General features: G+C 51.6%; 1 protein-coding gene across 1 annotated transcript; it reads left to right on the plus strand.

The window, feature by feature from the left end:
* The first annotated feature begins 11,508 nt into the window (after nucleotides 1-11,508).
* On the plus strand, nucleotides 11,509-85,392 carry LOC147122459 (netrin-G1-like). Its single transcript, XM_085983619.1, has 7 exons — nucleotides 11,509-11,933; nucleotides 30,078-31,120; nucleotides 63,798-64,423; nucleotides 70,485-70,657; nucleotides 72,542-72,568; nucleotides 80,924-81,058; nucleotides 84,680-85,392. Exons 2-7 carry the CDS (start codon nucleotides 30,878-30,880, stop codon nucleotides 84,907-84,909), a joined length of 1,434 nt encoding a protein of 477 aa, XP_085839745.1. The 5' UTR covers nucleotides 11,509-11,933; nucleotides 30,078-30,877; the 3' UTR covers nucleotides 84,910-85,392.
* The last annotated feature ends 58,787 nt before the right edge of the window (nucleotides 85,393-144,179 follow it).

Consider the following 144,179-nt stretch of genomic DNA (forward strand, 5'->3'; position numbering starts at 1 on the left):
GTCAAACACTACACGGATCTTTTTCTTCTTTGGGTGATACACCCCGTGATGAGGAATGTACCAGACCCTTCCATCGTCTCTGTTCAACTGTTCCTCGGGCACCTTTACAGCATAGCCTTTCGCTATGATGTTTCTCATGAAGTCTTTGTAGTCTTCATGAAGGTCGGGGTTCTTGTTCAGCTTTCTCTTTAGACTGATGGCGCGTTGCTCTGCTATGCAGCGATTGTTCGGCATCTTCGCGGTCTGTCTTCTCAGTGGCAAACCAATGTGATAGTGGCCATCAATGAACTGTGTAGACCTTGTCATCAAACCCATGAACTGATGGTCTTCTTGTGACATCTCTGTCTTTTCCTCACAGCTGCGTTCTGAGAAGTCTGCGTTGAACTGCTGTATCAACAGCTCTTCAATGCTTGCGATAGAGATGCGATTAACTGTGATGTTTTGTCGTTCCTCCTTGTTCGACTTGTGGCCATCATCTCTCCTTACCGGTCCATTGACTACCCATCCAAGGGCTGTCCTGACGGCGTAGGGTCCGTCATCCTTGCTGTTTATCACCTGCCATGGCTCCATAGTTTTGTAGGCATTGGTTCCAATTAATAGGCCAATTTCTGCTTCAATGTATGGGAGACGCACCTTTTCTAGGTAAGGCCATCTATCCACATCCTTCTGCAGGGCTAGGTTCCCTATTCTAACAGGAATCTCCCTCTGTGTGAAAACATTAGGCAGGTCTATGAAGTCCTTCTCTTCAAGTCCACACACTTCTAGGTCTGACAGGATATAACTTTGCATTGACTTCTCATGACCCATGGTGCGTAATAGGATTTCTGTTCTTCTGCCTCTAACGTTCAGCTGTCGCATGAGTGATTCTGTGCAGAACGTTGCTGAGCTATCTGGATCCATGAAGGCGTAAGTCTCCACAAGCTTCTCGCTCCTCTTAGACTTGATCTTTACTGGTACGATGGCAAGAATACAGTCACTGTCACCGGCCCCAGTGAGTCCACAAGTCTCTGGTTCTAGCGACACCAGAGCACTTGAGACAACCTTCTCGTCGGTATTGTTTTCTTCACTCTTCTTAGAGACTTGTTCTTCTTCATGGATATGCAGCAGGCTGGGATGTTTCCGAGTGCACTCTCTGCATGTTGTTCTTTGCTTACAGTTTCTACTCAGGTGCCCCTGAGAGAGACATCCAAAGCATAGGCCATTGCACTTCAGGAATTCGATTCTGTCCTTATGTGGCTGTGCTTTGATGTCACTGCAGAAATCCAATGTATGATTCTTCTGGCAGAATAAGCATGGCTTCTGAAAGGCATTAGCAGACGTCACTGTGCTGCTCTTTTTGGGAGATGAGTTCTGGGGCCTTTCTTCCTCGGCCTGGGTGACGATAGTTGCAAAGCTGCTTCCCCTGGAACCACCTTTCCTGAGAGTCTTTGATTCAACGGGCTTGGTTTTCACTCTTCCATCGGTGGTCGGGCTGACGTCTTGGATGTTTCCAAACAATGGGTCCCTAGCAATTTTAGCCTGTTTGTCTATGAAGTTCACTAAGTCTGCAAACCTGGCTCTACCTTTCCGTCTCTCCATTATCTCAAAGGCTGTTCTTCTCCATTGTTCTCTCATCCTGTAAGGAAGCTTAGAGATGATGATTCTCATAGTCATAGGATTGTCCATCTCTTCCATGAATTCAACATCCTCCATGGTGTTGCGACATCCTATGAGGAAAAGAACATATACGTTCAATGCCTCTCCGTCCTCCGATCTGATCTGTGGCCACTTGGTAGCCTTTTCGATATATGCAGTGGCTATCTTCAGCTCGTTACCATAGAGCTCCTGCAGCAACTTCCTGGCTTCTATGTATCCCCGGTCCGGTCTCATGTGTTCACAGCTTCTGACCAGGTCTTGTGGCTTACCACTGGTGTACTGTCCCAGGTAGTACAACTTATCACTGCTGCTCTCTGTTTTGGAGTCAATGGCTTGTTCAAAGGATCTGATGAAGGGCTTATACTTGAGTGGGTCGCCTTGGAACACTGGTATGTCTCTTTGAGGAAGTCGAAGCAGATTCTGTTGTTTTACAAGCATCTCTGTAATTTCGTTCTGACGTTGCATCACTCGGTATAGGCTTCTCCCTGTGTCTTCAGGCCTCTGGTGGTCATCAGCAGGGTCTAGTCTAGACCGTCTGACGTCTGGGGTAGCATCACGTGCTCCTGTTAGTGGAGAGGCCACTCTTCCACGCTGTAATGCCAGGGGATTGCCTTCGGGCTCTGTTGTAACTCTTGAAGGTGCCCTGGATCCAACTCTATGTGACGACGTTGACTGGCAGTGGCTCCCGCCGTCCCGTGAGCCTTCATAATCTTCGTACGCACTCAACCTGGCGTCTGAGACCTCGATAGCTGCTTTTATCTCCAGCTGTTCTTTCTTTGCCTGCACCTGGGCCCGTTGGGCCTGCAGTTGGGCCTCTTGGACCTGCAGTTGGGCCTCTTCCCATTCAAGAGCTTGCTTCTCCGCTAAAGATGCTGCGCGCGCCATCAATGCCGCCCGTTCAGCCTCCGCTCTCATGCGTCGCGACGAGCTTGTGGTAGAAGCGACTGACCTGCGTCCAGAAACAGAGCTACCTTCTTTTCGATTTTTGCTCGGTCTGGCGGAAGTCTCTGAAATGCTATCGTCTGGTCCGACTTCATCGTCAACTTTATCTTTCTCTGCTGTATCAGCATCTTGACGAATCTTTAACATCCACTGTTCCATGGCCTTGATATAGTCCTTAATGCTGGTTGATTTAAGATCAAACCAGTTGTGCTGATCAGCGTTTCCCTCTTCTTCAGGCAGAAGTGCTAATACATCTTCATTGAGTACATTAAATTCTTCATGCAGCTTGGAGAAATCGTAATACATTATGTCTTCAGCTTTCTTAATATTAGCATTATCTTCCATGAGACGATCAATCATCTTCATTTTTCCAGTTATCTGAGCTAATTTAGCCTTCCTTGCGCCTATGCTTCTATGTAACTTCTCTTCCATTGCCTTTGGGGTGAGCTTTATTTCCCTCTTTTGGCCAGCAATCTTTCTGGCTGATGGAAGCTCCTGGCTCCGTAAGGCCTCGGCCATTTTACCCGCAGCTCTTATTTAGCTTCTCAATAGAATGAACAAAGCAAGTAGCAGTCACTGTACCTTCGCTTTCTTATATTGTCGTCTGGCTCCGTGACCATTCGGGTATACGTTCGCCGACGATTCCGTCCCTTCCTTCTTAGGGAGCAAGTTTTGGACTAATGCAGTGGCGCTTCTTAGTTTCCAAACAGGCAGCCACTGAGCTGTGGGGTTTTTAACAACGAGTAGACGCGTGTCGAAATAAAACGTTCCCAAACGTAGCTTTGTCTTTTAAACTGTTTACTATAACACTTAACAAACGGAATTACAAAGCAAACACGTATAAACGAACATGGTCAAAAACTGTACTGCTCCAAACCTCACAACTTCTGCCTCCTTCAACCACGTGCAGTTTAAACTGTAAAATGGCTGCACCCATGTGTGGCTTAGGGACTGTTCCATTGTGGCAAGAATGAAGGGGGTGTCTCGGACTATACTACTGGAGCAAGAAAATAGGGGGTTTCTTAATACAATAAGTCGGTCAGGTAAATTAACTGTATTATGCCATTTAACCACTATTTTAAAGTATTTTCTTAAGCTTTTATGGCTCTTACAGGCAGTAATGAGGGAGTGCTGCACTGTTGGAGGGGCAGTATTGAGGGAGTGCTGCACTGTCGGAGGTGAAGTACTGAGGGAGTGCTGCACTGTCGGAGCGGAAGTACTGAGGGAGTGCTGCACTTTCGGAGCGGCAGTACTGAGGGACCGCTGGGCTGTCAGAGGGGCAGTACTGACGGAGTGTTGCACTGTCGGAGGGGCAGTAATGAGGCAGTGCTGCACTATCAGAGGGGCAGTACTGAGGGAGTGCTGCACTGTTGGATGGGTTGTACTGAGGCAGTGCTGCACCATCAGAGGGGGAGTACTGAGGGAGTGCTGCACTCTCAGAGGGGCAGTACTGAGGGAGTGCTGCACTGTTGGATGGGTTGTACTGAGGCAGTGCTGCACCATCAGAGGGGCAGTACTGAGGGAACACTGCACTGTTGGAGGGGCAGTACTGAGGGACGGCGCACTATTGGAGCTGCAGTACTGAGGGAGTGCTGCAATGTCGGAGGGGCAGTACTGAGGGAGTGCTGCACTGTCGGAGGGGTAGTACTGAGGGATTGCTGCACCTTTGGAGGGGCAGTACTGAGGGACTGCTGTGCTGTTGGATGGGCATTACTGAGGGAGCACTGCACTGTCGGGGGGCAGTACTGAGGGAGCGCTGCACTGTCGGAGGGACAGTACTGAGGGAGCGCTGGGCTGTCGGAGGGGCAGTACTGAGTGAGTGCTTCACTGTCGGAGGGGCAGTACTGAGGGAGTGCTGCACTGTCGGAGGGGCAGTATTGAGGGAGTGCTGCACTGTCAGAGGGGCAGTACTGAGGGAGTGCTGCACTGTTGGATGGGTAGTACTGAGGGAGTGCTGCTCTGTCAGAGGGGCAGTTCTGAGGTAATGCTGCACTGTCGGAGGGGCAGATATGAGGTAGTGCTGCACTCTCTGAGGGGCAGTACTGAGGGAGTGCTGCACCGTCAGAGTGGCAGTACTGAGGGAACACTGCACTGTCGGAGGGGCAGTACTGAGGGACGGCGCACTGTTGGAGGTGCAGTACTGAGGGAGTGCTGCAATGTTGGAGGGGCAGTACTGAGGGACCGCTGTGCTGTCGGAGGGGCAGTACTGAGGGAGCACTGCACTGTCGGAGGGGCAGTACTGAGGGAGCGCTGCACTGTCGGAGGGGCAGTACTGAGGGAGCGCTGCACTGTCAGAGGGGCAGTACTGAGGGAGCACTGCACTGTCGGAGGGGCAGTACTGAGGGAGCGCTGCACTGTCAGAGGGACAGTACTGAGGGAGCGCTGCACTGTCGGCGGGGCAGTACTGAGGGAGTGCTGCACTGTCGGAGGGGCAGTACTGAGGGAGCGCTGGGCTGTCGGAGGGGCAGTCCTGAGGGATTGCTTCACTGTCGGAGGGGCAGTACTGAGGAAGTGCTGCACTGTCGGAGAGGTAGTACTGAGTGAGTGCTGCACTGTCAGAGGGGCAGTACTGAGGAAGGGCTGCACTGTCAGAGGATGTATAGAATCCCATGGCACTATTTCGATGAAGAGCAGGGCAGTTCTCCCCGTGTCTGAGCCAATGTGTAACCCTCAACTAACATCACTAAATATCTCAGGCTGGTGAAAGGCGCTATAGATATGCAAGGCCTTTCTTTCCTTACTGTCTGCGGCCCAGAGCTGGGCTGGGTTCACACCTGGTTCTCGCTCAGAGTGAAACGACTGCGTTTCTTCCCTGGAGATGGACAATAAATGAGGGCAGGTTTCAGATTCCTCTCTGTCCCCGAGTCTCAGCCTCAGCTGATGTTTCCCGTCGTGTTTCTCAATTCACCCAGTTTTTATTTTGATAGATCGGGCTGTCGAGGATCTAATTAGATCGAGCTTTGCTCATTTATCTCCGCCTGTTTACAGATTGTAGCGCTGTAAATCCTGTGAAATGAGCAGAGCTGGGAGTTGGGGGATTGTGACTGATATCACACGGTGTGATTCCAGCCCCAGTGCTGTACCTGCCCTGGGAGTGTTTGATGGGTCAGTGTAGAGGGAGCTTTACTCTGTATCTAACCCGTGCTGTACCTGCCCTGGGAGTGTTTGATGGGACAGTGTAGAGGGATCTTTACTCTGTATCTAACCCCTGCTGTACCTGCCCTGGGAGTGTTTGATGGGACAGTGTAGAGGGAGCTTTACTCTGTATCTAACCTGTGCTGTACCTGCCCTGGGAGTGTTTGATGGGACAGTGTAGAGGGAGCTTTACTCTGTATCCAACCCGTGCTGTACCTGCCCTGGGAATGTTTGATGGGACAGTGTAGAGGGAGCTTTACTCTGTATCTAACCCGTGCTGTACCTGCCCTGGGAGTGTTTGATGGGACAATGTAGAGGGAGCTTTACTCTGTATCTAACCCGTGCTGTACCTGTCCTGGGAGTGTTTGATGGGACAGTATAGATGGAGCTTTACTCTGTATCTAACCCATGCTATACCTGCTCTGGGAGTGTGTGATGGGACAGCGTAGAGAAAGCTTTACTCTGTATCTAACCCGTGCTGTACCTGTCCTGGGAGTGTTTGATTGGACAGTGTAAATGGAGCTTTACTCTGTATCTAACCCATGCTGTGCCTGCCCTGGGAGTGTTTGATGGGACAGTGTAGAGGGAGCTTTACTCTGTATCCAACTAGTGCTGTACCTGCCCTGCGAATATTTGATGGGACAGTGTAGAGGGAGCTTTACTCTGTATCTAACCCATGCTATACCTGCCCTGGCAGTGTGTGATGGGACAGTGTAGAGGGAGCTTTACTCTGTATCTAACCCGTGCTGTATCTGCCCTGGGAGTGTTTGATGGGACAGTGTAGAGGGAGATTTACGCTGTATCTAACCCGTGCTGTACCTGCTCTGTGAGTGTTTGATGGGACAGTGTAGAGGGAGCTTTACTCTGTATCTAACCCGTGCTGTACCTGCTCTGGGACGGTTTGATGGGACAGTGTAGAGGGAGCTTTACTCTGTCTCTAACCCTTGCTGTACCTGCCCTGGAAGTGTTTGATGGGACAGTGTAGAGGGAGATTTACTCTGTATCTAACCCGTGCTTTACCTGCCCTTGTAGTGTTTGATGGGACAGTGTAGAGGGAGCTTTACTCTGTATCTAACCCATGCTGTACCTGCCCTGGGAGTGTTTAATGGGACAGTGTAGAGGGAGCTTTACTCTGTATCTAATCCATTCTATACCTGCCCTGGGAGTGTGTGATAGGACAGTGTAGAGGCAGCTTTACTCTGTATCTAACCCATGCTCTACCTGCCCTGGGTGTGTTTGATGGGATGGTTTAGAGGGAGCTTTACTCTGTATCTAACAAGTGCTGTGCCTGCCCTGGGAGTGTGTGATGGGACAGTGTAGTGGGAGCTTTTCTCTGTATCTATCCCGTGCTATTCCTGCCCTGGGAGTGTTTGATGGGACAGTTTAGAGGGTGCTTTACTCTGTATCTAACCCGTGCTGTACCTGCCCTTCGAGTGTTTGATGGGACAGTGCAGAGGGAGCTTTACTCTGTGTCTAACCCATGCTGTACCTGCCCTTGCAGTGTTTGATGGGACAGTGTAGAGGGAGATTTACTCTGTATCGACCCCGTGCTGTACCTGCCCTTGTAGTGTTTGATGGGACAGTGTAGAGGGAGCTTTACTCTGTATCTAACCTATGCTGTACCTGCCCTGGGAGTGTTTAATGGGACAGTGTAGATGGAGCTTTACTCTGTATCTAATCCATTCTATACCTGCCCTGGGAGTGTGTGATAGGACAGTGTAGAGGGAGCTTTACTCTGTATCTAACCCATGCTCTACCTGCCCTGGGTGTGTTTGATGGGACAGTTCAGAGGGAGCTTTACAATTCAATTCAATTCAATTCAAATGCTTTATTGGCATGAAAGTTTACAGGGAACCATATTGCCAAAGCTTACATAACAAAAAGTACAGTTTTCCAACATTCTGTAGGTGTCAAACAATTTTGACCTTCGTTGGGTACATACAATATTAATTTAAACAATATTAATTTAAATAGTCGTTGAACATCGTTGGGTACATTCAGTATTAATTTTAAACAGTCCTCAGGTTGCGACATGTTGTATAACCCGTGCTGTACCTGCCCTGGGAGTGTTTGATGGGAAAGTGTAGAGGGAGCTTTACTCTGTATCTAACCCGTGCTGTGCCTGCCCTGGGAGTGTTTGATGGGACAGTGTAGAGGGAGCTTTACTCTGTATCTAACCCGTGCTGTACCTGCCCTGGGAGTGTTTGATGGGACAGTGTAGAGGGAGCTTTACTCTGTATCTAACCCGTGCTGTACCTGCCCTGGGAGTGTTTGATGGGACAGTGTAGAGGGAGCTTTACTCTGTATCTAACCCGTGCTGTACCTGCCCTGGGAGTGTTTGATGGGACCGTGTAGAGGGAGCTTTACTCTGTATCTAACCCGTGCTGTACCTGCTCTGGGAGTGTTTGCTGGGACAGTGTAGAGGGAGCTTTACTCTGTATCTAACCCGTGCTGTACCTGCTCTGGGAGTGTTTGATGGGACAGTGTAGAGGGAGCTTTACTCTGTATCTAACCCGTGCTGTACCTGCCCTGGGAGTGTTTGATGGGACCGTGTAGAGGGAGCTTTACTCTGTATCTAACCCGTGCTGTACCTGCCCTGGGAGTGTTTGATGGGACAGTGTAGAGGGAGCTTTACTCTGTATCTAACCCGTGCTGTACCTGCCCTGGGAGTGTTTGATGGGACCGTGTAGAGGGAGCTTTACTCTGTATCTAACCCGTGCTGTACCTGCCCTGGGAGTGTTTGATGGGACCGTGTAGAGGGAGCTTTTCTCTGTATCTATCCCGTGCTATTCCTGCCCTGGGAGTGTTTGATGGGACAGTGTAGAGGGAGCTTTACTCTGTATCTAACCCGTGCTGTACCTGCCCTGGGAGTGTTTGATGGGACCGTGTAGAGGGAGCTTTACTCTGTATCTAACCCATGCTGTACCTGCCCTGGGAGTGTTTGATGGGACCGTGTAGAGGGAGCTTTACTCTGTATCTAACCCATGCTGTACCTGCCCTGGGAGTGTTTGATGGGACCGTGTAGAGGGAGCTTTACTCTGTATCTAACCCATGCTGTACCTGCTCTGGGAGTGTGTGATGCCGACACTGGGTGATGAAATGGGGTAATTTCCTGTCCCAGCACCAACATCCTTCACCTTCAGGAGCACAAAAGAGATGAAAAATCTCCAGTCTCTCGTGTGATAAAAATGCAATGTGACTTTATTCAGAGACCCAGACCATAAATAATTCAATCCTACAGCAGCAAATATTCATTGCGTGAGAGCTCGACCTGTGACTGGAGTTCTGCAGATTGATGGTAACCTGGTTACTCTCGATCACTGACTCTGCAGATTGACGGTAACCTGGTTACTCTCGATCACTGACTCTGCAGATTGACGGTAACCTGGTTACTCTCGATCACTGACTCTGCAGATTGACGGTAACCTGGTTACTCTCGATCACTGACCCTGCAGATTGACGGTAACCTGGTTACTCTCGATCACTGACTCTGCAGATTGACGGTAACCTGGTTACTCTCGATCACTGACCCTGCAGATTGACGGTAACCTGGTTACTCTCGATCACTGACTCTGCAGATTGACGGTAACCTGGTTACTCTCGATCACTGACTCTGCAGATTGACGGTAACCTGGTTACTCTCGATCACTGACCCTGCAGATTGACGGTAACCTGGTTACTCTCGATCACTGACTCTGCAGATTGACGGTAACCTGGTTACTCTCGATCACTGACCCTGCAGATTGACGGTAACCTGGTTACTCTCGATCACTGACTCTGCAGATTGACGGTAACCTGGTTACTCTCGATCACTGACTCTGCGGATTGATGGTAACCTGGTTACTCTCGATCACTGACTCTGCGGATTGACGGTAACCTGGTTACTCTCGATCACTGACTCTGCGGATTGATGGTAGCATGGTTACTCTCGATCACTGACTCTGCAGATTGACGGTAACCTGTTTACTCTCGATCACTGACTCTGCAGATTGACGGTAACCTGGTTACTCTCGATCACTGACTCTGCGGATTGACGGTAACCTGGTTACTCTCGATCACTGACTCTGCGGATTGACGGTAACCTGGTTACTCTCGATCACTGACTCTGCAGATTGACGGTAACCTGGTTACTCTCGATCACTGACTCTGCGGATTGACGGTAACCTGGTTACTCTCGATCACTGACTCTGCAGATTGATGGTAACCTGGTTACTCTCGATCACTGACTCTGCGGATTGACGGTAACCTGGTTACTCTCGATCACTGTCTCTGCGGATTGACGGTAACCTGGTTACTCTCGATCACTGACTCTGCAGATTGACGGTAACCTGGTTACTCTCGATCACTGACTGCGGATTGACGGTAACCTGGTTACTCTCGATCACTGACTCTGCAGATTGACGGTAACCTGGTTACTCTCGATCACTGACTCTGCGGATTGACGGTAACCTGGTTACTCTCGATCACTGACTCTGCGGATTGACGGTAACCTGGTTAATCTCGATCACCGACTCTGCAGATTGACGGTAACCTGGTTACTCTCGATCACCGACTCTGCAGATTGACGGTAACCTGGTTACTCTCGATCACCGACTCTGCGGATTGACGGTAACCTGGTTACTCTCGATCACCGACTCTGCAGATTGACGGTAACCTGGTTACTTTCGATCACTGACTCTGCAGATTGACGGTAACCTGGTTACTCTCGATCACCGACTCTGCGGATTGACGGTAACCTGGTTTCTCTCGATCACTGACTCTGCAGATTGACGGTAACCTGGTTACTCTCGATCACTGACTCTGCAGATTGACGGTATCCTGGTTACTCTCGATCACTGACTCTGCGGATTGACGGTAACCTGGTTGCTCTCGATCACTGACTCTGCAGATTGACGGTAACCTGGTTACTCTCGATCACCGACTCTGCAGATTGACGGTAACCTGGTTACTCTCGATCACTGACTCTGCGGATTGACGGTAACCTGGTTGCTCTCGATCACTGACTCTGCAGATTGACGGTATCCTGGTTACTCTCGATCACTGACTCTGCGGATTGACGGTAACCTGGTTACTCTCGATCACTGACTCTGCAGATTGACGGTATCCTGGTTACTCTCGATCACTGACTCTGCGGATTGACGGTAACCTGGTTGCTCTCGATCACTGACTCTGCAGATTGACGGTAACCTGGTTACTCTCGATCACCGACTCTGCAGATTGACGGTAACCTGGTTACTCTCGATCACTGACTCTGATGATTGACGGCAACCTGGTTACTCTCGATCACTGACTCTGATGATTGACGGTAACCTGGTTACTCTCGATCACTGACTCTGATGATTGACGGTAACCTGGTTACTCTCGATCACACTTATTACAGGATGTCTGTGTTAATGTTAAATCCTCTCTCACCGCATTCCCCTGTGGGACACAGCCCAGTATCCCAGCACAGTCCCCCATTCCCATGTGGACACCCACACTCTCACATACACTCACTCTCACTCACTCACTCACTCACACACCCACACACACTCTCACACACACTCTCACACACTCTCACACTCTCACACACTCTTACACACTCACACACACTCACACACTCACTCTCACTCTCAATCTCACTCTCTCACACACACACACACTCACACTCACACACGCACACTCTCTCACACACTCACTCACACACACACACTCACTCTCCCTCACACTCTCACACCCGTGTGTGTGGGTCTCAGGCCCATGCTGCCGCCCCTGTGCCCACACACAGGACTCTGCCCCTCACCCATTCCCCTGGAACACTGAGGGGATCCAGCCTGAGGAAGGTGATTTGCAGGGAGACTGCGAGCAGTGGCGGTGAGTGAGGGCTGCTCATTGATTCCAGGCTCCAGTTAGAGATCACTGTCTGTCTCCCAGCCACCTGCCCACAGGCAGTGTGTGCAAAGCTTTCACAAGCCAGCATTGAGCCTGAATTAAAGGGCTGCACGGCTCCAATCTGCCGAGTGATGAGCTTCCCCTGTTGGTTCATTCAGTGCGGATGCTGCTGTGGATCCGGGGGCTGGACGTGTCGAGCTATCGAGAGAAGGGAACCTTCGGCCGTCTCCAGTGAACACACGACTCTCAGAAACCAACCCGACTCAAACTGGGAGCTTTAAAGTGGAGCTGGGTCGGTGCAATCAGTCCCTGAAATAATCCGGGCAGGAAATAACCTTCAGAAAGAGCCGGTGAGTGAGAGAGAAATCGGGGCTCCGGGCAGGTGGATCTAGACTATTGCAGCCCAAGATTATTACAGAGTGTGGACAGGGTACAGCCCACATCAACAACAACAACAACCTGCATTTATATGGCACCTGTAACCAGTGAAACCTCCCAAGGTGCTTCACAGGAGCGGAAATCAGACAAACTGACCCCGAGACACATAAGGAGATATTAGGACTGGTGACCAAAGGCTGGGTCAAAGAGGGAGGTTTTAAGGAGCGTCTTAAAGGAGGAGAGAGAGGCGGAGAGGTTTAGGGGGGGAATTCCAGAACTTAGGGCCCAGGCAGCTGAAGGCACGGACACCAATGGTGGGGTGAAGGGAGTGGGGGATGGACAAGAGGCCGGAATTGGAGGAGCGCAGAGATCTCGGAGGGTTGTGCGCAATGTTCCCGTAAACTCCAGTGGTCCTGCACAGCGCTCCAGGGGTCCCGCAGAGTGCTCCAGGGGTTCCGCGCAGTACTCCAGGGGTCCCACGCAGCACTCCAGGGGTCCCACGCAGCACTCCAGCGGTCCACGCAGTGCTCCAGGGGTCCCGCGCAGTGCTCCAGGGGTCCCGCGCAGTGCTCCAGGGGTCCCGTGCAGCGCTCCAGGGGTCCCATGCTGTGCTCCAGGGGTCCCGTGCAGCGCTCCAGGGGTCCCGTGCAGTGCTCCAGGGGTCCCGCTCAGTGCTCCAGGGGTCCCGCACAGTGCTCCAGGGGTCCCGTGCAGTGCTCCAGGGGTCCCGCGCAGCGCTCCAGGGGTCCCATGCTGTGCTCCAGGGGTCCCGCTCAGTGCTCCAGGGGTCCCGTGCTGTGCTCCAGGGTCCCACGCAGCGCTCCAGGGGTCCCGCGCAGCGCTCCAGGGGTCCCGCGCAGTACTCCAGGGGTCCCGTGCAGTGCTCCAGGGGTCCCGCGCAGTGCTCCAAGGGTCCCACGCTGTGCTCCAGGGGTCCCGTGCAGTGCTCCAAGGCTCCTGTGCTGCGCTCCATGGGTCCCGCGCAGTACTCCAGGGGTCCCGCGCAGTGCTCCAGTGGTCCCGTGCAGCGCTCCAGGTGTCCCGCACAGTGCTCCAGGGGTCCCGCGCAGTGCTCCAGGGGTCTCGCGCAGTGCTCCAGGGGTCCTGTGCAGCGCTACAGGGTCCTGTGCAGCGCTCCAAGGCTCCTGTGCTGCGCTCCATGGGTCCCGCGCAGTACTCCAGGGGTCCCGCGCAGTGCTCCAGTGGTCCCGTGCAGCGCTCCAGGTGTCCCGCGCAGTGCTCCAGGGGTCCCGCGCAGTGCTCCAGGGGTCTCGCGCAGTGCTCCAGGGGTCCCGCGCAGTGCTCCAGTGGTCCCGTGCAGCGCTCCAGGTGTCCCGCGCAGTGCTCCAGGGGTCCCGTGCAGCGCTCCAGGGGTCCCGCGCAGCGCTCCAGGGTCCCACGCAGCGCTCCAGGGGTCCCGCGCAGCGCTCCAGGGGTCCCGCGCAGTACTCCAGGGGTCCCGTGCAGTGCTCCAGGGGTCCCGCGCAGTGCTCCAAGGGTCCCGCGCAGTGCTCCAGGGGTCCCGCGCAGTGCTCCAGGGGTCCCGCGCAGTGCTCCAGGGGTCTCGCGCAGTGCTCCAGGGGTCCTGTGCAGCGCTACAGGGTCCTGTGCAGCGCTCCAGGGGCCCCGCGCAGCGCTCCAGGGGTCCTGCGCAGCGCTCCAGGGGTCCCGCGCAGTGCTCCAGGGGTCCTGCGCAGTGCTCCAGGGGTCCCGGCAGCACTCCAGGGGTCCCGGCAGCGCTCCAGGGGTCCCATGCAGTGCTCCAGGGGTCCCGCGCAGTGCTCCAGGGGTCCCGTGCAGTGCTCCAGGGGTCCCGTGCAGTGCTCCAGGTGTCCCGTGCAGTGCTCCAGGGGTCCCGCGCAGTGCTCCAGGGGACCCGCTCAGTGCTCCAGGGGTCCCATTCAGTGATCCAGGGGTCCCGTGCTGCGCTCCAGGGGTCCCATGCAGTGCTCCAGGGGTCCCGTGCAGTGGTCTTTTCAATAGATAAACCGCGCATACGCTGTATTTTGAATGGGCCGCGCGGCCCGAGAGACAATGAGATGGAACATTGGTTGTGGGGCTGGAGGAGGTTACAGAGATAGGGAGGGGTGAGGCCCTGGAGGGATTTGAACACAAGTATGAGAATTTTAAAATCCAGGCGTTGCAGAGATCCTGGTTTTATTTCAGTGAGAGCAGAGTGTGGAATTTCGAAGCTCTGTTTATATTTGGATTGATTTCTTTGTCCTCAGATATCTTTTAAATCTAATCTCAGGCTCAGTTTACAGAACTCTTTCTAAATACCAATAAATCCCCAGTCATTGCTTGTGTTGTTCTGAGGTTTATCAAACGGACACGTTAATTGTTGTCGATTGTTTCTGGGGAGAACAGTGTGGAGCAGAGTTTGGGAGAGAATTCCTTTCCCCGTTTCTCACCGCACGGCCGAGGGTTTGATGGAGTCGATGGTCCAGCCTGCGATCCGAAGCAGCTCGATCTGGGTGTGTGGCGACGCGCTGATCCGGATTAACGGACTGAGGATTTGCTGCTGCAACAATTGAGATGCCTGAAGGACAGAAGTTTATTCCGCGAGTCTCTGCGATCGGGGCTCTGGGCGTGTTGGTTACTGAGGCTCCGGACCGCCAAATCTGCGGAGGGCCCAGATTAGGAGGCGGGGGGAGATTCAGAAGGTTCAAGGACCCGGCACAGCGATATTATGGGATGGGCAATGGGCTGGACAGGGGCACAGGGATATTATGGGATGGGCAATGGGCTGGACAGGGGCAGAGGGATATTATGGGATGGCCAATGGGCTGGACAGGGGCAGAGGGACATTATGGGATGGGCAATGGGCTGGACAGGGGCAGAGGGATATTATGGGATGGGCAATGGGCTGGACAGGGACAGAGGGATATTATGGGATGGGCAATGGGCTGGACAGGGGCAGCGGGATATTATGGGATGGCCAATGGGCTGGACAGGGGCAGCGGGATATTATGGGATGGGCAATGGGCTGGACAGTGGCAGAGGGATATTATGGGATGGGGAATGGGCTGGACAGGGGCACAGGGATATTATGGGATGGGCAATGGGATGGACAGGGGCAGAGGGATATTATGGGATGGGCAATGGGCTGGACAGGGGCACAGGGATATTATGGGATGGGCAATGGGCTGGACAGCGGCAGAGGGATATTATGGGATGGGCAATGGGCTGGACAGCGGCAGAGGGATATTATGGGATGGGGAATGGGCTGGACAGGGGCAGAGGGATATTATGGGATGGGCAATGGGCTGGACAGGGGCAGAGGGATATTATGGGATGGGCAATGGGCTGGACAGGGGCAGAGGGATATTATGGGATGGGCAATGGGCTGGACAGGGGCAGAGGGATATTATGGGATGGCCAATGGGCTGGACAGGGGCAGAGGGATATTATGGGATGGGCAATGGGCTGGACAGGGGCAGAGGGATATTATGGGATGGGCAATGGGCTGGACAGGAGCACAGGGATATTATGGGATGGGCAATGGGCTGGACAGGGGCACAGGGATATTATGGGATGGGGAGTGTGCTGGACAGGGGTAGAGGGATATTATGGGATGGGCAATGGGCTGGACAGTGGCAGAGGGATATTATGGGATGGGCAATGGGCTGGACAGGGGCACAGGGATATTATGGGATGGGCAATGGGATGGACAGGGGCAGAGGGATATTATGGGATGGGGAATGGGCTGGACAGGGGCACAGGGATATTATGGGATGGGCAATGGGCTGGACAGGGGCAGAGGGATATTATGGGATGGGCAATGGGCTGGACAGGGGCAGAGGGATATTATGGGATGGGCAATGGGCTGGACAGGGGCAGAGGGATATCATGGGATGGCCAATGGGCTGGACAGGGGCAGAGGGATATTATGGGATGGGCAATGGGCTGGGCAGGGGCAGAGGGATATTATGGGATGGGCAATGGGCTGGACAGGGGCAGAGGGATATTATGGGATGGGCAATGGGCTGGACAGGGGCAGAGGGATATTATGGGATGGGGAATGGGCTGGGCAGGGGCAGAGGGATATTATGGGATGGGCAATGGGCTGGACAGGGGCAGAGGGATATTATGGGATGGGCAATGGGCTGGACAGTGGACAGAGGGATATTATGGGATGGGCAATGTGCTGGACAGGGGCAGAGGGATATTATGGGATGGGGAATGGGCTGGACAGGGGCAGAGGGATATTATGGGATGGGCAATGGGCTGGACAGAAGGATATTATGGGATGGGCAATGGGCTGGACAGTGGACAGAGGGAATTCAATGTCAGTCAGTGTGAGGTGATATATTTTGATTAAATTAACACCAGCAGTGATTATACTGGGAATGGGAGTGGGCTCGGGGCTGGGGGGAGCAGAGGGATTTGGGGGCAGTGTCACAGGTCATTAAAGGCAGCACCTCAGGGTGATAAGGCCGTGAAATAAGTTACTGGAATTCGAGGTTTTATCTCGAGTTATAGAATGTAAAAGCCCTGAGGTAATGATGAGTTTATGTCAAACCTCAATAATCTCTCAGTTGGAGCACTGTGTGCAGTATTGGGCTCCACACTATAGGGAGGATATTGAGGCTTCAGAGAGGCAACAGCACAGATTCACTCGGATGCTGCCTGGTTTGAGGGAAAACAAATATGGAGAAAGACTTGAAAAAATGGGTCTCTGTTTCTCTATCCCTGTCTCTGTTTCTCTGTATCTCTCTCTGTCTGTTTCTCTCTCTCTGGGGATGAATGATTTGATACTAAGATTAATCCCCCGTCACTATTTGAAGTTAAACAGTGACTTTTTTATTCATTTCATGTGATGTGGGTGTCACTGGCTGGGCCAGCATTTATTGCTCATCCCTATTTGCCCTGAGCCACCAGTTCAGGGGGCAGTTAAGAGGCAACCACATTGCTGTGGGTCTGGAGTCACATATCGGCCAGACTGGGTAAGGACGGCAGATTTCCTTATCGGCTCATTAGTCCAGGCCTGTGGATTACTAGTCCAGGAACATAACCACTATGTTACCGCACCCCATACATGATTACAGGACAAGGAGACACAGGTCCAGACTGGGAAAAGGCAGGTTCAGGGCTGGTGTCAGGAGACACTTCACACCGAGAGTGACCGATATGTGAAATGGGCCCGGGGCAGGGGAGTGGGATTGAAACCTCTGGGCCATTCACAAGGGTCAGTGGGAGGCTGTCATGCGCGGGGCTGGGGGATTTGTAGGATTTCTTGGAAAGGTGGGGCTGGATGGGCTGAACGGCCTCCCTCTGCGTCTCTCTTAAAGCTGCCAGACTTGCCTTCATTTCTCGAGTTAAATGCTGCAGGCACGAGGGGTCCAAGAAGCCCTTGCCCCAAGGTTTATGTGTTTAATCCTTCCATAGAATCTCACAGCACAGGAGGAGACCATTCGGCCCATTGTGCCCGTGCCGGCTCTTGGAAAGAGCTGTCCAATCAATCCCACTCCCTGCTCTTTCCCCAGAGCCCTGTACAGGTGGGACATTAGTCAGCTGTCCCGGGAAGATTGTGAACAGCAACAGGACAGATCCCTGAAGCAGTGCAGACATCTGACCCCTGCCCTGGACTCTCCCCTCCCCTCCCCATATTATTAACACTGTATGTGGGTTTTATATATAAATAACCGCAGAACACTTTTCACAACCCAAAACCGTGCTGAATATCCGATTCATGTTGATTGGGGCAGAGGAGTGTTGAAGGAATTGGAGAGTGTAACTGGGCGGGCTTTAGGACCGCGCGGAATGCTGAGCTGGGGCCAGGTTCCCAGTCTGAGCTCCTGGATCCAGATTTCATTTTTCTCTCTGAGAGTCTCCGGCTCCGGGCCGCCTCCCGCCCGCTCTCTCTATTCCTCTTTCACTTTTCCTTTATTTCTCTCCCAATCATTTTTTCTCTTTCTGTTTCTCATTCCCTTTCCTCACTTCTGTCTCTTTCTCCTTTCTCTTTTTCTCTCTTCCCTCTCTCCCTCCCTCCCTCTATCTCTCCCCCTCTCTCTCTCCCCCTCTCTCTCTCTCTCTCCCCCTCTCCCTCTCTCTCTCCCCCTCTCCCTCTCTCCCCCTCTCTCCCTCGCTCTCTCAATTCAAATTCAAATTCAAATCGCTTTATTGGCATGATAAGGTACATCTTATGTTGCCAAAGCATCAAAATACATTTATGGTTGAACACATAAACGCAGTTCTATTCATACAGTGTATAAACAGGTATATCCCTGAGTGTATAAATATACATTCGCCTTGTTTATATATACTCTTTTCTTAGTTTACTGGTTGTCCCTCTGTTCATGGCAAGCTGTAACATAGTGTGCCGCCAGTGTTACACAGCTTCTCTCCTCCCCCAGTAGGAATGGGAGTTTTTGGTTGTCATTCAGATTTCTGAATTCAGGGCATATTTGTGAGAATTTTTGGTAGAAATTCTCCCTGATGCCCTGACATTTTCCACAGGCTGTGAGGAAGTGCATCTCTGTCTCTACTACTCCCTGACTGCAGTGAGCGCATATCCTGTCTTCTCTTGGCAGCCTGGTCTGCCTGTGTCTGCCTTTTTCGATCACTAGGCTATGTTCGCTAAGTCTGTACCTTGTCAAGGTTCTTCTCAGTTTGTTATCCTTTACCATGGTCAGGTAATCAGCTATGTTGTATTGTCTGTCTCTCCCTCTCTCACTCTCTCTCTCCCCTGAGTGCGGATTCTGGGCTAAACTCCTCCGATGCCATTGAAGAGGCTCCTGGACTTGTTGCTGAGCAATGCGGAGCTGGCTCCGGGATCTCGCCCCGTCCGGAGCTCGCTGATCTCCCCCAGAGTGAGTCAGACTCTGTCCCAGGATCTCCCGGGATCGCCTTGCTGTTTCCAGCAGCGATTGGCAGCTTGGCCCGGGGATCAGACAGGTTCCTGTGTGGATTGTACAGGAGGGCTGGAGAATTGGAGAGGAAGATTCTGTGTGCATTCTACAGCAGCAATGGGCCATTGGAGAAGAGGCTTCTGTGCATTGTATCTGAGGATAGCAGGCATTGTATAGAGAGGTGTGGATTGTATAGGAGGGGTGTGTGCATTGTATAGGGGGCTGTGTGCATTGTATAGGAGGCTGTGTGCATTGTATAGGGGGATGTGTGCATTGTATAGGGGGCTGTGTGCATTGTATAGGGGGCTGTGTGCATTGTATAGGACGATGTGTGCACTGTATAGGGGGCTGTGTGCATTCTATAGGGAGCTGTGTGCATTGTATAGGAGGCTGTTTGTATTGTATAGGAGGATGTGTGCATTGTATAGGGGGCTGTGTGCACTGTGTATGGGATGTGTACATTGTATAGGGGGCTGTGTGCATTGTATAGGGGGCTGTGTGCATTGTATAGGAGGATGGGTGCATTGTATAGGGGGCTGTGTGCACTGTGTATGGGATGTGTACATTGTATAGGGGGCTGTGTGCATTGTATAGGGGGCTCTGTGCATTGTATAGGGATTGTATGCATTGTATAGGGGGCTGTGTGCATTGTATAGGGGGCTGTGTTCAGTGCAGGGTGAGTTACTCCGCCTCCTGCAATCTGTCAATCTCCAACACTCCCAGAGTCACATTCCCATTCACCCTGGGATGGAGTGGCTGGAACACTGAACAGCGCCCCCTGCCGCTCCGGCCCAGTCTCACACCCTGGACCACTCCCAGTGTTGGGGACAATTGGCTTTCACTGAGCATCTCCCCACTCACTCATTCCCACATTGTCTAACTTTAGAAACCATTAGAGATGCAGAAGGAAATTTCTTTATTTAATGGTTAATGAAGAAATAATCCTGAACACACAACACTGGGATTGGATGAGCCTTAAATCAGCGTTGGTGGAAATGAGATTTTGATGAACAGCCTGATCCTGAACTTGTTCTGTTTCCCCGCCGTGTGTTTAATGCTCCTGTCTGGCATCAGATTAACTTTCCCCGACATTTCATTTAATGTCTAAATCATAGAGTTTCCAGAGCGAGGGCATCAAACCAGCCCACATCCCAGAACCACACACTGGGCAAGATTCAAACTCCCCTCAGCTCTGAGCTTTCTATAAATTCAAACCCAACTCGCCTGTTCTCAAGGTGTAATGATTTATATTGACCTGCAGCTTGTGAAGATAATGTGATCACTGAAAATAATCTCCCTTCAACTAGGCAGAAAATATCACAACCTCATCAAACTCTAGTGATGTCTGACTGTGAGAACATCCAGCCCTACAACCCTCCGAGATCTCTGCACTCCTCCAACTCTGGCCACTAGTCCCTTCGCCCCACCATTGGCGGCCATGCCTTCAGCTGCCTGGGGCCCAATTTCTGGAATTCCCTCTCGAAACATCTCCGCCTCTCGAACTCTCTCCGGCTTTAAGACACTCCTTAAAACCTACTTCTTTGACCAAGCTTTTGGTCACCTGTCTGAATATCTCCTTATGTGGCTCAATGTCAAGGTTTGTCAGATTACGCTGCTGTGAAGCACCTTGGGGCATTCTACTACGTTAAAGGTGCTATATAATCGCAAGTTGTTGTTGGTGTGACTGGAGATGGTGAGTGTGTGTTGGTGTGTGACTGGAGATGGTGAGTGTGTGTTGGGGGTGTGACTGGAGATGGTGAGTGTGTGTTGGGGGTGTGACTGGAGATGGTGAGCGTGTGTTGGGGGTGTGACGAGATGGTGAGTGTGTGTTGGTGTGTGACTGGAGATGGTGAGTGTGTGTTGGGGGTGTAACTGGAGATGGTGAGCGTATGTTGGGGGTGTGATTGGAGATGGGGAGTGTGTGTTGGGGGTGTGACTGGAGATGGTGAGTGTGTGTTGGGGGTGTGACTGGAGATGGTGAGCGTGTGTTGGGTGTGTGACTGGAGATGGTGAGTGTGTGTTGGGGGTGTGACGAGATGGTGAGTGTGAGTTGGTGTGACGAGATGGTGAGTGTGTGTTGGGGGTGTGACTGGAGATGGTGAGTGTGTGTTGGGTTGTGACTGGAGATGGTGAGTGTGTGTTGGGGGTGTGACTGGAGATGGTGAGTGTGTGTTGGGGGTGTGACTGGAGATGGTGAGCGTGTGTTGGGGGTGTGACGAGATGGTGAGTGTGTGTTGGTGTGTGACTGGAGATGGTGAGTGTATGTTGGTGTGACTGGAGATGGTGAGCGTGTGTTGGCGTGACTGGAGATGGTGAGTGTGTGATGGGGGTGTGACTGGGGATGGTGAGCGTGTGTTGGTGTGACTGGAGATGGTGAGTGTGTGTTGGTGTGACTGGAGACGGTGAGTGTGTGTTGGTGCGACTGGAGATGGTGAGCGTGTGTTGGTGTGACTGGAGATGGTGGGTGTGTGTTGGTGTGATTGGAGATGGTGAGTGTGTGTTGGTGTGAGTGGAGATGGTGAGCGTGTGTTGGTGTGACTGGAGATGGTGAGTCTGTGTTGGGGGTGTGACTGGAGATGGTGAGTGTGTGTTGGGGGTGTGACGAGATGGTGAGTGTGTGTTGGGGTGTGACTGGAGATGGTGAGTCTGTGTTGGGGGTGTGACTGGAGATGGTGAGTGTGTGTTGGTGTGACTGGAGATGGTGAGTGTGTGTTGGGGATGTGACGAGATGGTGAGTGTGTGTTGGTGTGACTGGAGATGGTGAGTGTGTGTTGGTATGACTGGAGATGGTGAGTGTGTGTTGGGGGTGTGACTGGAGATGGTGAGTGTGTGTTGGGGGTGTGACGAGATGGTGAGTGTGTGTTGGGGCTGTGACTGGAGATGGTGAGTGTGTGTTGGGGGTGTGACTCGAGATGGTGAGTGTGTGTTGGGGGTGTGACTGGAGATGGTGAGTGTGTGTTGGGGGTGTGACTGGAGATGGTGAGCGTGTGTTGGGGTTTGACTGGAGATGGTGAGCGTGTGTTGGGTGTGTGACTGGAGATGGTGAGTGTGTGTTGGGGGTGTGACTGGAGATGGTGAGTGTGTGTTGGGGGTGTGACTGGAGATGGTGAGCGTGTGTTCGGGGTGTGACTGGAGATGGTGAGCGTGTGTTGGGGATGTGACTGGAGATGGTGAGTGTGTGTTGGTGCGACGAGATGGTGAGTGTGTGTTGGGGGTGTGACTGGAGATGGTGAGTGTGTGTTGGTGTGACTGGAGATGGTGTGCGTGTGTTGGAGGTGTGACTGGAGATGGTGAGTGTGTGTTGGGGTGTGACTGGAGATGGTGAGTGTGTGTTGGGGTGTGACTGGAGATGGTGAGTGTGTGTTGGGGGTGTGACTGGAGATGGTGAGTGTGTGTTGGTGTGACTGGAGATGGTGAGTGTGTGTTGCGGGTGTGACTGGAGATGGTGAGCGTGTGTTGGGGTGTGACTGGAGATGGTGAGTGTGTGTTGGGGTGTGACTGGAGATGGTGAGTGTGTGTTGGGGTGTGACTGGAGATGGTGAGTGTGTGTTGGGGCTGTGACTGGAGATGGTGAGTGTGTGTTGGTGTGACTGGAGATGGTGAGTGTGTGTTGCGGGTGTGACTGGAGATGGTGAGCGTGTGTTGGGGTGTGACTGGAGATGTTAAGTGTGTGTTGGGGGTGTGACTGGAGATGGTGAGTGTGTGTTGGGGGTGTGACTGGAGATGGTGAGTCTGTGTTGGGGGTGTGACTGGAGATGGTGAGTCTGTGTTGGGGGTGTGACTGGAGATGGTGAGTGTGTGTTGGGGGTGTGACTGGAGATGGTGAGCGTGTGTTGGGGGCGTGACTGGAGATGGTGAGCATGTGTTGGAGGTGTGACTGGAGATGGTGAGCGTGTGTTGGGGTGTGACTGGAGATGGTGAGCGTGTGTTGGGGGTGTGACGAGATGGTGAGTGTGTGTTCGGGGTGTGACTGGAGATGGTGAGCGTGTGTTGGGGGTGTGACTGGACATGGTGAGCGTGTGTTGGGGGTGTGACTGGAGATGGTGAGCGTGTGTTGGGGGTGTGACGAGGTGGTGAGTGTGTGTTGGGGGTGTGACTGGAGGTGGTGAGTGTGTGTTAGGGGTGTGACTGGAGATAGTGAGTGTGTGTTGGGGGTGTGACTGGAGATGGTGAGTGTGTGTTGGGGGTGTGACTGGAGATGGTGAGTGTGTGTTGGGGTGTGACTGGAGATTGTTGTGTATGTACCTTTAAGAGAATAACTGGTCTCAGACTGCAGTACCAGCAGCGACCACCCCCTGTATAAAAGGCGCTAGTGAGCCTCTGTGTTTTTAGTTTCACTATTGACTTCCACCAGTAAAGACTTATTTTTTTCACTCCTGCTGTCCGTGTCTCAATTATTCATGGACGTAACACTGGCGACGAGTAAGAAACGAACTTACCTGCAACTCGGCAGCACCTCAGACGACGTTATTGAAGGTCGAAGCCAGAAAAAAAAAAAATTCAAAGAAACTCGAGAAACGGGCGTCGACTGTGGGCAACCGCCCTCCAAATCGTCGGATTGAAATCTTGCAGGAGCGACTGTCCAGAGCCAGGCTTGGTTCCTCAGTCTGTGGTTTCCCAGCTAATCGGGCTGGTGGCAGGTAGTGCACTGATCCTTCCTGGGCTGCGGCGGGCTAGAGCTCGATCGGGTGGCTCTTCAACGGGGCCGGGCAGCGAGTCGGGAAGCAAAGAGAGAGAGAGAGGCTGGAGCACACAGGGCGCGGCCGGTGCTTCGAAGCCGGGCAGCGTTCGGACCTAAGAAGAGGGAGCGAAGTGTCCCAGAGGATCCGCTCCACGATGGGAAAATAATAAAAGCAAAAAAATTATTATTAAACGCGCAAGAAACCGTGGAAAGCAGCGCTAACAACAGCGGGGAAGAAGGCAAAGCGCGGGAGGCGCCATTTTGTTAAATCGGGGAAGAAGGCAAAGCGCGGGAGGCGCCATTTTAGATTTGCAAGATGCCGAAGACTGGCTGTATCACTGCTTTTGATAATACAATAGAGGACTGGACCACGTATGTGGAACGAGTCGAGGTATATTTCGAGGCAAACGAAATAGCGGAGGGGAAAAAGGCATCGATATTGCTAAACTTAATGGGCACTAGAACGTACGGCCTATTGCGGGACCTGATTACTCCAGCCAAACCGAAGGCGAAGAGTTTTAACGAAATTGTTGCTGTCCTACAGGAACACTTAAACCCTGCACCGCTGTTGATAGCAGAAAGATTTAAATTCCACAGGAGAACTCAGCACAAAGATGAGAGCAATGCTGAGTATCTTACGGAACTACGCAAGCTATCAAAGCACTGCCAGTTCGGAGCAGGACTGGCAGATACCCTACGGGACAAATTTATCTGTGGACTCCTGAGTGAAGGAACACAGAAGAAGTTACTCTCAGAGAAAGAGCTGACGCTAGATAAGGCTTTCAGCATGGCAGTATCGTATGAAGCAGCAGCCAGGGGAGCTGCAGAAATTCAACAAAAACCACAGGAATACGGCACCCACGAAATGATATGGGGATTTGCAAAATGTTATCGCTGCGGCAGAACTAACCACGACCAGACGGACTGCTGGTCCAAAGACAAAATATGCAGGCAATGCGGGAAGATGAGACACATTGCACGAGTTTGCAGGTCTGGGAAAAAGACCAGCGACAACAAAAAGGCTACTAAGGAACCGTACAAGAAAGTACAAAAGATGACGGACAGTAGTTCCGAAGACCAGATGAGCGATAGTGAATCCAGGAACAGGAGACTAAGCTGTCTCAAACTTCACAATGTAATCGCAAAAGAGGATCACCGAACCATTTGGGTCACCCTCACGATAGCAGGGTCCCAAGTTAAAATGGAATTGGATACAGGATCAGCGCTAACCGTCATGAATCGACGAGACTACGAGCGGCTATTTTCACACATACCCTTGAGAGAGACATCCATCATCTTGACGACGTATACGGGGCAAAAAGCATACCCCAGAGGAAAAATAAGGGTGCCTGTCGAATACAACGGCAAGAAAATACGGAAATTGTATCTCTACATACTGCCAAATGGTGGACCACCGTTATTGGGACGGGAATGGATCAGGAAGATAAACTTAGATTGGCACTCCATTCAGGCAATGACGGTGGATGGTAAAAAAGATGAAGACGTCACTCCTGGACGATTGTCAACAATCTTAGCTAACGCCAAAGAGGTATTTCAACAAGAACTGGGCACACTTAAAGGCGTAAACGCCTCGATAAAAATAGAAGAGAACGCAGTTCCCAAGTTTTTCAAAGCAAGACCGGTACCATATGCAATTCGCGCAGCCGTCGAGGCAGAGCTGGAGAATCTGGAGAAGGCGGGCGTGTTGTCTAAGGTCGACTGGAGCGAGTGGGCGACACCCATCGTTCCTGTCATGAAGAAAACGTTAAGCAATAAGTCCGGGGAGCCAAGGAAGATTCGCATCTGTGGGGATTTCAAGGTGACGGTGAACCCAGTCCTTCACACAGTACAATATCCTCTTCCAAGGATAGAAGACATCTTCGCCTCACTGTCTGGAGGGAAGCGTTTTACAAAAATTGACCTAGCACAAGCATATTTGCAGATGGAGGTTGAAGGGTCCTCTAGGAAGTATCTCACGATAAACACTCACAAAGGTCTTTACCAGTATCATCGATTGGTATTCGGAGTAGCATCGGCTCCGGCGATATGGCAAAGAGCGATGGAACAAGTCCTGTAAGGGATTCCGGGGACTCAGTGTTGCTTGGACGACTTCCTTGTAACAGGTGAAGATGACAGTGAACACCTTAACAACCTAGAACAGGTGCTCACTAGATTACGGGAACATGGGCTGCGAGCCAACCGCCCCAAGTGCGAACTTCTTAAGAAACAGAGATCGTATTGTGGCCACGTGATTGATGAAGAGGGGTTACATAAGTCCCCTGACAAAATTGAAGCGGTTGTTAAGGCCCCAGCGCCTGAAAATGTGTCGAATCTGAGGTCATTCCTCGGATTGGTGAATTACTATCATAAGTTTTTGCCGAATTTGTCGACAATTCTGCACCCACTGAACGCCCTGCTACGAACGGGGGTAGCATGGAAATGGAGCGATGATTGTAAGCGTGCTTTTCAGAAGAGTAAGGACTTAATCACTTCAAGGGAAGTATTGGCTCACTACAACCCAGCACTGCCAATCAGGCTGGCGTGTGATGCGTCTCCCTACGGCATTGGGGCGGTACTGTCACATAAATTCCTTGATGGTTTAGAGAGGCCGATAGCTTTTGCGTCACGCTCGTTAACTTCTGCTGAGCGTAACTACGCCCAGATTGACAGAGAGGCCCTCAGCCTAGTGTGGGGGGTGAAGAAGTTCAATCACTACCTGCACGGTCAAAAGTTTACTCTACTAACCGATCATCAACCTCTTGTCTCCATTTTCAACCCTCAGAAGGGCGTACCGATAATGACAGCACAACGGCTGCAGAGATGGTCCCTTTTCCTAGGGGCACACCAATATGACATTGAGTACAAAGGAACTAAACAGCATGGAAATGCTGATGGATTGTCATGTCTACCGTTGCCGACGGTGGAAGAAGAAGACCTTGCAGTGGATCCAATGGAGTTATTCCACTCGACCACAGTCGAATGTCTCCCTGTGACGAATGCAAACATAGAAAAGGAAACACGGAATGACCCGATACTATCACGGGTCTATGATTTAACGGTGAAGGGATGGCCAGCACATGGCGAACCACTGCTGCCAGCATTCTCGCCGAGAAGAGAACAGCTGTCAGTGTGCAGAGGAACCTTGATGTGTGGATCCAGAGTAGTAATTCCACCTAAGTTGACGGATAGAGTGCTCAATGAGCTTCATGAGGGTCATCTGGGTGGGGTAAAAATGAAGAACTTAGCCAGAGTGTTTGTGTGGTGGCCAGGAATCGATAGAGAAATCAAAGAGATGACCAAGAGCTGTGCAGGATGCCAGAAGGTCCAAAACGCCCCACCACAAGCTCCTCTGCATCCATGGGAGTGGCCCTAATCTCCATGGTAAAGGGTGCACATTGATTTTGCTGGTCCCTTCATGGACTTGATGTTTTTAATTGCGGTGGATGCACATTCAAAGTGGCCAGAGGTAATAAAAATGTCCTCAACCACCACGGAAAAAACTATCACAGTTTTACGAACCATATTCGCCAGGAATGGGCTGCCTGAACAGATTTGCTCTGACAGTGGACCACAGTTTGTGTCTGAAGAGTTCCGGAGGTTCTTAAAGAACAATGGTGTTAAGCATTACACATCTGCCCCATATCATCCAGCCACTAATGGATTGGCCGAGAGGCTTGTCCAAACATTCAAGAAGGCTATCAAGGCAATGTGTAATGAAGATATACCCCTACAACACAAGGTGGACAACTTCTTGTTTGCCTACCGGAATGCGACACATGCGGTTACCAACCAAACTCCAGCCATGATGTTCTTCAATCGAAGACTACGATGCCGCTTGGATTTGATTAAGCCAAAAGTCCGAAGAGATGTGGAGAACAGGCAGTTTCAGAATATGAATGAAAGGCCGACCAGGAGTTTTAAGATAGGTCAACCAGTTTTGGCCCGGGACTACTGCACAGAGAAATGGCAGCCAGGAACGATTTGTACACGACAAGGACCTCTCATGTATACCGTGGACGTTGGGGAGAGCATTGTAAGATGCCATGCTGACCAGATTCTAGAGTCACTGGAAAACGTCAACTCCACACCACGATCTGATACACCTGGTAATGAAATTGACGTTCCAATTGCAGCTACCGCAGAACCGGTAATATTGGAAGCAGATGAACCAAACAACGACATTGATTCCGACTCAACATTGCCAGAAGAACCTGATACCCCAAAGAGGCGTTATCCAGACAGAATCAGGAAGCCTCCTCAAAGACTGAACTTATAATTGCTTAAACTTAACCAATGTATCTAGCAACAGTAATTGTGATTGTAATTAGTTATCATTCAGTTGTTAAATGAATGTTATGTACTGTTTATCTAAAAGGGGAGGAATTGTTGTGTATGTACCTTTAAGAGAATAACTGGTCTCAGACTGCAGTACCGGCAGTGACCACCCCCTGTATAAAAGGCGCTAGTGAGCCTCTGTGTTTTTAGTTTCACTATTGACTTCCACCAGTAAAGACTTATTTTGTTCACTCCTGCTGTCCGTGTCTCAATTATTCACGGACGTAACAGAGATGGTGAGTGTGTGTTGGGGGTGTGACTGGAGATGGTGAGCGTGTGTTGGGGTTTGAGCAGGAGGAGTGACGTTAGGCCCAGAAGGTGACGGTGGATTGTGCTGCTCGAGCTGAAGGGGAACAGCATTACGTGGGAGGAAGTGAGACATTCAGAGACTATTTCTGCTCGCAGTGCAGCAGTTTATAAAATCCTGGAGTATTTATTATAGAAAATGGGTTATAAATATCCCCGTTACTAGTCTGTGTATCAGTCACAGCCCAGAGTAACACCTTGTGTCGTGAAACAGGCCATGGGAGGGTCACCAAACCCAGAGTGTGACCGTGTTTAAAGGGGTGACTTTTTAAACTAAGAATCAGAATAATTTTGCTTTTCCAGTGTGAGCTGCGGCTGAGATTGAGGGGAGATGATGGAGGAAGGAGAAGAGATTTTGATTCTGCTGTTCCTCCCCTCCTCTCCTGAAGGAACTGACTCAATCACAGTCCAGAGTCTCGAGCACAGAATCCGGCCCGACACTCCCAGTGCAGTCCTGAGGGAGCGCTGCACTGTCGGAGGGACAGTACTGAGGGAGCACTGCACTGTCGGAGGGGTGGGACTGAGGGAGTGCCTCACTGTCGGAGGGGCAGTACTGAGGGAGTGCTGCACTGTCGGAGGGGCAATACTGAGGGAGTGCTGCACTGTCGGAGGGGTATTACTGAGGGAGCACTGCACTGTCGGAGGGGCAGTACTGAGGGAGTGCTGCACTGTCGGAGGGGCAGTACTGAGGGAGCGCTGCACTGTCGGAGGGGTATTACTGAGGGAGCACTTGATGCGCTATCAATTACTCATAAAAGACCGAGAGTTAGAAGAGTAACTAAAGGCTTTTATTAACAACAGAATGGAGGTCTGCCTCGAGTGGTCGACAGGCCCAGGATACAAAGGGCTGGGGAGCAGTCACCTTTATACTAGGACCTGTGGGAGGAGTCAGCCGAGGCATGTCCAGGCATGTACACAGTGGAATACAAACAGGACAAACAGGAATACAAACAGTGGTTTACCACAGCACTGCACTGTCGGAGGGGCAGTACTGAGGGAGTGCTGCACTGTCGGAGGGGCAGTACTGAGGGAGCGCTGCACTGTCGGAGGGGCGGTACTGAGGGAGCGCCGCACTGTCGGAGGGGCATTACTGAGGGAGTGCTGCACTGATGGAGGGGCGGTACTGAGGGAACGCTGCACTGTCGGAGGGGCTGTACTGAGGGAGTGCTGCACTGTCAGAGGGGCAGTATTGAGGGAGTGCTGCACTGTCAGAGGGGCAGTACTGAGGGAGTGGCGCACTGTCGGAGGGGCAATACTGAGGGAGTGGCGCACTGTCGGAGGGGCAATACTGAGGGAGCGCTGCACTGTCGGAGGGGCAATACTGAGGGAGCGCTGCACTGTCGGAGGGGCAATACTGAGGGAGTGCTGCACTGTCGGAGGGGCAGTACTGAGGGAGCGCTGCACTGTCAGAGGGGCAGTACTGAGGGAGTGCTGCACTGTCGGGGGGCAGTACTGAGGGAGTGCTGCACTGTCAGAGGGGCAGTACTGAGGGAGTGCTGTACTGTCGGAGGGGCAGTACTGAGGGAGTGCTGTACTGTCGGAGGAGCAGTACTGAGGGAGTGCTGCACTGTCGGAGGTGCTGTCCTTTGGATGAGACGTTAAGCTGAAACCCCATCTATCCTCTCAGGTGGATGTAAAAGATCCCACGGCAATATTCGAAGAAGAGCAGGGGAGTTATCCCCGGAGTCCTGACCAATATTTATCCCTCAACCAACATCATTAAATAAAGGATAATTGGCCACTTATGTCATTTGGTATCTTAACGAGAGACATTGAGCCGCCTCCTATTGGCTGCTGTGATTCACAACTGGTGATTATTTCTGTAACGCTGCAGCTAATGGGAGGCGGAGTCTGAGGGTGGGGTCCAAGGCCGAAGGTCGATGGTCAAAGGTCAGGCGCAGCACCTATTCCAAAATTCATTGATTTTATTTCTCTCCAAACAGGGAACTGATGCCAGAAGGAAGAGATGATCGATGGGAAACAGACTCTGGTCAGGAGACAGTCATCACATTGGGTCCCAGTACTGACTGATCAGCCAATCAGAACATCTGTCTGACAGCGAACAGCTGGGGGAAAACAGCTGGAATCCCAACACCCGGCACATCTGCATCAACACTGGGAAAACAGCTGGAATCCCAACACCTGGAACATCTGCACCAACACTGGGAAAACAGCTGGAACCCAACACCCGGCACATTGCACCAACACTGGGAAAACAGCTGGAATCCCAACACCCGGCACATCTGCACCAACACTGGGAAAACAGCCGGAATCCCAACACCCGGCACATCTGCACCAAAACTGGGAAAACAGCTGGTATCTAACACTGGAATATCTGCACACATTGCACCATGTTACTGGAAGAACATCTGGAATCCTACCACCAGGAACAGGGATAAATAGCTGGAATCCTAACACCCGGCACATCTGCAAGCACCGAGATCACCGCTCTCTGTGTGGGGTCCAGTCGGAGCAGAGACCCCCTGAATCACCCCCAGACGGACCGAGATCACCGCTCTCTGTGCCGGGTACAGTCGGAGCAGAGACCCCCTGAATCACCCCCAGACGGACCGAGATCACCGCTCTCTGTGTGGGGTCCAGTCGGAGCAGAGACCCCCTGAATCACCCCCAGACGGACCGAGATCACCGCTCTCTGTGCGGGGTCCAGTCGGAGCAGAGACCCCCTGAATCACCCCCAGACAGACCGAGATCACCGCTCTCTGTGTGGGGTCCAGTCGGAACGATGCATCTGTCCGGTTTGTTGCTCCTTCAGGCCCTTTGGGCGGCCCTGTCTCTCGCCGCTCAGCACTTCCCGTCCTGGGGTCACTACGACCTGTGTAAGGCTCAGGTTCACTGGGACCAGGGGCTGAGTTGGGATTACATGGCCTGCCAGCCCGAGGCCGCCCTGCTCACCAGGTTCCTGAAGGTCAGGTTGGATCCCTCTGACAGTACGTGTGGAGAGACCCCCGAGATGTACTGCACGCTGGTGAGTAGAAGCCTTTCTGAGCCAGCCTCTGTTGTGTGTCGCGCTGTGAATGGACGCTCACTGAACGGCCTTTATCAAAGGGAATTCCATCCAATCTCCTACATTTGCTTCATTAACAGAGGCATCGAGTCCAAAAGCAAGCGAGTTATGGTGAACCTTTATAAATCACTGGTGAGGCCCCAGCTGGAGTATTGTGGCCAATTCTGGGTACACTTTAGGAAGGATGTCAAGGCCTTGGAGAGGGTGCAGAGGAGATTTACTAGAATGGTGCCGGGGATGAGGGACTTCAGTTATGTGGAGAGACTGGAGAAGCTGGGATTGTTCTCCATAGAACAGAGAAGGTTAAGAGGAGATTTAATGGAGATGTTCAAAACCATGAAATGTTTTGATCGAGTAAATAAGCAGAAACTCTTTCCAGTGGCAGGAGGCTCGGTAACCAGAGGACACACAGTGAAGGGAATTGGCAAAAGAACCAGAGGGAGATGAGGAGAATGTTTTTACAGCGAGTTGTTGTGATCTGGAATGTGCTGCCTGAAAGGGCGGTGGAAGCAGATTCAATAATAACTTTCAAAAGGGACTTGGAGAAATACTAGAAAAGGAAAGATTTGCAGGGCTCTGGGGAAAGAGCAGGGAGTGGGACTAATTGGAGAGCTCTTTCAAAGAGCCGGCACAGGCATGATGGGCCGAATGGCGATCTTCTGTCCTGTCTGATTCTATGACTCTATTCAGTGTGGTTTTAGAATATATCCTTCAAACAATCTTTAAATATCGAGGACCTAAACGGAGCAGCGTTTGGAGTCCGGCGATTCTCCCTTGTGGATTATTATCTTGGTGGAGTTTTTTTATTCATTCTCGGTGTGTGGGAATTGTCAGCAAGACCTGCATCTACTGCCCATCCCTAGTTGCCCCTTGAGAAAGTGGTGCTGGGCGTTCCTCTTGAACCGAAGGAGATATTACGACAGGTAACCAAAATCTTGGTCATAGAGGTCGGTTTTAAGGAAGGACTGTAAGGAGGAGAGAGAGGTAGAGAGGCGGAGTGGTTTAGGGAGAGAATTCCAGAGCTTAGGGCCCAGGCAGCTGAAGGCACGGCCACCAATGGTGGGGTGAAGGAATTGGGGGATGGACAGAGGTCAGAGTTGGAGGAGCGCAGAGATCTCGGAGGGTTACAGGGCTGAAGGAGGTTACAGAGATAGAGAGGGGCAATTTTACTGGACTGGGAGCCAATGTAGTTCAGTGAGCACAGGAGTGATTGGTGGACGGGACTTGGTGTGAGTTAGGATATGGGCAGCAGAGTTTTGGATGAGCTACCGGAGGGTGCAAGGTGGGTGGCTGGCCGGGAGAGCGTTGGAATAATCGAGTATGGAGGTGAGAAAGGTGAGGGTTTCAGCAGCAGTTGAGCTGAGCCGGCTGGAGACGGGCGATGTTGCGGAGGTGGAAGTAGGCGGTCTTGGTGATAGTGAGGACATGGAGACAGAATAACAATCTGATAAGTTGCATTTAGTGAGACTGTGAGGATATGTAACCCTGCTGGACTGAACAGCAAAGGTCAGGACACGTAAAACACAAAACTTGCTGCTTCACAGCATCTCGGCATAAGGGGTGGCAGTGATTGTAAAATTAGTCACAGTAATAGATGTGAGGAGGAAGGTCGAATGTTTATAAACACCCCCCTGGAGCCCCTGATCCTGTGTCTAAACCCTGTGCAATATCTCCAGTGGGGCATATGTCCAATTGTGTCTCTGAACCCTGTCCAATATCTCCAGTGGGGAATATGTCCAATTGTGTCTCTGAACCCTGTGCAATATCTCCAGTGGGGAATATGTCCAATTGTGTCTGAACCCTGTCCAATATCTCCAGTGGGGAATATGTCCAATTGTGTCTAAACCCTGTGCAATATCTCCAGTGGGGAATATGTCCAATTGTGTCTGAACCCTGTCCAATATCTCCAGTGGGGAATATGTCCAATTGCGTCTGAACCCTGTCCAATAACTCCAGTGGGGAATATGTCCAATTGTGTCTCTGAACCCTGTCCAATATCTCCAGTGGGGAATATGTCCAATTGTGTCTGAACCCTGTCCAATATCTCCAGTGGGGGATATGTCCAATTGTGTCTGAACCCTGTCCAATAACTCCAGTGGGGAATATGTCCAATTGTGTCTGAACCCAGTCCAAAATCTCCAGTGGGGAATATGTCCAATTGTGTCTCTGAACCCTGTCCAATATCTCCAGTGGGGATTATGTCCAATTGTCTCTGAACCCTGTCCAATATCTCCAGTGGGGAATATGTCCAATTGTGTCTCTGAACACTGTCCAATATCTCCAGTGGGGAATATGTCCAATTGTGTCTCTGAACCCTGTCCAATATCTCCAGTGGGGAATATGTCCAATTGTGTCTCTGAACCCTGTCCAATATCTCCAGTGGGGAATATGTCCAATTGTGTCTCTGAACTCTGTCCAATATCTCCAGTGGGGAATATGTCCAATTGTGTCTCTGAACCATGTCCAATATCTCCAGTGGGGAATATGTCCAATTGTGTCTGAACCCTGTCCAATATCTCCAGTGGGGAATATGTCCAATTGTGTCTCTGAACCCTGTCCAATATCTCCAGTGGGGAATATGTCCTATTGTGTCTGAACCCTGTCCAATATCTCCAGTGGGGAATATGTCCAATTGTGTCTGAACCCTGTCCAATATCTCCAGTGGGGAATATGTCCAATTGTCTCTGAACCCTGTCCAATATCTCCAGTGGGGAATATGTCCAATTGTGTCTCTGAACCCTGCCCAATATCTCCAGTGGGGAATATGTCCAATTGTGTCTCTGAACCCTGCCCAATATCTCCAGTGGGAATATGTCCAATTGTGTCTCTGAACCCTGTCCAATATCTCCAGTGGGGAATATGTCCAATTGTGTCTGAACCTTGTCCAATATCTCCAGTGGGGAATATGTCCAATTGTGTCTCTGAACCCTGTCCAATATCTCCAGTGGGGAATATGTCCAATTGTGTCTCTAAACCCTGTCCAATATCTCCAGTGGGGAATATGTCCAATTGTGTCTGAACCCTGTCCAATATCTCCAGTGGGGAATATGTGCAATTGTGTCTGAACCCTGTCCAATATCTCCAGTGGGGAATATGTCCAATTGTGTCTCTGAACCCTGTCCAATATCTCCAGTGGGGAATATGTCCAATTGTGTCTGAACCCTGTCCAATATCTCCAGTGGGGAATATGTCCAATTGTGTCTCTGAACTCTGTCCAATATCTTCAGTGGGGAATATGTCCAATTGTGTCTCTGAACCCTGCCCAATATCTCCAGTGGGGAATATGTCCAATTGTGTCTCTGGCCACTGATGTTTATAATGTTCAGTCTGTCTGGGGCTGCTGGGAGACTTTTCATTTCCTGAGGATCCGATTTCGCCCAAAAGACACCAGACTGGATCCCAATCAGTGTTGCTGTAATCTCACCGTGCCTGACAACCTGATCTGAGCGGGTTTCAGTCCGATATAAACTGTTCTGCAATGAAGTCATTGAGATGTAAATCAGGACTGTTTCTAAATATTAATTATCCTCTCGTTGAGTTAATCATCTCCTCAGGATAATTGGTTCCTACATCATTGTTAGAGGGAAAACTCCTGATTTAATCATCAGCCGTATGTTTCACCAATCATTGAAAATGTGTAATTTATTGCAGAACATGCAGTTTATCAGAGGGAATTATTCTCTAGCTCAATTAGTAATCTGTTATATAAATACGAGGAGTGTTTGAGGTGAATCTTGCAGCAGTTCCACATTGCACTGTGGGAGCTGTGTGTGAAACACTGCCCGGACCCAGTGAGACCAGACTCGGTGTCACTGTGTCAGCTTCACCTCCTCAGGACCTCCCAAAGCGCTTCACAGCCAATTAAGTACTTTTTGAAATGAATCATTTTTCTGTCAACGATATGGCGGCCGCTGCACTTTGTCGGCCTTTATCCCGTAGTTTGCATGTTTGAATATGGAACAGTTTTTTCCACGTGTTCTCGCTCCTTCTTTCCCAATCTGTTCCATCTCCTGAACTTCTGTTCTCTGATTCTGTATTCACTGTGAGTGGGTGAGTGAGACGGAAAGACTCCAGGGTGAGAATGTATTCAGACTCTGGCTGGAATGTTGGTGCAAAGACATTAATTCCTACTCAGAATCTGTAGATTTTAAAATTCTCATCCTAGTGTTCAAACCGCTCCAGCTCTACAACCCTCCGAGTTCTTGAATTAAGTGGGATGAAGATGCAGAGACCGGCCCTGACAATGATCGCTGCTCACTCCACCCACGGACTGAGTTATAAATCACTGGTGAGGCCCCAGCTGGAGCATTGTGGCCAATTCTGGGCACCACACTTTAGGAAGGGTGTCAAGGCCTTGGAGAGGGTGCAGAGGAGATTTACTAGAATGGTGCCAGGGATGAGGGACTTCAGTTATGTGGAGAGACTGGAGAAGCTGGGATTGTTCTCCTTAGAGCAGAGAAGGTTCGGGGATTTGATAGAGGGGATCAGAATCATGAGGGTTTTGATCGAGTAAATAAGGAGAAACTGTTTCCAGTGGCAGGAGGGTCGGTAACCAGAGGACACAGAGTGAAGGGAATTGGCAAAAGAACCAGAGGGGAGATGAGGAGAATGTTTTTACAGCGAGTTGTTGTGATCTGGAATGCGCTGCCTGAAAGGGCGGTGGAAGCAGATTCAATAGGAACTTTCAAAAGGGAATTGGAGAAATACTTGGAGGGGAAAAATTTAGAATCATAGAATGATAGAATGGATAAAAAATCTCCACCAAGGTAATAACCCAAAACGGAGAATAGCCGGATCCAAACTCTGCTCCGTTTAGGGCCTCGATATTTGCTGTTTGATATACCGATCAATTCATCCAATGAAAAGCGACGAGTTAAGAAAGTAACGATAGGTTTTTATTGGCTAAATAACAGAGCCCACCCTCGTGGGTGATCGGATCCAACAAGGAGGAATACCAGCCAGTCGACCACCTTTATACCTGGGCAGGCAGGTGGAGCCATGGGCGGAGTCAGCAGTGGTCAGCCCAGGTATAACAGCGTGACAAGAGGCGACCTCGTATAGTGATACAACAGTGTGAACAGTGATAACCATTGAGTAATGATATAACGGTGATAACTATAGTGTAACGATAGTGAACGACAAAAGTGGTTTACCACATTCACCCCTTGTTTAGATTTGAGTCCGGCGGGGTGATGTGTACTACCAGTTCTGGTATGTCAGTCTGTCCGGAGGCCTCGTAAGCCTTTCTGATCGTCGCAGCGGCGGTGTTGCATTCTCCGGTGGTGATGCTGGTGTCTGCGTGGTCGGCGAGGGCTCGTGGGGTTCCGGCATGCCGTCTACCTGAGCTGGAATCGCGGGGGGGGTGGGGGGGGGTGAAGGTGGTGTCTCAGGAGTGCCCGAGGGTGCGAGGTCTCGCAAGGAGACTGTGTCCTCCCGCCCGTCTGGGTATGCCACATAGGCGTACTGAGGGTTGGCGTGCAGGAGGTTCACCCTCTCGACCGGGGGTCCGTTTTATGGGCCCTCATGTGCTTTCGCAGCAGGACGGGCCCCGGAGAGGTCAGCCAGGTTGGTAGCGAGGTTCCCGTAGTCGACTTCCTGGGGAAAACGAACATTCGTTCATGGGGGGTGGCGTTATTGGCAGTGCAAAGTAGTGACCGGATGGAATGCAGCGCTGCCGGGAGGACTTCCTGCCAGCGGGAGGTTGGGAGGCCCTTAGACTTTAAGGCTAAGAGGACGGCCTTCCATACAGTCGCGTTCTCTCTTTCCACCTGGCCGTTCGCTCGAGGGTTGTAGCTGGTGGTCCTGCTTGCAGCAATACCTCTTGCTAGTAGGAACTGGCGGAGTTCCTCGCTCATGAAGGAGGAGCCCCGGTCACTATGTATATAGTTTGGGAACCCGAACAAGGCGAAGAGGTCGTTCAGGCATTTAATGACCGTGGTACTGGTCATGTCTGGGCAGGGGAAGGCGAAGGGGAAACGGGAGTACTCATCAACAATGTTGAGGAAGTACACATTACGGTCAGAGGACGGGAGGGGCCCCTTAAAATCGATGCTCAAGCGCTCGAAGGGGCGGGTGGCCTTGATCAGGCTTGCTCTGTCCGGCCTAAAGAAATGCGGTTTGCACTCGGCACAGGTCTGGCAGTTCCTGGTCATGGTCCTGACCTCCTCGATGGAGTAGAGCAGGTTGCGGGCCTTAATGAAGTGGTAAAGTCTGGTGACTCCGGGGTGGCAGAGGTCGTTGTGGAGGGTCTGAAGTCTATCAATTTGCGCGTTGGCGCATGTAATTCGTGATAGAGCATCAGGGGGTTCGTTCAGCTTACCTGGCCGGTACAAGATATCATAATCATAGGTGGAGAGTTCGATTCTCCACCTCAAGATCTTGTCGTTCTTGATTTTACCCCTCAGCTTGTTATTAAACATAAAAGCGACCGAACGCTGGTCGGTGAGGAGGGTAAATCGTTTGCCTGCCAGGTAGTGCCTCCAGCGTCGTACAGCCTCCACAATCGCCTGGGCCTCCTTCTCGACCGACGAGTGTCGGATCTCAGGGCCCTGTAGGGTCCTTGAGAAGAAGGCCACCGGTCTCCCCTCCTGGTTAAGGGTAGCGGCTAGGGCGAAGTCGGATGCATCGCTCTCCACTTGGAAGGGGATGGACTCATCCACCGCGTGCATTGTGGCCTTAGCAATGTCTCCCTTAATGAGGGAGAAGGCAGCGCACGCTTCCTCCGTAAGGGGGAAGGATGTGGACTTCATGAGGGGTCTGGCTTTGTCTGCATAATTGGGCACCCATTGGGCATAGTAGGCGAAGAGCCCCAGGGTTCTCTTCAGCGCCTTTGGGCAGTGGGGGAGGGGTAACTCCATGAGGGGGCGCATTCTTTCGGGGTCGGGGCCGATGAGTCCGTCCTCTACTACGCAGCCGAGGATGGCAAGGCGTGAGGTGTTAAACACACATTTCTCCTTATTGTAGGTGAGGTTCAGCCGTTGGGCCGTACGGAGGAATCTCTCCAGATTAACATCATGGTCCTGCCGGTCGCGGCCGCAGATGGTGACGTTATCTAGATAGGGGAACGTGGCGTGCAGCCCGTTCTGGTCAACCATCCGGTCCATCTCCCTTTGGAAGACCGAAGCCCCGTTGGTGACGCCGAAGGGAACCCTAAGGAAGTGGTAGAGGCGGCCATTCGCCTCGAAGGCGGTATACTGGTGGTCCTCAGGGCGGATAGGGAGTTGGTGGTAGGCCGAGTTAAGGTCGATGGTAGAGAATACTCGGTATTGTGCAATCTGATTGACCATATCAGATATGCGGGGAAGGGGGTATGCGTCCAGCTGGGTGTATCGGTTTATGGTCTGGCTGTAGTCGATGACCAGCCGGTTTTTATTGCCGGTCTTAACGACCACGACCTGAGCGTGCCAGGGGCTGCTGCTCCCCTCGATGATGCCCTCCTTCAGGAGACGCTGCACCTCGGAGCTAATGAAAGCTCTGTCCCCGGCGCTGTACCGCCTGCTCTTGGTGGCGACGGGTTTGCAGTCGGGGGTGAGGTTAGCGAACAGGGAAGGTGGCGGGACCTTGAGGGTGGATAGGCCGCAGGTGTTACGCGGTGGGCGGTTTAAAGGCTGCTGGTTGTCGACTGTGAGTGAGGGGAGGGGTCCGCCGTATGCTAGAGTGACGCTTTGGAGGTGGGATTGGAAGTCCAGCCCTAGTAGGACGGCAGCGCAGAGCTGGGGCAGGACGAGAAGTTTAAAATTTTTATACTCCGTGCCCTTAACCGACAGGGTCACAACACAGTAGCCGCTGATGTCTGTGGCGTGGGACCTCGATGCCATCGAGACCCGGTTGCGCGTTGGCCGGACAGTGAGGGAGTAGTGGCTCACCGTGTCTGGGTGGATGAAACTCTCCGTGCTTCCGCTGTCGAACAGGCAGGTCGTGGCGCGGCCGTTTACTTTGATGTCCATCATGGACTTGGACAGGTGGTGCGGGCGGGCTTGGTCCAGTGTGATGGAGGCTAGTGTGTGGCTCAGCGAGCTGCCGTAGTCTGCGGGTGAGGCGGTGGTCGAGTCCGGAGGCGAGGTGGCGGTCGAGCGTGGAGGGTAAAATGGCGGCGCCCACGAGGTTGGACAAAATGGCGGAGAAGATGGCTGCCCCCACAACTCACATGAGGCACTGCTGGTGTCGGTTGCCTGGATCAAAGATGGCCGCCCCCATGACTCACACGTGGGGATGCTGGCATCTGTGGCCTTGATGGAAGATGGCCGCCCCCACAACTCGCATGAGGCACTGCTGGCCTCTGTTGATCTCTGGTGGCCTCTGCAGGCCTTAGCAAAGTGGCCTTTCTTCAGGCAGCTTGAGCACGTCGCGTTTCTCGCTGGGCAGCGCGCCCTAGGATGTTTCGCCTGGCCGCAGAAGAAGCAGCCGGCGGCCCGATCGCGGGGGTCCGAAGTCGCAGCCGGTACCGGGGGTGGCGGTCCCGATCGGGTCCGGGACGCCGACGCAGAGGTAGGTCCCAGGGGCGGCGCTGCGAGGGGTATCGCGGTCGGGGTCGGTCCCGAGTCCCAGGGTCGCAAATTACTGTACCTGGAGTACGCCTCAAGGTCCCGATGGGCCACTTCTAGGGAGCGAGCGAGGGCTGCAGCTGTGTTCAGGTCAAGGTCCTTTGCTTCAAGAAGTCTTTGCCGTGCGTAGTCGGACCGCAGGCCTTTCACGAAGGCATCGCGGACATTATCTTCAGTATTTTCTGCCGCTGATACCGCTTTAAAGTCACAGTCCCTGCCGAGTGCTTGTAGCCCCCGTAAAAATTCATCTACCGACTCTCCTGGCTGTTGCGGGCGGGATCTTAGGAGGTGTCTGGCATACATGGAGTTTACCGGGCTCCGGTACTGTTGTTTCAGCAGGTTGATGGCGGCTTCGTATGTTTTAAGGTCCCGGATGAGTGCGAATACTTTAGGGCTCACTTGGGCGGTCAGAACTCTTAGCATGGATTTCTGAGGCACGCCGGATTCTCCCAGGTAGGATTCGAAACAGCTCAGCCAGTGTTCGAAGTCGAGGGCTGAGTTTGCTGCCTGTGGGTTTAGATCCAGGTACGGTGGTCGGAAGGCTCGCAGCCAGGCTGGCTGCTGTGGCTGTTGTAGCTGGGCGTCTGGCTGGTCGCTTGGCTGGTCGTTTGACTGGTCGTTTGACTGCTCAAGATTCGACATTTTAAAATTTAGCGAATAAAATTGATATACCTATCAATTCATCCAATGAAAAGCGACGAGTTAAGAAAGTAACTATAGGTTTTTATTGGCTAAATAACAGAGCCCACCCTCGTGGGTGATCGGATCCAACAAGGAGGAATACCAGCCAGTCGACCACCTTTATACCTGGGCAGGTAGGTGGAGCCATGGGCGGAGTCAGCAGTGGTCAGCCCAGGTATAACAGCGTGACAAGAGGCGACCTCGTATAGTGATACAACAGTGTGAACAGTGATAACCATAGAGTAACGATATAACGGTGATAACTATAGTGTAACGCTAGTGAACGACAAAAGTGGTTTACCACACTGTTTAAAGGATTTATTCAAAAACTTAAATAGAATCAGAGAATCAGACAGCAAATTCAGCCCATCGTGCCTGTGCCGGCTCTTTGAAAGAGCTCTCCAATTAGTCCCACTCCCTGCTCTTTCCCCACAGCCCTGCAATTTTCCCCGTCAAGTATTTATTAAATTCCATTTTGAAAGTTCCTATTGAATCTGCTTCCACCGCCCTTTCAGGCAGCACATTCCAGATCACAACAACTTGCTGTAAAAACATTCTCCTCATCGCCCTCTGGTTGTCTTGCCATTCACCTTCAATCTGTGTCCTCTGGTTACTGACCTTTCTGCCACTGGATACAGTTTCTCCTCATTTACACTTTCAATACTCTGCATTATTTTAAACACCTCTATTAAATCTCCCCTTCACCTTCTCTGCTCTAAGGAGAACAATCCCAGCTTCTCCAGTCTCTCCACATAACTGAAGTCCCTCATCCCTGGCACCATTCTAGTAAATCCCCTCTGCACCCTCTCCAAGGCCTTGACATCCTTCCTAAAGTGCGGAGCTGTGGCGGAGCCACTGAATGACTCTGGGCAACTGTATATAATTCCCTTTAACGATGTTCTAACACCAGCCTAAGTCTGTACCATTCTGTTGGACATTACTTCGTTTTGTATATAGTGTTTGTATGCACGGGGCGTGGCCCCTTTAAGAGCGCGGGAAAACGCGGGTAAACGCGATGACGTCATGTCGCAAACCACGTGACTGCCCAGGCAGTCCTCGTGGAAGCTCCATCTTGTACAGACCTGTTTTCGTGGTTCTCCTGTATCGATCTTAACAAACTGTTTAAACTCGTTTAGTTTTACATTAAAAGCCTCTTTGTTTGATCGCCTGAGTCGACCTCAGTTCTTAGTTAGGAATTCGTCAATTCCTACATTGGTGACCCCGTCTTTTGTGAACGTTTTTCGCAAAAAGAACACAACATGGAGGCCAACGCCGTTTCGCTGAAGCTACTGCAGTTCTGGGAGCAGCAAGCAACCTCGTGGTTCATTCAGGTCGAGGCACAATTCACACTGAGGGACATCGTTGTGGATCAGACCCGATATCTCTATGTGGTCTCCGCCCTCGACGGCTCTACCGCCTCACGGATCGTCAGCCTCCTTGAGAACCCTCCAACAGAGCGCAAGTACGAAACCCTCAAGGCGCGGTTGCTGCAAGTTTTCGGGCTCACTAAATCGGAGCATGCCCGTTGACTGCTCGCTATGCCCGGGCTCGGGGACTCCAAGCCTTCGGAGTTAATGAGCCAAATGCTCATCCTCCTTGCCTCCGAGCCGGAATGCTTCCTATTCCGGGAATTATTCCTCAGCCAACTACCGGAACAGGTGCAAGCTGCCCTGGCCAGGTCCGAAGTTGAGGACTGCGCAGCACTCACGGCAGAGGCGGACAAAATATTCGCCGTTACTCAGCAGAACTGCGCCGCCACGAGGCGCCCATCCCCCACAGACGCCGCCCCAGCTCGTCAGCCTGCTGAGCTGTGTCCCTACCACGCTCGGTTCGGTGCGAAAGTGAGACGTTGCCGCCCTCCCTGCAGTTTCCCCCCCAAAAAAACCAACTACGACCACTGAGGACCGGGTCTAACGGGCGCCCTGCAGCCGCGATGGCGATCGGCAACGCGGGCAAGCTGCTGTTTATCACCGATACTCTCTCTGGTCGTCATTTCCTATGCGACACTGGGGCGCAGTGCAGCATATTACCCACATCCGCCCTCGATGTGCAGACCGGGATTCACGGTCTCGCACTTGAAGCGGCCAATGGCGCGGCAATTCGGACCTTCGGTAGACGGCGGGTGCAGTTGTGTTTCGGAGGCCAGCGTTTCCACTGGGAGTTTGTGACGGCCAAGGTTTCGCAACCCATTCTCGGCGCGGATTTCCTGTGCGCGAACAGCCTCCTGGTTGACGTGAGGAACCGGCAGTTGATCAACGCGGCAACTTTTCATTCTATCCCTTGTTACCGCAGTAACACTACGTCGCACACCGTCGCCTGTGATTTTCCGGCTCCGGATGAGTTCGCTCGCCTGCTCGGCGAATTCCCCGACCTGACAAGGCCCACTTTCTCCTCCACGGCCTCGAAACATGGTGTGGAACACCACATCACCACCAACGGCCCCCCGGTCTACACGCGGGCCCGGCGCCTGGAACCTGGCAAGCTGGCGGTCGCGAAAGCGGAGTTCGCGACCATGGAACGGTTAGGGATTATTCGCCGGTCGAATAGTCCCTGGTCTTCACCCCTCCACATCGTCCCGAAGCCTGGTGGCGGATGGCGGCCATGTGGCGACTATCGACGCCTAAACGACGCCACCACTCCTGATCGGTACCCGATCCCCCATATTCAGGATTTCTCCGCCCATTTGGCAAGGAACACTGTCTTCTCGAAAGTCGACCTCTTCCGGGGCTACCACATCCCCAAGACGTTCAGAAGACCGCAGTCATCACCCCATTCGGCCTTTTCGAGTTCTTAAGAATGCCGTTTGGCTTAAAGAACGCCACCCAGGCTTTCCAACGCCTGATGGATTCCGTGCTGCGGGACCTCAAGTTCCTCTTTGTCTGCTTAGACAACATCCTCATTGCCAGTCCGACCAGAGCAGAACACATCTGTCTCCTATGCACCCTTTTTCAGCGTCTCAGCCAAGACGGCCTGATTATCAACCCGGCCAAGTGTCAGTTTGGCCTGCAGCAAATTGATTTCCTGGGGCATCGCATCACTTCAGAGGGAGCGGTTCCTTTACAAGCGAAGGTAGAGGCGGTGACATCCTTTCCACGCCCGCAAACCATTAAGGCCCTGCAGGAATTCCTAGGTATGGTAAACTTTTACCACCGTTTCGTGCCTAAGGCAGCACTGCTCATGCAGCCCCTGTACGAGGCCCTCAAGGGCAGGACTAGCAAAGATACGATAGACTGGACGGAGGACATGACCCGGGCATTCACCGACACAAAAAGAGCCTTGGCCAATGCGACTATGCTGGCGCACCCGCTGCCAGGAGCCACCATCGCCCTCACCACCGACGCGTCAGACTACGCAATCGGCGCCATGCAAGAGCAGTGGGTGAATGGGACCTGGCAGCCGTTGGCATTCTTCAGCCGTTAACTACGGTGGAACGAGCGGAAGTATAGCACATTCAACCGGGAGTTGCTCGCTCTTTTTCTGGCCATCCGACATTTTCACTTCCTCCTGGAAGGACGTCCCTTCACCGCCTTCGTGGACCATAAGCCGCTCACCTTCGCCATGGCCAAGACCGCCGAACCGTGGTCATCCCGACAGCAACGTCAACTGACCTACATATCCGAGTTCACCACGGATATACAGCACGTGGCCGGTAAGGACAACCTGGTGGCCGACTGCCTCTCCCGCGCAACCGTCAATACGGTTCATTTAAGCATCGATTACGCCCTCATGGCAGCGGATCAAGCCTCGGACCCAGAAGTCCAAGCCTACAGAACCACCCTCACTGGCCTCCAGTTGGCCAACGTCAAGTTCCATGCGGCAGGTACCATGCTCTTGTGTGACGTCTCCGTACGGGACCCTTGTCCTGTCGTACCGGCCGTCTGGCGCCGCAAAGTGTTCGACGCCATACATGGGTTATCACACCCAGGAATGAAGGCCTCCCAGAAGCTGATGTCGAGGAAATTCATATGGCACAGCATGCACAAGGATGTCCGCGACTGGGCCAACACCTGCGTGGTCTGCCAAAAGGCCAAAGTACAGCGTCACATCAAAGCTCCATTGGCCACCTTCACAGTGCCGGAGCGACGGTTTGACCATGTCAATGTGGACCTGGTGGGTCCACTCCCACCCTCCCATGGTTTTTCACACATCCTGACCATGGTTGACCGCACCACCAGATGGCCAGAGGCAGTTCCCTTATCATCCACTACTTTGGCGGACGTGGCCAGGGCATTCATTTCCACCTGGGTCGCCCGTTTCAGAGTGCCCACTGATATTTCTTCAGACAGGGGACCACAGTTTTCCTCCGAACTCTGGAATGCAGTGGCCCAAGGACTCGGTGTCAAATTACACCGCACCACAGCCTACCACCCACAGGCGAATGGTCTCTGTGAACGTTTCCACCGGTCACTAAAAGCCTCCCTGAGGGCCAGCCTCCAGGACGCTGGATGGGCAGACAAGCTACCATGGGACCTGTTGGGCCTTCGCATGGCCCCCAAAGAAGACCTTCACTCTTCATCTGCGGAGCTGGTGTACGGACAACCGTTGCGAGTCCCAGGAGATTTCCTACCAGAATCAATGAAGCCTTGGTCCTCGTCTGACCAGCTGACTAGTCACCAGGAGGCGGCCAGCTGTTTCGCGCCGGTGCCCACTTCGCACCACAGGCTGCAGAGTTCACACGTTCCAACGGGGCTTCACAAGGCAGAATACGTCTTTATTCACCACAATGCTCACCGGAATCCACTTAAGTCCCCATATACTGGTCCCTTCCGTGTGTTGGAGGCAGGGGACAAAACCTTCACCGTAGATGTCGGTGGTAAGCCGGACCACATTTCAGTCGATCGATTGAAGCCGGTGCATCTGGATCTCGATCGCCCCGTCGAGACAGCACTACTGCTGAGACGAGGTCGGCCACCCATCACCGTTCCAGCAGACCAAGCGCAACCGCCCGCCAGACCGCCAGCCGCCCAGCAGCCTCCACCTCAGGAGTACAGAAGTCATTCCGACAGGCTCATCAGACCCCCTCGCCGTTTGGCTTTGTCTGTTAAAGTGAATTCTGGGGGGGCGCATGTGGCGGAGCCACTGAATGACTCTGGGCAACTGTACATAATTCCCTTTAACGATGTTCTAACACCAGCCTAAGCCGGTACCATTGTGTTAGACATTACTGTGTTTTATATATAGTGTTTGTATGCACGGGCCGTGGCCCCTTTAAGAGCGCGGGAAAACGCAGGCAAACGCGATGACGTCATGTCGCAAACCACGTGACTGCCCAGGCAGTCCTCGTGGAAGCTCCATCTTGTACAGACCTGTTTTGGTTCTCCTGTATCGATCTTAACAAACTGTTTAAACTCGTTTAGTTTTACATTAAAAGCCTGTTTGTTTGATCGCCTGAGTCGACCTCAGTTTTTGTTAGGAATTCGTCAATTCCTACAGTGCCCAGAATTGGCCACAATACTCCAGCTGAGGCCTAATTCAGTGATTTATAAAGATTTAGCATCACTTCCTTGCTTTTGTACACAGTATTGAAGAACTGTACACGGTATTCTATGAACCGTACACCGTATTCGGAGTGTGGTTGCCCCAATGATTTACAAAGTGACAGGATTACCTCACTATTTCACTCCTTTATATTCAGTCACTGTCCATCAGTTTGAAGGAGGATGTGGTTAACCAGAAATCCTTGTCTCAGTGAATTCACGACATATGTTCTGAGCTTTGCTCGAACTGTGGAATTAAAGGCAGGATCATCACTACTTCTGTAGAAACACAGTCTGTGCCTCGCTCGGCTAAAAGTCTGACAGCCAATTATTTCTGAAGCCGAGCACCAATTATGAAATCCCAGTGGGTCGTGACAGCTGGTGAATGTTAACGTGGAGTTTCTGCTTCTCAACTTTAAAATAAAGACTCGCATTTCTGTAGCACCTTTCATGACCTCACGATGTCCCGTGGAGTGTTTGATGGAGCAGTGTAGAGGGAGCTTTACTCTGTATCTAACCCGTGCTGTACCTGCCCTGGGAGTGTTTGATGGAGCAGTGTAGAGGGAGCTTTACTCTGCATCTAACCCGTGCTGTACCTGCCCTGGGAGTGTTTGATGGGACAGTGTAGAGGGAGCTTTACTCTGTATCTAACCCGTGCTGTACCTGCCCTGGGAGTGTTTGATGGGACAGTGTAGAGGGAGCATTACTCTGTATCTAACCCATGCTGTACCTGCCCTGGGAGTGTTTGATGGGACAGTGTAGAGGGAGCTTTACTCTGTATCTAACCCGTGCTGTACCTGCCCTGGGAGTGTTTGATGGAGCAGTGTAGAGGGAGCTTTACTCTGTATCTAACCCGTGCTGTACCTGCCCTGGGAGAGTTTGATGGGACAGTGTAAAGGGAGCTTTACTCTGTATCTAACCCGTGCTGTACCTGCCCTGGGAGTGTTTGATGGGACAGTGTAGAGGGAGCTTTACTCTGTATCTAACCCGTGCTGTACCTGCCCTGGGAGTGAGTGATAGGACAGTGTAGAGGGAGCTTTACTCTGTATCCAACCCGTGCTGTACCTGCCCTGGGAGTGTTTGATGGAGCAGTGCAGAGGGAGCTTTACTCTGTATCTAACCCATGCTGTACCTGCCCTGGGAGTGTCTGATGGGACAGTGTAGAGGGAGCTTTACTCTGTATCTAACCCGTGCTGTCCCTGCCCTGGGAGTGTTAGATGGGACAGTGTAGAGGGAGCTTTACTCTGTATCTAACCCGTGCTGTACCTGCCCTGGGAGTGTTTGATGGGACAGTGTAGAGGGAGCTTTACTCTGTATCTAACCCGTGCTGTACCTGCCCTGGGAGTGTTTGATGGGGACAGTGTAGAGGGAGCTTTACTCTGTATCTAACCCGTGCTGTACCTGCCCTGGGAGTGTTTGATGGGACAGTGTAGAGGGAGCTTTACTCTGCATCTAACCCGTGCTGTACCTGCCCTGGGAGTGTTTGATGGGACAGTATAGAGGGAGCTTTACTCTGTATCTAACCCGTGCTGTACCTGCCCCGGGAGTGTTTGATGGGACAGTGTAGAGGGAGCTTTACTCTGTATCTAACCAGTGCTGTACCTGCCCTGGGAGTGTTTGATGGGACAGTATAGAGGGAGCTTTACTCTGTATCTAACCCGTGCTGTTCCTGCCCTGGGAGTGTTTGATGGGACAGTGTAGAGGGAGCTTTACTCTGTATCTAACCCGTGCTGTACCTGCCCTGGGTGTGTTTGATGGGGCAGTGTAGAGGGAGCTTTACTCTGTATCTAACCCGTGCTGTACCTGCCCTGGGAGTGTTTGATGGGACAGTATAGAGGGAGCTTTACTCTGTATCTAACCCGTGCTGTACCTGCCCTGGGAGTGTTTGATGGGACAGTGTAGAGGGAGCTTTACTCTGTATCTAACCCGTGCTGTACCTGCCCTGGGAGTGTTTGATGGGACAATGCAGAGGGAGCTTTACTCTGTATCTAACCCGTGCTGTACCTGCCCTGGGAGTGTTTGATGAGACAGTGTAGAGGGAGCTTTACTCTGTATCTAACCCGTGCTGTACCTGCCCTGGGAGTGTTTGATGGGACAGTGTAGAGGGAGCTTTACTCTGTATCTAACCCGTGCTGTACCTGCCCTGGGAGTGTTTGATGGGACAGTGTAGAGGGAGCTTTACTCTGTATCTAACCCGTGCTGTACCTGCCCTGGGAGTGTTTGATGGGACAGTGTAGAGGGAGCTTTACTCTGTATCTAACCCGTGCTGTACCTGCCCTGGGAGTGTTTGATGGGACAGTGTAGAGGGAGGTTTACTCTGTATCTAACCCGTGTTGTTCCCGTCTCCATTTCCAGGAGAACCCGTACATGTGCAAGAACGAGTGTATTTTCAAGTATATTTTTCCCTGTTTTAAGGAAGTTTCTTTGAAGCAGGTTCGAACAGCAGGCTGGATCTCAGTCTGAACGAGCCAAACATTCGCTCTGTAATATCGCAGCCCGTTCTATTGGGTCTGGGACTAAACCTTTAATAATCAGACTGAAAACCCAGAGCCCGGGAGAGGCGACAGTAAGTGGATTAAACCTGAGGCCATAGACTTTATCCCCATTAATCCTCTCCCTGACCAATATCTCACTCACTGCCCACTGTCCCCAGTAAACTGGCTGCACATTAAACTTCACCAGTCTCTTTATTCCTGGATCAGAGCTCCCTCACTGCGCTGTTCCCTCTGCCAATGTTCTGCTCACTTCAGCAGCTCAGAGAGGAGAATGTTTGAAGAACGATTTACTGTTGTTGTGGCGATGACTGACTGACCCCTGACCCTGTCACCAGCGGATGGGTTTTACTATCGAGCAGTTTGAATGATGAGGGGTCTCGGTTCCGCCTCCTGTTATTCTCTGTTTCTCATTCTCTGTATTGCCCAGGCGCAGATTTCATTATAAACACAGATAGAGACAGACAGGCAAGGTCGAGGGTTCAAGTCCCACTCCAGAGACTCAAGCACAAAATCCAGGCCGACACTCCCAGTGCAGTACTGAGGGAGCGCTGCACTGTCGGAGAGGCAGTACTGAGGGAGCGCTGCACTGTCGGAGAGGCAGTACTGAGGGAGCGCCGCAGTGTCGGAGGGGCAGTACTGAGGGAGCGCTGCACTGTCGGAGGGGCAGTACTGAGGGAGTGCTGCACTGTCGGAGGGGCAGTAGTGAGGGAATTCCACATATTCTGAGGGGCAGTGCTAAGGGAGCGCTGCCCTGTCGGTGGTGCTGTCTTTTTGGATAAGACGTTAAACCGAGGCCCTGTCTGTGCTTTAAGCTGGATGTATAAGATCCCATGGCACTATTTTGAAGAAGAGCAGGTGTGTTCTCCCCGGTGTCCTGGGGCCAATATTTATTCCTCAACCAACATCACTAAACAGATGATCTGCTCATTATCACATTGCTGTTTGTGGGAGCTTGCTGTGCGCTAATTGGCTGCCGCGTTTCCTACATTACAACAGTGACCACACTTCAAAAAGTACTTCATTGGCTGTGAAGCTCTTTAGGACGTCCTGAGATGGTGAAAGGTGCTGCAGAAATCAGTCTCTCTCTCCCTCCTCTCTCTTTCTCCTCCCTCTCTCTCTCTCTCTTTCTCTCTCTCTCTTTCTCCTCTGTCTCTCTCTCTCTTTCCCTCTCTCTCTCTCTTTCTCCTCCGTCTCTCTCTCTCTCCCTCCTCTCTCTTTCTCCTCCCTCTCTCTCTCTCTCTCCCTCTCCTCTCTCTTTCTCCCTCTCTCCCTCTCTCTCTCTTTCTCCTCCGTCTTTCTCCCTCTCTCCCTCCTCTCTCTTTCTCCCTCTCTCCCTCTCTCTCTCTTTCTCCTCCGTCTCTCTCTCTCTCCCTCCTCTCTCTTTCTCCTCCGTCTCTCTCTCTCTCTCCCTCCTCTCTCTCTCTCTCTCTCTCCCTCCTCTCTCTTTCTCCTCCCTCTCTCTCTCTCTCTCTCCCTCCTCTCTCTTTCTCCCTCTCTCCCTCTCTCTCTCTTTCTCCTCCGTCTCACTCTCTCTCTCCCTCCGCTCTCTTTCTCCTCCGTCTCTCTCTCTCTCTCCCTCCTCTCTCTTTCTCTCCCTCCTCTCTCTCTCTCTCCCTCTCTCTCTCTCTTTCTCCTCCCTCTCTCTCTCTCTCTCTCTCCCTCCTCTCTCTTTCTCCCTCTCCCTCCCTCCTCCTCCTTCCACATTGCCTGGGCTCATTCACCAGAAACACCCTTTGTCTTTTGTTGATTGAGTTCAGTTCTCGCTGTGAGCTCCTATTTTATTTTCCACCCCCAGTAACCTGCTCACTGATGGAGCTGAAATGAGCCTGGGATTAAAGTGATTGTTTAAATCTGGTTTCACAGACAGTCCGTGGGTTCCCTGAACACCTGCTCACAGCCCTGAGTCTCAGTGAGGCTGGGGCTCTGGGGAGGTTAGTTTGGGGAGAAGGCCCTTTATTGGAGACCTTTCATTAGAAGGAGGTCACCCATTGGGGACGGACGGTTTAAAATTGGAAGCTCAGTGTTTAATGAAAGATGACTGTGGTCTATAAGGACCGATCGACACAGGGCCCTGTCAATAATGTGGGCCGACACCACTGCTTGTTGAAGATGGGCTGGAGATTCTCATTCTTTCACCAGTCTGGTTTCCGTTCTCTGAAACCTCCCTCTGGTCTTCTCATTACTGAAATGTTTCCACACAAACACCAGGTGCAGAGTTCTGGGTTTCATTAACTCGAACAAACATTCATTCCTGCCAGCTCACATTCTCTGTAATTAAATTCCAACGTGTAGAATCCCATCGAGCTCCCTGGCAAGATGTTGACTTAAAACCGCTGTTCGTTTATTAAATTCACTCTGGGGATGTGGGCGTCGCTGGCACGGCCGGCATTTATTGCCCATCCCAAGTTACCCTGAGAAGGTGCGGGTGGGCCTTCTCCCTGACCCACTGTGGGCCATGTGGAGATGGACCTTCTCCCTGACCCACTGCGGGCCGTGGGGAGATGGACCTTCTCCCTGACCCACTGCGGGCCATGGGGAGATGGACCTTCTCCCTGACCCACTGCGGGCCGTGGGGAGATGGACCTTCTCCCTGACCCACTGCGGGCTGTGGGGAGATGGACCTTCTCACTGACCCACTGCGGGCCGTGGGGAGATGGTCCATCTCCCTGACCCACTGTGGGCCGTGGGGAGATGGACCTTCTCCCTGACCCACTGTGGGCCGTGCGGAGATGGACCTTCTCACTGACCCACTGCGGGCCATGGGGAGATGGACCTTCTCACTGACCCACTGTGGGCCATGGGGAGATGGACCTTCTCCCTGACCCACTGCGGGCCGTGGGGAGATGGACCTTCTCCCTGACCCACTGTGGGCCGTGGGGAGATGGACCTTCTCCCTGACCCACTGTGGGCCGTGGGGAGATGGACCTTCTCCCTGACCCACTGCGGGCCGTGGGGAGATGGACCTTCTCTCTGACCCACTGTGGGCCGTGGGGAGATGGACCTTCTCCCTGACCCACTGCGGGCCGTGGGGAGATGGACCTTCTCCCTGACTCACTGCGGGCCGTGGGGAGATGGACCTTCTCCCTGACCCACTGCGGGCCGTGGGGAGATGGACCTTCTATAAGTTGATGAGTGAAGGTTGAATTGAGATCAGTTCCCCTGGCATTGGTGTCTGAGGGAACGATTCATTGCCAATAGTCTGACTGCAGCAGGACATTAAAATAAGGCAAAGAAGATAAAAAAAAACGATTGAAAAACCCTCTAAATTATCCTTTTTATTCACTTTCCGATCTGTATTAATGATGTAAACAAACCATCGCCCAAAATAGTCGAGTTTATGATAAAAGTTAGAGATCCGTCATAATTCTGAGCAGGATTTCCATTTGCTGTTGGGGTTTTGTCAATGAGTTGGTGTAAAAGTCTCGGGGTTTGGAGCTGATTTATTGTCTCTTTAACCCTCAGACAGTATCGAGTATCGGGGTGAATCTCTGACCCGTTTTATCATCTCGCTGCCTCTGTCCTGTCGGCGTTCCGGGAGAATCTTTCAGCTCAGCACTGGCCCACTAAATGCTGCTCATTTTATTCTTGGCCCAATCATTAACCTCCTAACTGAGCAACTCTGCTGGAAAATTAACTCTAACAAAGGGCCTGATCACTCGGTGATGGGAAGTGACAGGAATCGGCGGGATTGTACTTTCTGGAGCCACTAACTTCTGTGCTCAATAATACACTAATGAACATCTTTAACCAGGGGACTGAACCGTGCTGATAGCCACTGGTTTAGTTAGTGAGAACGACAGGCTCTTAGTCACACGACACAGTGTAAACCCGAGATAGCAACACTTAAAGCCGGCAAATCAATGTCAAGGGGTGAGTGGATTTGTAGAAGTAACAATGATTCATAAGATGCTCCGTTTACACTCCAGTGTCGCAGGAGCAGTTTCTGTAATATATGATGCTTCTATTGAAATATCTTCCCTTCCCGCGTTGATGCAGCCACACACAGCAGGAGCCTGTTGTGTCTCTCTCTCCCTGGGCTGTCTGGTGATGTTTCGTTCCTGTTTCAACAACAACTTGCATTTATATAGCGCCTTTAACATAGTAAATCCCCCCAAGGCGCTTCACAGGAGCGTGAATCAGACACACCGGGTCACATGAGGAGATATTAGGACAGGTGACCAAAAGCTTGGTCAAAGAGGGAGGTTTTAAGGAGCGTCTAAAAGGAGGAGAGAGAGGTGGAGAATCAGAGAGGTTTAGGGAGGGAATTCCAGAGCTTAGGGCCCAGGCAGCTGAAGGCACGGCCGCCAATGGTGGAGCGATTAAAATCAGGGATGGACAAGAGGCCAGAATTGGAGGAGCGCAGAGATCTCAGAGGGTTGTGGGGCTGGAGGAGGTTACAGAGATAGGGAGGGGTGAGACCATGGAGGGATTTGAACACAAGGATCAGAATTTTAAAATCGAGGCGTTGTCGGACTGTCAGCCAATGTAGGTCAGTGAGCACAGGGGTGAGGGGTGAACGGGACTGGGTGTGAGTTAGGACACGGGGCAGTGAGCACAGGGGGTGATGGGTGAACGGGACTGGGTGTGAGTTAGGACACGGGGCAGTGCGCACAGGGGTGAGGGGTGAACGGGACTTGGTGTGAGTTAGGACACGGGGCAGTGAGCACAGGGGGTGATGGGTGAACGGGACTGGGTGTGAGTTAGGACACGGGGCAGTGCGCACAGGGGTGAGGGGTGAACGGGACTTGGTGTGAGTTAGGACACGGGGCAGTGAGCACAGGGGTGAGGGGTGAACGGGACTGGGTGTGAGTTAGGACACAGGGCAGTGAGCACAGGGGGTGATGGGTGAACGGGACTGGGTGCGAGTTAGGACACGGGGCAGTGAGCACAGGGGGTGAAGGTCGAACGGGACTGGGTGCGAGTTAGGACACGGGGCAGTGCGCACAGGGGTGATGGGTGAACGGGACTTGGTGTGAGTTAGGACACGGGGCAGTGAGCACAGGGGGTGATGGGTGAACGGGACTGGGTGTGAGTTAGGACACGGGGCAGTGCGCACAGGGGTGAGGGGTGAACGGGACTTGGTGTGAGTTAGGACACGGGGCAGTGAGCACAGGGGTGAGGGGTGAACGGGACTTGGTGTGAGTTAGGACACGGGGCAGTGAGCACAGGGGTGAGGGGTGAACGGGACTTGGTGTGAGTTAGGACACGGGGCAGTGAGCACAGGGGGTGATGGGTGAACGGGACTGGGTGTGAGTTAGGACACGGGGCAGTGAGCACAGGGGGTGATGGGTGAATGGGACTGGGTGTGAGTTAGGACACGGGGCAGTGAGCACAGGGGGTGAGGGGTGAACGGGACTGGGTGTGAGTTAGGACACGGGGCAGTGAGCACAGGGGGTGAGGGGTGAACAGGACTGGGTGTGAGTTAGGACACGGGGCAGTGAGCACGGGGTGATGGGTGAACGGGACTGGGTGTGAGTTAGGACACGGGGCAGTGCGCACAGGGGTGAGGGGTGAACGGGACTTGGTGTGAGTTAGGACACGGGGCAGTGAGCACAGGGGGTGATGGGTGAACGAGACTGGGTGTGAGTTAGGACATGGGGCAGTGAGCACAGGGGTGAGGGGTGAACGGGACTTGGTGTGAGTTAGGACACGGGGCAGTGAGCACAGGAGGTGAGGGGTGAACGGGACTTGGTGTGAGTTAGGACACGGGGCAGTGAGCACAGAGGGTGATGGGTGAACGGGACTGGGTGTGAGTTCGGACACGGGGCAGTGAGCACAGGGGTGATGGGTGAACGGGACTTGGTGTGAGTTAGGACACGGGGCAGTGAGCACAGGGGTGAGGGGTGAACGGGACTTGGTGTGAGTTAGGACACGGGGCAGTGAGCACAGGGGTGAGGGGTGAACGGGACTTGGTGTGAGTTAGGACACGGGGCAGTGAGCACAGGGGTGATGGGTGAACGGGACTGGGTGTGAGTTAGGACACGGGGCAGTGAGCACAGGGGTGATGGGTGAACGGGACTTGGTGTGAGTTGGGTCACGGGAGAGCAGAGTTTTGGATGAGTTGAGGTTTAGGGAGGGTGGAAGGTGGGTGGCCGGCCAGGAGAGGTTGGAATAGTCGAGTCTGGAGGGGACACAGGCACGGATTGGGGCAGTGGAACAGTAAACCAGAAATCTTGTGGAGAAATGTGTGGTGGTTAGGGATTGAGAATCAGAGAGAGCTGGAGCGAATGGTGGAGTGAGACACTCTCTCCGTCTCTCACTTCACTCCCGCTGTGGGTTCACACTGAACTCCCAGCAGCGATTGTCCTGGAGATTCCTCACCGTTTACACAACGTCCTTTCATAGAACCGTCAGTTGTAGCGCTGGGGCACGGTGCTGTTAATGATGTACCGGGGACACGGCGATTCAGGAGCACTTAACATCTGTACCGTTCAATGATTCATTCATACTTTACACAGCTTTAGGATTCTGTTACTAATGCTCACTCCATTCGTTCTACATAGAGAATTCAAAATAACCTATTCCAATATGTGGCTTTAGTCAATGCCTTTAGTCGATGCTGTGACAATTGTCGATTCTTTAATCTCTATTATCTCTGTATATTGCCACGCTCTCCATCTTTATCACCCATTAGTTTTATTGATTGCTGCAACAGCCACTTTCTGGAGATTCCGGTCTAACAGGCGAGCTGTCTGATCATTTGGGAAAGGATGTTGGGCTGATTCTGTGTTGCGATGTCAGGTCGAGTCGCAGTGTGTCCGACCCACAGGATGCACTGCAGCAACTCGCCAAGGCTTCTTCGGCAGCACCTCCCAAACCCACCACCTCCGACTGCTCCCTGAGGTGAAGCAGCATCAGGCCCCCAGGCTGGGCCAGAGTCTGACACAAGATTCACAACCATGGTTCAAGATCTGAGAGGTTCCAACTATCAGGAGAGGCTGAACAGCCTGGGGCTCTTTTATGGTCCCAGGGATGGACTTTAGTTGCATGGAGAGACTGGAGAAGCTGGGGTTGTTCTCCTGAAAGCAGAGAAGGTTAAGAGGAGATTTAATAGAGGTGTTGAGAATCATGACGGGTTTTGATGGAGTATTTCTCCGATTCCCTTTTGAAAGTTCCTATTGAATCTGCTTCCACCGCCCTGTCAGGCAGCACATTCCCGATCACAACATGTGGAGCTGCCGCTGTCTCTGTCGCTGCTTCACCGCGGAAGGTCAATGACCTGAAGTGACCCCGAGGGAGCCCTGTGACCTCCGACTGCTCCCTCACAAACCAGCCTGAAGTGAAGCATCATTAGGCCCCAGGCTGGGCCAGGGTCTGACACACAGAGTCCAGGGTTATGGCCTGAGCGCAAATAAGGGATTGTTTCAACAACAGACTATAAAAAGACAAGTTCCCCTCAATCATTCCGCCCACAAAACTCTCGTCCTTTCTCGCTCTGTCTTTAACTCAAACAGACAGCTGAAGTGAGACTCAATTTCCCAAGTGTCAAGTCTGTGTGTTCTAGTTATTGTTAATAAGAATCACTGCACACAGACCACAAGAGTAAATTCAACAGGTCTTTACTAGTCGGAGGTCAGGCTGAACTGCCCAATAAATCATTACACAGCACTTATATACCGGTGTGGTCACCACCGGTATTACAGTATACAGCAGCCAAGATAAAGTAGTGCATCTCTTAAAATAGTTCTCTTAAAGGTGGAACGGTTACATACACCACAATCCTCCCTTTTTAGCTTAACAGTATATATTCCCCATTAAACATAACATAATAACATATATACACAACTTCATGTAAAAACAGTTCACAGATTCAGTCTCTGAGGAGGCCTCCTGATCCGAGACGGATAACGCCTTTCAGGGGTCTCTGGTTCTTGTTGCTGGGGTGACTCATCTTGTTGATCCCCTATGGATAGGACATCATCATCAGGTATATTCACTTCTGAGGTAGATGCTTCAGGTTCACTAACTTCCTCCACGGTTGTCTCTGTCGTAACCATGGGCTCGACCCTTGTTCTCGATCCCACCAGTTGGTCAGCATGACGTTGCATTACATTTTCACCAACATCTACCGTGTACATCAGGGGTCCTTGTCTGGCCCGAATTGTTCCAGATTGCCATTTCTCGTTTTTATAGTCCCTGGCTAACACTGGTTGTCCTATTTCAAAACTCCGAGTGGCCTTGTTATTTATATGCTGGAACTGTTTGTTTTCGACTTCCCTCCGCACATTTGGTTTTAACAAGTCCAACCTGGACCGCAACCTCCTGTTATAGAACATCATGGCAGGACTTTGGTTTGTTGTTGCATGGGTGGCGTTTCGATATGCCAGTAGGAAATTGTCCACCTTGTGTTGCAGTGGAATCTGATCTTCGCTCATGGCTTTTATTGCCTTTTTGAACGTCTGTACAAACGTCTCGGCCAGCCCATTCATAGCTGGATGATATGGGGCAGAGGTATAATGTTTCACCCCATTCTTCTTCAGGAATTTCTGGAATTCCTCTGACACGAACTGTGGTCCGTTGTCTGAACATATTTGCTCTGGCAATCCATTTCTTGCAAATATCGTTCTTAGCACCGCGATCGTCTTCTCCGAGGTAGTGGTAGTCATTTTAATCACTTCTGGCCATTTAGAATGTGCATCCACCGCAATTAAAAACATGGAATCCATGAATGGACCAGCAAAGTCAATATGTACACGTTGCCATGGGGTTGAAGGCCATTCCCATGGATGCAGCGGTGCAATTGGAGGTGCATTTTGGACTTTTTGGCACCCTGAGCAGCTTTTCGTCAGATCCTCTATCTGTTGGTCGATACCCGGCCACCACACATAAGCCCTAGCAAGGCTTTTCATCTTGACTCCCCCCAGATGACCTTCATGTAGTTCTTTTAGAACTCTCTCTCTTAACTTAGGAGGGATAATCACCCTTGTTCCATACATCAATGTTCCCTGACAGATGGACAGCTGTTCTCGTCTTGCTGAGAATGCCGGTAACAGTGGATCACCATGGGCTGGCCATCCCTTTACTGTCAATTCGTAGACCCGGGACAGTGTCGGGTCATTCCTAGTCTCCCTTTCAATATTTGCATTGGTGACAGGTAAACATTCAATGATGGTCGAGTGAAATAACTCCACCGGGTCAACCATCGGTGCCTCCTCCTCAGTAGGTAGTGGCAGGCGCGACAGCCCATCAGCATTACCATGCTGCTTTGTACCTTTGAATTCTATCTGATATTGATGTGCCCCTAGGAAAAGGGACCATCTCTGGAGCCTCTGCGCTGTCATCACCGAAACTCCCTTCTTAGGGTTAAAAATGGATACCAACGGCTGGTGGTCTGTCAGCAGTGTAAACTTCTGGCCCTGCAGGTAATGATTAAACTTCTTTACTCCCCACACAAGGCTGAGAGCCTCCCTATCTATCTGAACATAGTTGCGCTCAGCGGAGGTCAATGATCTGGATGCAAATGCGACTGGCCTTTCCAAGCCATTTGGCAACTTGTGTGAGAGTACTGCTCCAATACCATAAGGAGAAGCATCACAAGCTAAATCAATAGGTAGCATTGGGTTGAAGTGAGCCAACACTTCCTCTGAGGTGATCAATGCCTTGCTTTTGCGAAAGGCCTTCTTACAGTCCTCGCTCCACTTCCATGGTACTTCTTTCTGCAAAAGAGCGTTCAGCGGGTGCAGCACCGTGGATAGATTTGGCAGAAACTTATGGTAATAGTTAATCAACCCTAGGAACGACCTCAACTGGGATACATTTTCCGGAGCTGGAGCCTTCACAACAGCTTCGATCTTGTCAGGTGACTTGTGCAGCCCCTCCTGGTCAGTGACATGACCACAGTACGAGATCCGTTTCTGAAAGAACTCACATTTCTGGCGATTAACTCAAAGTCCATATTCCTTCAATCTGGTGAGCACCAGTTTCAAATTTGCAAGGTGTTCCTCATCGTCATCTCCTGTAATCAGGATATCGTCCAAGTAACATTGAGTGCTTGGAATTCCCTGTAATACCTGCTCCATGGCCCTCCGTCAAATTGCCGGAGCCGAAGCCACTCCAAAAACCAGTCTATTATATCGATACAAGCCTCTGTGCGTGTTGATTGTGAGATACTGGCGTGACTCTTCCTCAACTTCCATCTGTAAGTATGCTTGCGCCAGGTCTATCTTGGTGAAGTGTTTCCCGCCAGACAATGAAGCAAAGATATCCTCAATCCGCGGAAGCGGATATTGCACCGTGTGAAGCACCGGATTAACCGTGATCTTGAAGTCTCCACAGGTGCGGACCTTCCCCGGTTCCCCTGGCTTGTTACTCGATGAACGCTTCATGACGGGAACAATGGGCGTGGCCCACTCACTCCAGTCCACCTTAGACAGTACTCCTGAACGTTCTAGCCCTTCCAGCTCAGCTTCCACAGCAGGTCGTATCGCATAAGGTACCGGTCTGGCTTTGAAAAATTTTGGGTTTGCATGTTCTTCAACCTTGATGTTTGCCGTAATTCCTCTCAGTGTTCCCAGTCCCTGTTGGAACACCTCTTTAGCCTCATCCAATATTCTGGACAATCATTCAGGTTTGACATCTTTTTTTCCGGAATCTACCGTTATTGCTTTTAGGGAGTGCCAGTCCATATTTATTTTCCTGATCCACTCCCGTCCCAGAAGTGGTGGACCTCCCTCAGGTAGTACATATAAGTCCATTCCTTGGTGTTCTTTGCCCTTGTGTACCACCTTGACTTTTATCTTTCCGATGGGGTATACTCTTTGCCCCGTGTATGTCTGCAATATTATCTCCGTATCCCGTAGGGGAATATGTGTGAATAACCTTTTGTAATCTTGCTTATTCATGACCGTCAACGCCGATCCGGTGTCCAATTCCATCTTCACTTGGACTCCTGCTATCTGAAGTGTGACCCAGATAGTTTGTAGGTCAGCTTCCTTTCTCACATTGTGAATTCTCAGACTACCCAGTTCCTTGCTGTTGGAGTCTGAATCCGAATTCTGTTCATCCGAACTCTTCTCAGCCACCTTATGTACCTTTCTGCACTTTTCCTGCGGTGACTTTTTGTTGCTGGTCTTCTTTCCTGACCGGCATACTTTAGCTATGTGACCAAGCTTGCCACATTTTCTACATTCCTGATTTTTAAACCAGCATTGGTTCTGATTGTGTGTTGTCTTTCCACAACGATAACATTTCGCTGTACCCAAAGCCATTTGATCTACGCTGAGTACCGCTGCCTTCAGCTGCATTTCCGCAGTGCCTCTCGCTGTGGCTTCATGCGATGCTGCAATAGTGACAGCCTTATCAAGTGTAAGATCATTCTCTTCAAGCAGCCACTTTTGTGTTCCTTCTTTCGACAATCCACACACGAATTTGTCTCTCAGTGCCTCTGTCAGTCTTTCCCCAAACTGACAGTATTTCGCTAGCTTACGCAGTTCAATTAAATACTCCACATTGCTTTCCTCTTTCAGTTGCGTTCTCGCATAAAATTTAAATCGTTCCGCTAACATCAGCGGTGTGGGGTTCAAATGATTTCTCAGGACAGCAACAATATTAGCGAAAGCCTGACCCGCCGGTTTAGCTGGTGATAGAAGATGCTTCAATAGCCCGTATGTCTTCGCACCCATTGAGTTTAGTAAGGTTAGTGCTTTATCTTCAGCTGATATTTTATTTGCCTTACAATAAATCTCTATGCGTTCTACATACGTGGCCCAATCTTCAACATCGGGATCGAAATCGTTGATGTTACCACGCTTAGGCATCCTCGCAATCTTCTTGAGAAACAAAAAGAAATTTTTCTTTTATTTTTTTTTTCCAAAATGGCGGTTTCCCGCGCTTGTCTTCTTCCCCCGCCTACGAAAATGGCGGCTTCCCGTGTTTGCCTTTCTCCCCCGCTGGCTGCAATGGCGATTGCCGTATTGCTGCGTTCGCCCTCCCCAGCGGTTCTCAAATCGTGCCTCCCAGCCCCTCTTGCAGTCCGGTCCTTTCCCCCGGCTGCGGCTGAGTTCTCCGCGTTTTTTTAAAATTTTATCCCGCGCCTCGCGGCCTCGGTAGCTGCCCGGCCTTTTTACCCGGTCGCGGTCGAGCTCTCTCTCGACGCTGTTGCGTCTCCCAGCCCGCTTGCAGCCCGGTCTTTTACACCGGCTGCGTTTGCATTCACCGCGGCTCCCGTGCCTTACGCTGCCCCAGTCCCAGCGCCTCTGGCCCCGACTTCTGTCCGGCTCTTTTCCCCGGCCGTGGTCGAGTTCTCCGCCCTTATATCCTCCGTTTTTCCCTCCCCTACTTCACAGCCAACGTGGCCGGCTTGCTGCTCGTCGCTGATCGGCTTACCCACCACCGTGATAGAAGGGATGATCACTGCCTGTTGCTGATGGAAGGCTTCGTGTCAGGATTCTTCCTTGCTCTTCAGACCCGAGTCTTTTCTCAGCAGGATGATGAGGGCGGATGCCTCTTCTCGATGCCCGTTAAACTGCCTTGGATATATCTCTGCCACAGGGTAAGATCGTCATCGTCGCCACTGTTAAGTCTGTGTGTTCTAGTTATTGTTAATAAGAATCACTGCACACAGACCACAAGAGTAAATTCAACAGGTCTTTACTAGTCGGAGGTCAGGCTGAACTGCCCAATAAATCATTACACAGCACTTATATACCGGTGTGGTCACCACCGGTATTACAGTATACAGCAGCCAAGATAAAGTAGTGCATCTCTTAAAATAGTTCTCTTAAAGGTGGAACGGTTACATACACCACACCAAGGAAACATTTTCAAAAGGGAATTGGGTAAGTACCTGAAAGAATATAATTTGCAGGGCTCCGGGGAAAGGGCGGGGGAGCGGGACTAACTGAAGTGATCTTGCAGAGAGCCGGCACGGGCTCGACGGGCCGAATGGCCTTCTTCTGTGCTGTAACCATTCTATGGTCTCTAGAGGTCAGAGGTCGGTGCTTCTTACACACTGAACATGAACTTTGGAAAATCAAAATAATCAAAAGGTCCAAAATGTCGTCATGTCAGAAATCCTTTCAAATGTCAGCTCCCTTGTCTCTTTACAGTCCATTTTATTTCATTTAAAAATATTCACGAGGATGATTCCAGAACAGAGTGGTTGTAACTATTGGGAAAGGCTGAACAGCCTGGGTCTCGTTTCTGGAACCAGGGATGAGGGACTTCAGTTACGTGGAGAGACTGGAGAGGCTGAGATTGTTCTCCTTAGAGCAGAGAAGGTTAAGGGGAGATTTAATAGAGATGTTCAAAATCATGAGCGAATGTTACTTGCCACTTATCAGCCCAAGTCTGAATGTCGTCCAGGTCTTGCTGCATGCGGGCACGGACTGCTTCATTATCTGAGGAGTTGCGAATGGCACTGAACACTGTGCAATCATCAGTGAACATCCCCACTTCTGACCTTATGATGGAGGGAAGGTCATTGATGAAGCAGCTGAAGATGGTTGGTCCTCAGACACTGTCCTGAGGAACTCCTACAGCGATGTCCTGGGGTTGGACCTCGGACACTGCCCTGAGGAACTCCTGCAGCGATGTCCTGGGGTTGGAGCTCGGACACTGTCCTGAGGAACTCCTGCAGTGATGTCCTGGGGTTGGACCTCAGACACTGCCCTGAGGAACTCCTGCAGCGATGTCCTGGGGTTGGATCTCGGACACTGCCCTGAGGAACTCCTGCAGCGATGTCCTGGGGTTGGACCTCGGACACTGTCCTGAGGAACTCCTGCAGCAATGTCCTGGGGTTGGACATCGGACACTGCCCTGAGGAACTCCTGCAGCGATGTCCTGGGATTGAGATGAATGACCACCAACAACCACATTCTTTTGTGCTAGGTATGACTCCAGCCAGTGGAGAATTTTCCCCCCGATTCCCATTGACTTCAATTATACTCGGGCTCCTTGATACCACACTCGGTCAAATACTGCCTTCGAGCAGAGAAGGTTAAGAGGAGTCTTCATAGAGGTGTTCAAAATCATGAACAGTGTTGAGTAAATAAGGAAAAATTGTTTCCAGGAACAGGAGGGTCGGTAACCAGAGGACTTGATTTAAAACTATTGGCAAATCACTCCCAGTGATAGGGAATCGCTCCCAGTGATGGAGAATCTGTCCCAGTGACAAGGAATCTCTCCCAGTAACAGGGAACCTCTCCCAGTGACGGGGAAGCGCTCCCAGTGATGGGGAATCTCTCCCAGTGATGGGGAATCTCTCCCAGTGACGGGGAATCGCTCCCAGTGACGGGGAATCTCTCCCAGTGACGGGGAAGCGCTCCCAGTAACAGGGAACCACTCCCAGTGACGGGGAAGCACTCCCAGTGATGGGGAATCTCTCCCAGTGACGGGGAATCTCTCCCAGTGACGGGGAATCGCTCCCAGTGACAGGGAATCGCTCCCAGTGACGGGGAATCGCTCCCAGTGACGGGGAATCGCTCCCAGTGACGGGGAATCGCTCCCAGTCACGGGGAATCGCTCCCAGTCACGGGGAATCTCTCCCAGTCACAGATAATCTCTCCCAGTGACGGGGAATCACTCCCAGTCATGGGGAATCTCTCCCAGTCACGGGGAATCTCTCCCAGTGATGGGGAATCTCTCCCTGTGACGGGGAATCGCACCCAGTGACGGGGAATCGCTCCCAGTCACGGGGAATCTCTCCCAGTCACGGGGAATCTCTCCCAGTGACAGGGAATCACTCCTGGGGAAGATGAGGTGAGATTCTTGCAGTTGTTTCCAAATCCTGTGCAGTTTAATAATGCAGATCTCTAAATATTTCAGTGGCGTGAAGCTATTTTTAGTTAGACAGCTAACATCATTCTTCAACATTACTACGATATAATTACCCAGCTGTCGAGCACACAGTGTAGTGCGATGGAGAACATACAGTTTTATTAAGAAATCCCTGAGTGTGTGGATATTCCTGGATTCTAAGATATTGTAGAGGGAACGTAACTCTGTATTTAACCCGTGCTGTACCTGTCCTGGGAGTGTTTGATGGGACAGTCGAGGGAGCTTTACTCTGTATTTAACCCGTGCTGTACCTGTCCTGGGAGTGTTTGATGGGACAGTCGAGGGAGCTTTACTCTGTATTTAACCCGTGCTGTACCTGTCCTGGGAGTGTTTGATGGGATAGTGTAGAGGGAGCTTTACTCTGTATCTAACCCATGCTGTACCTGCCCTGGGAGTGTTTGATGGGACAGTGTAGAGGGAGCTTTACTCTGTATCTAACCCATGCTGTACCTGCCCTGGGAGTGTTTGATGGGACAGTGCAGAGGGAGCTTTACTTTGTATCTAACCCGTGCTGTACCTGCCCTGGGAGTGTTTGATGGGACAGTGTAGAGGGAGCGTTACTCTGTATCTAACCCATGCTGTACCTGCCCTGGGAGTGTTTGATGGGACAGTGTAGAGGGAGCTTTACTCTGTATCTGATCCGTGTTGTTCCCGTCTCTGTTTCCAGGAGAACCCGTACATGTGCAACAACGAGTGTGACGCTCACCCGCCCGAGCTGATGCTGGATGACGAGGGGCGGATTCCCAACACCTTTTGGCAAAGTGTCTCCTGGAGGAGTTTCCCCGAGCCCCTCCTGATCAACATCACTCTGTCCTGGGGCAAGACCATCGAGCTGACCGATGACATCGTCATCACCTTCGAGTCGGGTCGGCCGGAGCAGATGGTCCTGGAGAAATCTCTGGACCACGGCCGGACGTGGCAGCCCTACCAGTTCTACGCGGCCGACTGCCTCACCTCCTTTGGGATGGAGCCGAGAACGGCCCGGGATCTGAGCCCGGCCTCGGTGCTGGACATCATCTGCACGGAGGAGTACTCCCGGGGCTACGTGTGGAAGATGGACAAGATGGTTCGCTTCGAGATCCAGGAGCGTTTCGCCCTGTTCGGGGGGCCCCGTCTCCGCGACATGGCCTCACTGTACGGCCAGCTGGACACCACCAAGGACCTGAGGGACTTCTTCACCCTGACCGACCTGCGGCTCAGGCTGCTCCGGCCGGCCACTGGGGCCACCAGTGTTGACCAGCACAACCTCTCCAAATACTTATATGCCATCTCCAACCTGGACATTCGCGGGCGGTGAGAGCTCCTCGCCCCTTCTGGCCAGAGTCACTGAACACTCATTTCACACCGAGGGGGCGCCGTGTCAGTCCAACATCTGGGGACACTCACAGGGCCAACATCTGGAGGGCACTCTATCAGGGCCAACATCTGGGGACACTCACAGGGCCAACATCCTAGGGACAGTCACAGGGCCAACATCTGGGGGACACTCTATCAGGGCCAACATCTGGGGGACACACTATCCGGTGTAACATTTGGAGTGGCTCTCACTCTATCGGAGATTCCCGGAGGGTGAGAGCTCCTCACCACTTCTGCTCCGAGTCGCTGATGTGGGCGCTCGGTAACTGGGGAGGTTTTCCAGCGATAGATCGGGATCCCTCCCCCGGCCCACTCGGCACCGTCAGCTGCCCCTGTGTGGGGTGTGAAAGCTTCCCTGAATGGCTCAGTGACAGTGTGCACAGACCAGCACTGTGACAGCTCCCCCTGCCCCTGGGGATGGGCTCGTTAGCGAGCTTTCAGAGTCCTGCTGGCTGGCTGGTGATGAGGCAGCGATTTCCTGCTCAGTGTTCAGCCAATCGAGCAGCGCGGAGCGAGCAGAATCTGTCCCTTTACTCTCAACACTGCCGACCTCCAGTCTCCTCATGATTCAGAGAATCAGGCAGCACAGGAGAAGGCCATTCGGCCCATCGTGCCTGTGCCGGCTCTTTGAAAGAGCTCTCCAATTAGTCCCACTCCCTGCTCTTTCCCCACAGCCCTGCTCATCTCTTCCCTTCCAGTATTTCTCCAATTCCCTTTTGAAAGTTCCTATTGAATCTGCTTCCACCGCCCTTTCAGGCAGCGCGTTCCAGATCACAACAACTCGCTGTAAAAACATTCTCCTCATCTCCCCTCTGGTTCTTTTGCCAATTCCCTTCACTCTGTGTCCTCTGGTTACCGACCCTCCTGCCACTGGAAACAGTTTCTCCCTATTTAATCTATCAAAGCCCTTCCTGACTTGATGAATTATTCTGACTGAACGCTCCCTTCGTGTTCAATCTATATTCAGTCTGGGTCAGTGAGTTCCCATTCACCCATCACACAATCTCCGGGGCTCGGAGCCATTCCCTCATTATTCTACACTCAGCTTCTGGGAGACTCGCTCCAGCTTTTAGTTGCGGAGAATCTTCAGACACTAATTGGAGAACCGGAGCAGGGAAATGTTTACGCTGCTGTTAATGTGACTCCAAGGAACTCTCTGGGTTTCTGCTTAGTTTAGCAAACAGTGCCCAGAACTGCCAACTTGCTGACTGTGCAAGGTACAATCTGCGGATTGTGAAGCTTCACCTTCGCAGTGAGTTAAACAGTGGCTCGATGCTGTTAGCACAGAGTCACCGAGACCAGCGTTCTCACGCTTCACGGCACAGAGACTGTCACAGCACTTTGGGCCGTTCCAAACCGCATTTACTGAACAACAACCTGCATTTATATAGCGCCTTTAACATAGTAAAAATCCCATGGTGCTTCACAGGAGCGTAAATCAGAGCGAACTTTGACACCGAGACACAGAAGGAGATATTAGGACAGGTGACCAAAAGCTGGGTCAAAGAGGGAGGTTTTTAGCAGCGTCTCAAAGGGGGAGAGAGAGGTAGAGAGGTTTAGGGACGGAAACATCGCTGTTTGTGGGATCTTGCTGTGCACAAATTGGCTGCTGCGTTTCCAACATTACAACAGTGAGCACACTTCAGAAGTACTTCATTGGCTGTGAAGCGCTTTGGGACATCCTGAGGTGGTGAAATGCTCTGTAGAAATGTAAGGTCATTCTTCCTTAGAATGAGGGGCCAGAGAAAGATTAAATGTGAGAGATTGAGGAGAGAGGGCAGGAGAAACGTCTTCACACAGAGAGTGGTGAGGCTGTGGGATTCACTCCCAGGGTCCGAGGTTGAGGAGTTTGTGATCGGGAGAGTGGAGGAGCCCGGGACAGAGTTCTCCCTGTGTGGGGCGGGGTTAAAATCCACCCTTTCATCTTTTGGATTGTAGGATTGTCCAGGAGTAAAGTAGATCAGCGAATCTATCCCACTGATCCCAAATCTCAGCCTGTGCTTCCTCTTTATAGCCTGAATCACTGATATCCGCTTCTGTCAGTTTTACTCTACCGTTTCCTGGAGATTAGTGTGGGAAAGGAGAGTAATTTGTTGTGTAAACCACTCATTCTCTCACTGAATGTTGCTCATTCACCTGATCGGAACCTGTAGCTCACGGTGAAGTACGTCGGTATGAGGGGCGAGTTGGCTAAGGTCAATTGGGAAACTACATTAAAAGGCATGACGGTAGACAAGCAATGGTTAGTATTTACAGAATTAATACATAATTTACAACAAATATACATTCCTTTAATGTACAAAAACCCCACAGGAAAAGTGGTCCAACCGTGGCTAACAAGAGAAGTTAAAGTTAGGATTAGATCAAAGGAAGAGGCTTTTCATGTTGTCAAAAAGAGCAGTAAGTGTGAGGATTGGGAGGATTTTAGAATTCAGCAAAGGTGGACCAAGAAATTGATAAAGAAAGTGAAAATAGAATATGAGATTAAACTAGTGAGAGATATAAAAACAGACTGTAAAAGCTACAGGTATCTAAAAAGAAAAAGATTAGTGAAAGTAAATGTGGGTCCCTTACAGGCTGAGACAGGAGAAATTATAATGGGGAATAAGGAAATGGAAGAGAAATTAAACAAATACTTTGGGGTCGATTTTCCTGGAGCCGTCAGGCGGGGTTTCAGGCGTATGGGGGGGGGGGAAATCCTGAATTCGGGGGTCCCGACACCATCCTGCCCAAAACCCCGCTCCACGCAAGTTTCAGAGGCGGCGGGTACCCGCCCCGCACTGGGACCCGTCGACCCCAGGCGGGAAGGGATTAGTGCCAATTAACTGCCTGTTAACAGGTAGTTAACAGGCAGTTTTTAGCCTAATCCCTATTTTGAGGGGTGTCGTGTGGGATTCCCGACGGCTCCAAACCACGCCAGGTTAGAGCAGGCGGGCCGTCGGGTTGAAGGATTGGAGGGGTCGCAATGTCAGTGTTCAGGTGAGTGATGGGTGCATGAGTGCAAAGGTAAGTGTGTTTGGTGTGTCTAAAGTGTGTAAAGAACTTTTACTTACCTGTACTTACATTAACAGCCTTTCTTCCTGTAGGCATCGGGAGTCCATCACTCAGCCGGCACTGAAAGCTGAACGGCTGCGATCTGTGAAAAGTGACAGCCTTCAGCTTTGAGTGCTGCTGAGAGTTCTAACTGAGTCTGTGCAGAAGGACTCATGTTAGAACTCAGACTGTCAGTGTTTGGCAGCTTCAAACAGCTGTGAAACACTGATATTTCATCTGTCAAGTCTGTGACGTCACCTGTTGCCGGGTGGCCCTTAATTGGCTGGGCGGGCTCAACAAGGTTAATCAAGGGAAATTCGCGCGGATTGGCCGGACGTCGATGTAGGCGGGTCAAAAACCCGAAAGTTGTAGTCCCGCCTTCTTCCCGACAGCTTTGGGAAAATCGACCCCTTTGTGTCTGTCTTCACAGAAGGAGACACAAAAAACTTCCCGGAAATAGTGGAGAACCGAGGGTCCAGCGAGAATGAGGAACTGAAAGAAATTAGTATCAGTAAAAAAATAGTGCTGGAGAAATTAATGGGACTAAAAGCCGATAAATCCGCTGGACCTGATGGCCTACATCCTGGGGTTTTGAAGGAGGTGGCTATAGAGATAGTGAATGCATTGGTTGTCATTTTCCAAATTCCAGATTCTAGAACGGTTCCCGCGGATTGGAAGGTAGCAAATGTAACCCCACTATTTAAGAAAGGAGGGAGAGAGAAAATGGGGAACTACAGACCAGTTAGCCTGACATCAGTAGTAGGGAAATTGCTCGAATCTATTATTAAGGACGTGGTAACAGGACAGTTAGAAAATAATAATAGGATTGGGCAGAGTCAGCACGGATTTATGAAAGGGAAATGATGTTTGACAAATCTGTTAGAGTGAGTGGGCAAGAACATGGCAAAGTGGAGAAATGTAAAGTTATCCACTTTGGCAGGAAAAACAGAAAAGCAGAGTATTTATTAAATGATGAGAGATTGGGAAGTGTTGGTTTTCAGAGGGACCTGGGTGTCCTTGTACACGAATCACTGAAAGTTAACATACAGGTACAGCAAGCTATTAGGAAAGCAAGTGGTATGTTGGTCTTTATTACAAGAGGATTTGAGTATAAGAGTAAAGACGTCTTACTGCAATTATACAGGGCCCTGGTGAGACCACACCTGGAGTATTGTGGACAGTTTTGGTCTCCTTACCTAAGGAAGGATATACTTGCCACAGAGGGAGTGCAACGAAGGTTCACCAGACTGATTCCTGGGATGGGGGGATTGTCCTATGAGGACAGATTGAGTAGACTGGGCCTATATTCTCTAGAGTTTACAAGAATGAGAGGGGATTTCATTGAAACATACAAAATTCTTACAGGGCTTGACAGGGTAGGTGCAGGGAGGATGTTTCCCCTGGCTGGGGAGTCCAGAACCAGGGGTCACAGTCTCAGAATAAGGGGTCGGCCATTGAGGACTGAGATGAGGAGGAATGTCTTCACTCAGAGGGCGGTGAATCTTTGGAATTCTCTGCCCCAGAGGGCTGTGGAGGCTCAGTCATTGAGTATATTCAAGACAGAGATCGATAGATTTTTGAATATTAAGGGAATCAAGGGATATGAGGATCGTGCAGGAAAGTGGAGATGAGGTAGAAGATCAGCCTGATCTTAATGAATGGTGGAATAGGTTCGAGGGGCCGAATGGCCGACTCCTGCTCCTATTTCTTATGTTCTTCTGTTAACTAGCACTGTAACCACGACAGGGAATTCAATCTTCAAATGAATGAATTAATGATAGTTTATAAACATCCAGCAAAAGATGTGGCTGGTATTAGTTTAGTGTTGAGTTGTAACAGAGTTAATATTTAATGATTCCTCAATCATCAATTACTGGTCATTTACACCTCCTGGACTTCCGGCTGCTCCTCACCCGGCGGGAATTGAATGATTTCAGTTTAAACCTTTGAAGAGATTCCCAGGTTTAACCCTTTCTGAGCAAACCCTGGGACAATCCGGCCCGTTTGGTATTTGGGTGAAATTGGGGAAGTGGGGACTGACCCAGGAGAAGAGGGAAGGTGGAGATTTTCAGTCTTTCAGTCTTCATCTTCAGTCTCCGCTCTGAGTGTCTCCTCCTCATGTGTCCCGGTGTCACATTTTGTCCGAGCTACGCTCCTGTGAAGCACCTTGGGACATTTAACTACGTTAAAGGCGCTATAGAAATGCAAGTTGTTGTTGACACTGACCTACACTGGCTCCCGGTCCGGCAACACCTCGATTTAAAAATTCTCATCCTTGTTTTCAAATCCCTCCATGTCCTCACCAGTCCCTATCTCTGTAACCTCCTCCAGCCCCACAACCCTCCGAGATCTCTGCGCTCCTCCAATTCTGGCCTCTTGTCCATCCCCCACTCCCTTCGCTCCACCATTGGCGGCCGTGCCTTCAGCTGCCTGGGCCCTAAGCTCTGGAATTCCCTCCCTAAACCTCTCCGCCTCTCACTCCTCCTTTAAGATGCTCCTTAAAACCGACCTCTTTGACCCAGCCTTTGGTCACCTGTCCTAATATCACCTTATGGGGCTCGGGGTCAGTTTGTCTGATTTACGCTCCTGTGAAGCACCTTGGGAGGTTTCACTAGTTACAGGCGCTATATAAATACAGGTTGTTGTTGTTGTAGTTGCAGGTGTTGTTGTTAAGGGAGAATGAACTTGCATTTCTATAGCGCCTCTCATGACCTCAGGGTGTCCCAAAGCGCTTTACAGCCAATGAGGTGCTTTTGTGGGATGTGCTGAGGGTGAGAGGCGCTCTATCAATGCAAGCTCTTGCTCTGAGGGGTCTGGAACAGTTTGAAATGCAATAAGTGTCAGAAAGTGTTGGTGTCGGGAGGGCTGAGCTGGGAAAGGGAGAGCGGAGTCCCGGAGCGGAGAGTCCCGAGTCTAACCCAGCTGCTCAGCCCATTTGAAAGCAGCTGCCCTTGTTTTTTGCCAGGTGTAAGTGCAATCTTCACGCCAACAACTGTATCTTGGAGAAGGGGAAGCTGAGTTGCGAGTGCGAGCACAACACGACGGGGCCGGACTGTGGGAGATGCAAGAAAGGCTTTCAAGGCGGAGCGTGGAGAGCGGGCTCGTACCTCCCAATCCCCAAAGGGACGGTCAATGTGTGTGAGTAACCCGAGCTTCCCGGCCAGGCCCAGTGCCGGCGCAAGATCGCTTCAGATTTCATTCTCAGCCCAACTCCCCGCAACGCATCGACTCCAAAACACAACCCAATGGATGGTTGTGATTGTGTTAATGTGGAAAGAGCGATCCCAGCGGGAGATTGTCCAGACCCAGGGAAGTGGAACAGAGTCCGAGCCCACAGCCCACTGAGAGAGGGGGAGAGGTAGGGAGAGAGAGAGAGAGAGAGGGGGGGAGAGAGAGGGGGAGAGGGAGAGAGAGAGGGAGAGGGAGGGAGGGAGAGGGAGAGAGAGAGGGAGGGAGGGAGAGGGAGAGAGAGGGAGGGAGAGGGAGAGAGAGTGAGGGGGAGACGGAGAGAGGGTGAGAGAGAGAGGGTGAGAGAGGGAGAGAGGTTAAGAGGGAGAGAGAGAGAGGGAGGGAGAGAGAGGGCGAGGGAGGGGGAAAAGAGAGGGGAGAGAGAGGGCGAGGGAGGGGAGGGGGAAAGAGAGGGCGAGGGAGGGGAGGGGGAAAGAAAGGGAGGTGGAGAGAGGGCGAGGGAGGGGAGGGGGAAAGAAAGGGAGGTGGAGAGAGGGCGAGGGAGGGGAGGGGGAAAGAGAGGGAGGTGGAGAGAGGGCGAGGGAGGGGAGGGGGAAAGAGAGGGAGGTGGGGAGAGGGTGAGAGAGAGAGGGTGAGAGAGAGAGGGGGGAGAGAGATAGAGGGAGGAGAGTGAAGGCAGAGGGAGAGAGGGAAAGTGAGGGGGAGAGTGAAAAAGAGAAACAGAGAAAGAAAGATAAGGAAAGAGTGAAAGAGAAGGTAAAGAAACAAGAAACAGAAAGTGAGAAAAAACGGAGATAGAAAGAGGGTAGGAGAGAGAGAGAAAGTAAGTAAGAAAGAGACAGAAAGTAAGAGAAGTAAATAAAGAGAGAGAGAGACAAGCTCTCCAATTAGTCCCACTCCCTGCTCTTTCCCCACAGCCCTGCAAATATTTCCCTCCAAGTATTTCTCCATTTCCCTTTTGAAAGTTCCTATTGAATCTGCTTCCACCGCCCTTTCAGGCATCGCATTCCAGATCACAACAACTCGCTGTAAAAACATTCTCCTCATCTCCCTCTGGTTCTTTTGCCAATTCCGTTCAATCTGTGTCCTCTGGTTACCGACCCTCCTGCCACTGGAAACAGTTGCTCCTTATTTACTCAATCAAACCCCTCCTGATTTCGAGCGCCTCTATCAATGTGATGTGGGAGTCAGTGAGCGAGCTGGAATCGCTGGCATTATGTAGAGGGTGAGGTTATAACAGCCCATGGGTGATTTTTGCTGAAATCTCCCTGCGGACACACACACAGATACAGAGCCAGCAGTGAGGTGTAGACTGATGTGAGAATGGAATGTTAATGGCTGGATGAACATCTGGGGAACAGCTGGGGAGGGTGAAAGGAGAATAAGCCTCTGTGTAACAATATCTGAAGCAGATCAGGAAGTGAAGGTTGTGAGGGACATCTGTGGCCATTGCTGTGTGTGGAATGTCCCGAGATCAATATACAGACAGTGAGAGGACTGGGCAGTGAGCGAGGGGTCTGTGTGATGACTGACACCCTTACCTATTAACCCTGCGGACTTACACACTAATCACACGGAGTGGGAACGGAGCCACGGACTAACCTCAGGCTCACCTTCCGTCAGCTCTTTAGCATCTCTAGCTGGTGTGACCCAGGGCTGGTGTGAGTGCTCAGAGGATGCAGCCCGCCAATCTCCATCACTTCATTGTTCCTGAGTTTGAGTGAGGTCCATCTCATCAACACTCCATGTGATGGGTTGGATTAGTGTGTTTATGGAGACAGATTGTTAATCAGACGTCTCTCTAACTCTCTTTGTTTCTGTTTCCCTCTCCAGGCCTCCCTGACACCGTCGCGAGTGGCCGTAAGTAGGACCTACGCTCTCTGACCTGTGACCTGCTGACCCAGAGCCCATTTCAGTATCTGGAACAAACCCTTCCCCTCAAACCTCCCTCATCTCTCACTGACCGAGCAACAGGTGTAGGTGTGAGCAGGGTCTGAGTGTGAGCAGGTGTAGGTGTGAGCAGGGTCTGAGTGTGAGCAGGGGCTGAGTGTGAACAGGTGTAGGTGTGAACAGGGGCTGAGTGTGAACAGGTGTAGGTGTGAACAGGGGCTGAGTGTGAGCAGGGGCTGAGTGTGAGCAGGTGTAGTTGTGAACAGGGACTGCATGTGAACAGGTGTAGGTGTGAACAGGGGCTGAATGTGAACAGGGATTGAGTGTGAACAGATGTAGGTGTGAACAGGCTGAGTGTGAACAGGTGTAGGTGTGAACATGTATAGGTGTGAAAAGGTGTAGGTGTGAGCAGGGACTGCATGTGAACAGGTGTAGGTGTGTACAGGGGCTGAGTGTGAACAGGTGTAGGTGTGAGCAGGGTCTGAGTGTGAGCAGGTGTAGGTGTGAACATGTATAGGTGTGAGCAGGTGTGGATGTGAGCAGGGTCTGAGTGTGAGCAGGTGTAGGTGTGAGCAGGTGTAGGTGTGAGCAGGGTCTGAGTGTGAGCGGGTGTAGGTGTGAGCAGGGTCTGAGTGTGAGCAGGTGTAGGTGTGAGCAGTGTCTGAGTGTGAGCAGTTGTAGGTGTGAGCAGGTGTAGGTGTGAGCAGGGGCTGAGTGTGAACATCTGTGGGAGTGAGCAGGGTCTGAGTGTGAGCAGGGTCTGAGTGTGAGCAGGGGCTGAGTGTGAGCAGGGGCTGAGTGTGAGCAGGGTCTGAGTGTGAGCGGGGGCTAGGATCAGGAGTCTGCTTGTTCCTGTATCTATGGAGTAAAGTATAATCTCCTCGAGCGGTGCAGCAGATACGAAGCAGGGAAGTTGTAATATTTACGATGCACATCTTAGCTGAGAGGAAAGTGCTTCTTAACTCTGCCTCAGTGAGAACATTCAGTGGGAAGTGGAGGGAATATTTGTAGAAAGCTGTTAGGTTGCTGAGCCCGAGATCAATGGGGACCTGTTGTAATCCCGTTATCCCAGATACAGGAATGGGAGCTGGGTGAGTGTCTCGGCCTCAATCTGTTCCCCTTTGTTCCCGGATTTTGCATCAACTCGTTCCCGTTTATTTAACCGTTCGCATGCTGTCCATGTCATTCCAAACCATCCATCACAGTAAACCCCCAAACCAGCCCCACACTGACTGGGAGTGACCATAACTCCCCACACTGACCAAGAGTGACCATAAATCCCCATACTGACCGGGAGTGACCATAACTCCCCACACTGACCGGGAGTGACCTTAACTCCCCATACTGACCGGGAGTGACCATAACTCCCCACATTGACCGGGAGTGACCATAACTCCCCACACTGACCAGGAGTGACCTTAACTCCCCACACTGACCGGGAGTGACCAAAACTCCCCATACTGACCGGGAGTGACCATAACGCCCCATACTGACCAGGAGTGCCCTTAACTCCCCACACTGACCGGCAGTGACCATAACTCCCCATACTGACCGGGAGTGACCATAACTCCCCATACTGACGGGGAGCAGAGTGACCATAACTCTCCACACTGACCAGGAGTGACCATAACTCCCCACACTGACCGGGAGTGACCATAACTCCCCATACTGACGGGGAGCTGAGTGACCATAACTCCCCACACTGACCGGGAGTGACCGCAACTCCCCACACTGACCGGGAGTGACCATAACTCGCCATACTGACCGGGAGTGACCATAACTCCCCACATTGACCGGGAGTGACCATAACTCCCCATACTGACCGGGAGTGACCATAACTCCCCATACTGACCGGGAATGACCATAACTCCCCACACTGACCGGGAGTGACCATAACTCCCCATACTGACCATAACTCCCCATACTTACCGGGAGTGACCATAACTCCTCATACTGACCGGGAGTGACCGTAACTCCACATAATGACTTGGAGTGACCATAACTCCCCATACTGACTGGGAGTGACCATAACTCCCCACACTGACCGGGAGTGACCTTAACTCCCCATACTGACCGGGAGTGACCATAACTCCCTACATTGACCGGGAGTGACCATAACTCCCCACACTAACCAGGAGTGACCATAACTCCCCATACTGACCGGGAGTGGGGGACTGGGGCACTTTGGGCATCTATGAAACGTTACACTTTGACCCCAAACCTGCCCCTTTCCTGCCCAGGGACAGCCAGAACCTACACAAAGTTAACTAAAGATAAACTAGTTCTAATGTCTGGCGATGAATCTCCATTTTGTGCTGAATTACTGAGCGTGTTGTTGCTGGATTGAGTCACGCTGAATAATAACAGGGAGACACAGTCACATCCTGCATTACACAGTTTGCCTTTCAAACCCTCAACCTACTCGAATGTACCGAAATCCCATAATAACAGCCCGTCACCGGCCTCACCCCATTAAATCATCGGCTCCGCGGACCAGATTCCCACTAATTAGTGATCGATCCGCTTCGAGCTAAACACAGGCAATGAGTAGACCCGGAGAAGCGACTGATTGAGTCGACATTGGCTCCCGGTCCAGCAACACCTCCAATTTATAATTCTCATCCTCACGTTCAAATCCCTCCATGGTCTCACTCCTCCCTGTCTCTGTAACCTCCTCCAGCCATAAAACCCTCCGAGATCTCTTCACTCCTCCAACCATAAGAAGTTCCAGTGGTCAAGAATCTCATCACTAGAGGTCGTGAACCCAGAGCAAGGTAGGAGCTCTCATATAGTGTTCGCTCAGTACTGCCCCTCTGACAGCGCAGCACTCCCTCCGTACAGCCCCTCCGACAGTGCAGCGCTCCCTCAGTACTGCCCCTCCGACAGTGCAATGCTCCCTCAGTACTGCCCCTCCGACAGTGCAGTGCTCCCTCAGTACTGCCCCTCCGACAGTGCAACGCTCCCTCAGTACTGCCCCTCCGACAGTGCAGTGCTCCCTCAGTACTGCCCCTCCGACAGTGCAGTACTCCCTCAGTACTGCCCTTCCGACAGTGCAGCGCTCCCTCAGTACTACCCCTCCGACAGTGCAACGCTCCCTCAGTACTGCCCCTCCGACAATGCAGTGCTCCCTCAGTACTGCCCCTCCGACAGTGCAGTGCTCCCTCAGGACTGCCCCTCTGACAGTGCAGCGCTCCCTCAGTACTACCCCTCCGACAGTGCAGCGCTCCCTCAGTACTACCACTCTGACAGCGCAGCACTCCCTCCGTACAGCCCCTCCGACAGTGCACCGCTCCCTCAGTACTGCCTCTCTGACAGTGCAGTGCTCCCTCAGTACTGCCCCTCCGACAGTGCAGCGCTCCCTCAGCACTGCCCCTCCGACAGTGCAGCACTCCCTCAGTACTGCCCCTCCGACAGTGCAGCACTCCCTCAGTACTGCCCCTCCGACAGTGCAGCGATACCTCAGTACTGCCCCTCCGACAGTGCAGCACTCCCTCAGTACTGCATTAGTGTCGGTCTGGATTATGGGCTCGAGTCTCTGGAGTGGGACTTGAACCCACGACCTTCTGACTCCGAGGCGAGAGTGCTGCCCACTGAGGCACGGCTGAAAGGCCCCTAACTTGGCAGTACTGTATAAAACCTGGCACAGGACCCTATAAACCCGGGATTGGGACCATCCATTGCCGTCTGCCTGATTCACTGCAAACCGTAACTAGCCGGAAGTCTGATGTTCTCCCCTCACTGCTAAAAGCCTCAGTGTTCCCTCCCTCCCATTCCAGCCATTTCCTCCCCACCTCTCATTCCTGCAGCAGGGTGTCGGAAATCAGCTCCCCTTTCCCCAGCGACTAGGCCCCAACGCAACCTTTCCCTAGCGATGAGGCCTGGTCCAGTCTTTCCCTAGCGATGAGGCCTGGTCCAGCCTTTCCCTAGTGATGAGGCCTGGTCCAGCCTTTCCCCAGCGATGAGCCTGGTCCAACCTTTCCCCAGCGATGAGGCCTGGTCCAGCCTTTCCCTCGCGATGAGGCCTGGTCCAGCCTTTCCCTAGCGATGAGGCCTGGTCCAGCCTTTCCCTAGTGATGAGGCCTGGTCCAGCCTTTCCCTAGCGATGAGCCTGGTCCAACCTTTCCCTAGCGATGAGGCCTGGTCCAGCCTTTCCCCAGCGATGAGGCCTGGTCCAGCCTTTCCCTAGCGATGAGGCCTGGTCCAGCCTTTCCCTAGCGATGAGCCTGGTCCAACCTTTCCCCAGCGATGAGGCCTGGTCCAGCCTTTCCCTCGCGATGAGGCCTGGTCCAGCCTTTCCCTAGCGATGAGGCCTGGTCCAACCTTTCCCTAGCGATGAGGCCTGGCCCTTGCTTTGTTGAGGTGAATCGAAAGCCCTGTGCTTTGCCGATATAATCGTTGCCTCCCTGTCTCCAGTGTTTTTCAGGAATTTGTATGTTGTTTGTAATCTCGGTAAATGACCACACAGAATTACACAGAATGTACAGCACAGAAACAGGCCATTCATAGGAACACAGAAACAAAAATCCATCAATCTCAGTTCTGAAATTTCCAATTGACCCCCAGCCTCAACAGCTCTCTGAGGGAGAGAGTTCCAGATTCCCACTGCCCTTTGTGTGAAGAAGTGCTTCCTGACATCACCCCTGAACGGCCTGGCTCTAATTTTAAGGTTCTGCCCCCTTGTTCTGGACTCCCCCCCTACAGGAAATAGTTTCTCTCTATCGACCCGATCAACTCCTTTAATCATCTTAAACACCTCGATTAGATCACCCTTTAACTCAGGGGAATACAAGCCCAGTCTGTGCAGCCTGGCCTCGGAATTTAACCCTTTTAGCCCCGGTGTCAGTCTGGTGAATCTGGGCCGCTCCCCCTCCAAGGCCAGTCTATCCTTCCTGAGGGTCGGGGCCCTGAACAAATAGAATCATAGAAAGTTACAGCACGGAAGGAGGCCATTCGGCCCATCGTGTCCGCGCCGGCCAACAGAGAGCTATCCAGCCTAATCCCACTTCCCAGCTCTTGGTCCATAGCCCTGCAGGTTAGAACATCCCAAGTGCACATCCAGGTACTTTTTAAATGAGGTTCGCATTCCTGCCTCTACCACCCTTTCAGGCAGTGAGTTCCAGACCCCCACAACCCTCTGGGTGAAGAAATTTCCCCTCAAATCCCCTCTAAACCTTCCACCAATTACTTTAAATCTGTGCCCCCTGGTTTTTGACCCCTCTGCTAAGGGAAACAGGTCCTTTCTATCCACTTTATCTATGCCCCTCATAATTTTATACACCTCAATAAGGTCTCCCCTCAGCCTCCTCTGTTCCAAGGAAAACAGACCCAGCCTATCCAGTCTTTCCTCATAGAAACATAAAAACATAGAAGATAGGAGCAGGAGTAGGCCATTCGGCCCCTCGAGCCTGCTCCGCCATTCAATGAGATCATGGCTGATCATCTAAATTCAGTACCCTGTCCCTGCTTTCTCCCCATACACCTTGATCACTTTAGCCTTAAGAAATATATCCAACTCCTTCTTGAATATATTTAATGAATTGGCCTCTACTGCCTTCTGTGGTAGAGAATTCCACAGGTTCACCACTCTCTGGGTGAAGAAATTCCTCCTCATTTCTGTCCTAAATGGCTTACATCTTATCCTTAGACTGTGACCCCTGGTTCTGGACTCCCCGACCATCGGGAACATCCTTCCTGCATCTAGTCTGTCTAATCCTGTCAGAATTTTATAAGTTTCAATGAGATCCCCTCTCATTCTTCTAAACTCCAGCGAGTATAAGCCCAATCAATCCAATCTCTCCTCATACGTCATTCCTGCCATCCCAGGTATCAGCCTGGTGAATCTTCGCTGAACTCCTTCCATGGCAAGAACATCCTTCCTCAGATAAGGCGACCAAAACTGCACACAATACTCCAGATGTGGTCTCACCAAGGCCCTGTACAACTGCAGTAAGACATCCTTGTTCCTGTACTCAAAACCTCTCGCTACGAAGGCCAACATACCATTTGCCTTCTTAACCGCCTGCTGCACCTGTATGCTTACTTTCAGTGACTGGAGCACAAGGACACCCAGGTCTCATTGCACTTCCCCTTCTCCCAATCTATTGCCATTCAGATAATAATCTGCCTTCCTATTTTTGACACCAAAGTGGATAACCTCACATTTATCCACATTCTATTGTATCTGCCATGCTTCTGCCCAATCACCCAACCTGTCCAAATCATCCTGGCGTTTCTCGGCATCCTCCTCACAGCACACACGCCCACCCAGCTTTGTGTCGTCTGCAAACTTGGAGATATTACATCTAGTTCCCTTGTCTAGATCATTAATATATATTGTGAATAGCTGGAGTCCAAGGACCGATCCCTGCGGTACCCCACTAGTCACTGCCTGCCACTCGGAAAAAGACCCGTTTATTCCAAATCTTTGCTTTCTGTCTGCCAACCAGTTCTCTATCCAAGTCAATACCTTGCCCCCCAATCCCATGTGCCTTAACTTTACACACTAATCTCTTATGCGGGACCTTATCGAAAGCCTTCTGAAAGTCCAAATACACCACATCCACTGGTTCTCCCTTATCTATTTTACCAGTTACATCCTCAAAAAATTCCAGTAGATTAGTCAAGCACGATTTACCTTTTGTAAATCCATGTTGACTTTGTCCGATCCTGTCACTGTTTTCCAAGTGCTCTGCTATTACACCTTTTATGATGGACTCTAGCATTTTCCCCACTACCGATGTCAGGCTTACCAGTCTGTAATTCCCCGTTTTCTCTCTACCACCTTTTTTGAAGAGTGGGGTAACATTAGCTACCCTCCAATCCATGGGTACTGTTCCAGATTCCATCGAATGTTGGAAGATGATCAGCAATGCATCTACTATTTCTAGGGAATCTTCATAGCTAAGATTCTCTACTCCCAGCAACATCCTTGTAAATCTCCTCTGTACCCTCTCTAGTGCAATCACATCTTTCCTGTAATGTGGTGACCAGAACTGCACGCAGTACTCTAGCTGAGGCCTAACCAGTGTTTTATACAGTTGAAGCACAACCCCCCTGCTCTTGTATTCTCTGCCACAGCTAATAAAGGCAAGCATTCCGTATGCCTTCTTAACCACCTTATCTACCTGGCCTGCTACCCTCAGGGATCTGTGGACATGCACTCCGAGGTCCCTTTGTTCCTCTACACTACTCAGTGTCCTACCATTTAACGTGTATTCCCTTTCCTTGTTAGCCTTCCCCAAATGCATTACCTCACACTTCTCCGGACTGAATTCCATTTGCCACTGTTCTGCCCACCTGACCAATTTATTGATATCTTCCTGCAGTCTACAGCTGAACGCAGTGTCCAGATGCAGTCTATCCAGAGCTCTGTGCAGCTGGAACATAACTTCCTCCCCTTTGTGTTCCAGCCCCCGAGAGAAAGGACAACATTCCATCAGCCTTTCTCATTATTTTTTGTACCTGTCCACGAGCTTTTAGCCCAACTGGTCCGTGCCAGTGTTTCTGCTCCACTCGAGCCTCCTCCCGTCCTTCCTCATCTCACCCTATCACCATATCCTTCTATTCCCTTCTCCCTCATGTGTTTATCCAGCTTCCCCTTCAATACATCTGTGCTATTCTCCTCAACCACTCCCTGTGGGAGCGAGTTCCACATTCTCACCACTCTCTGGGTAAAGAAGGTTCTCCTGAATTACCGATGGGATTTATTAGCGACTATCTTATATTTATCGCCCCTAGTTTTCGACTCCCCACAAATGGAAACATCCTCTCTACGTCTACCCGATCAAACCCCTTCATAATCTTAAAGACCTCGATCAGGTCCCCCCTCAATCTTCTCTTTTCTGGAGAAAAGAGCCCCAGCCTGTTCAGTCTTTCCTGATAGTTATAACCTCGCAGTTCTGGGATCATCCGTGTGAATCTTATTTTGCACCTTCTCCAGTGCCTCTATATCCTTTTTATAATATGGAGACCAGAACTGTGCAGAGTGCTCCAAGTGCGGTCTAACCAAGGTTCGATACAAGTTTAACATCACTTCTGTGCTTGTGAATTCTACCCTCTAGTGATGAACCCAGTGCTTGGTTTGCTTTTTCGGGCCTTGTTAACCTGTGTTAATTCTGTGCCGTGGCCCCAGGGAGTGGAACACGGGCCGTGTGCAGTCAGTGTGTGGGGGATTGAAGCTGTTTGTAAAGTGTTGGAGACTTGTTTCACCCCCAGAGTCTGACCCTCCCTTGTCCCGGCTCGCACTCATACCTGTGGCTGAGGTTGTGTCGATGTGTTTTATGGGGAACAGCCATGTGCAGTGTGTGTGTTGTCTTGTTTCTGCAGACTGTAAGTGTCACCCTGATGGCTCGCTCCACCATCGCTGTAATGACACGGGATATTTTGACTGTAAGGAGGGGGCAACAGGGCCCAAGTGTGACAAGTGCCTGCCCGGATATTACTGGCACAGGGGCTGTCGAGGTAAGTAACCATTCCAGCACCAGCCCCTCCCCTCACTCCGCCCCAGCTTCTGTGTGTCAGGGTCAGCAGAGTATCCGATAGCAGAGATACCGTGGGGGGAATCACAGAGGCTTTTAGTGAGTGAACCCTCCTGGACCCTCCCATCACCCGCCACACAATTAGTGGCACAGCTCCTCGCAAAGGGAGGTCTGGAGTTCAGTGAGGGGCGTTTCATAGAATCACACAGCACAGGAGGAGGCCATTCGGCCCATCGTGCCTGTTCCGGCTCTTTGAAAGAGCTCTCCAATTAGTCCCACTCCCTGCTCTTTCCCCACAGCCCTGCAAATCTTTCCTTTTTTTGCTTTTCAAGGATTTCTCCAATTCCCTTTTGAAAGTTCCTATTGAATCTGCTTCCACCGCCCTTTCAGGCAGCGCATTCTGGATCACAACAACTCGCTGTAAAAACATTCTCCTCATCTCCCCTCTGGTTCTTTTGCCAATTCCCTTCACTCTGTGTCCTCTGGTTACCGACCCTCCTGCCACTGGAAACAGTTTCTCCCTATTTACTCGATCAAAACTCGTCATCATTTTGAGCACTTCTATCAAATCTCCCCTTAACCTTCTCTGCTTTAAGGAGAACAATCCCAGCTTCTCCAGTCTCTCCACACAACTGAAGTCCCTCATCCCTGGCACCATTCTAGTAAATCTCCTCTGCACCCTCTCCAAGGCCTTGACATCCTTCCTAAAGTGTGGTGCCCAGAATTGGCCACAATAATTGGACACAGACTTTAATCCTCAGTCTCACCTTAGGTGTTTAATCATTAATTTATTCCCATTCACACATCCCCCCTGTGCTCGCTGAGCTACATTGGCTCCTTATGTGGCTCTGCACCAACTTTTCTCTTATTTACGCTCCTGTGAAGCACCTTGGGGCGTGTTACTATGATAAAGGCGCTATATAAATGCAAGTGGTTGTTAAATAGAATCTACAGCACTCTTATCGATATTGAAATTCATTGGCCATTTACTCGCCCATTCTACGAGTTTATTCATGTTTTCCTGTATTTTGTCGCAGTCATTCTCTGTATTAACTACACCCCCACAATCTGGTGTCATCCACAAATTCTAAAAATATACTTCCGATTCCCGAGTCCGAATCGTTTCTGTAAATAGTGAACAACGATGGTCCCGGCACCAATCCTTCTGGAACACCACTTCCCAGCTTTTGCCAGTCTGAGTAATTACCTTTAATTCTCTGTTTTTTGTTTTGTAGCCAGCTTGCTATCCATTCTGCTACTTCTCCCCTGACTCCGCATGCTCTGACCTTAGTCAAGACTCTACTACACGATACTTTATCCAAGGCCTTTTGAAAATCCAAATATATTACATCTACTACATTACCCTTGTCTACCCTTTCTGTTGCTTCTTCAAATAATTCAATAGGCCTGGTCAAGCATGACCTTCCCTTTTGGAATCCTTGCTGACTAATCTTTATTATATTTTCAGATTCTAGATGGTTTTCTATTACATCTTTGAGTAAGAATCTTTCCCACCACCGACGATAAGCTAATTGGTCTATAGTTCCCTGGACTTGTTCTATCTCCCTTATTAAATCTCGGAATCACATCAGCTGTCCGCCAGTCATCTGGCTCTATTCCCTTTTCTAATGAATCTTTATATATATGTAACAGTGCCCCTGCTATCTCGTCCCTAACCTCTTTTAATATGCACGGATACAATCCACCCGGACCAGGGGTTTTATCCTCTCTGAGTTTGATCAGTTTATCAATTATCTTTCCCTTTCCATCTTCAATGTCTTTCTATCTTTTTTGCTCTATTCCTCTAGTGTCATGTCCACCATGTTAATCTCCCTGGGAAACACCGAGGCAAAGTCATTATTCAATATTGCTTCCATTTCGCTGTCATTACCTGTCAGTTTATTGTGTGTATCCCTCAGTGGCCCGATCCCGATCCTGATTTTCCTTTTGTTAATTATGTGTCTGGAGAATATTAAGGATAAAATAGCGGAGCACTTGACAAATGGGGAAAGGATCGGACAGAGTCAACATGGATTTACAAAGGGTAAATCGTGTTTGACTAATCTGCTGGAATTTTTTGAGGAGGTAACTGGTAGAATAGATGGGGGAGAGCCAGTGGATGTGGTGTACCTTGACTTCCAGAAAGCCTTCGATAAGGTTCCACACAAAAGATTATCATGCAAAATTAAGGCTCATGGGATTGGGGGCAAAGTATTAACGTGGATAGAGAACTGGCTGGCGGATAGAAAACAGAGAGTTGGAATAAACGGCTCGTTTTCGGAGTGGCAGGCAGTGACCAGCGGGGTGCCGCAAGGATCTGTCCTGGGACCCCAGCTGTTCACAATATATATAAATGATCTGGATCAGGGAATTGGATGCAATATTTCCAAATTCGCTGACGACACTAAACTAGGAGGAGGGGTGGGCTCTGATGAGGATGTCAGGAGGCTACAGTGTGATTTGGACAGGTTGGGGGAATGGGCGGATACGTGGCAGATGCACTATAATGTGGATAAATGCGAGGTTATCCACTTTGGGGGTAAAAACAGGAGGGTAGATTATTATCTAAATGGCAATAGATTGGGAGATGGGGAAGTGCAGAGGGACCTGGGTGTTCTTGTGCACCAGTCACTGAAGGAGAGCATGCAGGTGCAACAGGCGATTAAGAAGGCAAATGGTATGTTGGCCTTCATATCAAGGGGGTTCGAGTATAGGAATAGGGATACCTTACTACAGCTGTACAAGGTGCTGGTGAGACCGCATCTGGAGTATTGTGTACAGTTTTGGTCGCCCCATCTGCGGAAGGATGTTCTTGCCATGGAAAGAGTGCAACGGCGATTCACCAGGCTGATACCTGGAATGGCGGGAATGACCTACGAAGAGAGATTAAATAGTTTGGGCTTGTACTCACTGGAGTTTAGAAGATTGAGAGGGGATCTCATCGAAACATATAAAATTATGGCAGGCCTGGACAGGCTGAATTCAGAGAGAATGTTTCCAATGGCCGGGGAGCACAGAACCAGGGGCCACAGTCTAAAAATAGCGGGCAAATCATTTAAAACAGAGATGAGGAAGAATTTCTTCACTCAAAGAGTGGTGAGCCTGTGGAATTCCCTGCCACAGAGGGCTGTGAAGGCTAATTCAATAAATATTTTCAAGAGAGAATTGGATATATTTCTGAAGGCTAAGGGGATTAAGGGTTACGGAGAAAAGGCGGGGACGGGGTACTGAACTGGTAAGATCAGCTATGATCTCAGACGAAGATCAGCCATGATCTCATTGAATGGCGGAGCAGGCTCGAAGGGCCGAATGGCCTACTCCTGTTCCTATCTCTATGTATCTAATACTTCACTGTTGCTTTTGATATTCTGTGAAAATTTGGAGTTCCTCTTTCCTAATTGTTTCTTCACTTCTTTCCTCACCTCTTCGTGTTCCCTTTTACAATCCGGGCTGACTATTCTTTGTGATATTCTGGGTTTCGAGATGTTTCTCTAATAAAATGTTGTTGTGACAGTGAGAGCCTGGGAGCGGCGAGAGTTGAACCAATCTGTAAGGTGGGGAGATGGTCAATGAGCTGATCTTTCTTTTCTCTGGCCTCTTGCAGCGGGCGTGTGCGATAACTTGCTGACACGGTGTCAGAACGGAGGAGTGTGTGAGGACAATGGGAGGTGTCGGTGCCTCGCTCCCTACACCGGGCTCCTGTGTGAGAAAGGCCAGTGCGGGGAGGAAGCGGGAGGGTGCGTCTCCCAATCCCCGCGGGAGCCCACCTTACACCGGCTGCTGCTGGCGCTGACTGCGCTGCTAACCTCCGCTAACGGCCGCCCGCCGCTCTGACCCGCTTCCAGCGCCATGGCCGCTCACGGGAAGGTGCGAAGAGCGCAGGAGAATCCAGCCTTTACTGCGTCGCCGTTAGAACACGCTCCCCTCCCCCGACCCCCCGGGAAAGGCAAACTGGAGCCGAGGCCGGAGCCCAGCCACCCACCCAGCCCGACTGGATCTGAGAGCCCGGAAGGAATGGGCAGTCAGTGGGGACTGGACTCTCTGACTCCCCGCCCCGCGGGCCCGAGGCAGCTGCTAATATTCATTCTGCAATCGCCAGCCGCTCGGCCCATGTCCAGCTTTGGGACAAAGAAAGAAAGAAAGGACTTGGATTTCTACAGAGCCTTTCACCCCCTCAGGACGTCCCAAAGCGCTTCACAGACAATGAAGAACTTTACAGCAAACAGCAATGTGAGAATCAGCAGACAATCTGTTTTACTGATGTTGGTGGAGGAATAAATATTGTCCAGGACTCCGGGGAGAACTCCCCTGCTCTTCTTCCAAATAGTGTCCTGGGATCTTTTACATCCACCTGAGAGAGCAGACGGGGCCTCGGTTTAACGTCTCACCCGAAAGACGGCACCTCCGACAGTGCAGCACTCCCTCAGTACTGCCCCTCAGACAGTGCAGCACTCCCTCAGTACTGCCCCTCCGACAGTGCAGCACTCCCTCAGTACTGCCACTCCGACAGTGCAGCACTCCCTCAGTACTGCCACTCCGATAGTGCAGCGCTCCCTCAGTACTGCCCCTCCGACAGTGCAGCACTCCCTCAGTACTGCCCCTCCGACAGTGCAGCGCTCCCTCAGTACTGCCCCTCCGACAGTGCAGCACTCCCTCAGTATTGCCCCTCCGACAGTGCAGCACTCTCTCGCTCATTCGGACATCTTACACTCCATCACTCTCATTCCATCCACTCCCTCTCTCCCTCCTTCACTCCCTTTCTCACCTACTCCCTCCCTTTCTCTCTCTCTCTTCCTCACTGCCTCTCACCCTCCCACCTGCTCTCTCTCCGTCCCGCTGTCCCTCTCTCCCTCTCTCTCTCCCTGTCTCTCACCCTCCCTCTCTCTCTCTCTCTCTGTCTCCCTCCGACAGTGCAGACGGGGCCTCGGTTTAACATCTCCTCCGAAAGACGGCACTTCCGACAGTGCAGCACTCCCTCAGTACTGCCCCTCCGACAGTGCAGCGCTCCCTCAGTACTGCCCCTCCGACAGTGTGGCGCTCCCTCAGTACTGCCCCTCCGACAGTGCCACACTCCCTCAGTACTGCCCCTCCGACAGTGCAGCACTCCCTCAGCACTGCCCCTCCGAAAGTGCGACGCTCCCTCAGTACTGCCCCTCCGACAGTGCAGCACTCCCTCAGTACTGCCCCTCCGACAGTGCAGCACTCCCTCAGTACTGCCCCTCCGAAAGTGCGACGCTCCCTCAGTACTGCCCCTCCGACAGTGCCGCACTCTCTCGCTCATTCACTCACACACTTTACGCACAAGTTATACTCCCATCACTCTTATTCCATTCACTCTTTCCCTCTGTTCCTCACTCACTCCTTTCTCCTCTCTCTCCCTCCCTCTCTCTCCCTCCCCCTCTCTCCCTCCCCCTCTCTGCGAGGGGTTGCTGAGTGGGGACCAGGCCCCTCTGTCGGTACATCGTGACCTGAGGGAATGTGAGGGGGGGCTTCGAGCGACCTACAGCCTGGGTTCAGTGAGCGATGCTGTGATCCTGGTCGCTGGGTTTTTGTGTAATCGCTTCCTCCACCCCCGCTCCTTCTGAAATCCGGCTCCTATCCTGGTCTCTCCACGGGGGCCACATCAGTCCCCTGTGGGAATGGTCCTGAGCAGCGATCGGAGCGTTAGTGCGTTTATTGATCTTTTGCATTAAGATGAAGTGATTTTCTTGCAATCCCACAAGGTGCGATGTGGTTGTTGTATGAAGAGCGGTTTGTGTTGGTGAATATATCTGTCACTGTGGGACTCCCGGCGATGTGCCAATCACAACATTTTCTTTGTGTGATTTTCCTGTGCACAGATTTCTCTGGAACTGCAATTTGCTGCATCAAAGAATCGGAGTTTGCGGCTCGGGAAAGTGTCCTGAGATCCGGCAAAGGACTCGTCGCTTTACACTAGACAACAATAAAAGCTCCTGCAGCAAGTGTCCTGGGCACCGGATCCGGCTCCGCACTGGGTGTGGGAGGGTTCAGGGGGAGGGGATCAGGGAGGGGGAAAGGGGCAGCACTGGGGTGGCCATGTTGGCAATCACTGCAGCTTGTGGGATCTCACTGTGCAGAAATTCACTGCCGCTTTTCCTAGTTGCAACAGTGACGACACTTCAAAAGTATTGAATTGGCTGTAAATCACTTTTCCATCTACATGAGAGGGTGGACAGGCCAATGCAGCACTTCCTCAGTACTGACCCTCTGACAGAGTAGCGCTCCTGCAGTACTGCCCATCCGACCGTGCAGCGCTCCCTCAGTACTGCCCCTCCGACAGTGCAGCACCGCCTCAGTACTGCCCCTCCGACAGTGCAGCACTCCCTCAGTACTGACCCTCCGACAGAGCAGCGCTTCCTCAGTACTGCCCCTCCGACAGTGCGGCACTCCCTCAGTACTGCCCCCTCCGACAGTGCAGCGCTCCATCAGTACTGTCCCTCCGACAGTGCGGCGCTCCCTCAGTACTGCCCCCCGACAGTGCAGCGCTCCCTCAGTTCTGCCCCTCCGACAGTACAGCGCCCCCTCAGTATTGCCCCTCCGACAGTGCGGCACTCCCTCAATACTGCCCGTCCGACAGTACGGCGCTCCCTCAGTACTGCCCCTCTGACAGTGCGGCGCTCCCTCAGTACTGCCCCTCCGACAGTGCAGTGCTCCCTCAGTACTGCCCCTCCGACAGTGGTCACAGTGGGAGTGTTAGTCTGGATTCTGTGTGAGAGTCGGGAGTTGAACCCACGACCTTCTGACCCAGAGAGAGTGCTGCCCACTGAGCCACGAATGACACCTGACAAATAAAATAAGAATAAAAGAATAAAATAAGGTGAACTCTGACCTGTGACCCTTGACTGACCACAGCTGAGAAATGATCCAATTTGCCATGAGTTTATTCTACACAGAGGCTTCGAAGCTTTTACAATAAAATAGAAGCAAGATTGTGTCCTGAAAATATTTCAGTCGATGGTGCACTAGACAGGGGCATTAATCATCATTTATTTCTTGTTCCGGAGAATCTCTTCCTGTCCTGTCTCGGGAACTCCAGTAGAATATTTCCTGGTTTCTAGGAATTATCGTCAAAGCCCCTTTATCTGACATTTCAGATATTAAATTTGCAAAGTCGCTCACCGGGTTCAGAGTGTCTCCACTGGGCACTTTTATCTCAATTGAACGCTCCGCTCTTGCTGAACAGATTGTTTAAAGATTTATCGGCAGATTTAAAATTTGCTTGTTGCTGATAACAGACAATGATTTGCACTTTGGATTCGAGCCATTCCACATGGACTGGAAGTGGAACCCAGTGGTTGGGGAAATTATTTCCCTTTTGTTTACGGTTTTGAAGAGCTGTCTCTGTTGGGTGGCTTTGCATCAAAAGGTTTGTGTCCTATCCCTGTAACCGCTTCCCTCCCTATCTCTGTAACCTCCTCCCTCCCTATCTCTGTAACCTCCTCCCTCCCTATCTCTGTAACCTCACCCCTCCCTATCTCTGTAACCTCCTCCCTCCCTAGCTCTGTAACCTCCTCCCTCCCTAGCTCTGTAACCTCCTCCCTCCCTATCTCTGTAACCTCCTCCCTCCCTATCTCTGTAACCTCCTCCCTCCCTATCTCTGTAACCTCCTCCCTCCCTATCTCTGTAACCTCGCCCCTCCCTATCTCTGTACCTCCCCTCCCTATCTCTGTAACCTTGCCCCTGCCTATCTCTGTAACCTCGCCCATCCCTATCTCTGTAACCTCGCCCATCCCTATCTCTGTAACCTCCTCCAGCCCTACAACCCTCCCAGATCTCTGCACTCCTCCAATTCTGGCCTCTTGTCCATCCTCCACTCCCTTTGCTCCACCATTGGCGGCTGTGCCTTCAGCTGCCTGGGCCCTGAGCTCTGGAATTCCCTCCCTAAACCTCTCCACCTCTCCTCCTTTAAGATGCTCCTTAAAAACTCACCTGCCCGAATATCTCCTGATGTGGCTCGGTGTCAAATATTGTCTGATTTACGCTCCTGTGAAGCTCCTTGGGACGTTTTACTACATTAATGGCGCTATATAAATGCAAGTTGTTGCAGTGAGTTGCACGATGCACAGGCTGTGAGTGAGAATCTCCCTTTTTCTTGGATCAAATGTTATCGGCTTATGATGAAGCAACAATCTGTATGTGGGAAATCCTTTACCAGTTTCTCAGCCCTCGGTAAGGGAGGGGCTTAACCGACCATATTGAGGCCGAGGTTTGTCTTCCAGTCACTATTTTTCGATGTTGTGGGTCCAAAATCACAGAAATAAAATGAACCCAACTTCCTGCTGGAGATCCACCCAATCCGCTTCAAGAAAGAAAGGCTGGCATTTCTATAGCGCCGCCCACAACAACAACAACTTGCATTTCTCTAGTGCCGCCCACAACAACTTGCATTTCTCTAGCGCCGCCCACAACAACAACAACTGGCATTCCTATAGCGCCTCCCACAACAACAACAACTTGCATTTCTATAGCGCCGCCCACAACAACAACTTGCATTTCTATAGCGCCGCCCACAACAACATCAACTTACATTTCTATAGCGCCTATATTGTAGTGAAACATCCCAGGGTGCTTCACAGGAGCGATTATCAAACCACATTTGACACCGAGCCACACGAGGAGATATTCGGGCAGATGAGCAAAAGCTGGGTCAAAGAGGTCGGTTTAAAAAGCATCTTAAAGGAGGAGAGAGAGGAGGAGAGATTTAGGGAGGGAATTCCAGAGCTTGGGGCCCAGGCAGCTGAAGGCATGGCCACCAATGGTGGAGCGATTATAATCGGTGATACACGTCGGCCAGAATTGGTGGAGCGCGGAGATCTCAAAATGTTGTCGGGCTTGAGGAGGTTACAGAGAGAGAGAGGACTCAGGACTTTACTGCTAATGAAGTAATTTTGAAGTGTAGTCACTGCTGTAATGTTGGAAACACGGCAGGCAATTTGTGCACAGCAAGCTCCCACAAACAGCGATGTAATAAATGATCAGATCAGCTGTTTTAGGTGTTGGTTGAGGGATAAATATTGGCCCCAGGACACCGGGGAGAACTCCCCTGCTCTTCTTCAAAATAGCGCAGAGAGATCATTTACATCCACCTGAGAGGACAGACAGGTCCTTGGCTATATGTCTCATCTGAAAGACTGCATCTCCGACAGTGCAGCGCTCCCTCAGTACTGCCCCATAGACAGCGTAGCGCTCCCTCAGTACTGCCCCTCTGACAGTGCGGCGCTCCCTCAGTACTGCCCCTCTGACAGTGCGGGGCTCCCTCAGTACTGCCCCTCCGACAGTGCGGGGCTCCCTCAGTACTGCCCCTCTGACAATGCAGCAATCCCTCAGTACTGCCCCTCCGACAGTGCAGCGCTCCCTCAGTACTGCCCCTCTGACAATGCAGCAATCCCTCAGTACTGCCCCTCCAACAGTGCGGCACTCCCTCAGTACTGCCCCTCCGACAGTGCAGCACTCCCTCAGTACTGGAGACTCCAGGCCGATCCCGGAGGGTTGGGGACCCGAGTCCAGGGAGGGTGTGGTGGGGAATCGGGGGTACGGGGAGTAGCATTAACTCTGAGCCCTGTCCCCGGCATGAATATCTCCCCACTGGCATCGCCCCTTAGATCCACACACACATCACTGGTTCTGATTCACAGTCAGGCAACTTCAGCACAAAGGCCAATCATAGAGAAAGATCTGGAACTCCTCTCAAAACATCTCAAAATGATTGGTCGATCTCTCAATGAGATTTAATCACTCGGTGATCATTTCAGTAAAATACCGTGGAGAGATTTCTGGATCTCAGTTATTTATTGGGCTCCAGTGTGTTTAGCAATAATGTGAAGTGATGTGTGGATATCTTGGAACGTGTGTGCAGATTCACTGAAGGGATTCGGGAGATCTGGGAATGTCACATTTCTACACCAGATTAGCAATCTGTGGTTTGGAGATGGGTTGAATTATTATACAGATGTCACAATCCAATTGACCTTTGAAAATCAATTGTTCTGATCTTTAAACTCAAGGTAAAATACCTGGGAATGAATTAAAGGGACATCTTCTCATTTGGAGAGGCTCCTGTTCATTTCAGACCAGCTCACTCAGAGTTCAGGAATCTGTGAATCAATTTGTATTCAGCATTATCAGTAACTCACCTTCAAGATAAAAAGGGCCGAGTCTCTTAAAGATGGATTGCCGTCCTCTATTTAAATGGATTTCCCGGTTTCAGAGTGACGAGTATTTAAACAGAACCTGACCACATCTCTCAGAAATGTCTCAAAGCTCCACACACACAATAAACACAGTCACTGTGGCTCAGGGAAAGGTGAAGATTTCAAAACACATTTCAAGGTTTATTTATCAAAGTGAGGAGTGTTAGTTCAGGTAGAGGAAATGTTAGAAATAGAGTAAAGCCTTGTGTTCAATTCCTTCGCCCCACCATTGCCGGCCGTGCCTTCAGCTGCCTGGGCCCCAAGCTCTGGAATTCCTTCCCTAAACCTCTCCGCCTCTCTCTCCTCCTTTAAGACGCTCCTTAAAACCTCCCTCTTTGGCCAAGCTTTTGGTCACCTGTCCTAATAGCTCCTTATGTGTCTCAGTGTGTCTGATCACCGGTTCTTTACCAAATGAGAATGTGAGAAAAATCCCACCCCTCACGCCCCCAGGGAGAGCGAGACCCTCGTGTTTAGTGAGCTGAAAATGTCCCGTTAGTTGACGATTATTCTCGGCCAGTTCCCTCGCTCCATTTCTCGCTCTCTGCTGATTCTCTGTTACATTTCACAAGGTTCCTGGTTCCTGCTGTCTGACCATGAGGGCAAACCCACCGAGTGTAAACAGCCGAATGGACTGAACCCTGAACCCCAACCCCCTGAACCCTGACCCCATCCCTGTGAGCCCCTCCCCTGAGCCTCAACCCCTGAATCCTGACCACTGGACCCTGAACCCCTCCCCTATCCCCGTGAACCCCTCCCCTGAATCCTGACCCCTGAACAGCGACCCCTGAATCCTGACCCCTGAACCCACCCCTGAACACTGACCCCGAAACACCACCCCTGAACACCGACCCCTGAACTCTGACCCCTGAACACTTACCCCGGAACACCACCCCCTAAGTTTAATAATGAGGCCTGGGGGCTCAGGCTGATCTGTGTCCTCTTCATCCATTGCACGTTGCCCAGTCCCTCACTCTCTCCACTCACCAATCTCCTCACATCTTCATTCACTTGTTCCTCACAGTGAAACACAAGTTGTAAGAACCAGGCTAACCCGGACAAGCATGGAGTATTGTGTCCAATTCTGGGCACCAAACTTTAGGAAGGATGTCAAGGCCTTGGAGAGGGTGCAGAGGAGATTTACTAGAATGGTGACAGGGATGAGGGACTTCAGTTATGTGGAGAGACTGGAGAAGCTGGGATTGTTCCCTTCGATCAGGGAAGGTTAAGTGGAGATTTCGAGAATGGTGCCGGGGATGAGGGACTTCAGTTATGTGGAGAGACTGGAGAAGCTGGGATTGTTCCATTCGATCAGGGAAGGTTAAGTGGAGATTTCGAGAATGGTACCAGGGATGAGGGAGTTCAGTTGCGGGGAGAGACTGGAGAAGCTGGGATTGTTCCCTTCGATCAGGGAAGGTTAAGGGGAGATTTCGAGAATGGTACCAGTGATGAGGGAGTTCAGTTGCGGGGAGAGACTGGAGAAGCTGGGATTGTTCCCTTCAATCAGGGAAGGTTAAGGGGAGATTTCGAGAATGGTACCAGGGATGAGGGAGTTCAGTTGCGGGGAGAGACTGGAGAAGCTGGGATTGTTCTCCTCAGATTGAGACAGTCGACAGCTGACGGATTCAACCTTTAAATTCCTGGCAGCGTGTCGGTGTTATCGGTCAAATGATGATTTGTGGGTCAGTGAAGGAGCCTCTGAGTGATGGAAACAGTCCATTCTGTCAGGGGCGGAAACCAAGACACTGATGTGAGAACTGAGCAGCCAAACCCAGGCCGTGACATTTACAGATTCAGCCCGTGTCGAGGACCTGGATCGCCGGCAATAGAAAGAACTCGCATTTCTATAGCGCCTTTCACCACCTCAGGACGGCCCAAAGTGCTTCACAGCCAATGAAGTACTTTTCTTGAAGTGTAGTCACTGTTGTAATGTAGGAAACGCGGCAGCCAATTTGCACACAGCAAGATCCCACAAACAGCAATGTGACAACGACCAGATAATCTGTTTTAGATTATCCTGGATTGAGGGATAAATATTGGCCAGGACACCAGGGAGAACTCCCCTGCTCCTCTTCAGATTATCGCCGTGCAATGTCCCGCTAATATTTTGGGGGGGGGGGGGCACGGTCCCTTTAACGGGCTTGCGCGACCAATTCAAATTTCTCCCTCAGTACTGCCCTTCTGACAGTGCGGCGCTCCCTCAGTACTGCCCCTCCAACAGTGAAACACTCCCTCAGTACTACCCCTCTGACAGTGCAGCACTCCCTCAGTACTGCCCTTCTGACAGTGCAGCACTCCCTCAGCACTGCCCCTCCGACAGTGCAGCACTCCCTCAGCACTGCCCCTCCAACAGTGCAACACTCCCTCAGTACTGCCCCTCCGACAGTGCAACACTCCGTCAGTACTACCCCTCTGACAGTGCAGCACTCCCTCAGTACTGCCCCTCCGACAGTGCAACACTCCCTCAGTACTGCCCCTCCAACAGTGAAACACTCCCTCAGTACTGCCCCTCCGACAGTGCAGCGCTCCCTCAGTACTGCCTCTCCGACAGTGCAACACTCCGTCAGTACTACCCCTCTGACAGTGCAGCACTCCCTCAGTACTGCCCCTCCAACAGTGAAACACTCCCTCAGTACTGACCCTCCGACAGTGCAGCACTCCCTCAGTACTGCCCCTCCGACAGTGCAACACTCCCTCAGTACTGCCCCTCCGACAGTGCAGCACTCCCTCAGTACTGCCCCTCCGACAGTGCAGCACTCCCTCAGTACTGCCCCTCCGACAGTGCAACACTCCCTCAGTACTGCCCCTCCGACAGTGCAGCACTCCCTCAGTACTGCCCCTCCGACAGTGCAACACTCCCTCAGTACTGCCCCTCCGACAGTGCAGCACTCCCTCAGTACTGCCCCACCGACAGTGCAGCACTCCCTCAGTACTGCACTGGGAGAGTCAGCCTGGATTATGGGCTCGAGTCTCTGGAGTGGAACTTGAACCCTCGACCTTCTGACTCAGAGGCGAGTGCTGCCCACTGAGACACTCTGACACCTGACTTTCAACTTTCGTTTAAAATTCTTTCAAATTTCTCCGAACCTATTTCTCATCGACTATCAGCCAGAAACCTGAGCAAACAATGACACCAACTGACTTCCTCAATGAAATATTTACTGCCTCAGTTGACAGGATGTCGAGTGAGAGTTAAAACAAGTTGAATAAACAGGTCAGAAAGATCAATAATTCAAAGATGTGTTTCTTATTTCTGACTGAAGTCAGCTGGAATATAAATCTCAGCCCCGGGCACCCGGGACAGGGAGAGTCTGTGGACAGTATTTGGCTTTCTGTGTGTTCACTTTCCACTGACCTTTTTATCATTGTAGATGTTTATTTGTAAACTTCTGCCTTTTTCCTCCGTCATTGTTACAACCATTTCATCTTCCCTTTCCCTCCCTCTCACTGCCCAACATTGACTGGATGGGAGGCTGGGCTTGTAACTCCCTCCCAGGCCCCTGACAGATGCTGCAACATCTGGGGAGGTTCAAACCCACTCCTGGAATCCCCAAACCCCCCGCCCGAACCCCCCGGGGAACCGACAGAGAAAGAGGCCGCGGGGGGAGGTTCAAACCCACTCCTGGAATCTCCAAACACCCCGCCCGAACCCCCCGGGGAACCGACAGAGAAAGAGGCCACGGGGGGAGGTTCAAACCCACTCCTGGAATCCCCAAACCCCCCGCCCGAACCCCCCGGGGAACTGACAGAGAAAGAGGCTGCGGGGGGAGGTTCAAACCCACTCCTGGAATCCCCAAACCCCCCGCCCGAACCCCCCCGGGGAACCGACAGAGAAAGAGGCCACGGGGGGAGGTTCAAACCCGCTCCTGGAATCTCCAAACACCCCGCCCGAACCCCCCGGGGAACCGACAGAGAAAGAGGCCGCGGGGGGAGGTTCAAACCCGCTCCTGGAATCCCCAAACCCCCCGCCCGAACACCCCGGGGAACCGACAGAGAAAGAGGCCGCGGGGGGAGGTTCAAACCCACGCGTGGAATCCCCAAACCCCCTGCCCAAACCCCCCGGGGAACCGACAGAGAAAGAGGCCATGGGGGGGAGGTTCAAACCCGCTCCTGGAATCCCCAAACACCCCGCCCGAACCCCCCGGGGAACCGACAGAGAAAGAGGCCGCGGGGGAGGTTCAAACCCGCTCCTGGAATCCCCAAACCCCCCGCCCGAACCCGGCCGGGGAACCGACAGAGAAAGAGGCCGCGGGGGGAGGTTCAAACCCGCTCCTGGAATCCCCAAACCCCCCGCCCGAACCCGCCCGGGGAACCGACAGAGAAAGAGGCCGCGGGGGGAGGTTCAAACCCACTCCTGGAATCCCCAAACCCCCCGCCCGAACCCCCCCGGGGAACCGACAGAGAAAGAGGCCGCGGGGGAGGTTCAAACCCACTCCTGGAATCCCCAAACCCCCCGCCCGAACCCCCCGGGGAACCTCCACCATTAGAATAATGGACACCTGTGTGGTAAAACACTTTTATCGTTACACTATAGTTATCACTGTTGTATTGTTATCACCGTTATCACTGTTGTATCACGATACGAGGTCGCCTCTTGTCGCGCTGTTATACCTGGGCTGACCACCTCCGACTCCGCCCATGGCTCCACCTACCTGCCCAGGTATAAAGGTAGTCGACTGGCTGGTATTCCTCCTTGTTGGACTCGATCACCCACGAGGGTGGGCTCTGTTATTTAGTCAATAAAAACCTTTAGTTACGTTCCTAACTCGTCGCTTTTTATTGGACGAATTGATAGGTATATCAATTTTATTGACTAAATTTTAAAGATGTCTACTACTGGCCAGCCAGAAGCCCTCCCAGAAGCACAGCCACACCAGCCGGCTTGGCTGCAAGCCCTCAAACCACCGTACCTGGATCTAAACCCACAGGCAGCAAACGCAGCCCTCAACTTCAAACACTGGCTGGACTGCTTCGAATCCTACCTGGAAGAATCCGGCGCCCCGCAGAGATCCAAACTAAGACTTCTGAACGCCCAAGCGAGCCCGAGAGTATACGCACTCATACAGGACACGACTACGTACGAGGCCGCTATCAACCTACTGAAACAGCAGTACCGCAGCCCGGTAAATTACATGTACACCAGGCACCTCCTAAGATCCCGCCCGCAACAGCCAGGAGAGTCTGTAGCTGAATTTTTACGGGCGCTAAGAGCACTCGGCAGGAACTGTGACTTTAAAGCGGTGACGGCTGTTGAAAATACGGAAGATAATATCCGCGATGCCTTTGTGAAAGGCCTACGGTCCGACTACTCACGGCAAAGACTGCTTGAAGCTAAAGACCTCGACCTGGACAAAGCTGAAGCCCTCGCTCTCTCCCTGGAGGTGGCCCATCAGGACCAGGAGGCGTTTTCCAGGTACTGCTCGCGACCCTGGGACTCGGGCCCGACCCCTACCGCAATACCCTTCGCAGCGCCGCCCCCGGGACCTACCTCAGCGTCGGCGTCCTGGACCCGACCGGGCCCGCCACCCCCGGTACCGGCTCCGACATCGGGCACCCGCGATCGGGCCGCCGGCTGCTTCTTTTGCGGCCAGGAGAAGCACCCGAGGTCGCGCTGCCCAGCCAGGAACTCTACCTGCACAACCTGCAGGAAGAAAGGCCATTTCTCTAAGGCCTGCAGGAGCGGATCTTCAGAGGCCAGCAGTGCCTCATGCGAACTGTGGGGGCGGCCATCTTCTTTCACGGCAACTGAGGCCAGTATCCCCACACGTGAGTCATGGGGGCGGCCATCTTTGATCAAGGCAACCGACCCCAATAGTGCCTCATGTGAGTTATGGGGGCAGCCATCTTCTCCGCCATTTTGTCCTACCTCGTGGGAGACGCCATTTTACCCACCACGCCCGACTGCCACCGGGCCCCCGGACCCGACGACCGCCTCGCCCGCAGACGACAACGACTCGCTTACCTACACGCTAGCCTCCGTCACTCTGGATCAAGTCCGCCCACACCACCTGTCCAAGTCGATGATGGACATCAAAGTAAACGGCCACGCCACGACCTGCCTGTTCGACAGCGGAAGCACGGAGAGCTTCATCCACCCAGACACGGTGAGCCACTACTCCCTCCCTGTCCTGCCAACGCGCAACCGAATCTCGATGGCATCGAGGTCCCACGCCACGGACATTAACGGCTACTGTGCTGTGACCTTGTCGGTTAAGGGTACAGAGTATAAAAACTTTAAACTCCTCGTCCTCCCCCAGCTCTGCGCTGCCGTCCTACTAGGGCTGGACTTCCAATCCCACCTCCAAAGTATAACCCTAGCATACGGTGGACCCCTCCCCCCACTCACAGTCGACAACCAGCGAAGGTTAAACCGCCCACCGCGTAACACCTGCAGCCTATCCACCCTCAAGGTGCCGCCACCTTCCCTGTTCGCTAACCTCACCCCCGACTGCAAACCCGTCGCTACCAAGAGCTGGCGGTACAGCGCTGGGGACAGAGCTTTCATTAGCTCTGAGGTGCAGCGTCTCCTGAAGGAGGGCATCATCGAGGGGAGCAACAGCCCCTGGCGTGCCCAGGTCGTGGTCGTTAAGACCGGCGATAAAAATCGCCTGGTCATCGACTACAGCCAGACCATAAACAGATACACCCAGCTGGACGCATACCCCCTTCCCCGCATATCTGACATGGTCAATCAGATTGCACAATACCGCGTATTCTCGACCATCGACCTTAAGTCGGCCTACCACCAACTCCCTATCCACCCCGAGGACCGCCAGTACACCGCCTTCGAGGCGAATGGGCGCCTATACCACTTCCTTAGGGTCCCCTTCGGTGTCACCAACGGGGTCTCGGTCTTCCAAAGGGAGATGGACCGGATGGTTGACCAGAACGGACTGCAGGCCACATTCCCCTACCTAGATAACGTCACCATCTGCGGCCGCGACCGGCAGGACCACGACGTGAATCTGGAGAAATTCCTCCGTACAGCCCAACGGCTGAACCTCACCTACAATAAGGAGAAATGTGTGTTTAACACCTCGCGCCTTGCCATCCTTGGCTGTGTAGTAGAGAACGGACTCATCGGCCCCGACCCCGAAAGAATGCGCCCCCTCATGGAGCTACCCCTCCCCCACTGCCCTAAGGCACTTAAGAGAACCCTGGGGCTCTTCGCCTACTATGCCCAATGGGTGCCCAATTATGCGGACAAAGCCAGACCCCTCATGAAGTCCACATCCTTCCCCCTTACGGAGGAAGCGTGCGCAGCCTTCTCCCTCATTAAGGGAGACATTGCTAAGGCCACTATGCACGCAGTGGATGAGTCCATCCCCTTCCAAGTCGAGAGCGATGCATCCGACTTCGCCCTAGCCGCCACCCTTAACCAGGAGGGGAGACCGGTGGCCTTCTTCTCAAGGACCCTACAGGGCCCTGAGATCCGACACTCGTCGGTCGAGAAGGAGGCCCAGGCGATTGTGGAGGCGGTACGACGCTGGAGGCAATACCTGGCAGGCAAACGATTTACCCTCCTTACCGACCAACGTTCGGTCGCTTTTATGTTTAATAACAAGCTGAGGGGCAAAATCAAGAATGACAAGATCTTGAGGTGGAGAATCGAGCTCTCCACCTACGATTATGATATCTTGTACCGGCCAGGTAAGCTGAACGAACCCCCCGATGCTCTGTCACGAATTACATGCGCCAGCGCGCAAAGTGATAGACTTCAGACCCTCCACAACGACCTCTGCCACCCCGGGGTCACCAGACTTTACCACTTCATTAAGGCCCGCAACCTGCCCTACTCCATCGAGGAGGTCAGGACCATAACCAGGAACTGCCAGACCTGCGCCGAGTGCAAACCGCACTTCTTTAGGCCGGACAGAGCAAGCCTGATCAAGGCCACCCGCCCCTTCGAGCGCCTGAGCATCGACTTTAAGGGGCCCCTCCCGTCCTCTGACCGTAATGTGTACTTCCTCAACATTGTTGATGAGTACTCCCGTTTCCCCTTTGCCTTCCCCTGCCCAGACATGACCAGTACCACGGTCATTAAATGCCTGAACGACCTCTTCGCCTTGTTCGGGTTCCCAAACTATATACATAGTGACCGGGGCTCCTCTTTCATGAGCGAGGAACTCCGTCAGTTCCTACTAGCGAGAGGTATCGCTGCAAGCAGGACCACCAGCTACAACCCCCAAGGGAACGGCCAGGTGGAAAGAGAGAACGCGACGGTATGGAAGGCCGTCCTCTTAGCCTTAAAGTCTAAGGGCCTCCCAACCTCCCGCTGGCAGGAAGTCCTCCCGACAGCGCTGCACTCCATCCGGTCACTACTTTGCACTGCCGTTAACGCCACCCCCCATGAACGAATGTTTGTTTTCCCCAGGAAGTCGACTACGGGAACCACGCTACCAACCTGGCTGACCTCTCCGGGGCCCGTCTTGCTGCGAAAGCACGTGAGGGCCCATAAAACAGACCCCCTGGTCGAAAGGGTGAACCTCCTGCACGCCAACCCCCAGTACGCCTACGTGGCTTACCCAGACGGGCGGGAGGACACTGTCTCCTTACGAGACCTCGCACCCTCGGGCACTCCGGAGACACCACCTTTACCCCCCCCCACCACCCCCCCAATTCCAGCCCAGGTAGACGGCATGCCGGAACCCCACGAGCCTTCGCCGACCACGCAGACACCAGCACTAACACCGGATAATGCAGCACCGCCGCTGCGACAATCGGAGAGGCTTACGAGGCCTCCGGACAGACTGACATACCAGAACTGGTAGTACACTTCACCCCGCCGGACTCAAATCTAAACAAGGGGTGAATGTGGTAAACCACTTTTATCGTTACACTATAGTTATCACTGTTGTATTGTTATCACCGTTATCACTGTTGTATCACGATACGAGGTCGCCTCTTGTCGCGCTGTTATACCTGGGCTGACCACCTCCGACTCCGCCCATGGCTCCACCTACCTGCCCAGGTATAAAGGTAGTCGACTGGCTGGTATTCCTCCTTGTTGGACTCGATCACCCACGAGGGTGGGCTCTGTTATTTAGTCAATAAAAACCTTTAGTTACGTTCCTAACTCGTCGCTTTTTATTGGACGAATTGATAGGTATATCAACCTGTTAATGGGCCTTTTCACAGTGAGCGGGAGATTAATTGGATCAGTTGGCTGGTGCAGTCAGGATCAAATAGTCTGATTAATACAAGTATTATATTCTGCAAATACAACAAGCTTTGGGAGCAGAAGGGGAGGAAGTTGCTGCAATTAAATTCATTCCCAATTACAGATAAACCGGGATGTTTCTGTCCACCATCCACACGATTAGATTAACTCCAGCTGGTTCCGACTGACACACGGAGTTTGAAATAATGATGTTTCATCAGAGAAAGATTCCATTCCTCAGAGTCAGCCGTGGCTCAGTGGGCAGCACTCTCGCCTCTGATTCAGAAGGTCGTGGGTTCAAGTCCCACTCCAGAGAATCGAGCACAAAATCCAGACCGAGACTCCCAGTGCAGTACTGAGGGAGTGCCGCACTGTCGGAGGGGCAGTACTGAGGGAGCGCTGCAATGTCGGAGGGGCAGTACTGAGGGAGTGCTGCACTGTCGGAGGGGCAGTACTGAGGGAGTGCTGCACTGTCGGAGGGGCAGTACTGAGGGAGCGCCGCACTGTCGGAGGGGCAGTACTGAGGGAGCACCGCACTGTCGGAGGGGCAGTACTGAGGGAGCGCTGCACTGTCGGAGTGGCAGTACTGAGGGAGCGCTGCACTGTCGGAGTGGCAGTACTGAGGGAGCGCCGCACTGTCAGAGGGGCAGTACTAAGGGAGCGCTGCACTGTCAGAGGGGCAGTACTGAGGGAGCGCTGCACTGTCGGAGGGGCAGTACTGAGGGAGCGCTGCACTTTTGGAGGGGCAGTACTGAGGGAGCGCTGCACTGTCGGAGGGGCAGTACTGAGGGAGCGCTGCACTGTCGGAGGGGCAGTACTGAGGGAGCGCTGCACTGTCAGAGGGGCAGTACTAAGGGAGCGCTGCACTGTCGGAGGGGCAGTACTGAGGGAGCGCTGCACTTTTGGAGGGGCAGTACTGAGGGAGCGCTGCACTGTCGGAGGGGCAGTACTGAGGGAGTGCTGCACTGTCAGAGGGGCAGTACTGAGGGAGCGCTGCACTGTTGGAGGGGCAGTACTGAGGGAGCGCTGCACTGTCGGAGTGGCAGTACTGAGGGAGCGCTGCACTGTCAGAGGGGCAGTACTGAGGGAGCGCCGCACTGTCAGAGGGGCAGTACTGAGGGAGTGCTGCACTGTTGGAGGGGCAGAACAGAGGGAGCGCTGCACTGTCGGAGGGTCAGTACTAAGGGAGCGCTGCACTGTCAGAGGGGCAGTACTGAGGGAGTGCTGCACTGTCGGAGGGGCAGTACTGAGGGAGTGCTGCACTGTCGGAATGGCAGTACTGAGGGAGCACTGCACTGTCGGAGGGGCAGTAATGAGGGAGCGCTGCACTGTTGAGGGGCAGTACTGAGGGAGCTGTGCACTGTCGGAGGGGCAGTACTGAGGGAGCGCTGCACTGTCGGAATGGCAGTACTGAGGGAGTGCTGCACTGTCGGAATGGCAGTCCTGAGGGAGTGCTGCACTGTCGGAGGGGCAGTACTGAGGGAGCGCTGCACTGTCGGAGGGGCAGTACTGAGGGAGTGCTGCACTGTCGGAGGGGCAGTACTGAGGGAGCGCTGCACTTTTGGAGGGGCAGTACTGAGGGAGTGCTGCACTGTCAGAGGGGCATCTGTGATCATGCGACCGCAAGAGAAGGCCAAGATAGATCATCCACTCGGCACTTCTGGCTAAAGATGTTTGCTTCAGCCTTGTCTTTTGCACTCACGTGCTGGGCTCCACCATTGATAAGGATGGGGATATTCATGGTGCCTCCTCCTCCCATTAGATGTTTAATTGTCCATCACCATTCACATCTGGATGTGGCAGGACTGCAGAGCTTTGATCTGATCCGTTGGTGGTGGGATTGCTTGGCTCAGTCTATAGCATGCTGCTTCCACTGTTTAGCCTGTAATCCTGTGTTGTAGCTTCGCCAGGTTGGCACTTCATTTCTGGGTACGCCTGGTGCTGGTCCTGGCATGCTCTTCTACACTCCCCATTGAACCAGGGTTGGTCGCCTGGCTTGATGGTGTTGGGAGACTGAGGGATATGCCGGGCCATGAGGTTACAGATTGTGGTGGAATACAATTCTGCTGCTGATGCCCCACAGTGCCCCATTGATGCCCAGTTTTGAGCTGCTCGATCTGTTCTGAATCTATCCCATTTAGCACGGTGTTAGTGCCACACAGCACGATGGAGGGGGTCCTCAGTGTGAAGATGGGACTTGGTCTCCACAAGGACTGTGCGGTGATCACTCCTACCAATACCGTCATGGAAAGACACATCTGTGATGGGCTGGACTGTCATTATAAATTAGACAAGCGGTCTTCATGGTTTTTGTTTTAATAGTTCCTGGTGATGGAAATCCGATCTCTGTCATGTCCCAGTAATATATCAGTCTGGGGTAATCTGATCTCTGTCATGTCCCAGTAATATATTAGTCCTGATTAAGCAGAAATGAGTTAAATAATCCTCACTTATTGCCTCATAATTGTCTCATTGCCGACACATTAAGAACTGATTCAGTCCAGTTATTTTGTGTGAATACAAATCACCTCACTGTACACTGGGTGACTGCTAATCTAAACCAGCCTCCCATTAAACACCACCCGTGCCTTACGTACATTTTGCTGACATCCCATAATGACCCTGCTCTCACTGTGTTTCTGTCCCGTGTCCACCGTCAGTGGGTGAAGCCCACCGCAGGCGATCAGCTCGAAAGACCTCAGTCTAGAAAGTGCGGCCGAATCTGGAGCCCCGGGATTTTCCCAAACACCAACTCCCTTTTTAATGTTGGGACATTAAGAGACTCTTTGTTATGACACCAATCCCAGCAAAGTTTAACTTTGCACCAATCAGGGTGTTTGAGAACAGATCCAGCCCATAATATACAGGACAGGAAAGAATTAGAGCTTCAATTCCAATAAATAACATCGCATCAAATAATCGGCACTAATGAGCTGGAGTGATTCGCATCGATCGTGTCCAGCAGCTGAATTATTAATGCTGGGAAATGATATACACAGCTCCTCATTGGCAATAAAACATCTCCAGTTATTAGTTCATTTTAGCAGATTCGTTACATTAGAACTGGAAACTTAACCTGACTATTACCATTCACCCTGACTACTGCCTCTCCTAACCTGACTATTACCATTCACCCTGGCTACTGCCTCTCCTAACCTGACTATTACCATTCACCCTGACTACTTCCTCTCCTAACCTGACTATTACCATTCACCCTGACTACTGCCTCTCCTAACCTGACTATTACCATTCACACTGACTACTGCCTCTCCTAACCTGACTATTACAGAGATCCAGTCCTACTCGGGTCCCCTCCCTCACCTCTTTTTCCGATACATTGATGACTGTATCGGTGCCGTTTCCTGCTCTCGCCCCGAACTTGACAATTTCATTCACTTTGCCTCCAATTTCCACCCTTCCCTCACCTTCACATGGTCCATCTCTGACTCTTCCCTTCCCTTCCTCGACTTCTCCGTCTCCATCTCTGGGGATAGGTTATCGACCAATATTTACTACAAGCCCACTGACTCCCACAGCTACCTGGACTACACTTCCTCCCACCCCGCTTCCTGTAAGGACTCTATTCCATTCTCCCAGTTTCTCCGCCTCCGCCGTATCTGCTCCGACGACGCCACCTTCCACACCAGTGCTTCAGACATGTCTTCCTTTTTCCGCAACCGAGGATTCCCCTCTACTGTGGTTGACACTGCCCTCGACCGTGTCAGTTCTAGCTCCCGCACTTCTGCCCTCGCCCCTGCCCCTCCCTCCCGGAACCACGATAGGGTTCCCCTTGTCCTCACCTTTCACCCCACCAGCCTCCACATTCAACGGATCATCCTCCGGCATTTCCGCTACCTCCAAAGTGATCCCACCACCAAACGTATCTTCCCCTCCCCTCCCCTTTCAGCATTCCGCAGGGACCGCTCCCTCCGAGACACCCTAGTCCACTCCTCTATCACCCCAAACAGCCCTTCCTCTTCGCCTGGCACCTTCCCGTGCAAGCGGAGGAGATGTAACACCTGCCCCTATACCTCCCCCCTCCCCACTGTCCAGGGCCCCAAACACCCCTTCCAGGTGAAACAGCGATTTACTTGTACTTCTCGCAATCTAGTATACTGTATTCACTGCTCACGATGCGGTCTCCTCTACATTGGGGAGACCAAACGCAGATTGGGTGACCGCTTTGCGGAACACCTCCGTTCAGTCCGTAAGGGTGACCCCGAGCTTCCGGTCGCCTGTCATTTTAATTCACCGCTCCATTCCCACTTGGACCTCACCGTCCTTGGCCTCTTGCATTGTTCCACAGAAGCTCAACGTAAACTCGAGGAACAGCACCTCATCTTCCGATTAGGCACTCTGCAGCCTTCCGGACTCAATATCGAGTTCAACAATTTCAGATCATAAGCTCGGCCCCCATTTCATTTTCTCTTGTAATTGTTCCACTCCTTTCCCCCCCTCCCCCTTTCCTTTTGTTTCTCTCTCACACCTGGCAGCTATCTTTTGCCCTGCCAGTACACTTTACACCTAATCCCAGCCTATTACCATCTCGTCTAGCTTCTAATCTCTTTTACTTCTTTTGTTTCTTTTATTCTTTTGTCCGATCGCAGCCCTGCCTCCGATCTAGTTTCTTTTCTTTCCAGTTTTGAAGAAGGGTCCAACCCGAAACGTCAACTCAAATTTCTCTCCACGGATGTTGCCTGACCTGCTGAGTTTTTCCAGCATTTTCTGTTGTTATTTCGGATTTCCAACATCTGCAGTATTTTGCTATCCCATCATTAGGAAATGGCCGTGTTGATCTCTGTAACTGCAGGGAGCAGAGTTCAGGATTCCGCCTCTCTTTAAATGTGAAAAGAAACCAGATTCTAATCGTGGGTTCAGTATCCAGGGTCAGTGTGAGTGACGTATAAATCAGAACATCGCTGGCACCGGATAATAAGCAGCAATAATCCCAACCCCAATAATAATATAACCCCTGCAAGGTCCACACCACTCGGGTCAAGGTTCAAGGGTCAGTCTGATCGACACCGCTCGGTCCAGGGGTCAAGGGTCAGTCTGGACACCAGGGTCGGACACGGTGATTGGACAGGGAATTGTTGAAAGTTGTTGTTATTTCACAGTTTAATATCGGGAGTGAAATAAAATTGAAATCCAGAGAATAGAAGCAGGATGAGAATCTTGATAACCCGTCAGATTGCAAACACTGAAATCTCTGATCCTTTGTGTGTAGGAAGCTCTTTATAGAATAATCCCAGGTATTAGAGGAATGAAACGGACATTGTACCTGCCCGGCCACATTTCATTCTTCAATCTCCACATTGACCTCGTTTCCTCATTCGATGTTTCAGCGAGAAAACAATTTCAACAACAGCTCAGAGTCAGCCGTGCCTCAGTGGGCAGCACTCTCGCCTCTGGGTCAGAGTTTAGAAGAATGAGAGGGGATCTCACTGAAAATTATAAAATTCGAACAGGACTGGACAGACTAGATGCAGGAAGGATGTTCCCGATGGCGGGGGAGTCCAAAACCAGGGGTCACAGTCTAAGGATAAGGGGTAAGCCATTTAGGACTGAGATGAGGAGGAATTTCTTCACCCAGAGAGTGGTGAACCTGTGGAATTCTCTACCACAGAAGGCAGTTGAGGCCGATTCATTCAATATATTCATGAAGTAGTTAGATTTATTTCTTAAGGCTAAAGGGATCAAGGGATATGGGGAGAAGGCAGGGACAGGGTACTGAATTTGGATGATCAGCCATGATCTCATTAAATGGCGGAGCAGGCTCGAGGGGCTGAATGGCCTACTCCTGCTCCTATCTTCTATGTAAGAGAAACAAAAGGATCTCGGAGTACAAATACACAAATCACTAAAAGTTGGGACACAGGTTAACAAGGCCATAAAAAAGCAAACCAAGCACTGTGGTTTATTTCTAGAGGGATGGAATTGAAAAGTATGGAAGTTATTCTGAACCTGTATCGAACCTTGGTTAGACCTCACTTGGAGCACTGCGTGCAGTTCTGGGCACCGTGTTATAAAAAGGATATAGAGGCACTGGAGAGGGTGCAGAGAAGATTCACAAGGGTGATACCAGAAATGCGAGGGTACACCGATCAGGAAAGGATCAACAGGCTGGGTCTCTTTTCTCTTGTAAAAAGGCTGAGGGTCTAATAGAGGTATTTAAAATGAGGGAGAAGGGAATCGAGGGTTACACTGATAGAGTTAGATGGGGAAAGACGGGAGGAGGCTCGAGTGGAGCATAAACACCGCATGGACTGGTTGGGCCGAATGGCCTGTTTTTGTGCCGTATATCCGGTGTAATCCTGTGTAATCCTATATCACAGCTCCCAGACAGTTCAATGTTATTATATTGTTTCATCTCAGACCAGCTGACCCTCAATAATCTGTTTAAAGCTTCTGGTTAAACGCAACAACTCTCAACATCTGAACATTTTCTTTAAGGACCTTCTTTGAGAAAGATTTCTGCCTCTAGCAGCTAATTAACCCTGAGCTCCCAAACAGCCCATAATCCCTGGGCTCCGCTCTCTCGCTCTGAGGCTCAGTTCTGCTCCGGGGCCACATTTGACTAATAGTGATCTGTTCATCGCACTAATTAATGTCTAATTGTGTTAACCCGGCTCCCACAATCCAGGGGATTTGGGGCAACACTCGATACCTGAGATCCTCAGACACAGCTCAGTGTGTGAAGGGAACATCGAGAGAACATCAAACTCCACAGAAACTGAACCCTGATTCCTGCCTCCTTCGGACAGTCTCCTTCTGCCTGATATTTCTGGGGATCAATCGATGTGATGAAGCCCAGGGCGGGCCGGGATACTAATGAGACAATTGGGCCAGTAATCTGTCAATCAGCCTCGCTAATTGAGATCAAGCGGCTTACTGTTGGGGAAGGAGTTCTCACTGACTAACAAACGGAACATGGCCCGGAGCAGAAACGGACTCTATCGGGGCCATCATCTCTGCTGCTGGTTCTGTCCCTGAGAGATGGGAATCTCAGCCTTTAACCCGATTGGGATTGCTCTCCTATTTGGAGCAGAAGAGATGGCGAGGGAGGAATGGGATCTCGCCCAACACACACACAACTTTCTGGGACCAAGAGGGAGCAGCGAGATTCTACCCTCATTAAAAGGCAAACCCAATTCTAGTGATGTCGACAGGCTAGAAACAGGACAGCATCTGGGGGCCGCAGCATTGCTGAGAGGGCGGAGGAAGGAGAGGAGTTTCTCGGAGTGAGGTTAGAGAGTGAGAGGGAGTCAGTGCCCTGAATTACAGCCAGCGCCCGATTGATGGGCCAACTATCCTGTGGGCAGCTTGAATCATCCCTCGGGGGCTGGTTACTGTTCTCTTCACAGCTGAGAATGATCTGTATGCCCCACAAACCCGAGTTATTGCTCCATGAGCTGCCTGGCCCAGCCATATCCCAATATAACCTTGCTGACTCTGGGAATATCCAGTCAGTTCATTACAGTCCCGCATCAAGTCAACAAGCGACAGAAATTAAACTACTTTCACTTCAAGGAAGAATGAGAGCGATTCTCTGAAACTCCCTCCAGCACCTGTTCAAAAACAGCAACCTGCATTTATATAGCGCCTTTAACTAGCAAAACCTCCCAAGGTGCTTCACAGGAGCGTAAATCAGACACAAACTGACACCGAGACACATAAGGAGATATTAGGACAGGTGACCAAAAGCTCGGTCAAAGAGGGAGGTTTTAAGGAGCGTCTTAAAGGAGGAGAGAGAGGCGGAGAGGTTTAGGGAGGGAATTCCAGAGCTTAGGGCCCAGGCAGCTGAAGGCACAGCCGCCAATGGTGGGGCGAAGGGAGTGGGGGATGGACAAGAGGCCAGAATTGGAGGAGCTCAGAGAAATCGGAGGATTGTAGGGTGGGAGCAGATATAGGGAGGGGTGTAGGGTGGGAGGGGGTTACAGAGATGGGAAACCTTCGATCAGACTTCGCTATAGCTACTGTCTGCAGTACAACAGCTTATCTGTAATGATCTGTTGCCCTCGCCCTACACTCAAGGCGGATAAATCACCTGGACCTGATGGCTTACATCCTAGGGCCTTGAGGGAAGTGGCGGTAGGGATTGTGGATGCATTGGTAATAATTTTCCAAAACTCCCTGGACTCAGCAAAGGTCCCGGCAGACTGGAAAACTGCTAATGTAACGCCCTTATTTAAAAAGGGCAGTAGACAGAAGGCTGGAAACTATAGACCGGTTAGCATAACATCTGTGGTAGGTAAAATATTGGAGTCCATTATTAAGGAGACAGTAACAGGACATTTGGATAATCCTAATTTAATAGGACAAAGTCAGCATGGTTTTATGAAGGGGAAGTCATGTTTGACAAATTTGTTGGAGTTCTTTGAGGAAGTAACATATAGGGTGGATAAAGGGGAACCAGTGGGCGTAGTGTATTTAGACTTCCAAAAGGCATTTGACAAGGTGCCACACAAAAGATTATTGCTTAAGATAAAAAATCACGGGATTGGGTAATATTCTGGCATGGATAGAGGATTGGCTATCTAACAGAAGGCAGAGAGTTGGGATAAATGGTTCATTCTCGGACTGGCAATCAGTAACTAGTGGTGTTCCGCAGGGGTCAGTGCTGGGTCCCCAACTCTTTACAATCTATATTAACGATTTGGAGGAGGGGACCGAGTGTAACATATCTAAGTTTGCAGATGATACTAAGATGGGAGGGAAAGTAGTGAGTGAGGAGGACATAAAAAACCTGCAAGGGGACATAGACAGGCTAAGTAAATGGGCAGAGATTTGGCAGATGGAATACAATACTGGAAAGTGTGAGGTTATGCACTTTGGCAGGAAAAATCGTAGAGCAAGTTATTATCTTAATGGCAAGAAACTGGAAAGTACTGAAGTACAAAGGGATCTGGGGGTCCTGGTGCACGAAACTCAAAAGGTTAATATGCAGGTGCAGCAAGTGATTAAGAAGGCCAATGGAATGTTGGCTTTCATTGCTAGGGGGATAGCAAAAGGATAAGCAAAAGGAAAAATATCTGTCATATTGGGCAGAAACAACAAAAACCCAAAGCAAACTCAATTGCTACTTGGCCCTAAACAGACAATACAACATAGCTGATTACCTGACCATGGTAAAGGATAACAAACTGAGAAGAACCTTGACAAGGTACAGACTTAGCGAACATAGCCTCGCGATCGAAAAAGGCAGACACAGGCAGACCAGGCTGCCAAGAGAAGACAGGATATGCTCTCACTGCAGTCAGGGAGTAGTTGAGACAGAGATGCACTTCCTCACAGCCTGTGGAAAATATCAGGGCATCAGAGAGAATTTCTATCAAAAATTCTCACAAATATGCCCTGAATTCAGAAATCTGACTGACAACCAAAAACTCCCATTCCTACTGGGGGAGGAGAGAAGCTGTGTAACACTGACGGCACACTATGTTACAGCTTGCCATGAACAGAGGGACAACCAGTAAACTAAGACAAGAGTATATATAAACAAGGCGAAAATATATTTATAAACTCAGGGATATACCTGTTTATACACTGTATGAATGGAACCGCGTTTATGTGTTCAACCATAAATGTATTTTGATGCTTTGGCAACATAAGATGTACCTTATCATGCCAATAAAGCGATTTGTATTGTATTGTATTGTATTGATAGAATATAATAATAGGGAGGTATTGCTTCAGTTGTACAAGGTATTGGTGAGACCGCACCTGGAATACTGCATACAGTTTTGGTGTCCATACTTAAGAAAAGACATACTTGCTCTCGAGTCAGTACAAAGAAGGTTCACTCGGTTAATCCTGGGGATGAGGGGATGGACATATGAGGAGAGGTTGAGTAGATTGGGACTCTACTCATTGGAGTTCAGAAGAATGAGAGGCGATCTTATTGAAACATATAAGATTGTGAAGGGGTTGGATCGGGTGGATGCGGGGAGGATGTTCCCGATGATGGGTGAAACTAGAACTAGGGGGCATAGTCTTAGAATAAGCGACTGCTCTTTCAAAACTGAGATGAGGAGGAACTACTTCACTCAGAGGGTGGTAGGTCCATGGACTATGCTGCCCCAAAAAGTTGTAGAAGCTACATCATTACATAAATTTAAAACAGAAATAGACAGCTTCCTAGAATTAAAGGGAATTAAGGGTTACGGGGAGCGGGCAGGAATTTGGACATGAGTCTAGGTTCGGATCAGTCATGGCCCTGTGGGTAGCGGAGCGGGCCCAGGGGCCGTGTAGCCTGATCCTGCTCCTATTTCGTGTGTCTAATTCTGTTAGATTCAGGAGATGGTTCTGTGATAGTAGATTGGCGGTTAGGATCAGATCAGCCATGATCTTATTGAATGGCGGAGCAGGCTCGAGGGGCCGATTGGCCTACTCCTGCTCCTATTTCTTATGTTCTTATGTTCTTAATCCTGGCACCAGGCAGGCAACACAGCCTTTGGGACTCTCGCTCTTGGCTGCAAAGAACACTATCTATCCCCCTAATGATACTATCCCCTACCACTACAACATTTCTTTTTACTCCCCCCACTTGAATGGCCCCTCGTTCCACGGTGCTGTGGCCAGGTTGCTCATCCTCCCTGCAGTCCCCGTTCCAGTCCTCACAGGGAGTAAAAGCTCCTCCAAATCTACCTCCTGGATCCCCATACCTGCCTCACTCATAGTCACACCCTCCTGTCCCTGACCACGGACTACATCTGAATTAGTTAATCTAATTGGTGTGACTACTTCCTGGAACACAGAGTCCAGGTAACTCTCCCCCTCCCTGATGTGTCGCAGTGTTTGAAGCTCGGACTCCGGCTCATCAACACGGAGCCGGAGTTCCTCGAGCAGCCAGCACTTACTGCAAATGTGATCACTGTGAACACCATTGGTTTCCACCAGCTCCCACATATTGCAGCAGTAACACATCACCTGCTCTCCCATTCTATGTAATTAATTAAATTTATTATTATTATTATTAAATACCCTCTGCCCCGATTCTAGATGATGAATATCACACCTCTATTTAATTGAACTTACCAACTTATAAAGGTTTAAAAGGGAAGGAAAAGTACTCACCAACCAGCCAACCACCTACCAGCTTGGCTGTGATGTCACTTTTGAATTCTGACCTCCCCTTGGAATGTTGCCTGTGGAGCCTGTTTAGGCTGCCTCGCCTCGCTGCTGCGGCTCAACTCAACACCCGCTGCTGCTCCCCGCTGCCTCGATTGGACCTCACCTCGCTGCTCCGCCTCCGCGATGTCTGCTAATCCTGAGGCAGGCAGGAAAAACAAGGCCAGAAACAAAACAGAAACAGCACCTAACACCCCACTTACCCTAACTCTCTCACTTACCCAAACTCTCATGGCACTCTCTGCTACTTGCATTCTTGAACCGCTGCAGTCCATGTGGTGAAGATGCTCCCACAGCGCTGTTAGGGAGGGAGTTCCAGGATTTTGACCCAGCGACATTGAATGAAAGATAATATATTTCTAAGTCATGATGGTGTGTGACTTGGAGGGGAACTTGGAGGTGGTGGTGTTCCCATGCGCCTGCTGCCCTTGTCCTTCTAGGTGGAAGAGGTCGCGGGTTTGGGAGGTGCTGCCAAAGAAGCCTTGATGAGTTGCTGCAGTGCATCTTATAGATGGTACACACTGCAGCCACGGTGCGCCGGTGATGGAGGGAGTGAATGTTTAAGGTGGTGGATGGGGTGCCAATCAAGCGGGCTGCTTTGTCCTGGATGATGTCGAGCTTCTTGTGTGTTGTTGGAGCTGCACTCATCCAGGCAAGTGGAGAGTATTCCATCACACTCCTGACTTGTGCCTTGTACCTTTAGGGGTACAGTAGCAAAATAATAATAGAATAATCTGCTATAACAACAGAAAATACTGGAAATACTCAGCAGGTCAGGCAGAGAGAGACAGAGTTAATCTGAATAATCTGCTATCTGGAATTGAGTGGCCAACTAATTTCTCAGAAAATCTTCAAGACAACAAATGACTCCTGTTTAGATTAAATGCTGAGACTGCAGACTGAGGTATTTAATGGTGTCTGGACTATTTAAACCCCCTGTCCCGGGCTCACAATACAGGCCGTGTTTGTAAATCTCTTCAAATCTCCTTTACAGTTTGTGGATCAAACACAGATGAACGTTTCCTGGTGGTTTTCACAGAATCTTCACTGCGGGTTAAATATTGTCTGTGTGTGGTTAGTAAACACAATTCTACACAAAGCACCCTCAGAGATCAGCAAGATCATTGTCTTACAGGAATCTCACAGCACAGAGGAGGCCATTCGGCCCATCATGCCTGTGCCAGCTCCTTTATCTGCTCATTCTCACGTTGCTGGTTGTGGGATCATGCTGTGCGCAAATTGGCTGCCGCCTTTCCTCCATTACAACAGTGACTACACTTCCAACTTACTTCATTGGCTGTGAAACGCTTTGGGAGGTCCTGAGATGGTGAAAGGTAGAAATACAAGTCTTTCTTATTACTTTCCAACTCTCCAACTGGGTGTAACGGGGAGGTGAGACGATGCTCACTGACTGGGATAGTCCCAGCATCAGATTCCCCAAATTCACAGGAGAGACAGACAGAGACAGAGAGAGAGAGATAGAGTGAGAGACAGAGTGAGAGAGAGAGACAAAGAGAGAGAGACAGAGAGAGAGAGAGAGAGAGAGAGGGAGGTAATGAGAGGGAGGCGGGGAGCGAGAGGGAGGCGGGGAGCGAGAGGGAGGCGGGGAGTGAGAGGGAGGCGGGGAGCGAGGTGGAGGCGGGGAGCGAGAGGGAGGCGGGGAGCGAGAGGGAGGCGGGGAGTGAGAGGGAGGCGGGGAGCGAGAGGGAGGCGGGGAGTGAGAGGGAGGTGGGGAGCGAGAGGGAGGCGGGGAGCGAGAGGGAGGCGGGGAGTGAGAGGGAGGTGGGGAGTGAGAGGGAGGTGGGGAGACTCACCCTCACTGATCGGGGGTTCCTGAGCTTTAGTTCTGAAGCAGTCCGATCTCCTGCTGCTCTTTCCCAGTCGCTCTGTCACAGATCCCGATCTCTCCTTGTTTCCCCTCAAGGGAGCTTTCAGTAAGAGAGAGAGAGAAAGAAAGGGAACGGGGATGGGTTGCAGGACAGTAAAGGCTGTTGCCCAGGACCCTTCACCAGACGGAAGGGCTGGAGGTCAGGAGGAGAAACATAGAAACATAGAAGATAGGAGCAGGAGTAGGCCATTCGGCCCCTCGAGCCTGCTCCGCCATTCAATGAGATCATGGCTGATCATTCAAATTCAGTACCCTGTCCCTGCCTTCTCCCCATACCCCTTGATCCCTTTAGCCTTAAGTAATATATCTAACCTTCTTGAATATATTTAATGAATTGGCCTCAACTGCCTTCTGTGGTAGAGAATTCTACAGGTTCACCACTCTCTGGGTGAAGAAAATCCTCCTCATTTCTGCCCTAAATGGCTTACCCCTTATCTTTAGACTGTGACCCCTGGTTCTGGACTCCCCGGCCATCGGGAACATCCTTCCTGCATCTAGTCTGTCTAGTCCTGTTGGAATTTTATAAGTTTCAATGAGATCCCCTCTCATTCTTCTAAACTCCAGCGAGTACAAGCCCAATCGACCCAATCTCTCCTCATATGTCATTCCTGCCATCCCAGGTATCAGTCTGGTGAATCTTCGCTGCACTCCCTCCATGGCAAGAACATCCTTCCTCAGATAAGGCGACCAAAACTGCACACAATACTCAAGGTGTGGTCTTACCAAGGCCCTGTTCAACTGCAGCAAGACATCCTTGTTCCTGTACTCAAACCCTCTCACTATGAAGGCCAACATACCGTTTGCCTTCTTAACCGCCGGTCTTGCTCCCTCCAGTCTGTTCCCTGGGCTAGGGGTGAGGGAGTCTCGCTCCCTCCAGTCTGTTCCCCGGGCTAGGGGTGAGGGAGTCTCGCTCCCTCCAGTCTGTTCCCCGGGCTAGGGGTGAGGGAGTCTCGCTCCCTCCAGTCTGTTCCCCGGGCTAGGGGTGAGGGAGTCTCGCTCCCTCCAGTCTGTTCCCCGGGCTAGGGGTGAGGGAGTCTCGCTCCCTCCAGTCTGTTCCCTGGCTAGGGGTGAGGGAGTCTCGCTCCCTCCAGTCTGTACCCTGGGCTAGGGGTGAGGGAGTCTCGCTCACTCCAGTCTGTTCCCTGGGCTAGGGGTGAGGGAGTCTCGCTCCCTCCAGCCTGTTCCCTGGGCTAGGGGTGAGGGAGTCTCGCTCCCTCCAGTCTGTTCCCTGGGATAGGGGTGAGGGAGTCTCGCTCCCTCCAGTCTGTTCCCTGGGCTAGGGGTGAGGGAGTCTCGCTCCCTCCAGTCTGTTCCCTGGGCTAGGGGTGAGGGAGTCTCGCTCCCTCCAGTCTGTTCCCTGGGCTAGGGGTGAGGGAGTCTCGCTCCCTCCAGTCTGTTCCCTGGGCTAGGGGTGAGGGAGTCTCGCTCCCTCCAGTCTGTTCCCTGGGTTGGGGTGAGGGAGTCTCGCTCCCTCCAGTCTGTTCCCTGGGCTAGGGGTGAGGGGGTCTCGCTCCCTCCAGTCTGTTCCCTGGGCTAGGGGTGAGGGAGTCTCGCTCCCTCCAGTCTGTTCCCTGGGCTAGGGGTGAGGGAGTCTCGCTCCCTCCAGTCTGTTCCCTGGGCTAGGGGTGAGGGAGTCTCCCTCCCTCCAGTCTGTTCCCTGGGCTAGGGATGAGGGAGTCTCGCTCCCTCCAGTCTGTTCCCTGGGCTAGGGTGAGGGAGTCTCGCTCCCTCCAGTCTGTTCCCTGGGCTAGGGGTGAGGGAGTCTCGCTCCCTCCAGTCTGTTCCCTGGGCTAGGGGTGAGGGAGTCTCGCTCCCTCCAGCCTGTTCCCTGGGCTAGGGGTGAAGGAGTCTCGCTCCCTTCAGTCTGTTCCCTGGGCTAGGGGTGAGGGAGTCTCGCTCCCTCCAGTCTGTTCCCTGGCCTAGGGGTGAGGGAGTCTCGCTCCCTCCAGTCTGTTCCCTGGGCTAGGGGTGAGGGAGTCTCGCTCCCTCCAGTCTGTTCCCTGTGCTAGGGGTGAGGGAGTCTCGCTCCCTCCAGTCTGTTCCCTGGGCTAGGGGTGAGGGAGTCTCGCTCCCTCCAGTCTGTTCCCTGGGTTGGGGTGAGGGAGTCTCGCTCCCTCCAGTCTGTTCCCTGGGCTAGGGGTGAGGGAGTCTCGCTCCCTCCAGTCTGTTCCCTGGGCTAGGGGTGAGGGAGTCTCGCTCCCTCCAGTCTGTTCCCTGGGCTAGGGGTGAGGGAGTCTCGCTCCCTCCAGTCTGTTCCCTGGGCTAGGGGTGAGGGAGTCTCCCTCCCTCCAGTCTGTTCCCTGGGCTAGTGGTGAGGGAGTCTCACTCCCTCCAGTCTGTTCCCTGGGCTAGGGGTGAGGGAGTCTCGCTCCCTCCAGTCTGTTCCCTGGGCTAGGGGTGAGGGAGTCTCGCTCCCTCCAGTCTGTTCCCTGGGCTAGGGGTGAGGGAGTCTCGCTCCCTTCAGTCTGTTCCCTGGACTAGGGGTGAGGGAGTCTCGCTCCCTCCAGTCTGTTCCCTGGGCTAGGGGTGAGGGAGTCTCGCTCCCTCCAGTCTGTTCCCTGGGCTAGGGGTGAGGGAGTCTCGCACCCTCCAGTCTGTTCCCTGGGCTAGGGGTGAGGGAGTCTCGCTCCCTCCAGTCTGTTCCCTGGGCTAGGGGTGAGGGAGTCTCGCTCCCTCCAGTCTGTTCCCTGGGCTAGGGGTGAGGGAGTCTCGCACCCTCCAGTCTGTTCCCTGGGCTAGGGGTGAGGGAGTCTCGCTCCCTCCAGTCTGTTCCCTGTGCTAGGGGTGAGGGAGTCTCGCACCCTCCAGTCTGTTCCCTGGGCTAGGGGTGAGGGAGTCTCGCTCCCTCCAGTCTGTTCCTAGGGTTGTGTCAGCTTTGTGATAAAGATGTGTTCTGAATGATCTCACATCACTTGTGGCAGTTTAAACAATGAGCTGATTTAGTGAATCTTCTCCAACTGGAACCTTCAGAGCTGAGTTATAGATCAGGATCGGTGATGTTCAATTGTGATTCAAACACCCTCTGTGGGCTGTGAGTAATAAAAGGAGATTTATGACACCCTCGCTGTAACAGGACAGCAGTAAACCGGGTAAGGACGGCAGGTTTCATCCCTAAAGGACATCAGTGAACCAGCTGGGTTTTTACAACAATCCGACAGCTTCATGATTACTTTCATTGAGAACAGATTTTTATTTTATTTTTAAATATTTCCACGGGATCTTTATTGATCACCTGAGAGGGCAGATGGCGCCTTGATTTAGCATCTTACCCAAAAGGCGGCTACTGCGACAGTGCAGCACTCCCTCAGGACTGACCCTCTGACAGTGCAGCGCTCTCTCAGTACTGCCCCTCCGACAGTGCAACCCTCCCTCAGTACTGCCCCTCCGACAGTGCAACACTTCTTCAGTGCTGTTCCTCCAACAGTGCAGCACTCCCTTAGTACTGTCCCTCCGACAGTGCAGCGCTCCCACACTACTGCCCCTCCGACGGTGCAGCGCTCCCTCAGTACTGCCCCTCCGACAGTGCAACACTCCCTCAGTCGTGTCCCTCCGACAGTGCAACACTTCTTCAGTGCTGTTCCTCCAACAGTGCAGCACTCCCTTAGTACTGTCCCTCCGACAGTGCAGCGCTCCCACAGTACTGCCCCTCCAACAGTGCAGCGCTCCCTCAGTAATGCCCCTCCAACAGTGCAGCCCTCCATCAGTACTGCCCCTCCGACAGTGCAGCTTTCCCTCAGTACTGTTCCTCTGACAGTGCAGCACTCCCTCAGTACTGTCCCCCCGACAGTGCAGCGCTCCCTCAGTACTGTCCCTCCCACAGTGCAGCGCTCCCTAAGTACTGCCCCTCCGACAATACAGCGCTCCCTCAGTACTGTCATTCCGACAGTGCAGCGCTCCCTCAGTACTGCCCCCCCGACAAGACAGCGCTCCCTCATTACTGTCCCTCCGACAGTGCAGCGCTCTCTCAGTACTGCCCCTCCGACAGTGCAGCGCTCCCTCAGTACTGCCCCTCCGACAGTGCAGCGCTCCCTCAGTACTGCCCCTCCGACAGTGCAGCGCTCTCTCAGTACTGCCCCTCCGACAGTGCAGCGCTCCCTCAGTACTGCCCCTCCGACAGTGCAGCGCTCCCTCAGTACTGCTCCCCGACAGTGCAGCGCTCTCTCAGTACTGCCCCTCCGACAGTGCAGCGCTCCCTCAGTACTGCCCCTCCGACAGTGCAGCGCTCCCTCAGTACTGCCCCTCCGACAGTGCAGCGCTCCCTCAGTACTGCCCCTCCGACAGTGCAGTGCTCCCTCAATACTGCCCCTCTGACAGTGCAGCGCTCTCTCAGTACTGCCCCTCCGACAGTGCAGCGCTCCCTCAGTACTGCCCCTCCGACAGTACAGCACTCTCTCAGTACTGCCCCTCCGACAGTATAGCACTCCTTCAGTACTGCACTGGGTGTGTCGGCCTGGATTTTGTGCTCAAGTCTCTGGAGTGGGGCTTTAACCCCCGACCTCTGACCCAGGGGTGAGAGTGCTGCCCACTGAGCCACAGCTGACACCCCTATATCGGGACTCCTATAGCTGTCCCCCCACCCTCTCTGTGTGAGGGGCTGCTGTACAATTGTTTCCAGGAATCGGGCCTGTGATCCTGACCTGGACCCTAGAGGTCCCACCGCCCCCGGTGGACAATCGATGCCGGCTCGGGGTAGGCGGACCTGTGCTGGGACCCCGAGAACCTGGAGTTCGGGAACTCCCAACGTTCCCTGGTCCCGGCATTTGCAGCACAGTACAGAATCCCAGCGCTCCGTCAGTATTGCCCCTCTGACAGTGAGGGGAGACCTTATTGAGGTGTATAAAATTATGAGGGGCATAGATAAAGTGGATAGAAAGGACCTATTTCCCTTAGCAGAGGGGTCAAAACCAGGGGGAACAGATTTAAAGTAATTGTTGGAAGGTTTAGAGGGGATTGGAGGGGAAATTTCTTCACCCAGAGGGCTGTGGGGGTCTGGAACTCACTGCCTGAAAGGGTGGTAGAGGCAGGAACCCTAACCTCATTTAAAAAGTACCTGGATGTGCACTTGGGATGCTGTAACCTGCAGGGCTACGGACCAAGAGCTGGGAAGTGGGATTAGGCTGGATCGCTCTTTGTTGGCCGGCGCGGACACGATGGGCCGAATGGCCTCCTTCCGTGCTGTAACTTTCTATGATTTTATGACACTGATCCAATAGTTGATCAGGTGACTCCGTTCAATGGCATCTTTCTGAAATAAACAATCTGCGTGACTTTCGGTAACTAAAGCGGTTTGGGTGTTTAACGGGATATCTGCTCTCCTTCTCAATGCAGCAGCAGGTTGCAGGAAGGGCCCATTAAGTGAGATGTTGTTGAGACATTGCGAGCAGGATCAATCCCCTCAAACACGGCCAGTGTCAGAGAATGTGGGGAGGACAGTGAAAGATAATCTGCTTTTATCATCATTTGAGGCTAACTGGGTTTTGCAACATTGAATCCACGGGCAGATCGAACGATGAAACTTTAATTTGTGTTAATTAGGGTGACGGAGTTACATGTCGCAGGATGTGGTTTATCTTCAGTTCAATACGAGGCAAATGACCCAGGACTTGGAGGGAAGCAGAAATCAATGAAGATCAGTGAGTGATTGTGGCCCAATCTGGGTAATTGCCAATTCTGGTAGTGATTTATAGTAATGATTTATATCGGGAGTGTAGGTCCTCGTTTATTGCAAAGCACAGACTTCACTTAGGCTCGAAGATCTTTCTCTTTCTTTTCAAAAGTAAGGGAGTTACACTAAACCTTTATAATCACTGGTGAGGCCCCAGCTGGAGTATTGTGTCCAATTCTGGGCACCACACTTTGGGAAGGATGTCAAGGCCTTGGAGAGCGTGCAGAGGAGATTTACTAGAATGGTGCCAGGGATGAGGGACTTCAGTTATGTGGAGAGACTGGAGAAGCTGGGATTGTTCTCCTTAGAGCAGAGAAGGTTAAGGGGAGATTTAATAGAGGTGTTTAAATCTTGAGGGGTTTGATTGAGTAAATAAAGAGAAACTGTTTCCAGTGGCAGGAGGGTCGGTAACCAGAGGACACAGAGTGAAGGGAATTGGCAAAAGAACCAGAGGGGAGATGAGGAGAATGTTTTTACAGAGAGTTGTTGTGATCTGGAATGCACTGCCTGAAAGGGCGGTGGAAGCAGGGCTGTGGGGAAAGAGCAGGGAGTGGGAATAATTGGAGAGCTCTTTCAAAGAGCCGGCACAGGCACGATGGGTCGAATGGCCTCCTCCTGTGCTGTGAGATTCTGTGATTCGCTGCCTGCTGCCCTCCAATCATTGAGATGGACCAGTTATTCTCACTCACTCTCCCGCTCATCATTCTTTGGGTCATTTCCAGTTCAGGGCGCTGAGTTTGGGCGAGAGGAATATAAATGCTTGAAACAGAGTGTGTTTTGCTGGCAGTGATGGAGCAGCTGTCGGAACCCTCAGTGTGGGGAGATCTTTATTGCTGCCATTGGGTTTCTGTTATTGATCACTGCAGAAAAACACAAACAAAATATCAGCTTTGGAAATCAATCTGCAGGAACACTGGCCGAGGCTGAACAGGGAGTGTGTCGGTGCTGGGTATAGTTTGTGTCAGAAGATCGCCCACTTTCTAGGATATCCGCACACTGCCACACTCACCCAATGTTTCACACTCCCACACTCACCCAATGTTTCACACTCCCACACACACCCAATGTTTCACACTCCCACACTCACCCAATGTTTCACACTCCCACACTCACCCAATGTTTCACACTCTCACACTCACCCAATGTTTCACACTCCCACACTCCCCCAATGTTTCACACTCCCACACTCACCCAATGTATCGCACTCCCACACTCACCCAATGTTTCACACTCCCACACTCACCCAATGTTTCACACTCCCACACTCACCCAATGTTTCACACTCCCACACTCGCCCAATGTTTCACACTCCCACACTCACCCAATGTTTCACACTCCCACACTCACCCAATGTTTCACACTCCCACACTCACCCAATGTTTCACAATTCCACACTCACCCAATGTTTCACACTCCCACACTCACCCAATGTTTCACACTCCCACACTCACCCAATGTTTCACACTCCCACACTCACCCAATGTTTCACACTCCCACACTCACCCAATGTTTCACACTCTCACACTCACCCAATGTTTCACACTCCCACACTCACCCAATGCTTCACACTCCCACACTCACCCAATGTTTCACACTCCCACACTCACCCAATGCTTCACACTCTCACACTCACCCAATGTTTCACATTCCCACACTCACCCAATGTTTCACACTCTCAGACTCACCCAATGTTTCACACTCCCACACTCACCCAATGTTTCACACTCCCACACTGTAGTGATTATTCTTTATGTTTAGTAAGAAGTATTGTGATTGGTTGTTTGTTTCCTGCCTTGGGATATATGCTGTAATCTCATTGGTAGTTGATGTCATGTGATTTGTGGTGGCCATCTTAAATTCAGTTCTTTCCAGCCTTTAGTTGGGACTGGGTGTTGAAGATGTGCTGCAGGATTTTTAAGTTGGACATCAACTACCAATGAGATTACAGCATATATCCCAAGGTAGGAAACAAACAACCAATCACAATACTTCTTACTAAACATAAAGAATAATCACCACACACACTCACCCAATGTTTCACACTCTCTCACTCACCCAATGTTTCACACTCCCGCACTCACCCAATGTTTCAGACTCCCACACTCACCCAATGTTTCACACTCCCACACTCACCCAATGTTTCACACTCTCAGACTCACCCAATGTTTCACACGCCCACACTCACCCAATGTTTCACACTCCCACACTCACCCAATGTTTCACACTCTCAGACTCACCCAATGTTTCACACGCCCACACTCACCCAATGTTTCACACTCCCACACTCACCCAATGTTTCACACTCCCACACTCACCCAATGTTTCACACTCCCACACTCACCCAATGTTTCACACTCCCACACTCACCCAATGTTTCACACTCCCACACTCACCCAATGTTTCACACTCCCACACTCACCCAATGTTTCACACTCTCACACTCACCCAATGTTTCACACTCCCACACTCACCCAATGTTTCACACTCCCACACTCACCCAATGTTTCACACTCTCACACTCACCCAATGTTTCACACTCTCACACTCGCCCAATGTTTCACACTCCCACACTCACCCAATGTTTCACACTCTCACACTCACCCAATGTTTCACACTCCCACACTCACCCAATGTTTCACACTCTCACACTCACCCAATGTTTCACACTCCCACACTCACCCAATGTTTCACACGCCCACACTCACCCAATGTTTCACACTCCCACACTCACCCAATGTTTCACACTCTCAGACTCACCCAATGTTTCACACGCCCACACTCACCCAATGTTTCACACTCCCACACTCACCCAATGTTTAAACTAACTTAAAATGTGGTGAATAAGCTTGATGAGCTACAAGTACAATTAGATTTGTGGCAATATGTTGTTGTGACAATAACGGAAACGTGGTTTAAAAACGGTGAGGACTGGGCACTTAATGTTCATAGGTACAAGTTGTTCAGAAAAGATAGGGAAGGGAAAAAGGGAGGTGGGGTGGCAGTGCTGATTAAGGAAGACATTTAAGTTTTGGAAAGGGAGGATGTTCTTGAGGGGACAAGGACAGAATCCATTTGTTTAGAGTTCAGGAGCAGAAAGGGTATGATCACGCTACTGGGGGTATTCTGTAGGCCTCCAAATAGTGAGAGGGAAGTAGACGAGCAAATGTGCAGGGAAATCGCAGAGATACGTAAGGGCTATAGTGCGGTGATATTGGGGGACTTTAATTACCCAAATATCGATTGGGAAAATGCTAGGGTAAAGGGAAAGGAGGGGCAGGAATTTCTGAAATGTATTCAGGAGAATTTCCTTGACCAATATGTTCTTGGCCCAACTAGGAAGGAGGCATTGCTGGATCTGGTGCTGGGGAATGAGGTGGGCCAGATCGACCAAGTGTCTGTGGGAGAACACTTGAGTACGAGTGATCATCGAGTCATAAGATTTAGATTAGCAATGGAGAGGAGCAAGAAACAATCTAGAGTGGAACTTCTAAACTGGAATAGGGCTAACTTCAATGGGATGCGAAAGGATCTAGCCAGAGTAAAATGGAACCAAAGACTGACAGGAAAAACTGTAATGGAACAATGGGTGATCTTTAAGGAGGAGATGTTCCAAGTACAAGCTAGATACATTCCAACAAGAGGGAAGGGTAAGGGAACCAAAGCAAGGGCTCCTTCGATGATGAGGGAGATAGAGAAGATGATGAATCAAAAAAATTAGGGTGTATGATGAATTTCGGGTGAATTCTTCAAGGGAGAACCAGACCAAATACAATAAGTTGAGAGAGGATGTGAAGATGGAAATAAGATTGGCAAAGAGAGAATATGAGAGTAGAATGGCGGTTAACATAAAAGGGAACCCAAAAATCTTCTACCGGCCTGTAAACAGTAAGCGGGTAGTAAGAGGCGGGGTGGGGCCTATTAGAGACAAAGAAGGTGATATATGCTTCGAGGAGCAGGACAAGGCTCGAATATTCAATGAGTACTTTGTATCGGTGTTTACTAAGGAGGTGGATGCTGACAAAATATCGGTAGAAGTGGAAAAGGTAGAAGCAATGGAAGGGGTGAAAATTGATAGACAGGATGTACTAGAAAGGCTGGGTATGCTTAGAGTGGACAAGTCACCTGGTCCAGATGGCTTGCATCCCAGGTTGCTAAGGGAATTGGGGGAGGAGATAGCGGAAGGGCTTGCCATAATTTTCCAATCTTCCCTAGATGCAGGGGAGGTGCCTGAGGATTAGAAAGTGAAAAATGTGAAAGCATTTTTTAGAAAGGGTGTAAGGACATTCCTAGTAACTACAGGCCGGTCAGTTTAACATCAGTGGTGGGTAAAGTTTTAGAAACAATAATCAAGGGAACAATTAACTGACATTTGGAGAGGTTTAAAGTAATTAAGGAGAGCCAACATGGGTTTGACTAATCTAATTGAATTTTTTGATGAAGCAACAGGGAGGATTGATGAAGGGAATGCAATGGATGTTGACTACCTGGATTTTCGGAAGGAGTTTGACAAAGTACCACATAGAAGGATGGTTAACAAAATTGAGGCTCATGGAATACGTGGGTCAGTGGCAGCTTGGATAAGGAATTGGCTTAAGGACAGAAAACAGCGAGTTGTGGTAAATGGCTGTTTTTCAGACTGGAGGATGGTAGACAGTGGTGTTCCCCAAGGGTCAGTGCTGGGGTCACTGCTTTTCTTGATATATAAATGACCTAGATATTGGAATACAGAGTAGAATTTCTAAATTTGCCGATGTCACCAAACTTGGGGGTGTGACAAACAGTGAGGATGATACCAATCGACTGTAACAGGACATAGAAAGGCTAGCAGAATGGGCAGACAAGTGGCCGATGGAATTTAATACAGAGAAGTGTGAGGTGATGCATTTTGGCAGAAGGAACAGGGAGAGGCAATATACACTTAATGGTACAGTTTTAAAGAGTGTGCAGGGACAGAGGGACCTGGGTGTTAATGTGCATAGGTCCCTGAAGGTGGCGGGACATGTTGAGAGAGTAGTTAGCAAAGCATATGGGATCTTGGGCTTCATAAATAGAGGTATTGAGTACAAAAGTAGAGAAGTTATGCTGAACATTTAAAAGTTAGGGCACAACTGGTGTATTGCATCTTTGGGAAGGATATGAAGGCCCTTGAGAGGGTGCAGAGGAGATTTACCAGAATGGTTCTGGGGATGTGGGATCTTAGCTACAAGGACAGGTTGGAGAAGCTGGATTTGAGGGGTGATTTGATCGAGGTGTACAAGATTATGATAGGTTTGGATAGGCTAGACGGGGAAAGGCTGTTCCCACTAGCTGATGGTACAAGGACTAGGGGACACAAGTTTAAAGTTTTGGGCAAGAGATACAGGGGGGATGTGAGGAAAAACTATTTTACGCAGCGAGTGGTGAGGACCTGGAACTCGCTGCCGACGGAAGTGGTGGAAACGGAGACACTCAATGTTTTCAAGGGGAGACTGGATAGGCACTTGAGGGAAATAAACTTGCAGGGCTACGGGGATAGAGCGGGGAATGGGACTGACTGGATTGCTCTACAGAGAGCCGGCACGGACTCGACGGGCAGAATGGCCTCCTTTTGTGCCGTTCTGACTCTATGGCCTCGATTTTCAGTGTGCTGTGGAGTCGGGTTTGGAGGCATGCGGGGGGTTAAATTCCCGAAATCGGGGGTCCCGACCCCATCCCGCCCCCGTCCCGCCTCCATGCCAGTTTCTAAGGAGGCGGGTACCCGCCCCGCACTGGGACCCGCCTACCCGAGGCGGGAAGGGATTAGTACCAATTAACTGTCTGTTAACAGGCAGTTTTTAGCCTAATCCCTATTTTTAAGCTTAAACTGTGGGATTCCCGACGGCTCCAAACCACGCCAAGTTGGAGGAGTCGGGCCGTCGGGTTGAAGGACTTGGAGGGTTCGAGATGTCGGTGTTCAGGTGAGTGATGGGTGCATGAGTGCAAAGGTAAGTGTGTTTGGTGTGTCTAAAGTGACTAAAGAAGTTCTACATACATTTTTTTACATACATTTTCTTACCTTTTCAGCCTTCCTTCCTTTAGGTTCGGGGAGTCCCTCATCTCACCGGCACAGAAAGCAGAATGGCTGCGATCTGTCAAAAGTGACAGCCTGCAGCTTTCTGTGCAGGAGAGATTTCTAACTGAGTCTGTGGAGAAGGACTCATGTTAGAAGTAAGACTGTCAGTGATGGACAGCTTCAACCAGCTGTGAAACACTGATATTTCATCTGTCAAAAGCTCTTGACAGATGAAATTTCAGTCTGTGACGTTACCTGTTGCCGGGTGGCCCTTAATTGGCCCGCTGAGCCCGCTGGGCGGACTCAACAAGGTCAATCAAGTTAAAATCGCGTGGATTGGCCGCATCTTGATGGAGGCGGGTCTACAACCCCGAAAGTTGTAGTCCCGCCTCCCACCCGGCTCCTGAATGAAAATCCAGCCCTATGACTCTGTGACTTCCACAGCCATCCAATGGTTAAGAAAGAAAACCTTGCATTTCTGTAGCGCCTTTCATGAACTCAGGGTGTCCCAAAACACTTCACAGTCAATGAAGCACATTTGAAGTGTAGTCACTGTTGGAATGTAGGAAATGCAGCAGCCAACTTGCGCACAGCAAGCTCCCGCATACAGCAATGTGATAATAGCCAGAAAGTCTGCTTTTTAGTGATGTTGGATGAGGGATAAATATTGGCCAGGACACTGGGGACGACTCCCCTACCTTTCTTCAAAGTAGTGCCGGGGGATCATTTACATCCACCTGAGAGGGCAGACAGGGCCTCGGTTTAAAGTCTCATTCAAAAAACGGCACCTCCGGCAGTGCAGCGCTCCCTCAGTACTGCCCCTCTGACAGTGCAGCACACCCTCAGTACTGCCCCTCTGACAGTGCAGCACACCCTCAGTACTGCCCCTCCGACAGTGCAGCACACCCTCAGTACTGCCCCTCCGACAGTGCAGCACTCGCTCAGTACTGCCCCTCCGACAGTGCAGCACACCCTCAGTACTGCCCCTCCGACAGTGCAGCACTCGCTCAGTACTGCCCCTCCGACAGTGCAGCACACCCTCAGTACTGCCCCTCCGACAGTGCAGCACATTCTCAGTACTGCCCCTCCGACAGTGCAGCACACCCTCAGTACTGCCCCTCCGACAGTGCAGCACATTCTCAGTACTGCCACTCCGACAGTGCAGCACACCCTCAGTACTGCCCCTCCGACAGTGCAGCACATTCTCAGTACTGCCCCTCCGACAGTGCAGCACATTCTCAGTACTGCCACTCCGACAGTGCAGCACTCCCTCAGTACTGTCCCTCCGACAGTGCAGCACACCCTCAGTACTGCCCATCCGACAGTGTAGCACTCCCTCAGTACTGCCCCTCCGACAGTGCAGCACTCCCTCAGTACTGCCCCTCCAACAGTGCAGCGCTTCCTCAGTACTGCCCCTCCGACAGTGCAGCACTCGCTCAGTACTGCCCCTCTGACAGTGCAGCGCTCCCTCACTACTGCCCCTCCGATAGTGGAGTGCTCCCTCAGTACTGCCCTTCCGACAGTGCAGCACTCCCTCAGTACTGTCCCTCCAACAGTGCAGCACTCCCTCAGCACTGTCCCTCTGACAGTGCAGCACTCGCTCAGTACTGCCCCTCCTACAGTGCCGCACTCCCTCAGTACTGTCCCTCCGACAGTGCAGCACTCCCTCAGTACTGTCCCTCTGATAGTGCAGCACTCCCTCAGTACTGACCCCCCGACAGTGCGGCGCTCTCTCAATACTGAACCTCCGATTGTGCAGCACTCCCTCAGTACTGTCCCTCTGACAGTGCAGCACTCCCTCAGTACTGTCCCTCTGACAGTGCAGCACTCGCTCAGTACTGCCCCTCCAACAATGCAGCGCTCCCTCAGTACTGCCTCTCCGACAGTGCAGTGCTCCCTCAGTACTGCCCCTCCGACAGTGCAGCACTCCCTCAGTACTGTCCCTCCGACAGTGCAGCACTCCCTCAGTACTGTCCCTCTGATAGTGCAGCACTCCCTCATTACTGTCCCTCCGACAGCGCAGCACTCCCTCAGTACTGTCCCTCTGACAGTGCAGCACTCCCTCAGTACTGCCCCTCCAACAGTGCAGCGCTCCCTCAGTCCTGCCCTTCTGACAGTGCAGCGCTTCCTCAGTACTGCCCCTCCGACAGTGCAGCGTCCCCTCAGTACTGACCCTCAATGACCCATCAATCTTCTCTCAATGACCCATCAATCTTCTCTCAATGACCCATCAATCTTCCCTCAATGACCCATCAATCTTCTCTCAATGACCCATCAATCTTCTCTCAATGACCCATCAATCATCTCTCAATGACCCATCAATCTTCTCTCAATGACCCATCAATCAGTCGAGTGAACTGGAAATCAGCCTTGGAAGGAGTTTGGTTCCACCTGTTGATTCAGGAGTGGGACGGCCCATGAATAGATCACCGTCATTAATAATTAAATAGCTTCTACCAAGAATAATGATCAGGTTGAAACAATTACAGGAATTTGATGAGGGGATAATGTAGTTTATGGATTTCTGTGCGATCTATAAAAAGCTCAGGTTAACAGATTCTGCCCTGAAGACATTATTGTATAAATTAGTCAACTTAAACCTCAGTGAATCAGAATTAAGTTCGTTACTTGAATTTAATGAATCTGTTCAGTTTCAGCACTGGGATTTTATCTAACAGGGTTTAAATGTTATTCTATTCCATTTGTGATAATCTTTGATGCTCATTAAACGTAAATACACTTTTACTTTTGCTAATAAGAGTCGCTATTCTCCATAATCCCGAATGGCCGCGTTTCCCAATGGCAGGTGGGCGGGAGCAGGTTTACTGATCAATGGGCCCATCAGACAGAGACAAAGAGCTCCTGGGAGTGTGTTCCATTTCTTTCATTCACTCTGGGGATGTGGGCCTCGCTGTCACGGCCGGCATTTATTTCCCCTCCCCAGTTGCCCTGAGAAGGTGGGGGTGGGCCTTCTTCTTGAACCGCTGGGAGAGGGTTTGATACTGGAATGAAATCTGTTTGTCTTGATCGTGTATTCGTTTTGCACTCATGTATATTACCCTCCCCCACTGTGTATAGTTTCACTTCCTCTTTCCCGACTAACCTGGGAGGTTCCAGGTCTTGGCTCTTGGCTCCGCCCCTGACTACTCTTACATAAAGATCCCAGGATCTGTATGACTCATTCCTGTGAACCAGTCGGCATGTTGAGATGTTAGCTCTGATCTTAGTGATTAAAAGCCAACTTTTTAAAGTCTATAACTTCTAGTTTTGTGGTTATTGAAGGCCCATCAATTTTAATCACGAAAGAATACTAGGATGGATCGACTCCTAAAACCAGAGCGTCTGGACTTGGATCCACATTCTGCTGAAGCATCAAATCAATTTGGACACTGGCTCAAATGCTTCGAACTCTTCGCGGGGGCCTCATCCGCTAGCGAGGTAGATAAACTGGGCTAGAAATTCAGTAGGCTTTGCGCCCAGTTTTCGCCCAAAGAGGGCTTTTGCGCCACTTGCTGAGCTTTCGCCGATATTCAGCGCTGCGGTAATGGCGGCGTTAGCCAGTAGCGCTGCGCCGCCACCGATGACATCATCGCTGTGCGCAGTGCCCCGCTACCGCCCCGCTACCGGCCCGACCGCCATATTTAGTTGCGGACGCCTCTTCCGCAGCGGCCGCAAACAGCGATCAGAAAACGGGGCCGTCTTGTAGCATTAGTGGGGCGCTTTAAGGTGGAGGTGCGGCCGGCCGCTTTTTTGGCAGCCGCCTGCCCGCACCTCCTTCCCCGGCCTCCTCCACCCCCCCCCGTCCCGCGGCATTGCCGGCTGCTTTCCACAAACACGGCACTTCTCTGTGGTGCCGGGCTCATTTGCCGGCACTATCCAGCGGCGATCTCCCCGTTGCAGGCACCTCCCCCTTAAGAGAAGGAGGCCTGCAGTACCGCAGCCTGCCGCTCGCGTAAGTCATCGGATTTATTCGTTCATCCGGGACGCCACCTCTTATACGGAGGCCATCACTATCCTGAAGGCCCAATACCAGAGGCCAGTAAACGAAGTGTACGCCAGACATCTGCTGGCTACACGCAGGCAGCGACCAGAGGAATCAATGGACGATTTCTTACAGGGCCTAAAGGACCTGGTCCAGGACTGTAACTGCAAGGCCGTGACGGCCAACGCGTACTCTGACGAATTGGTCTGCGATTCCTTCATCACGGGCCTCAAATCGAATTATATCCGGCAGAGACTGCTGGAGGTGGTGGTCCTGGACTTAAAAAAGGCAGTGGCCACTGCGCGATCGCTGGACGTGGCCCAGAAAAACTCTGACTCTTATTCTTCCGGCCATGCGGCCCTCACCGCCTCGTACGCGCCGAGGGGGCCGCTATCTTGGAATCAGCCATCTTCCCCATCCAGGTCTCAGACCAGCTCTACGCCGCCGGACTCCCCACACAGAAGTTCACCCAGGAGTCCTACTACAGCAGCAATGTCTCGAGGCCCGAAATGCTACTTCTGCGGCCAGGCCAAGCACCCCAGACAACGATGCCCAGCGAAAGACGCTACATGCTTCAAATGTAAGAAAAAGGGGCATTTTAGCAAAGTCTGCAGGGGGAATCCGATTTCCAACTCCATCACCGCCTCGTGTGTGCCGTGCGGGCCGCCATCTTTTCCCGACTCAATGGCCGCCCAGGGCCCAACAGTGGCTTCGATCACGGTGGATCAATCCAGGCCACACCCGTTGACAAAATCCATGATGGACAGACAGGTAAACAGGAATTTAACGAAATGTTTAATTGACTGTGGGAGTACCGAGAGTTTTATCCACCCTAGCCTGGTACAGCGGCACTCATGAACGGTAATCCCTACACGGAGCAGAATTGCTATGGCTGCTAAGCCCCACACTTCGGACATTTTGGGCTACTGTGTGGTAACACTGACTGTAAAAGCACGGACTACAAGGATTTTAAACTCCTCGTGATGCCAGAACTCTGTGTTAATGTAATCTTGGGCCTGGACTTCCAGTGCCACCATGAAAGTGTCACGCTAGCATATGGCGGGTCCCAGCCGCCACTCACAGTCTATGGCCTATCAACCTTAAAAATCAGCCTGCCCTCTTTATTCGCTAATCTCGCTCCGAACTGTAGGCCCATAGCGACCAAAAGTAGACGGTACAGTCTGGAAGACAGACACTTTATCAAGGCGGAAGTGGACAGACTCCTGCGGGAAGGCATTATTGAATGCAGTACCAGTCCGTGGCGTGCCCAAGTAGTCATAGTTAATAATAGCAAAAAAAAACGGATGGTAATTGATTACAGCCAGACTGTTAATATTTATACCCAGCTGGATGCCTACCCTTTACCCCACATATCAGACATGGTCAACCAGATTGCGCAAAACCGAGTCTTCTCGACTATCGACCTCAAATCCGCGTATCACCAGCTCCCCATTAGAACGGAGGACCGCCCATACACCGTCTTTGAGGCGAACGGGCGCCTCTACCATTTTCTCAGAGTGCCCTTCGGGGTAACAAATGGGGTCTCGGTCTTCCAACGTGAGATGGACCGCATGGTTGACGAGAATAAACTACAAGCTACCTACCCCTATCTGGACAATGTCACTATCTGCGGGCACAACCAGCAAGACCACGATCTAAATCTTGCGAGATTTTTAAAAACTGCCCTAAAGCTGAATCTAACCTACAACGAAGACAAATGTGTCTTCAACACAACCCGTCTCTGTATCCTCGGCTGTGTGGTGGAAGATGGGGTAATTGGACCGGACCCTGACCGATTACGCCCCCTAAAGGAACTGCCCCTGCCACACAATCCCAAAGCTTTAAAAAGGTGCCTGGGATTTTTTTCGTATTATGCCCAATGGGTGCCCAATTACTCTGATAAGGCCCGACCCCTCATTAAATCGACGTCCTTCCCACTATCAGCTGAAGCTCAGGAGGCTTTCACCAGTATCAAACAGGACATTGAAAGGGCTGCACTGTGTGCAGTGGACGAAAGCATTCCCTTTCAAGTCGAAAGCGATGCGTCAGACTTTGCCTTAGCTGCGACCCTCAATCAGGCTGGGAGACCTGTGGCCTTCTTCTCCCGAACCCTTCAGGGACCTGAAATCAGGCACTCTTCTGTCGAGAAGGAGGCACAGGCTATAGTGGAGGCAGTGCGGCACTGGAGACACTACCTAGCCGGCAAACGTTTCACCCTGCTCACCGACCAGCGGTCGGTGGCTTTCATGTTTAATAACAAACAAAGGGGGAAAATCAAGAATGACAAAATACTCAGGTGGAGGATCGAACTATCCACGTTCGACTATGATATTATGTACAGGCCGGGAGCCCTTAATGAACCCCCAGACGCCCTATCGCGGGGAATGTGTGCCAGCATTCATACGGACAAATTACAGGGTCTCCACAATGACCTCTGTCACCCAGGGGTCACCCGACTATACCATTTTATAAAGTCCCGCAATCTGCCCCACTCCATCGAGGAGGTCAGGGCAATGACCAGAGCCTGCCGCATCTGTGCGGAATGCAAGCCTCGTTTCTACAGGCCTGACCGTGCACAGCTTATCAAAGCCACACGGCCATTCGAGCGCCTAAGTCTGGACTTCAAGGGACCCCTTCCCTCTGCCGACCGTAACGTATACTTCCTCAATATCATTGATGAATATTCCCGCTTCCCCTTCACCATTCCCTGCCCAGACATGACCAGTGCCACGGTCATCAAGTGTCTCGGTAATCTATTCTGCATGTTTGGCATGCCGAACTACATACACAGCGATAGGGGGACGTCATTCATGAGTGACGAGCTGCGCCAGTTCTTGCTCTCAAAGGGGATAGCCACTAGCAGAACCACTAGCTACAACCCCCGGGGTAATGGGCAAGTGGAAAGGGAGAATGCTACTGTTTGGAAGGCTGTCACGTTAGCCTTAAAGTCAAAAGGCCTTCCGACCTCCCGCTGGCAGGAAGTCCCCCCAGACGTGCTCCACTCCATAAGGTCTCTGTTATGTACTGCCACTAACGCTACCCCTCATGAAAAGATGTTCGTTTTCCCCCGGAAATCCACCTCGGGCATATCACTACCCGCGTGGCTGACGTCTCCGGGGACAGTACTATTGCGGAAGCACGTGAGAGGCCATAAAACGGACCCCCTTGTGGAAAAGGTACAGCTCCCCCATGCAAACCCTCAGTACGCCTATATCGAATACTCTGACGGGCGAGAGGACACTGTTTCCATAAAAGACCTCGCTCCCTCGGGGAGCGGAGAGAATGATGGGAGACTACCCGATGAAGACCTACACTACAAAGAGACAGGACGCCCAGAGGTATCAATACCCAACTTTAACCTGGAGGACACTGCAGATAACCTGGAAGACACTGCGGAGGCCCGGACAGCGGAGGAACCAGAATCCATTCCCCTAGAGGCACCCCAACCGGCTTTGCGCCGATCACTGAGAACTGCAAAACCTCCTGACAGACTCACTTATACCAACTTTTAAGAAACATCACCCCGATGGACTAAATCTATAGAAGGGGTGAATGTAATGAAATCTGTTTGTCTTGATCCTGTATTCATTTTGCACTCATGTATATTACTCTCCCCCACTGTGTATAGTTTCACTTCCTCTTTCCCGACTAACCTGGGAGGTTCCAGGTCTTGGCTCTTGGCTCCGCCCCTGACTTCTCTTACATAAAGATCCCAGGATCTGTATGACTCATTCCTGTGAACCAGTCGGCGTGTTGAGATGTTAGCTCTGATCTTAGTGATTAAAAGCCAACTTCTTTAATTCTATAACTTCTAGTTTTGTGGTTATTGAAGGCCCATCAGATACAAACTGAGGGTCTCGCTCGGCCACTTCAGAGGGCAGTTCAGAGTCAACCAGGTTGGTGAGGGACTGGAGTCACCTATAGGCCCAGACCGGGTAAGGACGGCAGGTTTCCTTCCCTGAAGGACATCAGTGAACCCGTTGGGTTTTTAGACAATCCGACAGCTTCATGGTCACTTTGACTGATCCCAGATTTTTATTGAGCCCATATTCCAGGCTGACACTCCCAGTGCAATACTGAGTCAGAGCCAGGCCATTCAGGAGAGAAGTTAGGAATCACTTCTTCACACAAAGGGTGGTAGAAGTGTGGAACTCTCTCCCACTAAAAGCAGTAGATTCTAGCTCAATTAATGGTGTTAACTCTGAGATCGGTAGATGTTTGCGAGCCAAGGGTATTAAGGGATATGGAGCCAAGGCGGGTAAATGGAGTTAGGATACAGATCAGCCATGATCTCATTGAAAGGCAGAGCAGGCTCGAGGGGCTGAATGGCCTCCTCCTGTTCCTATGTTTCTACGAGGGAGTGCTGCACTGCCGGAGATGCCGTCTTTCAGATGAGAAATTAAAACAAGACCCTGTCTGCCCTCTCAGGTGGATGTAAAAGATCCCAGGGCACTATTTGGAAGACGGGCAGGGAGTTCTCCCCAGTGTCCTGGGCCAATATTTATCCCTCAACCAATATCTCTAAAAAAACGATTATCTGGTCAATATCACGTTGCTGTTTGTGGGAGCTTGCTGTGCACAAAATGTCTTCCGCTTTTCCTACATTCCAACAGTGACTACATTTCATTGTCTGTGAGGCACTTTGGGCTGTCCTGAGCTGGTGAAAGGCGCTATAGAAATACAAGGGCCCAGAAATTCGGGTCCCCACGGGTGAGTACGCGCTGGGAACTCACCCGTAGGCCCAACAAAAGTGCCGGTTTCGTGCATGTGCGAGAAACCGGAACTTCTGTTCCCTTAAAGGACGGGGTTCACAGGTCAAACGCGTGCGCCGGAGAGGCAGCGCGTACGCCTGGAACTTCCGGTTTTGTCCAGGAGTTACACTTTTAAAAAGCAGTCGCAAGGCCTGCTTTTAACAAGGTAAGTGGTGAATTAAGTAAAATTAAAACATTTTTTCCACAGGTTTATTATTTTTAAATACTTTAAAGAAAGGTAAGTTTATTTTTAGCCCCATTAGAAAATGTAATTTTTTTCAAAAATTTAAATTATTGTTTTAAAATAGTTATTTTATTAATTTATAGTTATTTTAAAAATGTGATGTTTTTATTTAATTTATTTGAAGTTTTAGTGATGTTTTGGGGCTTATTTGTATTTATAGTTTTGACAGCTCTTCCTGTCAAACTTATGAATGAAGCATTCCCTGCTACGATTGGCTCTCCATGGCCCACGTGATCCCAGGGGACACTTCGAACTAACTGCGCCCCTGGGATACACAAGTACTGCACGCCGACAGTTGGAGGAGGCCCTGGATCGGAATCCCACGCGGGCCCACAGCTCAACGGCCGGCGCGCTAGGTAAGTGCAGGTCGGGGGCTTGCACCCGCAGGAAGCCCCCAGCCCGAATTTCTGGGCCAAGGTTTTTGTTTCAGAGCTGAACATGTTAAGCATTTCTCCCAAACTCTCGATGTAGGATCGATTTCCCCCAGAAAATCACATTTTGTGCTCCAGTATCTGAGTAATTGGAAACATGAGGTGTGGTGAGTGTAGCGAGCTCGGGAGGAACAGGGGAGTTTGGACCTCTGGTTCCCAAAGCTCTCCCCCACTGGGGTTTAGCTCACCTCATGTCTGGGTCTGTTGTAGACTCATTGATCGCGATCGATCGTTGTGATTGGTCAATAACTCCATTATCATTGTATCATGTGACTGCCGGGATGGTCGAGGGTGAACTCGATGGACCCGGGATGGTCCAGGGTGAACTCGATGGACCGGGATGGTCGAGGGTGAACTCGATGGACCCGGGATTGTCCAGGGTGAACTCGATGGACCGGGATGGTCGAGGGTGAACTCGATGGACCCGGGATGGTCGAGGTTGAACTCGATGGACCGGGATGGTCCAGGGTGAACTCGATGGACCCGGGATGGTCCAGGGTGAACTCGATGGACCCGGGATGGTCGAGGGTGAACTCGATGAACCCGGGATGGTCGAGGGTGAACTCGATGGACCTGGGATGGTCCAGGGTGAACTCGATGGACCCGGGATGGTCGAGGGTGAACTCGATGGACCCGGGATGGTCGAGGGTGAAATCGATGGACCCGGGATGGTCCAGGGTGAACTCGCTGGACCCGGGATGGTCCAGGGTGAACTCGATGGACCCGGGATGGTCCAGGGTGAACTTGATGGACCCGGGATGGTCGAGGGTGAACTCGATGGACCCAGGATGGTCGAGGGTGAACTCGATGGACCCGGGGTGAACTCGATGGACCCGGGATGGTCCAGGGTGAACTCGATGGACCCGGGATGGTCCAGGATGAACTCGATGGACCCGGGATGGTCCAGGGTGAACTCGATGAACCCGGGATGGCCGAGGGTGAACTCGATGGACCCGGGATGGTCGAGGGTGAACTCGATGGACCCGGGATGGTCGAGGGTGAACTCGATGGACCCGGGATGGTCGAGGGTGAACTCGATGGACCCGGGATGGTCCAGGGTGAACTCGATGGACCCGGGATGGTCGAGGGTGAACTCGATGGACCCGGGATGGTCCAGGGTGAACTCGATGGACCCGGGATGGTCCAGGGTGAACTCGATGGACCCGGGATGGTCCAGGTTGAACTCGATGGACCCGGGATGGTCCAGGGTGAACTCGATGGACCCGGGATGGTCGAGGGTGAACTCGATGGACCCGGGATGGTCCAGGGTGAACTCGATGGACCCGGGATGGTCCAGGGTGAACTCGATGGACCCGGGATGGTCCAGGGTGAACTCGATGGACCCGGGATGGTCCAGGGTGAACTCGATGGACCCGGTCTTTTAAACAATTCCTGTGTTCTAAATCAGGGCCTGAAATTGGTCCCTCCCGTGATGGAACCTTTTAGCGAGAGACCCATTTCTCGCCGCGTGTTCTCTTGTGAATGGCCCAGTTAGAGGCCACCTGAGACCAGCGGCACCTGTCTGGCCTCTCGCTCATCCCACTATTTTCATCGCCCCACCATTGGTGGCCGTGCCTTCAGCTGCCTGGGCCCTAAGCTCTGGAATTCCCTCCCTAAACCTCTCCACCTCTCTACCTCTCTCTCCTCCTTCTAAACGATTCTTTAAACCTCCCTCTTTGACCAAGCTTTTGGTCACCTGCCCTAATATCTGCTTATGTGGCTCGGGGTCAGTTTTTGTCAGATTACGCACCTGTGAAGCACCTTGGGAAGTTTTACCCTATTAAAGGCGCTATATAAATGCAAGTTGTTCCTGTTGTTGTTGATCAGAGTTTTATTGTTCAAAAGCCCAGCTCAGGGTCACTAACGAGTGACTGCGGAGTGCGGACAATCAGTGGGGAGGGAACTGGTGATGAGGTGGAGAGAGAGGTAGACACCGAGATGGTGTTGAGTTGGGGAGAGGAGCAGACACCGAGATGGTGATGAGGTGGAGAGGGGCAGACACCGAGATGGTGATGAGTTGGGGAGAGGGGCAGACACCGAGATGGTGATGAGGTGGAGAGAGGGGCAGACACCGAGATGGTGATGAGTTGTGGAGAGAGGGGCAGACACCGAGATGGTGATGAGGTGGAGAGGGGCAGACACCGAGATGGTGATGAGATGGGGAGAGGGGCAGACACCGAGATGGTGATGAGTTGGGGAGAGGAGCAGACACCGAGATGGTGATGAGGTGGAGAGAGGGGCAGACACCGAGATGGTGATGAGTTGGGGAGAGGGGCAGACTCCGAGATGGTGATGAGGTGGAGAGAGGGGCAGACACCGAGATGGTGATGAGTTGGGGAGAGGAGCAGACACCGAGATGGTGATGAGGTGGAGAGGGGCAGACACCGAGATGGTGATGAGTTGGGGAGAGGAGCAGACACCGAGATGGGGATGAGGTGGAGAGAGGGGCAGACACCGAGATGGTGATGAGGTGGAGAGGGGCAGACACCGAGATGGTGATGAGTTGGGGAGAGGGGCAGACGCCGAGATGGTGATGAGTTGGGGAGAGGGGCAGACACCGAGATGGTGATGAGTTGGGGAGAGAGGCAGACACCGAGATGGTGATGAGTTGGGGAGAGGGGCAGACACCGAGATGGTGATGAGTTGGGGAGAGGGGCAGACACCGAGATGGTGATGAGTTGGGGAGAGGGGCAGACACCGAGATGGTGATGAGTTGGGGAGAGGGGCAGACACCGAGATGGTGATGAGTTGGAGAGGGGCAGACACCGAGATGGTGATGAGGTGGAGAGAGGGACAGATACTAAGATGGTGATGAGGTGGAGAGAGGGGCAGACACCGAGATGGTGATGAGTTGGGGAGAGGGGCAGACACCGAGATGGTGATGAGTTGGGGAGAGGGGCAGACACCGAGATGGTGATGAGTTGGAGAGGGGCAGACACCGAGATGGTGATGAGGTGGAGAGAGGGACAGATACTAAGATGGTGATGAGGTGGAGAGAGGGGCAGACACCGAGATGGTGATGAGTTGGGGAGAGGGGCAGACACCGAGATGGTGATGAGTTGGGGAGAGGGACAGACACCGAGATGGAGATGAGGTGTGGAGAGGGGCAGACACCGAGATGGTGATGAGGTGGGGAGAGGAGCAGACACCGAGATGGTGATGAGTTGGGGAGAGGGACAGACACCGAGATGGAGATGAGGTGTGGAGAGGGGCAGACACCGAGATGGTGATGAGTTGGGGAGAGGGGCAGACACCGAGATGGTGATGAGGTGGGGAGAGGGGCAGACACCGAGATGGTGATGAGTTGGGGAGAGGGGCAGACACTGAGATGGTGATGAGTTGGGGAGAGGGGCAGACGCCGAGATGGTGATGAGTTGGGGAGAGGGGCAGACACTGAGATGGTGATGAGTTGGGGAGAGGGGCAGACACCGAGATGGTGATGAGTTGGGGAGAGGGGCAGACACCGAGATGGTGATGAGTTGGGGAGAGGGGCAGACACCGAGATGGTGATGAGTTGGGGAGAGGGGCAGACACCGAGATGGTGATGAGTTGGGGAGAGGGGCAGACACCGAGATGGTGATGAGCTGGGGAGAGGGGCAGACACAGAGATGGTGGTGAGGTGGAGAGAGGGGCAGACACCGAGATGGTGTTGATTTGGGGAGAGGGATGAGGAGCTGGGTGATATCAGGCGATGCTCTGGGTGGAATGTGTTTGGTGAGGGGCAGATACGGAGATCAGTGACACCCCCAGTTTGGGACTGTGCTGTCACTACAGCTGATGGAGGTTCCAGTTAGAGCTGGGATCTGCCCAGAGTAATAACATTTCAGCGAGGTTAAAGACAAGACAGACTGAAACATTACACACAGTGTCAAACACTGATAACATCTCACAAATCAATTCGTGTCCTGAATGTTAAAATGAATCCTGTTTTATTCCCACAAATTCTACAGAAAACTAAGAACTTGCATTTCTATAGCGCCTTGCATGACCTCAGCATTTCGCTAAACGTTTTACAGCCAATGACAGCCTTGCCAGTGATGCCCACAACCTGAAAGTGAAATAAAAACTATCATCGTACAATCCTGACGATGGGCCGAATGGCCTCCTCCTGTGCTGTCTGATTCTGTGACTCTATGAGATACAGGGAGGCTCCAGTGATCAGTATGGAGACAGTAAATGGTTCGACATTCTTTCCATATCCAGCTGCAATCAGGGCAGCTCAGAAACTGTCCCAAGTGTCTGTAGTTCAAAGGGCACGGGCAGGATGACAGGCTCCACATTTCCAAAATACAAATCCCGTCACATTGGGGTGTCGAGCCTCCCAGTAATTAGTGGGCTGCAGACTATGGGAGAGTGAAAAGAGCAGGAGGAACATTTCCCTTCCTCCATCTCCTGCCCAGCAGACAGAAACATCAATCGAAGGTCATCAGTGTTCCAATCTCCCTCTGACAGCAGCTCCCTGCTGACTAACCTGCTGTTACTGATGGGTTTGCACTTTACTCCCAACAACACACACACCTCAACAAGATTTTCTTCACTCCTCTCGCTCGCCTGCCTCGGTCAGCAAGCAATTCACAAACTCCGCTTCACATCTTCCTTTGCCCACTCTCCCGCTCCTGCCCTCCTCAGCTCTTCCCCATCTCTTTCTCTCGCTCCCTCGCTCCATCCCCTCACGGGGCAGGTTCCAAGTTTGTTTCCCCTTTAATATTTCAGTAAAAGGCCCCTGAAATCCCCCGACTGCCCCCGGGGAAGCTCCTGAACCTTTCCTTCCTGGTTACACAGCAGACAAGGAGGGACATCTTCCCGTCACACTCCACAAACAAACCATCCCAGCACAGCGCAGGAACACATCTGGAAACAGCAGCTCCCAGCAAGTTGGAAACAGCTTTTTGTCGATGGAATTGAAGCAAAAACCAGCCCAGTCCCCGAGTTTGTCTCCCCATAAATTAGAGCAAATGTCCCGGAGCTGATTCCTGCTCCTCACTGGGAGAAGGTGCAGACACGGAATATTAGTGAAATTGCAGTTATTCTGCACCTTCTCAATCCCAGTCTCGGAGCAACTGCCCCTCCGACAGTGCAGCACTCCCTCAGTACTGCCCCTCCGACAGTGCAGCGCTCCCTCAGTACTGCCCCTCTGACAGTGCAGCGCTCCCTCAGTACTGCCCCTCCGACAGTGCAGCACTCCCTCAGTACTGCCCCTCCGACAGTGCAGCATTCCCTCAGTACTGCCACTCTGGCAGTGCAGCACTCCCTCAGTGCTGCCCCTCCGACAGTGCGGCGCTCCCTCAGTACTGCCACACCGACAGAGCAGTGCTCCCTCAGTACTGCCTATCCGACACTGCAGCACTCCCTCAGTACTGCCCCTCCGACAGTGCGGCGCTCCCTCAGTACTGCCCCACCGACAGAGCAGTGCTCCCTCAGTACTGCCCCTCCGACAATGCAGCTCTCCCCCAGTACTGCCCCTCCGACAGTATAGAGCTCCCTTAGTACTGCCCCTCCGACATTGCAGCTCTCCCCCAGTACTGCCCCTCCGACAGTGCGGCGCTCCCTCAGTACTGCCCCACCGACAGAGCAGTTCTCCCTCTGTACTGCCCCTCTGACAGTGCAGCACTCCCGCAGCCTTGCGCCACCGACTGTGTCGCGCTCCCTCAGTATTGGCCACTCTGACAGTGTAGCACTCCTTCAGTACTGCCCTTCCGACAGTGCAGCACTCCCCCAGTACGGCATCTCCAACAGTGCAGCACTCCCCCAGTACTGCATCTCCGATGGTGCGGCAATCACTCAGTACTGCCCTTCTGACAGTGCAGCGATCCCCCAGTACTGCCCCTCGCACAGTGCAGCACTCCCCCAGTACTGCATCTCCGACAGTGCAGCATTCCCTCAGTACTGCATCTCCGACATTGCGGCACTCCCGCAGTACTGCATCTCCGACAATGCGGCACTCCCTCAGTACTGCCCCTCTGACACTGCAGCGCTCCCTCAGTACTGCCCCTCTGGCAGTGCAGCACTCCCTCAGTACTGCCCCACCGACAGAGCAGCGCTCCCTCAGTACTGCCCCTCCGACAGTGCTGCACTCCCTCAGTACTGCCCCTCCGACAGTGCAGCACTCCCCCAGTACTGCTCATCCGACAGTGCAGCATTCCCTCAGTGCTGCCCCTCCAAGCAATATGTGGCATCCTTATTCCTTCTGCTAAAATGTAACAGCACACACTTATTTATATTGAAATTAACTTGTCAAATTACTCAATAATGTGTGAGTTAAAGTAACCTGTCTATTACATGGTAGCGCAAAACATGCATTGTATTCCTGGGGAATATGGTGATGTTATTCCTGGGGAATATGGTGATGTTATTTCTGGGGAATATGGTGATGTTATTCCTGGGAAATATGGTGATGTTCTACCTGGGGAATATGGAGATGTTATTCCTGGGGAATATGGTGATGTTCTACCTGGGGAATATGGTGATGTTATACCTGGGGAATATGGAAATGTTATTCCTGGGGAATATGGTGATATTATACCTGGGGAATATGGTGATGTTCCACCTGGGGAATATGGTGATGTTATACCTGGGGAATATGCTAATGTTATTCCTGGGGAACATGGTGATGTTCTACCTGGGGAATATGGTGATGTTGTACCTGGGGAATATGGTGATGTTATTCCTGGGGAATATGATGATGTTATTCCTGGGGAATATGGTGATGTTATTCCTGGGGAATATGGTGCGGTTATTCCTGGGGAATATGGTGATGTTATTCCTGGGGAATATGCTGATGTTATTCCTGGGGAATATGGTGATGTTATACCTGGGGAATATGGTGATGTTATTCCTGGGGAATATGGTGATGTTATTCCTGGGGAATATGGTGATGTTATTCCTGGGGAATATGGTGATGTTATTCCTGGGGAATATGGTGATGTTACACCTGGGGAATATAAGAACATAAGAACATAAGAAATAGGAGCAGGAGTAGGCCAATCGGCCCCTCGAGCCTGCTCCGCCATTCAATAAGATCATGGCTGATCTGATCCTAACCGCCAATCCACTACCACAGAACCATCTCCTGAATCTAACAGAATTAGACACACGAAATAGGAGCAGGATCAGGCTACACGACACCCTGGGCCCGCTCCGCTACCCACAGGGCCATGACCGATCCGAACCTAGACTCATGTCCAAATTCCTGCCCGCTCCCCGTAACCTTTAATTCCCTTTACTTCTAGGAAACTGTCTATTTCTGTTTCAAATTTATGTAATGATGTAGCTTCTACAGCTTTTTGGGGCAGCATATTCCATGGACCTACCACCCTCTGAGTGAAGTAGTTCCTCCTCATCTCAGTTTTGAAAGAGCAGCCCCTTATTCTAAGACTATGCCCCCTAGTTCTAGTTTCACCCATCATCGGGAACATCTTCCCCGCTTCCACCCGATCCAACCCCTTCACAATCTTATATGTTTCAATAAGATCACCTCTCATTCTTCTGAACTCCAATGAGTAGAGTCCCAATCTACTCAACCTCTCCTCATATGTCCATCCCCTCATCCCCGGGATTAACCGAGTGAACCTTCTTTGTACTGACTCGAGAGCAAGTATGTCCTTTCTTAAGTATGGACACCAAAACTGTACGCAGTATTCCAGGTGCGGTCTCACCAATATCTTGTACAACTAAAGCAATACCTCCCTATTTTTATATTCTATCCCGCTAGCAATGAAAGCCAACATTCCATTGGCCTTCTTAATCACTTGCTGCACCTGCATACTAACCTTTTGAGTTTCGTGCACCAGGACCCCCAGATCCCTTTGTAATTCAGTACTTTCCAGTTTCTTGCCATTAAGATAATAACTTGCTCTACGATTTTTCCTGCCAAAGTGCATAACCTCACACTTTCCAGTATTGTATTCCATCTGCCAAATTTCTGCCCACTTACTTAGTCTGTCTATGTCCCCTTGCAGGTTTTTTATGTCCTCCTCACTCACTACTTTCCCTCCCATCTTAGTGGTGATGTTACACCTGGGGAATATGGTGATGTTATACCTGGGGAATAAGGTGATGTTATACCTGGGGAATATGGTGATGTTATTCCTGGGGAATATGGTGATGTTATTCCTGGGGAATATGGTGATGATATTCCTGGGGAATATTGTGATGTTCTACCTGGGGAATACGCTGATGTTATTCCTGGGGGATATGGTGATGCTCTACCTGGGGAATATGGTGATGCTCTAGCTGTGTATTATGGGATGTCCATGCATTGTGTCTGAACAGTCTGGGTCCAGTCCAGTTTGATACAGATGTTGATTCTCCAGTAATTTCTTGTTGAGCTCACACGGTTTAGCTCAGATTCTGATGCCAGTGACATCCTTATAATCTTCCTGATTGGAGCCTGTCCCACTAATTATTCCTCAATACCCAGAGGAATAGAAGGAGCTCACAATCTGCCAACACTCTGATTATCCGCTCGATGTATAATTAGACCCGTCGCCTTTGTTGGACCAGCAGAGATTTTCTCCAGTGAGATGTCTGATTTCCAGACATTGCCCTGAAGTGAAGACTTGATTTGATTTTCGATTGTTGTGCATTTCACTGGTTTCTGTGCTTCACAGAGAATGGGTTAAGGGGAGTTTGTCTGCCGGGCACAGTGTGTGTTGGCCCAGCTCCAATCTGGCGAGCTCAGTGCTGCTTTAATGAGTCTGGTAATTAAATATTCTCCTTATTGTAATGAGCAATTAATTGCCCTCAAACTAGAATGAATTACTTGCATTTCTATAGCGTATTTCACATCCTCAGCACGTCACAATGCTCATTACAGTCAATGGCGTATTTAGGAAGGTAGTCACTGTTGTAATTTAGGAAACACAGCAGTTAATTTGCATAAAGCAAGGTCCCATAAACATTAATGAGATAATGAGCAGATAATCAGCTTTAGTGGTTTTGGTTGAAGGATAAATAATGGCCAGGACAAGAGGGAGAACTCGCTGCTCTACCTCAAAATAGTTCCATGGGATCTTTTATGTCCACTTGAGAGAGGGTAGACGGGACCAACGGTTTAAGGTCTCATCCGAAAGCCAGCACCTCCAACAGTGCAGCATTTCCTCAGTACTGCCAGTCTGACAGTGCAACACTCCCTCAGTACTGTCCCTCCGACAGTGCAGCACTCCCTCAGTACTGCCCCTCCGACAGTGCAGCGATCCCTCAATACTGCACCTCCGACAGTGCAGCGATCCCTCAGTACTGCCCCTCCAACAGTGCAATGCTCCCTCGGTACTGCCCCTCCGACAGTACAGCGATCCCTCAGTACTGCCCCTCCAACAGTGCAGCACTCCCTCAGTACTGCCCCTCTGACAGTGCAGCGCTCACTCAGTACTGCCGCTCTGACAGTGCGAAAGCCGGCACCTCCAACAGTGCAGCATTCCCTCAGTACTTTGCCTCTGACAGTGCAGCACTCCCTCAGTACTGCCCCTCCGACAGTGCAGCACTCCCTCAGTACTGCCACACGACAGTGCAGCTCTCCCTCAGTACTGCCCCTCCGACAGTGCAGCTCTCCCTCAGTACTGCCCTTCTGACAGTGCAGCTATCCCTCAGTACTGCCCCTCCGACAGTGCAGTACT

Source organism: Somniosus microcephalus, chromosome 3, assembly GCF_052327205.1.
Source record: "Somniosus microcephalus isolate GS21.2 chromosome 3, FLI_Smic_1.0, whole genome shotgun sequence".
In the NCBI taxonomy this organism is placed as follows: Eukaryota; Metazoa; Chordata; class Chondrichthyes; order Squaliformes; family Somniosidae; genus Somniosus; species Somniosus microcephalus.

Bases quoted from the DNA above. Each gene is read 5' to 3' on its own strand.
- LOC147122459 (XM_085983619.1), top strand. From the start codon at position 30,878: ATGCATCTGTCCGGTTTGTTGCTCCTTCAGGCCCTTTGGGCGGCCCTG. The intron at 31,121-63,797 runs GTGAGTAGAAGC...CTCTGTTTCCAG, and splicing joins CCGAGATGTACTGCACGCTG to GAGAACCCGTACATGTGCAA. The intron at 70,658-72,541 runs GTGAGTAACCCG...TTCCCTCTCCAG, and splicing joins CAAAGGGACGGTCAATGTGT to GCCTCCCTGACACCGTCGCG.